The 124,695-nt window shown below is 38.6% G+C and overlaps 5 protein-coding genes across 6 annotated transcripts; 2 read left to right on the top strand and 3 right to left on the bottom strand.

The window, feature by feature from the left end:
• Window positions 1-3,236: 3,236 nt before the first annotated feature.
• Window positions 3,237-39,235, bottom strand: MIA2 (MIA SH3 domain ER export factor 2). 2 transcript variants are annotated; one of them, XM_030949504.1, is made up of 29 exons: window positions 39,121-39,235; window positions 37,470-37,603; window positions 36,131-36,217; window positions 34,667-35,816; window positions 31,329-31,544; window positions 31,078-31,178; window positions 28,007-28,138; window positions 25,568-25,589; window positions 25,362-25,450; window positions 24,893-24,964; window positions 24,112-24,222; window positions 23,710-23,781; window positions 23,188-23,292; window positions 19,549-19,671; window positions 18,842-18,965; window positions 17,973-18,019; window positions 17,704-17,794; window positions 16,358-16,496; window positions 14,658-14,759; window positions 13,269-13,329; window positions 12,924-12,959; window positions 11,936-12,003; window positions 11,202-11,284; window positions 10,715-10,846; window positions 9,046-9,198; window positions 7,575-7,706; window positions 4,979-5,055; window positions 4,328-4,583; window positions 3,237-3,557 (listed from the first exon to the last, which is right to left on the bottom strand). In XM_030949504.1, the coding sequence occupies exons 1-29, from the start codon at window positions 39,233-39,235 to the stop codon at window positions 3,409-3,411; spliced, it is 4,179 nt and encodes a 1,392-aa protein (XP_030805364.1). In that variant the 3' UTR covers window positions 3,237-3,408. The 2 variants fall into 2 exon arrangements, with proteins under 2 accessions (XP_030805364.1, XP_030805365.1); XM_030949505.1 differs by lacking the exons at window positions 31,078-31,178; window positions 31,329-31,544; window positions 34,667-35,816; ... (1 more) ...; window positions 37,470-37,603; window positions 39,121-39,235 and adding an exon at window positions 29,582-29,708 and having other exon boundaries at window positions 17,973-18,022.
• A 5,839-nt stretch (window positions 39,236-45,074) lies between these two features.
• PNN (pinin, desmosome associated protein) lies at window positions 45,075-55,041 on the bottom strand. The gene is made up of 9 exons (XM_030949775.1): window positions 54,865-55,041; window positions 54,518-54,589; window positions 53,777-53,845; window positions 52,646-52,718; window positions 52,468-52,562; window positions 50,478-50,559; window positions 48,712-48,867; window positions 48,491-48,629; window positions 45,075-47,473 (listed from the first exon to the last, which is right to left on the bottom strand). Exons 1-9 carry the CDS (start codon window positions 54,975-54,977, stop codon window positions 46,188-46,190), a joined length of 2,085 nt encoding a protein of 694 aa, XP_030805635.1. The 5' UTR covers window positions 54,978-55,041; the 3' UTR covers window positions 45,075-46,187.
• A 336-nt stretch (window positions 55,042-55,377) lies between these two features.
• On the top strand, window positions 55,378-60,812 carry TRAPPC6B (trafficking protein particle complex 6B). The gene is made up of 6 exons (XM_030949562.1): window positions 55,378-56,045; window positions 56,126-56,193; window positions 57,233-57,350; window positions 58,790-58,873; window positions 59,905-59,998; window positions 60,635-60,812. Exons 1-6 carry the CDS (start codon window positions 55,965-55,967, stop codon window positions 60,664-60,666), a joined length of 477 nt encoding a protein of 158 aa, XP_030805422.1. The 5' UTR covers window positions 55,378-55,964; the 3' UTR covers window positions 60,667-60,812.
• Window positions 60,813-60,815: 3 nt separating this feature from the next.
• On the bottom strand, window positions 60,816-69,589 carry GEMIN2 (gem nuclear organelle associated protein 2). The gene is made up of 10 exons (XM_030949561.1): window positions 69,419-69,589; window positions 68,818-68,902; window positions 67,549-67,638; window positions 65,527-65,586; window positions 65,258-65,368; window positions 64,647-64,691; window positions 63,877-63,945; window positions 62,462-62,572; window positions 62,194-62,252; window positions 60,816-62,015 (listed from the first exon to the last, which is right to left on the bottom strand). The coding sequence occupies exons 1-10, from the start codon at window positions 69,538-69,540 to the stop codon at window positions 61,976-61,978; spliced, it is 792 nt and encodes a 263-aa protein (XP_030805421.1). The 5' UTR covers window positions 69,541-69,589; the 3' UTR covers window positions 60,816-61,975.
• A 3,110-nt stretch (window positions 69,590-72,699) lies between these two features.
• Window positions 72,700-101,061, top strand: SEC23A (Sec23 homolog A, coat complex II component). The gene is made up of 20 exons (XM_030949670.1): window positions 72,700-72,785; window positions 76,126-76,365; window positions 78,148-78,205; window positions 78,459-78,545; window positions 79,718-79,954; window positions 80,054-80,133; window positions 81,024-81,168; window positions 81,512-81,670; window positions 82,459-82,574; window positions 83,948-84,071; window positions 85,154-85,234; window positions 86,932-87,021; window positions 88,251-88,357; window positions 89,345-89,498; window positions 90,218-90,295; window positions 91,284-91,445; window positions 92,913-92,999; window positions 94,510-94,665; window positions 95,249-95,314; window positions 99,627-101,061. The coding sequence occupies exons 2-20, from the start codon at window positions 76,145-76,147 to the stop codon at window positions 99,714-99,716; spliced, it is 2,298 nt and encodes a 765-aa protein (XP_030805530.1). The 5' UTR covers window positions 72,700-72,785; window positions 76,126-76,144; the 3' UTR covers window positions 99,717-101,061.
• The last annotated feature ends 23,634 nt before the right edge of the window (window positions 101,062-124,695 follow it).

Below are 124,695 nucleotides of genomic sequence, written 5' to 3'. Positions count from 1 at the left end.
GCTGCCAAGTGTGAAAACTGCACTGCTTGTTCAAGCAGTTTCCTGGATCTTCCAGATTTGGTAAGCAAGATTGTTTGCCAACATACTGAAGAGACACTGTGGGTGATTAAGATAAGGTAAATACAGTTACAGATTTTCATGTTCCAGTAAAGTGAAATATTGGGACTTGTTTCAGTGCCTTTCAGGGCTCTGCCTCAGAAGGGAGTTTTATGTAGCAGATAAATCTGGTGGTGATTGCTCAGCAGCATCTGAACCTGAAGTTTGGTTTTGAAAGGTTCAAAATTTCAGGAAGTCACACAGAAAAAGCCAGAAACAAATAAAGCAAATTCTGTGTCCTCCAGTTTAAACAGTTGCAGAATGGTATTTTTATCTCTGAAAGCTACTGCATTTTATGGTTAACTGCCTTACTAAATAGAGTTGGAAATAACCTGTTTGCCTTTCTGTTGTATAAATGTGTTTTTAATCTGTTTGGTGTAACCTATTTTCTGCTTTGTTTTCATTAAGTTAATCTCCAAAGATACGATGAGGAGCAGGGGAAGCAGCCCACTTGACTACAGCAGGGGGATGTGCAGCCCTTTCACTCACTGCAGCTGCAGCCAGAGCTGGCTCTTAGCAATGGCTGTGCATTGTGAGAATGCTCCAGGTCTGATTTGTTTCATATAGCCTGGAGTCTGCTCACTGGGTGTGGCTTGTGTTCAGGGAAGAAGTCAGTGTACCTAAAACAGATGGCTAGAATCTTTCTATCTTGGAAATTTCAGGGAGTCAGTCCATTAAAGCAGGAGGGTGTGGTGAAAGCCATACCTTGAGCAGTGGTGGAGAAATGCACCCTGATTTTTTTTCCTGTCTTAGGAATGGATAGAAGTGGGGTTTGTTTTCTGCCTGTGTTTTCAGCAATAATCTTTATTAGTGATACCAGGATGACAGGATTGAAGCTGAAGTGATCGGTAATTGTTAGGAAATTAAGATAATCTTAATATTCTCTTGCATTTGGAGTGGGTCCTTACAAACTATTGCAAAATTACTTTGAACTTGCATAATCCCAAAAGGAGTTTTACTTTTGTTGTTTCTTTGTATTTCCTGAAGAGATGGCAATGTCAGTCTTTTGCATTCTAGGTTCAGCTGTAGGAGCTTGCAACACAAGCCTTCATCTGTCAAAACTTACTCTTTTGCTTATTCTTTTGGGGGTGGGCAGAACAGGGACTTCCCCACGTACACTTTCATGTGGCCTTTCTACATTTGACAGGTTACCATCTACCTGCTTCCTATTACATAAACCTGAGCTTGCTTCCAAATTTGCAAATATAATTTTGGACTGCTGGTGGGGATGGGGAAAATGTCTCAAATTATGCCATTCTCTCTGCAGGATGATCCAATCCATGCTTTTCCTGCATTTTCTTAGTCCAGCTATCTTTCCTTTTGCCTGCAGCATTTGGTACCATTGTGGGGATAGACTGTGGTGGTGGAGGAAGAATTTTTCAGAGTTAACTTAGAATAAATATTTAACCCACATGGAGAAAATACTGTGTTTGCTCAGAAAACAGAGATACATTCATAAATAGTTTTTGCAGCCTTCCAGGTGAGTTGGGCAAGGAATGAAAAAGGATTATGGCAGTGTTATCAGCCCAGGATTTCTGTGCTATATCCTGGTTCTCTGTGTAGGGGCAAGGCTGTATTTGGCAGTTCTGGTTGCTCCTAGGGCTGATGACAAGGGTAAAACTCAGTAATTCCTTTGAGAATCCTTGTGAAGTCTCTCAGGCAAACCCATAGCCATCAACTAATTGGCTAAAGCTGATGCAACAGCCACGTTAAACTACATGGTTAATTTAACATGGGTGATGCCTTAAAATGTTTGTTGTCAGAATCTGTCATTGAATCACTGGAGTACAAATGCTTCACCTAAATGCTTTGAGGGCTAAACTAGAAGCAGAAGGGATAAAAAAATTATAGGAGTGAGCCATGGAAGAGTTCTACAGCTGAAACAAGCCAACGTGGAAACAATGATAGGAGCAGGAAGACTGAGCTACAAGAGAAAATGCTCCCTTGGCAGACTCTACCTAAGCAATTACAAAAAAAGTGGGCTGGAGGTTTTTTTGGTAACTTCTAATTATGGGGTATGGTTTCTGCATTTACATTAGAGCCTGAAACTGTGTGTTATGTGTGTGTGCATGCAGAGAATGGAGGCTGGTGGTTGAACTGCTGCTGAGTTGGGGCTTGCTAAAACCAGTTTTCTTCTTTATCTTAGAGGGTCCCTTACCAAATGACTGAACTGAGTCCTTACATTGTTTTCAAGCTGAAGCCAAACTGTCAGAACAGCCACCAGCTCCTAGCAGAAATCTTTAGATTGTACAGTCACCAGTGAAAGCAGAGCTTGGCTCTGCCCAGATGCAGCCTGGCACTGGCCAGCCCCTCCCTGGCTGCAGGGGGGTGCACTGGGCCTGCCGGGACAGCCACTCCTGCCAGGGAAGCACCACACAGGAACCTGGGAGGTGAACCAGGTACCACACCAGCTCCTTTCATAGACAAAGACTTACTAATGCTGCAGTTTACAAGAAGGAAGTGGCACTTTTTAATTCTGCTTTTGTCCTGCCCAGCATTTTCCTAAATACTGGTGTTAAAATCTGGAGCCTAATAAACCAAACTCATGTTGATACAGTAAAAACACACCCCTCCTATTGGTTTGCTGCAGACATATGTCTTCAAAAGCAAGGGCTGGGCTGGGCTGGAGCATATCCTAGCTATGACTCCTTCCTCCCAGGTCACAAAAACCTCCTGTACACATCTTCAATAAACACTACTCCACTCCAGCTTTTGAAGAGTGATGGGAGAGGTGCTCAGCTTTTCTGCTGCCTCTTCCCCCTCAGTGTCATGTCAGGAGAACTGCCACAGTGTAGAGCTTGAGAGCTGAAAGATCACCTATGAGGCCATTAACAGAGGGGACTCGAGTGGAGAATCATGGTTATTCATCTTTACCTATCTATTATACCATGTTACCAGTGACATTGCTTTCATTTTCTGTAGATTTTTATTAACTGTTTCCACATCCTATTCATAAAGCAGCAAGCATCACTTTTGGCATGCAGAGAGACTCCCTGTACAGCTCAACCAGCACAAAGCAGCTGGACTTTTACAATAAGGTTCACATGATTTGATTTTATACACCTCTGAAGAGACTACTCAAGGTAGAAATGCGTAATTTAAAATGACTATTGTACAGTGGAAATCACTTATTCACAATATTCATAGGTATTTAATTCTTTATTTACAAAATACTATCCTGAGAATTCTTCCTATTAAGCTTCAATTTGAGCGAAGTAGTTTGTATAGACCTAAGTAACAATGGTTACTTAACATAAGGAAAATGCCAGTAGGAGAGCACAAAACTGGTTCAGGACATTGACCAGATGACTGTCAAGTCTCCTGCTGTGGTTCTGGTTCTACAGCTGATGGATTTGACTGAGATGGTTCAACTCTATTTTCAGGAGGAGGTGGTGGAGGCAAAAATCCAGGTCGTTGAGGTGGATAGTGAGGATAAGGTCTCATTGGAAATGGATTTCTTACTGTGAGAGAAGCAGAGTAATCCAGTTAATATCAACCACAACAGTAAACATGTACACCTGCTCCTCTTGCTGGCTTACTGCTCAGCTAGGCCTATCTAACTAGAAGTCACATGTCAGGATCCAAAGAGACAGAGATGCCAGGCAAGAGGAGGGCAAACCATCACTTTTCTCAGTAGTTACCCACAACAGTCTCAAAGCAGCAGCCAACCTGCCAGCTCCTGGGCTGCTGCTGCCCCTTCAGTTTGCCACACCTTACAGACATTTTGGCTTAGTTCTTCACACTTATTCAGAGAACAGCAAGAGTCAGAAAGGAGTCCTGCAGTTTGATACTTACACCTTGCTCCAGTCATGCAAACTCCAAGGGAAAACAGTTATTTTGGGACTGTCCCTTTGCAGGGCACCAGCACACTTCAGAGCCAGAGGATGAAACTTTTAAGATTTATGGAAGATGCAATTTCATAGGAAGAAAAGGATTAAGGTAACCTACCAACTTGCTTTCCTACCCCCCAAAAAGAATCCTTTAAATGCTGAACAGTGCATGTTCCATATTTTCCAGCCAAAGCTAGTATTTGTTACAAGATCAAGATGAGCTGTTGTGAAAAAGGAAGTGTACAACACAACGAACCTCAGTCAGAAAAGATGCTCCCTGTTAGCTGAATTGAGAAGCAGTTGTGCCAATATGTACACATCTACCCCCTGTGGTACCTCACTACCTGCACAAAGCACTCATGCTCATCAGCTGGAAGCAAAGGCTGGCTAAAGGCACGTACTTGGCAGTGGAGGGCGCGGAGGCCCGAAGTCTCGTGCTGGAAAGCATTCCCGTGGCCCTGGAAAGCATTCCCGTGGCCCGTAGATGCCAGCAGGAGGAGGGGGAGGAAAAGGAGGGCCTCGTCTCATGAAAGGTACTGGTGGTGCTCTGGGATCCACAGGCATCAGTGGGGGTCTGACTGGAGGGAAAGGTGGGGGTGCAAACCCTGAACCCACAGCTTCACTTCCAGGTGCCAGCGACTGATCAGGGAGCGAGTTCTGCAATACAAGGAAACCAGAGAAGTTAGGGGAGGGAAAGGGAACATCTCCAGTGCCATCAGGCCCACTTTCATGTGGGTGTGACACTAGCTAAGAGCTAGTTCCAACTTTGCCTTAGCTGCAGCATGATGCTGAGCAAGGCTATCTACGTGTACTGACCATCTGCTTGACCACAGCTTCATCTTTTGGGATATAATTAATTTTCAACAGGGATTATATTAGTAATACATCAAAGTAATTCACAGGACAATAAGTGTTGTGGTAAAGTATACATATAATTTTATAATTTGCACTGAAGAGTGCAATATAATGTGACCAATAGACTACAGACAAATGTTTCTATGTTTTTTGCAGAAAATTAAAGCTTTAAGTCAAGCCTCTCTTTAGCTACTTACACTAAAGTTAGAATGATCCTTCATCCCCTCTCCACTTGGTTCTGTTTGTGGACTATGTTCTGAAGATGTCTGTCCATCTGTATGCAAAAGTTTAAAAAGTTATTCAGTGCCGATCTCTTTCTCTCCACCAATTTCAGTATTTTTTTCTGAAATCAGGATAGACTGGCAACAAACCAACAGCAAGCAGCAGTTCCATTTTCCCCCTCCCTCCCACTAACAGTTTATTTCTTCGGTAAGCCCCATGCTGGGAATGGCTGGGCTATGATATGCTTTTGACACACAGCTTCACACCGATCCTATTCAAGTATGACAAAAACCAATTCCCTTCTTGGCTGACAAATAATCAAGGAAACTTCCAGAACTACATCAGTTTTGGATCAGTAGTTGGAATAATAATAACAATAACAACAACAACAACAACAACCACCATCATCATGATCCTCCTCCTCTCATTTGACTTATTTACATTATAAGTAAAGAGATAAATAGAAACTTCAATCTTTTTACTTTTAAACTTTGCTGGGAACAAGTATTTTCATTAACAACTAGAGAAAACTATTAAAGGGAATTGTCAGAGAGTAGAATCTGACTGGATATAAATATACTAAATATATACACTAAATACACTTTCTTTAAACAAACAAACAACCCCCCAAATCTGGGATTTGAAAAATATTGCTTTCTTACGCTTCAGCTTCAATAGAGATGATTATACTAAAAAACAACAAACCAAAACAAGACTTCTACCTAGTGACAGAATTTTTATGTGCATGTTGTATTTCTACTGCTTGAAAGCAAACAAAGCTTTTTTTCTCAATGAACAGACAGGTCTTCTCAAAAACTCTAAATTACTTGTCATTTCAGGCAAGCTCGGCCTTGCTGATGATATTGTTACTTAATCTAAAACATTTCAACTCCTGTGTCACACAGACAAAGAGAATACTCATGCCTTGATATTTATGTTGCATAACACTTTGCATTTTAGGTCCTTAGAAGTTCCTCACAAACTCTGTCAACCTTTAACTCTTCTTTCTGGGAAGATGCTTCCTGCTCCAGGTACCTCCTCAAGTGAAAAGTTTCATAGTCTTCCACATTATCTTAGGAAAATCCATATGCTTTTGTTCACTTCAAATAACATTTTGATTATCTTCCTAAGAAATGTAACTTGTTAACTCTAATGAGTAGGAGCCTTGATTTCAGTACTGTGAGACACACTGCTGTTCTGAAGTTACATGTGCTGGATGGGCTGTTTTTTGGTCGTTGGTTTTTTAATTGCAGGGCTTTTTTGGGGGTTTCGGTTTTTTACAAATACTAAGCCAACTCTAGAGATATTATGTGTCTCTAAAAAGCAACATTCACACACACTTAATGACCTGTTAGATGGTTGCAAGAAAGTTATCCAAAATCCTGTTTCCATTCAAGCGGCCCTGAATTGCCCAGGAACTGACTACGAGGTTTGAAAAAAAATTAATTGTTGCTTGGCAGTGACAGAAGAAAGGGGTAAAAAAAGGATGCATTAAGTGCAAAGACAGTGCACCTCTCCTGTCCTTCAGTCAGCAGCCAGGTGCTAGAAGAAAGACCTCAGTGGAACACGAAGTATCAGAAGGCAGAAATGAGAAAGCAGAAGTGAAACTGCCAGAAGGCTTGGGGAAGAGGGAAGGTCAGTAGCTGCACAGGGACAGAGCTGTCTTCCAGTAAAGAACAACTCACTTTGAAACCTGAAACTTCAGCTTGAAACTACAGCCAGCATTCCCAGTTCTCACACACTCTGACACCGAGTAGCAAAGGTTCTCCCTCCTCTGGCCAGAAACAGTGCAAGGGAGATGGTAACTTCTACTAATCCTGTCAGGAACGGAGTCCTGGGTGGTGAAGTTTCTGCTAGGAATTTAATGGCTTCACTTTGCTGATGAATCAGACACATGTGACTTACCAGGGCATTACAGAAAGATGAAAAATGCTTAGTAAGTATGAAGCTCTGTGACCAAACTTTACCTATGAGCTTCTGGCAGTTGCCAAGTGTCACAAACTAAAATGTACATAATTGGCCAATTCAAAGCTAGTGGGTCAGTGAAAAGTGTGATTAAACTGGGGCAATTCACTGTGACCTACAAAAAGCTGCCACTATGGTCAACAGTTTGAAGGAAGAGGCCTCAGACCTTCTGCCTCCGTGCACCAAGCCAGTGGACACCTGAACATTTGGCTGTTTCTGTTTCACTCTCTGTGAGTCTGAGCCTTTCTAACCTTACCAAATATGGCACAGAAATGCAAGTATGGTTTTGTCATGTTTTAATGCTGTGATAAGCCTCATGGCAGGGACCAAAAACAGACTCTCAACCAATATACAGAACAGTGAGGGTAGACCTCAAAAATACCTGATGACTGCCATTGACAGAATCCTACCCACTTGACAGCAGGGAGGGCTATTGCTCCAGCAGGGAATGGCTGCATCAAGGCCAGCAGGTGTTCAAATGTTTCTTACACAATGAAAATTCAGGTCTGTGGTAGCTAAAAACCTGTCCTCTTGCCACAGCTTACCATGCACAGTCAGCTTACACCGGGATTTTCCATTCTAGAGTATCATGGAAGCAACTCCCACCTGTTTTATCAAAAGACTGAACATTGTAAGTTCGTAGTTCTGCTGGTCCAGAAAGTCTTCCAGTATTTGGAGGATTAGGGAAAAATCTTTCTTGTCTTCGAGCAGGAAGAGCTGGATCAGCATAAGGCTCACCTAACATTGAAGAAATCACAAAAAACAGGTCTATGAAGATTTATTCCTTCTGTTCCACACAATTTTAGACCAGAAAGGTTCTCTGGGTATCTTAAGCTCTTGTAAATATACTAAGTGTCTATTAATTGGGGTGAGCAAACAAATCTTAAATAACCCAGAGGAATTCCACCAAGTATATCCAATTGCTTATATTTCTAAAGAGCTGCAAAAGAAAAAGTTCATTGATTTTTGGTTTAACATACAGCAGAATTTCAAAAGTTATGATTGCCTAAGTTATAAACAGTGGGGCTTTGAAACAAAGGTTCAGCCTAGCAAAGAAGATGGAAGACAAAATAAGGTACTATATGTTTTAAGCCATTCTTAGGTAAGAATACTGTTTTCCATTATGTTTCATAGTGCTGTAATACGTTTCCACCAACTTGCCTGCATCAGATCTAGCAATCTGTCATGCAGCTACAAGAAAAACCATATCAGTGAGATCCAAAGACAAAGGTGGGCTAAGAACAAAAAGGAAAGGCTAAGGAAACCAAACTACCTCTCTGCAGGACCCTGTCAACAGAGCACACCTGCCAGATGAGAAACTGCATCCTGAGAGGACCTTGAGTTCTACCACCAGGCTTTCACACAGATGTGTATTGCTTGCTGCAGTAATAACTGAGGTTACCTAATTTTTTTTTTCTAAACTTGCAATGTTTTTTCTTCTTTATTACAGGTATCCAGGAAGGTTATCCATTCTCCCAAGTTTTTCCTTGAGAAATATCAGCAGAATCCTCTTAACTCATCTCTGCCTTCCCTGAGTGGTTAAGTGCAATACAGATGTTTAGCTGAAGAAGTGGGAATGAAGACTGATTTTGCTGCTGTTAATCACTGAAGAGACAGTATCAACAGGAAAACACGTGCCAGAGAGGATGAATGCACTCCTGTACTATTAATATAAATGGGGTTTTTTTGAAAAATAAATTTTTTCAACACTGTCTAATTTTTATTTAAATAAATTAGACTTAAATAAATTTTACTTCTTAAATCTCTTGATAATTTACTTCTATCCAGCCCACACAGGTCTTTTAATGCACTAAACAAACTTCCAGTAAAATGATGAAACCAAACAGTTGATTGTCCCTTGATAATACCAATATGTACTTAAAAGATAGCAGAGAAGTGCAAGTGAATCACGCTGTTCAAGAAGAGGAAAAAACTACTATTTAAAAAAACCAGTTCCGTTGCATGTGCAGGTCCAAGAAAACATTTAATATTTTTAAACCCCAAATAGTTCAATATATAGACTGCAAGTCAGTAACTGCTCTTTTCCACGGATACAGTAGCTAAGCAGAGTTTTTACCTGGTGGAGGCAGAATTATCCTGCGTTCCCTTTCCCAAGGAGGAGACAGGGATCCAGTATCTGATGGTGGTCTGTGGGGATCAGTTAATCTATCAGAATTCAGCTCTCCTCTTTCACTTCCAGCTTCATACATGGCAGTTGGTCCTCTGGATCCTAATTGAAGAAATGGAGTAGTTATTCACCCTTGTGTTTTAAATCCTCTGCCTTGGCTTTCCTCATTCAGTCTGGAAACAGTGGAACAGATCATGGAATGCCAGCACTGCCAGGTCACAGGAGGTGCTGGCTCCACGGGGCTCCCCGGCTGTTTGCTACCGACCACGAGAATGTTCAAAGGTGTGCAGTGAAAAGTCTTAGCTCAGTAACAGCACAGCATAGAGGACCTGCAATGCTTTTGAAAAAACTAATCATTTTACAAGTTTCAGTTAATGTGAACCAGACACCAGCACCCTCATGATAAATAATCCTCTCAGTGATAAAAACCGGCTGCTAATCAAGCTAACAATTAGTACGCTGAGAGTTAATACCGGCATCATAAAACACCCATCTGCATTCAACACACTTCTGGGTCTAATTCTTTATTCAAGAAGGAAAAAACCAAACCAAAAAATCCAAACCAAACAAAAAAAATCCTCTAAGGCCAGGTCAACACATAATCAAGTGCAATAAGAACCATAAAAATGAGTGATTTTAGATTGCAAGCTTCCTCTAAAACAGACTGGGTCTGAAAAATTACAGAAATACTGAATTCTGCTATAATTCTCTAATTCTCCATGCTATAATTCAACCTAAAACTTGAAGCCATTGTGTGTCTTGTGCACTCTGAGATAAGTACTATAATTGCACTTACTGAAATCCTTATAGAATAGAAATTTGAACAGATTTCCCACTAATTAAGTAGAGGTTTCAGTGGGTGCAATGGTAAAAATAAATTAAACAGTAGCTTCTTTATTACCTGTAACAGATGCTGAACTTCACTCTAGCATTTACCTAAACTGCTTCCATCAGCATAAGAAATATGAATGGAGGGTATTTTTCTTCCCTTACAACTCATGCAACCCCAGCTTACTTTCACCTATTCTGAAATTTCTGAATTGTCCTCCTTACACACAACCCTCCTGGTCCCTTCTATCAGTAGGGAAGAAACACTCTCTGTGTATGATGGCTACTTCAAATTTAGAACAAAGGGAAGGGAAACAATTTACTGAACCAGTAACTTTCCAATACCACAACTTCCAATAAAACTACCTCGTGTTTTTGACAACATTCTTTCACAGACTGTAGACCAATGAGATGGAAGGGGTGGTATTCTTTCTTCAGAAAAATAATTGATTCCCTTTTACTTTACAATCACATTTATTTCAGAACCCCATCTGTCCAAGAAAGAAAAGACAAGGGATAAGTCTGGCTTTTTACTTTTCTTAATTTATGCTTCTAAAATGAATCCACTGACCAACCTAGCAATAAAAACTAGATTTCCAATTGCATTGTTACACATTAAAAAGCTTTAGAAGCAAGCTGTAAAACAGGAAGAGTTTGTCCAATTAACTGTTGATGTTGAATTGGTTGTTTTAATACTTTTTGTCACTAACAAGAGGAAAAGGTGTGACAGGTTTATAGGAGAGGAGAGAGAAATCCAGAATAGATACATTTTCAAGTTTAAGAATTGTACCTCTTCCTCCTCCTCCACCTGGAAGCATAGGTGAAAGCCTTAAAGGACCCTCCAATAAAGTTGGAGGGGAAAGAAAAGCTCTTGTTTCAGATGAAGGCCGGCCCATTGGTGAGGGTCCATATGGGGAATGCTCTGGAACAGTTAAAACAAAATACTCAAGTTCACAATACTTAGTTTAACAACTGTATAGATAACTTCTCATGTGAAGTTAAAAACTAAACCGTGTAACTAAATGAAAACTGTGCTCTCATTACTATGTGTAACATATTCCCAGTCTACTCTCATCAAAAATACAAATGCTCTTAGTTTCAACAAAATACTTGATGTGACCTAGAGTCACTTATGACCCAATTATTTTTTTTAAATGACTGGTATTTGTACATACACATGGCCAAGATAGTTTTCAAACAATTAAATATGTGTGGTCTTGGGAAGCAAAACCATAAACCAAAAGAATTAGGCTCTATTTTACAATTCAATACTGTACCTCTGCCAAATGGTCTCATTGGAATATCAAGAGCATAAGGGTCTTTTTCTAAAAGTTCAAGTTTAAATTCTGCTTCAGTTAATCTGCAAAGAGACAACAAATAAGCAGTAAGTGACCAATAAATGCAAAAGCTTTACCAGACTACACTGTTTACTGCCAGGCCTTCTACCTAACCGGTTAATGAAGCAAGGTATTTTATTTCCTAAATAAATATGACAAAGGATGTCACAGTACTCTGAACTTAAAAATGCTTGAAAGTATTTCTCTATGTTGCTGTGTTTAAACTGTAATTCAGAAGTCGAGGTTGCATTTTAGATATCACATTCCTGGTATGACATCACTCTAACTGCCCTCCAAGTATAAGTTAACCCCACACCTGAAAGTTCCTCTCAATTACCACCAACTGTTCGTTCAGCATTAACTTCTGAGATAAGCTATGAAATAGTTTTACTTACTTAAAACAAACAATACCCCCCCCCCAACATTTGTGTTCTAGTACTACATTCTGCTTCTTTCCTGAGGTATTTCAATACTTCACATAGTTCCTCAGTTCTTACTTTCTTGCATGTCATAATTACAGGAAAGCTCAAGTGACTCCCCTTCTTTCAGAACTCAAACATTGTAACCTCTCTGCTGTGTTTGGGCCACAATACATAAACAGAAAACATCAATCTGCCAAAATCCAACACATGCCAAACTGCATTTGTTTAGGAGTGGAGAAGAACTGCACTTACTTTTGTCTGTTATGTGCATTTTCTTTTTTTATATCATTGAGGTGTCTTTCAGCTGCTCGGGCTGTCAGCTTTGGAAAGGACAAAAACCAGGCTTAGATATTGCTATTTTTTGATTAAATGCTTCAGAAATATGACAAGTCCTAGGTCCAAGACATTCTATGTGAAGTGTATAAATTGCATTTTCACAAGATATGACTCATGTATGGAGCCTCACATATGTCAGCAAATTATATTAGCAGCTCTAAAACTCAAATTTTGGAGGAATGATAAGGCTTTCCTGCAGGTTCTTCAGAAATTGAATTCTTTGGTTATACCTGCTTTGAAGCATCTACAGAAGATCTGAAGTCTCAAATTCTATGTAAGAATGTTGTATTTTAAAATCAGATAGATAAAATCTCTGGAATTATGACCACAAAGCACCATAGCTTTTAGCAGGATTTTATCTCAGACATTCTGTTAAAGTGAAGAATGTGTTAGTCAGGAGATATTTTAAATTTTCCTGTTTGGAAAAAAAAAACGCAAAACCAAATTTTGTAGAAACATTGTTAGGAAGCTGTCAATGGAACATACTGTTCTGACAGGACATAATGTGTTCTACTTGTAGATAAAAGAAGTGAAGTACACCCAAAGAAAATATCAAAATGGCATTGAAACAAGGCCAAAAGCTTTCACTATTAGCAAAATGTCACACATTTGTTATATGGTGTCATGTTCTTCCAGCAGATTTATTTCTATAACAAATGATATAAGACTATCATTCTACTGTGTTCGTAAGTATCCTGTTTAATTTTTCCAACTATTTTATATAACAGAAGTGTTTTCAACATGTTTTTGTGGATTTATGCAAGAAATATGTTTCAAAGTGAAAGGTTAGAGATAATTTTGATGACCTGTTTTTAGTATGAACCAAAAGGTGATAAAGCAAACTTTTCAAATAATGAAAAATGAAGATGCAGAAAACACAGAAAATTCAGTATTTAGAACTTACCCAATTATCATGAGCTTTCTTCTCATGTGAAGTAATCTGTGAAAGAGAGATTCATTATTCAAAACTTATGATTATATGCTCTTTTTTGTAAATTTAATGTGTGTGAGTAATTTATAATGAGGTGCCTAAACTGAAAATTCAACTTTTCAATAAAGTTATCTGGTGATCTCTGCTATGAAATCGTGTCTGTCAAAACCAGATGACATTAAGAAGAGGGAGGGCGAGGCAAAATTAGACACCCAACAAAGCCAAGCCAAATACACTTCACAAGCTAACAGCAAGTGGTATTCCAGTTGCAGTAAATCCCTCCTGCTGGCATGGATGTTGTCACAAAGCACAAAATACCTGATTCTCATAAGAACGAATGGTTCTCTCCAGTTCTTCCTCCAGGTCCTTTGCTCGCTCTCTGTAACAAAATGAGAATTTATGGTATTGTAATAAAATGTGCAGGAAAAGTTTTGAAGACAATAAACTCAACAATAGCCACAAGGTGTAATTAAGATTTTTTTTTAATCCTAAAGACAGTATTGTCACTTAGGCCCATGGGATACCAAAAATTATACTAACAGTGGAAATTCTACGCGTTACATTCGAGGCAAACAGGGATGCAAACAAGAGAACAGAACCCAAACCCCAACATACCCCCAACTTTTCAGTGGTTTGTGATGTTTCCAGCATAAAGGCTGTCCTGTCCTTCCTCTCACATGCCAGCCAGCCTCACCCAGCTCAGCACAGGAACTGATGTGGCTGGAGCACCAGACTGTCACAGTCAGTCCTGAGGGACAGGCACAGGCAGCACCTGCACTGAAGTTACTTCAAGACCTCATGTCTGATGCCGCCTTGGCTGCCAGCTGCCCTGTGCACAGCCTCTCTGGGTTCTACATTTTCTCAGCAGGTGGGCCAAAGACACAGACATTGCTTGGTTACACTCAATTTGCAATATTAATATTATCTTTAAAATTAGGATGCCTACAAAATCCATGTTCTGGATAAATCAGGAAGAGTGAATTCTGTCCTCCTTTATGGATACTGAAGAATGTCCACAAAGAAGAAGTATTGATCACTACTGTTCAGTTAGGCCTAACTAACTGAACCCTACCCCCATAAACAATGAAGTGAAATGGCAAATACACATTACATATTGAAAAATTATGCCACAGTTAGAGGAAATGCAGAAAAAACCTGGAGGTACACAGCTGGTGTAACAAAAACCAGAGCAAAGCAGTTAAGAAACAGCTACAGCAAATATTCACCCATGACAATATTTTGGTAAATAATTTCTAAGCAACAGGACTATCTGAAAAGCTCTGAGAAACAGAAATAGAATACTATAACTATACAGCATAAATGTTAGCTCAGTAGGAAAACTGAACATTCCATTTATTTCACAACATTCTCTGAACTTATTATTTTTAGCTTTGTTCAGTAAGGGAAACTAGATTAGAGACCCACTTCTACCACACCATTAAAGCTACTGTATCAGTACAATTAGGATTCTAATGGAAGAGCAGGTGCCATAATCTTCAACACCCAAATGTTTGAACATTTTAACTTTTAAAGAAAGTAAAAGCACCCTGAGTCTGTATTATTACACACAAAGCAGTGTCTAACACACATACACCACAAAGAAACTAGAAGAAAATACATTTGTTTATGCTGTGTTTTTTTAAAATTCTCTATTGTACTTTCTTCACTTTGGAACAAGTGATTACAACAACTAAAATCTGCAATTACCTGTAGGTGTTAAGTTCTTCAGCAGCATGAGTAATTTTTTCATCTACTTTAGAAAGCCTTTCTTCCTTCTGTAGACGTTCTCTCTCTTCTACTGTCAACTTCCTTTAAACAAAATTCAAAAACTATGGTTAATTTTGTTTCAAGTCAACAATTTTGAAAGCAGCCACAAATCATATCAAACAAACTAAAACCCAAACTACACTAACAGTCAGAGTTCTGGTATTTTTTAAAAATAATTTTCTAGAGGAAAAAAAGATTGTTATTAGTTATTTAAAAAAAGAAGTCTCTCCAGGTCCTCCTTTTTTATCCTAATGCCTTATTGGGCATTACAGAAGAAAAAACTCATGCATGAGGTAGTTCTGCAGAACACACATGGATACTACTGCTGAGTACAGCCCTGAATGGATAAACTGGACATTTTCCTGTGAACAGCAGCTTTTAACAATCAAGCTGTCTAAATCGTGGATCTTGTGAACATGATTTAAATTTCTTTTCTACTCAATCTTCGTTTCCTACCTTTTCATTTTCCCTGTTAGAACAGATTCAGTTTTTAAACATTGCCTTAATTCTAAGGGGGTTTTGTGCTGCTACATCACCCCACCTGCTTCTCCCCACTCCTTTTTGGCTTTTCTAAAATTCTTTGATACGCAGTGTACACTTGCTGAGTTTTAGTGAGGTTATTTTTAAATATCATCCACACAGTCTGCTTTCTGCCTGCTTATTGTATCTTTTTTTTAACAGGTTCCTTCCCACTCCCTCCCTGCTCTTTTTTAAAACATCAAAATACTAATGCAGTGATTTCTAGGATTTATTGCATCTACAAAGATGCTAAATATCTACCCAAAGATACATGCTACAGAGTAGATTACTGAAAGTAATACTTCAAAAAGGTCCTGCACACTGCTCAGTACAGGATCTAGTCTTGTGCTAATTCTCTTGCTGCCTTCAAGATTATGCCCACCCTTTGAAGAAATAATTTCTGATTAGTAAAACTGTAATTTTCTACCATGCCCTAAAGTGATGCACTCTGCTGCCACACACACACACACACTCCTGAAGGTTACCATATGCCCTGGACCAATCAACTTTAATTTCTAGTCCTAAACATATTTCTGATTTCAATCACTAGGTCATAATCCCTACATTACAAACATTCTGACTGTGAGGCAGATAGTACAGCCTTTATATTCTGGTTTTCTTGGTGAGGAAAGCCTGATTCCCAAAGGCTCTATATTGCTTACCAACAAGAGCTTGCCTATGTTTTAAGTTTAGTTTTATATATATCTTGCCATTCCTCTGACATTCCTTGCTCTATTATATAAATATATATCTCACAGTTAAAGCACCTACTGATTTTCTTTCAGCAACTTTGACAGAGGTATCACATCATATAATAATTCAATTAAAGAAAAAATAATCAAGCTGTCCTACTTTAATTGCCTTATTTCGTAGATTAAAAATCTGTTACTTCTTTGTTTCTGTACTTGCTTGTGGTAAAGTCCTAAAATTAACTGGTTCATGCAAACAGTTTCTATAAACTACTGTAAACACAAATGTGCATGAAAGCATAATAAACTGTCTTCACAATTCAGAAAATTCTGGAAAGCAGTATTCAAACTTTCAATAATTTTCAGTCTCCCAAATCAGAGTTACATTCAAATCAAACAGCAAGCACTGAAGATAAGAAGAGGAACCAGCACCTGTGTAGTTTCATTTCGTTTTCTTGATAAAGCTCAGTCATTACTTTAAGTTTCTGCTGAAGCTTTTGAACTTCGCTTTCAAAAGATTCATTTTCAGACTGCAAGGAAGCTTGCTGGCTTTGGAGGGCTTCTATGCGTTCTGTCAAAATTAGAGATAATTATATTGGGAAAACACATTGAAAATATTTCAGTACACAAAAGTCTGTAAAAACCTTTGATCCTATGTTGATTTGGTAACACAAGATACAAAGTTAACATATTTCAATATATGACACAAAATGAGAAACCAGCAACTATACTCTCTACCTACCACGAAGTGCAGCCCTGTGCGTGTATCAGGCCTTTGCTCCAAGCTACCTAACTTCTTTGAAAACAACTCAGTTTTGTAATTCAGAGTCTAAATTTTCATTTAGGGTTCTTACTACTGTAATTATTTGACTAAAGGAGTACAACTAGCACCACCATATGCTCTTGCAGATTAACCTATACAAGGTCCTCCTCAAGAGCCTGAATGGGTAACTCAGATTTGTCAAACTACCTTATCTTTCCAAATTGAATTCAAAGTCATGTTTCTTTTCCTATTTACTATTCCTGTGCCTCTTTTCAAGAAATATAATAAAGCTTCAACTAAGTTTGAACATCTTAATGAGACAGAGCTACAGTCAATTTGGAGAACTCACTAGCACAAGGAATATGTTTAAAGGACTGTTAAGAAACTGAAAAATACAGTCTGACAGAGCATTTCTCCACCCAAATAACTAAGCCATACATTCACAAGTGCTGGCTACTCTGCCAGTTGTGATTATGAAAGCAATAGCTAGTTACAGGTTTTAATTTGAACTTGAGTTGCTTTCATTTCATAAGGTTTAATTCAGTATGTCCTACACAACAGAGGAAAAAAACAGCAAGATGTTTTTATGTTCAATTCACTAAATGCAGCACTTTTTATTTTAAGGATTGAGTTTGCATGCATTACAAACTAACTATAATTAAGCTACTCTTTTAATAGATGGTTTAAAATTTAGATTAAAACTTGTTTTATGTCCAGAAATTATGTAAAGGAGGTATTATGTATTTATTAACATTACTTTGCTCTTGTATTTTAAGATTCTACAGCTACCTTTATAGTTACAGAATATTCCAACAGAGTACAACCAAATTATGACTTTGATTGCTCCACATGTAAAATCATGTATTTAAAATAGCTAAGCAACTTAAAAATTAATTTTAAAAATCAAGTAGTTATTACTGTAAACTTAATTCAGTTTTTACTGGAATTAATACTTGCAGCCTGTAACACCATTTTACCAAAGCAGCATCTTAAAGGCAAAACAGAATTTAATTACCCATAAGTTCTTCTTTAGCTTTATTTTCATCAGACAGTTTTGAATACATTTGGTCTCTTTCTGCTTCCATGGTCTTTAAACAAGCATTTAACTACAATCAAAATTGAAAAAAAAGGAGAACATTATAAGATTACAAGATTAAGAAAGTGTTTGCATGCAAAAATATCTAATTAAGCATTAAAATATGCTGAACTCTGATACTGATATTACCAGAATAACTACATATTAGTTTCCCCTCTTCTACCCACAAGGTTCTTAAAATCACGTACCTTTGCAGCATAGATCAATTTCTTTACAGTTCGTTTTTGCTCATCATCTGCTTGAAGGAATAGAACAATAAATCATGTAAAAAGCATGAAAGGGTTTGTGATAGAGCTTACTGCTATTATTTGGTTTTTATACAAGAGCAATGCCAACATACAACATAGGTATGCCAACAATAGGCACAGCATACTTGGAGGATAAAGGAGCAAAAACAAAGCAGGGGTGTGAGTAGAAGATATGCCATTGTAGTGCTTTGTTTGCCAGTCAATCACAACTCAGACTGGTCATGCTAACAGTGAGATGCTGAATACACGCTGTAAGATTGATGGGCTTGTGCCCTGTGATACCATAAGCACCAGCAAAAAAAGAAGCTGCAGCAAGAAGGAGGAGGAAAAAGGGCTTTTCTGTGTTGCTGTTTAAGGGGACTCACATCTACACCCTTAGATGACACTGCTATCACACTGCCTGCAACAAGTAACACCTCTGTAAGGATAAGGAAGCAAAAATTAGGCTCTAAGGACCCTCAGTACTACTGCTGGGAGGAACTTGAAGAATAAATAAAAGCAAGATTTCCACCTAGAAATGCCACAAAGTCACTGCTTAATATACAGACACATGCTGCAGAATTCTCCAAGAGACTGACCACTGAGTCTTTACATTGCTCTATGACAGTCTGTATGCCACACAGTGCTGAACAGGAAAATAGGTTGCTATTCCAGAGATGTCCAAGCATCAGTTAACTGTCCAACATGAATGACATTGGGTGAGATTTAAAAATCTGACTTCTATAAAGCTAATCTTGCAACTTTCCTGGCAGTTAGTCAGTTCTGTATTTCTAAAACATCTGTTAAATATTTAAATAGGGAAACCATACCTAAGTGCTCTCCATTCTCTGTTTCCCCCTTTATATCCGTGTCCCAGTGGTTGTCCTCAGTGTCACCATCTTCTTGTATTGCTGAACTCCAGTCTTTCATGTTCAGTATATATTGTGTCAGTGACTAAGAAAAAGCACACAAAAACCTCACAAACAAATACAAGCAATGAAAACGTAGCTATCATTACAATTATTATCTAAGATTTCTGTCCTTTATTTAGTTCCCTTAGTAGATTAAGTCAGCCCCACATACAAGATTCTAGATGTCTGATAATACTTTTTCTATCAAAGCATGTACTTGCAGGTCAACAGCCACATCCTTGTGAAGAATTTTCAGACAGCTCTAAGCATGGATGATTTTAGTGTGCCTTGTATATATATACAACTTGTGGCTTGTATATATACACAACTATAAGAATATACACTCAAGTTCCACACTACAAACTGGGGACAGGGGGGAAAGCCAATACTCTATCAGAACTAAAAGAGTTTCTCCTTAGTTGTCTTTATCAGACAACTCCATTGTGCTGCTAAGCAACCTTTTTTTAATTAGCCAGAAACATTACATTAGAGAATAGAGACAGCAAAAAATAGCCTCAAACAGTGTAAGGCATATTAAGACAAAGAGAGGTTGTCAGGCTTTCTTGCAACTCTATGATTAGCATCAGTCTGAATAATTTGATTCAATCCTAAATGTCATCATTTACCTTGATTTGGCTCTCTTTATTTTTCAAAACTTCTTCTACATCTGTTTTAGAAGACTCAAACATCTTTGTTTGTTCATTTAGTTCACTAAGTCGTTCACCCCATCCTTCAGCTTCTTGTAAAAGCTAAAAAGGGAAATACCAGATTAGTGTGACTGTCTACAAAACCAAGAATTGAGGATGAACAGTACTGAGCCTGTTACAGGTATTGGCTATACATAAGTGGGATTTAAACCTCTCACCCACCAGTAAGAATTAACAGAGATAAGACTACAAAAAAGTTAGCCAAAAAGTTGAAAACTAAGACTTCCATATGTAGTTCAGTTGCTTTAGCTGCTATAGCTGTTCACTGTAATTACTTGTTAGGATATTTTTAAGCATTTATAGCATGTGTTTAGTTTATTCCACTGAAGTTTAAAAACCTTGATGTGACAATAGCAATGAATACAAAATAGTGACAATTTATTTAACAATGACATACACTGGAGAATGGATGGAAAACATACCCCAATAGGAATACACACTTCTGAAGTGGTGCCTGTGTCTTTTCAACTTAGAAGCGGTCAAAGAAGTAAGGGAAAACAGGAAGCTTTTAGGCAGTTATTTATATTCATGTGACTTGCAAAACTGTACTATTTCTCTTCCTCCACACCTCTTGAAGTAGTTTTAAAATATTATTTTAAGAAAGCTTCCCCATTAATGAAAGTCACAGCTGTGTGTAATCAACACCTACTAGTACGTATCTCTGCAACTGACTGTGCTTAACTAAAATGATAGGTAGGTTCCACGGTCACATCTTACAGATATTCCCTAGTAAAATCTCATGTCACAGAGTAAAGGGATTAGAACACCTCATCATCAGCTATTAAAAACAACCACTGCAACATATTAACTCATGACATCGTGAGAACAAAATTGAACAGATGCAAATTTCTGTTAAGACAAAACACGTGCTACCACAACATGGGGTAAAGTACAACCAAATTGTCTTAAGAGTCTGTCAAAAAATACTGCTTGAAGTTGCACAACAGACAATCAATTTAAGAGCAGTAAATGTACAGAAAAGAACAACTAAGTTGAGCAGTAAGAACGTCACAGGCAGTTATACTAAAAATATAACCAGAAAATGGTAATTAAACAGGGGAACTGCCACGCAAATAGACAAGCAAGCCTGAACACTACTTATCAAAGAGAAACCAGACAGCATAGAACAAAAGGTATGTGACTAGAATTGAATTAACACACATTGCCTCTTGGCACACAATTGCACTCTCCAAGCCATAAAAGCCACGTATGCATTTGCAGCAGCATGTAAACAACATATTAGGGATCAGAAGACATACACAAACAACTATTTTTATAATTTTCATCATCAAAAGATGACTTTTAAGAGATTTCCTCTTCATGAAGCCAAAGAGAATATAAATTTACATGACTTTATACACCTGTAAGAATTACAATAAAGAGAGACAGCAAGGAATTTGCAATGAGTTAAAGCAATACATATTTCCAATGTTCCTGAAGAAGAAAAAAAAACAAACCAAAAAACCAGCAAAGCACAGAAGTTCATTAACAGTTCCCTTGTTCAACCTAAAAGACCCAGTGCTCTCTCTGACACATCACAAACCTGAAACAGCACATCTCCTATAAAATTTAAGCTATGATGTGCCAGATGATCATGACCCATTTATGCAAATGGCAGAGGAAGAAAGGACTCTAGTTTCTGTGAACAAATAACACCTTTGTTACCTTTTGAGCATATGTGAAATTCCATCTTAAAAAAAATAAGAAAGAAAAACAAAGTAGGATATGGATATTCTGATATAGTTTACTAACTCTCACAATTAGAAAGCACCTCAGAAATGAGAACACAAATAAATAAAGCAGACACTTTCTCTTTTTTACTTATCAGCTTCCAGCAAGAAATAACACTAGGTTATTTATCTACTAAAAAGCACAACAAACTACAATATGCACAAATGTTCTCAAACTACTAAAAACTGCAACAAACCTCAGTTAACAACAAAGTGTAGCAATTAATCCTAAATAATGTGGCTAAGGAAATACTTATACCCTAGTTGTTTTATCTGGAAGGAATGCAAAAGAACTTTTTTCACCTAGGAACGTGGCAATTAAACACTGAAAATTGTTTTTACTGATTTTTTTTCCCCTGGTTTTCCTTGATATAAAATGATTGCCTAAGAAATATAGGCAATTGCCAGCACTTAGTATTATCTCTAAGTACTATTTTTTACTTTATTAAAAAGGAAGGAAAGTGAAGATTTTTGTCACACACACAAATAATTGGATTATTTCTATCTGAACCCAAGAAATTACCACAGGGGGGAATAAATAGAAAATTCCTGTCTATTAAAAATTTATGTATTGCTTCTCAAAATTTACTACATAAGAGTACTGTCACATTTGAAACAAAGCATTGAGACCAGACCCTTCCTCCTCACAAAAATGAAGAGGATGTAGAGATTAGAAAAAAAAAAAAAGACTCTCGAAAGAATATAATTCTCAAGTAGCTTAATCTCACAATTATAACAGTCAAATCCACTGCTTCTCCACCCACAGCTCTTAACAAAACTGTCTTCTTTCTTTGTTAATCACAAACATAGACTCCTTCTAGGATTAGGGAACAAGATCAAGTTTTACTAACAGAGTTGTGCAGAAATGAAATATTCCTCCTGCAAAAAAAAAATTATTTCTAGTATCCCTTTCTTTTTTCCTGAACCACTAAGTCTGACATACACCATGTTTCGACAGAGAGGATTAAAGCACTCCCTTTTTATAAGACTGCTAAAAAGCAACAGGCCTGTACTTCCACTACCACTACTCCTTCCCCCATGCAAGTATCGATCAGGTTATTCCTCAGACAACAGGATGATAATATTCCTCAGATCATCAATCAGCCAGGAAAATAAGCACATATCCATTAAAACCACAACAAACCACCTCAAACTAACATTACACAGAACATTACATGTTCATAGAAAATATCTATTTGTTACAAAAAAAGAAATAGCTGCACTGTAAAGCAACCTATTGCACAGGACAACTATTGCATATACTAAATATTTTAAAATATTCAGCATTCTTTGTGATCTGGCTACAGCACCGAGGAAAACAGACAATTAAAATTTGGGAAGTAACAATCTTTTCTGCTCCTCTCTATTACATATCTGACTTTCAATTAATACATCTACAGTGGTACTAGAGTATGTTTTTTACCTGTCTTCTGAATACTCTGCAATTCCTCAATTTCTTTGGTTTTCTAAATCAAGTAGAAGAATTTTCTCTCTGCCTCTGTAGAGAATCCTAGTAGTAGACTTGTTCAGGTATTTCTGCTTTCCAACAGATCTCAGCAAAGTTCTTACCAGACTTACATTAGCACATGCACTCCTTCCACTGAGCTCCATGCATGATTCCCCACAAACTGCAACTACTGCATTTCTTTTAAAGAGAATTATTTTATACAAACATAAAATTGTTTTAAAAACCATGTCCTCTTCCTCATTCCATTTACTAAAACACACAACAGGTTGTTAGTAAACTTGTTGAGGATGAGCTCTTTGGAGAAATCATATTTATCATAGGAAAACACAGTATTTCCAAGGATGGCTAGGAAGAACCTACCTGTTTCTCACTTTCCTGGAGATGGCTGTTTTCATCTACTGCATCTTGAACAGATGTCTTGAGTCTCTCAGTATTAATCTGATACACTTTTAGGGTGGACTTGGCCTAAGTGAAATTAAAAAGTCTGTTGCTTAAATGGTATTGGTGAAGATATAGGTAGGGTCATGATGGTATTACCGGAGTTGTCTTAGGTTTTCTGGCTGTGCTACATATATATTCTCACATTTTCTCTACAATTTCAACAGTTTTTGCTGACTGTAGTTTCACAATACTATGTATCATTGAGGAGTAAGAAAACCAAGAAAAGACAAGGTAACTACTTCTCAATAAATGCCAATCACTATATGAAATTACAAGTTGCTCAATCAAGCCACACCAAAGTAATAAGCTTTACAAACTCTTTTGGTTTACACAGCATATGATCTCTGCATCCCTAACAGAAAAAAAATTAAAGCAGTAACTACATAGGGAATATAGAAATTGCAAAGATTTGAAAAGAGAAACTATAAACGTTATACATACCTCATCAATTTGTGACTGGATAGATTTTTCTTCATTCTCTAAAGACTCCACTTTCTCCTGAATTTCAGACACCTGAAAATTATTAGTTGTCATACACCTTCTTTCACATATTTGACTGACAATGTCTAGGCAATTGATAAAATTATTTTTATTTTTAAACTGAGAAAGTTCTACTGCTGAGTCAGTAAAAATGTGTGTAAAAATATGTTGCAACAAAACCAGCTTTTCTTCTTTTAAATATTTTCCTTTATCATTTTTCTAATGTTACAGGGAAGACAAAATGGAAAGTGTAGTTTTTATTTCAGAACACACAAAGAAAATAGTTTGTCTTATCTGCAGAGATTTTTTCTGTGAGAATTTTTTCTTAAATGAATAGAAAGACAGGATTCTATTTATTCTTACCAAGGTATCATTTTCCAACTGCTTAGATTTTTCTTCTTCCAGTTCTTTTTCTAGATTTTCTATTTCCTCGTTGAGTTTCAAGTTTGACTTGTTCAGCTTTTCATGCATTTCCTAAATCAAGTTGGTTTGTGAGTTAATAAAACATGTGATATTAATTACATATGAAGACAACAAGTATATTTTAAATATGACAGCAAAGTACGTTTCACTCAAATACTCTAGAGACTCCTGCATGAACAAAAGCTGTAAGAATTAGCTCTGCAGGATCTGAGGTGCAAAATGAAATAAACCTACTTGCTTTTTTTAACATGAATTATAAAGATCCTATTAGGTATTTGATTCACTTATCCAGAACTCTTCCACAAATATATTCTCAGTTTGGGGGATATAAACAATGTAGTGGTAATTTTTCTTTCAAACTGTGCACCTGTAGACTGTGGAAATTATTTGAATTAGATAAGATGTGAGAAAAAAAAATTCATGCACTACCCTCTCTCCTAGAAATGGGAACAATTTACTTCTCAAATATTGTCCAATATGCCATTTGTTCTAGTATTATTCATCCTCAATGCAATTGTTAAAAAAGGCTTCTCATAATTTAAATGATTAAGTCATTTTCAGTAACCCACTCAAAACTATTGCATTGGAGTTTCTGGGTTTGTCTGACTTTTTTTGCTATTGTTTTTACTTAGTTTGTTTGGGTGTTTTTTAATATGAGCCACATTTTTCCCAAAATATTGCCTTATATTGTAGAAATAACAATTTCCATTAATCTTTTTACCTCAAAAAAAGATGCATCTGTTGATTCTTTCGTAGTGTTACCATCCTTCAGAGACAACTGTAAATCTTCAAACTGAAAAGGAATTACTTTATGTCAGAATATAGGTAAATAATTAACTAAATACTAGCATTAATTTGGAATGCTCTAGTCTGAAACACAGACATCACCTAAATATTCACAAATGCACCTTGCTGGAAATCAGGAAAGCCTTAACCCTACTACAATATCCCAGTGATATAAACAAAAAAAAAAGACATTTTGAAGTTGCTTCCAGTGAAATATGTTGTACTGCAAGTTTGAAGTCAGAACTTGCTAACACCTTAATTGCTCTTAAAGACACTGACAGAAAAAAGCATTTGAAGAATCCCTTTGTAAGCTTTAAAACGTCTTACTTTTCTAAAAGTTAATACTTTACTTGATAGAATCCATTTCTACAACACATCTGAAAGCAATAAATGAGGACCGTTACCTCTTTTTTGCAGAGGCTGAGTTTTTCAAGAATTTTGCATTTTTCTTCAACTAGTTCAGCAACTTTATTGGCAAGCTGTTTTTCCCTTCCTAAAAAGTGAAAGACAAGCAAATGTTGCATCATCCAAATAATTAAAGGTGAAAAAAGAAAGAATAAAGTCATATTCCAGAGAAATATGAAAAATGAAGTATCAAAAATAAGCTTACCTACATAAAGTCGACTTCTAACCTGGGAAAAAAAGAGAATAAATATTGAAAATGTCTGATCAATTACTCTCACATAGTATCTGAAAACTAATCTTTTAAGCTGTGATTCCATGCCAAGCTTAACCATGGAACTTAAAAAAGGAATATAAATATGGCTCCTACTAAAAACAGGCAATCATATCCGCTGCTCTCACCCCCTCCATGTCTGTGTGTTTGCCCTGTCCTTCTCCCACTCTTATCAGACCAAAGAGGGGAAAGGAGATTAGTTTTCACCTGGATCACTTTAATAACACACCTCTGTGTATTCACCACGTAACACACAGTCAGAAGAGTAGAAAAGTGAAGGGAGGGGGAAGCTCCACACGTGAGCTCAGATTTCCTATTGGGAAAGATCTCCCAGGCATTACAACACACAACAGCTAAAGCTGCAGTAAGGTACTACCTGATGGGCATCCTTCAAGTGCCAAGTGAGCAGCTGCCACTGGGGTCTAGTGCCCTAGAATTAAAATCTAACAAACTGCAGGGCAAAATCTGTCACAAATGGCCTCTACAGGAGAGGCAGAACTTGGCTGAACCCACAGAACTGTTCCAACACAGCATTTCTCTCACGGCTGGGCCTGGGTCACGTGCCTAAGGTAGCAATGGGGCCCTCAGATCTTCCCTGTTTCCTCCTAATTTAAAGCCAAATAACGAAAAAAGGGTAAGAAAGTTGTAAGTATACTTTTATCCTATCATCCCCAATGGATGTTTAGTTACTCCATTACTTTTCAGTAACCATCAATTCTTCAAGGAGCAGCCAGTGCAGTTCTAAGTATGGATGACTGAAAAAGCTATCAATAACTTCTGTAATATCTCCTGCCTTAAGTGGCATGTGCAGGAGGAAAACAATACTAGGCTAGCTGCTTGCATGATTTCAGCTCAAATGCCTTTTGTATCACCCAGAGGGATACCTCTAGAGAACAAAAGGTACGACCAAATTATAGTTACATTAACTTACACAAACACTGATCCCCTTACAGAGAAGGTCCGTTCATGTTAAAACCCTAAAAATGCAGTTGCTCATATCTGAAAAACTAAGCAGCTATGGAACCAGTCTTAAAACATGAGTATCATTACACCTACTACCCAAATCACAATGACTGTATGAGAGTATGTGAAAAATGGGAAGAAGTTTAGAATACTGAATTACTGATACTCACCCCATTTCTGCAGCAGGGAAAGTACGGCACGCAACTTTTATTACTCAGATCTTTACTTACTCTCAAGAGAAGATAGGCATTACCTCAAAAATACTATCTGATTTGTGCATTGAAAGGTTTCAGTACTGCAACTCTCAAAGTCATCGGATTAAAGCATGCAGTTAAATTGGTTCAATGTTGCTGTGTTGCAATAAACAGAATCCAGGCACCACTGCTCAAAGAGTTTTAAAATGCCTCCCTTGACAGGAAACCACATGGATTGCTTTTTCTTGAAAGACCTGAGCTGCTCTGGCTATGGCCAGGCTAGTCACAGAGATATCAATACACACAGCAATACATACACCCTAGGGAAGACATCTGTATCCTGTGAAAATAATTTAAGGGCTGACTTTGAAAGTCCACTGTAGAAATTAAAAAGAGGAAGCCTTACTGCAGCGAGTTTCATTGCATTTCCTCTTACAACAGTCACTCACTACATGTCCAAACACTTTTTATTCTGACAAAACAGACTTTTCAACTTCTCTTTTACAGAGACTCTAAATTAAATCACAATAGATTTAAAACTCTGAAGCATTATCTATCTTGAACAGGAAGGATAACAACTTCAATGCAAACTATTAATATACTCTATGTATCTGCAAGTAACTTGAACACTTTCTGCGCTGGTTTTGTCTGGAATAGAGTTAATTTTCTTCACAGTAGCTGGCATGGGACTGTATTTTGGACTTGTGCTGAAAAGCACTGAAAACACACGGATGTTTTAGATATTGCTGAGCACTGTTCACACAGAGTCAAGACCTCTTCTGCTTCTCACCCACAAGGAGGCTTCAGGTTCACAAGAAGCTGGGAGGGGACACAGGACAGCTGATCACAGCTGACCAGAGGGATAACCCACACCACGCTGACATCGTGCTCAGCACAGAAAACTGAGGGGAAGGAGGAGGAAGGGGGGGGTGGGTGTGGAGTGATGGAGTTTGTCTTCTAGAGTAAGTGCTACATGTGATGGAGCCCTGCTTTCTTGGAGATAGCTGAACACCTGCCTGCCCATGGGAAGCAGTGAATCAATTCTCTGTTTTGCTTTGTTGCATGAACTGCTTTTGATTTTCCTACTGAACTGTCTTCATCTCAACCCACGAGTTTTCTAACTTTTAGTCCTCTGATTCTCTCCCTCTTTCCAAAGTGACAGAGGGAGTGGCTGTGTGGTGCTTAGTTACTGTCTGGGGTCAGACCCAACACTTACTGATTGATAACTTCTGTACAGGAACAAGAGAATGGTCAAGGCTCCAACAATGCCAGCACAAATCACTATTTCCCACGGGAAACCATACAGATCAGGCCCAGGTCTCATATCTTCAGGCAGTGAAGCCACAGCCTGAAAAGTAAAGTAAAAAGCTTCAGCTAAAGGAAAAGAGGCTAATATTAGCCACAGAAACAGAGATTACGTGTTGACATTGTTTACTTCCAAGGCTTGTATATCTATTTCTTTTCCAAAACTCTGAGAAAATGATTAACAGAAGTATTTGATTTTTAAATGATGGATTTACCAAGTGAAGGAAAAAAAAAGTTCCAACAAGATATGAAAATCAACAGACAAAGCTCTGAAACCTTTTCTTTCTGAGACTATCAATTATCCAATGATTTGGGTTGAAAGGGATCTAAAAGATCATCTCATTTCAATCCTTCTGCCAGTGGCAAGAACACTTCCCACTGGACCTACTTCCCCAAAACCCATCCAGCCTGCCCATGAACACTTGAAGAGATGGGGCATCCACAGCTTCTCTGGACAGCCTGCTCCAGTGCCACATCAACCCCACAGTAAAGAATTTCCTTCTCTTATCTAACCTAAACTCATCCTCTCCCGTTTAAAGCCATCCCCCCTCATCCTATCAGTATGTGCCCTTGTAAAAGCGCCTCTCAAGCCTTTTTGTTGGCCTCTTCAGGTACTGAGAATTTACTATGGAAAATTCTCCTTTGAGTTGTCTTACACATTTCTCTGCTGGAAGAATCAACAATAGTAAGTACCTCTTAACTGTCTGGTAGAAAACTTGCTTGGTAGAAAAACCTGTTCAACCAACCTCATGCTAAAATAACATATTGAACACACCGGTGATTTAACACATCTTAAACACTTCGATACACTCGCGTTTCATTTGTAAACGGATCTGTTTGCTCAAAGATACGACGTGCTCCATGTGGCTCCAATTTACTACACGTGACCCGTGCTAAGGACCCGGTGCTGTGCACTTAAGCCTTTATTTCGATTTCTCCCGTGCCCGAGCGCCTGGGCAGCAGCGCTGCTCAAGACCCCGGCCCTCGCGGGGGCTGCGCCAAGCCCCGCGTCACTCCGTCACTCACCCAGCGCAGCCCTTCCCAGGCCAGCCCGCAGTAGCGGCGGGCGCTGTCCCGCAGCCCCGGCCACAGCCCGGCCGTGCCGATACCGGGGCCGCTGCCGGCCCCAGGCCCCCCGCGCCCGCCCGCCGCCATCTTCCCGCGGGCGGCGCGCGCGCCTTCCGGCCCGCCGCCTGACAACCGGCCCGTACCACTGCCCGCCGGGGGCCGGGAGGAACCACTGCTGCGGCGGGGGACGGGGGCACGCGGCACAGGTGGCAGCCGCGGGGCCCGGCTCTCCCCGCCCGCCCGGCGCGGCTCCCGACCTCCGCCGGCAGACCTTCCCCGGGCACGGGGACCGCCGGCCGGAGGCACCGGCAGCTGCCCTCGGCGTGCGCCCACCGGCCCGCCCCCGTCCTCCGGTACGGACGTGGCCCCGCGGAACCTGGTCCTGTTCTTCCCTGAAGTTGCGCTCGGAGAAACTCACCTCCCGTGCGGCGCAGGCCGCCTCCATGCCCGCCCGGGCGGCAGCCGTGGCACGGCGATACAGCTCGCCGGGCAGGCCCGGCTCCCGGCGGGCCGCCCGCCGCGCGTGTCCCGGCCCGGGCGGCGGGGCCGGCAGTGCCGGCGGGGCGGGGAGGGCCGGGCCGGGCCGGGCCGGGCCGGGCCGCAGGTGGGTCCCGGGTGCGCAGGGCTGGGCGGGCCCAGCTCTGCCGAGTGCCTGCGCTAAAAATGACCTGCCGGGCTGCTGATAGCAGGTGTAAGAGAACGTGCAATGCCACATAGCGAAGGATTCTTCTTCGTCTCCTTCACTAAGATTAACGCTAATTTGATTCGGTTTGGGTTTTGTTTTTTAACTGCTTTAAAAAAACAAAACAAAACCAAAACAAACCCCAACAACAACAGCAGCAAACCACAAAAATCCACAAACAAACAAACCCCCGTGTGCTAGCGACTTTTACAACGCAAGGTGCGCGACTGGACTGCAAAGCACCTAAGGGACCAGAATAGGTGGAAGTGCCTTTTTTAGCTTTTTTATCTGTATCAAATAGTACAACAAGGAGTTTGGCCGTAGCAGTGAACTGTCAGTGAGTTGTAGTCAGTCACGAGGGCCAAAGCCCCTCCATTTTCCTCATCCTAAACTACAATTTAACCATATTCTATATACATACACTGGAAATCAGAAATAAATTTATGTGGTTCTTAAACTTCAATTACCCCATCTAAACGAAGTTCAACCAAAGCACCGCAGTGAAGTTTACCAAATGGCACTTTACCGGCCACCACTCTTATTTAGAGCAGACAGTGCAGGAACAGCTGCCTTTTCCTCACATTGCTCTGGCAGCGTGGTTTCTTGCGCAGTTGTGCCCCTTAAGGTTCACCTTCACTCTGCACTAAGTTTTGATGTTTAAGACGCCCCCATAGCAATAATAACCCCATTTCTATTTTATATATATATATTGCATAGAAACATATCTTTAATGCAATTACGAACAAGGGGAGGATTTGTGAATCAAGGCTTTGAAAATACTGTTTAAAAACAAGGGAACTTGTCTGGTTATTTTATCCATCATAAGCCCAGTTTTTAAAGTCTAAGCAAATTTAATGAGTACTGTTCTGAGAACTAGAGGGAGCTATTAGTTTCATTAAAAAAAAAAAGAAACAAAACAAAACAAAACAATATTAAAACACCACTCAGGTGTTTCCTGCCTGTTAAAAAAGCTCACAAAACAAAACCCCAAATCCTCACACCCTAAGTTCATCAGATTCTGCACTGCAAAGGGGCAGATGATGAACAGTTGACCTAAAATTTTCTTGTGCTCTGTCTCATTTGGCATCAGATAACCCTGGAAGCAGGGAACTGTAGAGGGTTTATTTAAAAGGATTTTTTCTCGTTTTTAAGGAGTTTTGCTGCAGAACATAACTTGTATCTGGCTTAAATTTGCACTAATGTTGATGTTATATCATGGAAAGAATTCTTACCGTTTGGATGACAATCACCACTGCTGACGATGCAGATTTTATTGTTTCTCTGAACTCAAGAGCATTCAAGCACAGAAGTATCTGATGTATCCAGCCTCCTTCTGGTTTGATCATAAGGAATAAAACAAGAGGTTTTACATTACTATTGTCAACTTCATATAATTCCAACTGGATTAATTTTTTGGGTTTTTTTTTGGTTTTTTTGTGATTGCAAATTTATTTTCCTTAAAATTATGAAACTTAGCACTTACCATTACTTGGAACATAGTGCTGGATGGCGTCAGAGAAAGATGTTTTGACATCAGCTTCAGAGTCAGATGCTGAACTGTCCATTTTTGTTTCAGAATTTACTGAAGCAATGGCAGTTGCTTTTGAATCTTGGTCACTGTCATGTTCACTGTCTGCAGCTGCATACATTTCATGCTCCTTCTCTGGTGTTTCTTCTAGTAGCTTTCTTCTGCCTACTCCTGCACATAATTGTGAAGGGAAATAATAGTTACTTTTAGAGGATTCAACTTACTACTATAAGATATTAACTTCTACAGGGATTTTAATTTCTTTGTTTTTATTTTCCTCAACTTAAAGCCCAACACTAGAGTAAATGGGCTACAGATGTATGACTTAAGAAACACTATACAAATAATGATCTCAGAATTTGAAGGATAGAACTTTAAGCAAAACTTACACTGTAGTAAAGTGATTAAAAATAAGTGTTCAGGAAAAAATATATTTGGTTTGATAGTTTGTAGATTCCCTGGTCAGGATTAGTAAGTCTCTTTTTTATATCCAAATACAAGTGGGGTAAGCTTTAGAGCGAGAACAGTTGAAAATACCATGCAGGATTAAAGATTAACAAATTCCAAGATACCAAGCAAAATACAAGATACCACACGCATGTTCATGTAGAAGTATGACTGAAGGCACCTGGCTGCCTCAGTTTTAGTAACTTGGAGTAAATGCCTGAAGCCAATAAAACACTGCTTGCAAAAAAACCCACACCATGCTTACCCACAAAGAAAAAAAGTTACAGATTGTTAAATTTAGTAATATGCTTCAAGACAGTACTTGCCAAAGATACACATCAGAAGTAGTCCAGTAGTTCAAGAGGAGTAATTTGCTCTGAAACTGTTACCATTATATTAACTCAACTCCTGTTATCAGATCCTCAAAATATCATAGATCAGTCCATAACTGTTATGAGTTAGGCTCACTACCTCTTCATTTTAAATCACCAGAAGGAGACAGTGTTCCATCTGTTGTGGTTTTATTTTTGCCAAGAAAGGATATTTTGTTCTTGCTAAATCACTGTTAGTGAAACATTACTCTAGTAACTTTAGCTGCAGTTTGGGCAGCACACTTAATTGTTATAGCAGACAAAAGCTCTGGCAGCTCTAGAAGAACATTCCTTTTTTCTGTATATTTTTCCTGCTCAGTGTCCAAATTGTGCCCCTTTTGTGCAGACACAATGACCTGTTCCCTCCACATAGCATTATCTTTGGTTGAGCAAGCTGTGATTTCACTGTGAATCTTTTCAAATTGCTGGTGCTGCAGCAGTTTTCTTCCATCACAGAGATACTCTAAGGGTTGCTTAACATCTTGTTTTAATTTAAATAAAATTGTTGACATGTGATTAATAGGTTTGGTAAATCTCTTTATCATACAATATTTGCCTGGTTTTGGTTTTTTCTGCACCTTCTCTATATTTAATAGTATCTTACATTGGTCAGGTTCCTTTCAACTTCCTCTCATTCTTCTGTGCAGTATTCAAGTGCACTTGTCCTAATGTCACTTCTATTTTAATTTGGGTTTTTTGACCAAACTTAAATGCTTAGACTTTTTTTAACAGGGTTAATTGTTAGTTTTACTAAATATATTTTCAAACAACCCTGATTGTCTAATAAAAATACTACTGAAATCCTTTTTGTTAGAATATAATTGCTATTATTTTTATTTCTGGATTTTGACGCTTATTTTCAGAATCTTTCTTTTTTTCTTCTCCTAACTAGTTTTAGTAGCAGCAATTTTTGTTCAGCATTACTCATCCTTTCAGTTACAACACCATCTTTTTCAACATCTACTCTATCAGCCAGGTTTCCGAGCAATCCCAGGTTGCCAGGATTTAATTAATCCAGTTTTTTAATTGCAGTCTGGCTTTCTAGTTAAATGGCTTTAGAAGACACTAGCTATTTTTTTTCTTTAAAAATTTCTTCTATTTTAGAGAGCTCCAAGGGTAAAATTTTACACTTGGTCAGACTTATATCACGTGACTGTTACTTTTATTCTCAATAAATTTTCCTTAGAAATACTTTTTTGGACATGAATTCAGCTGAAGACTAGTATTACTTTGTCTTTTGAAGTAGTATGCCTTTCCAAACTCAGATTAATTTTCTATGCTTTTGTATCTTGCACTGTCATGCTGATTTGAATGGACTGGCCTAAGTCTGAGGATGTAGATTAATATTTTGTTTTACTATATCACAAGTGATTTTTATATTTATTCCTGAGATCTATATTAAGACTGCCCATTCTCTGGTACCAGACACTGATGCTGGGAAGATGAATTTTCCAGTTTTAGTTCTCCTCCACCTTCCTGGGGGTGTTGCACATTTATAGGAATTTGTTCAGTTTATTGCTTCTCTCTGACAAGCTATTAGCAAGATTATCAAAAGTTGTCCAATCTTCTGCTCATTTGGTAGATTTTGTTGAAGTTTTTTCTCCACTGCCCTGTTTGTTACTTCTCACAGCCAGCTGACCAGGAAAGATCTTTCTCTGTGGAGGTATTTGTGTTACTGTTACCCGGTGTGCTATGTTTAACATTCTGATTAGAAGTGCCTTCAGTTTCTTTTCCCTGTGGCATTTTATCAAGGCTTACCAAAGTCTGTCTTTATTATGGAAGCTTAGTTCTTCTCAGATAGCGGTTTTTACCATCCATTTTGAAACTCCGTATTTTTCCAAATGGCCAGTTTCTTTGGAAAATCTGTTAAACTGAGGCCATTCAATAAGAGGTGAGGAGAGAAAGGTTGGTCTGGAGTCAGTTCTTGGGACTCCCCAGATTTCTGATGATGTTCATAACTAAAAATGTCCTGACTGAAATATTTGATGTTGTTTTCATAAAAACCCTGTGAGACACTTTTATTCTCTGATTTGTGAATTTCGTCTTTCATCAGTACTATCCGTTTTGAAATGGCTTTTGGATGCTGAATTTTTGTGCACCATAACCTTTGACTAGTTTGTCTTTCTTGGGTGTTTTTAGACTAAGACTTGGTTCACTGTCACATGAGGTCTTCTTTATGTCCAGATGATTTTTTGCAGTTCTTGGTAGTTCCCCATAATGCTGCACTTGCCCTTCTTTGGTTGTTGCACTCAGAAACTTCAGTATGCCCTCAAAATGACTAAAAGAGAAGCAATGGCTTTGTTCTGCAGCTATTTCAGGCTTTTCTCCTGTATTTTTTATGTCTAGGGATCACAATTTGGAGGGGCTCATGAGAACTAGACAATTGATTTGATGGAATTGATTCATGTTCCCGTTGATTATCATGTTTGCCCATATTATAATTAATAAAACCATTATAGATATTTGTATACCAACCTGATTGGCCCCGTCTGCTTTCTGACTCCTGATTTTTCTTTTCAGCTCCACTATTTCTCAGCAGTTGGCTTTCTGATACCAAGTCTTCTTCTGAACTGTGAAGTTCATTTGGCTTCTCTTTGTCATGTGTTAGTGTATCAAAAGATGATTCTGTGCTATTTGAGGTGGTTTTGGTGTCATTAAGAGTATGTGCACATGCTGATACCTCCCCAGGATTTGGCCTGTTACTGTTTGAATCTTTTATTTTTTGTGCATAATTCTCTTCTTCATCTGTCACCGCATTAACTATTTGCTTTGATTCTTTGCCCATATGTAATTCTTTCTGGTCTAAAGTCTGCTTTTCCTCATTCTTATTTGCTTGATCCGTTGTTTCTCTGCTTCTCTGGTCCTCTGTAGCAATTGTAGCTTCCTCAGCATGGCCAAAATTAAGAACATCACTTAAACCCAAATTAAACCAATTTGATTTGGATTCTTGGCTTCCACTCGTTTCTTCTTCTGGCAATACCTCGGTGACTGTTGTTTCCTGTTCAGTATTAGAATGCTCAGGCACACCAGAGACATCATGATTTTGTGGATCATTCTTTTCTGATGCCAAATCAACATCTTCATTCTTTTCACCAAAATACAGAAAGCTTGTCAGTCCACCTTCAAACCAACCAGATGCAGGGGGTTCTTGTTCCTCCTTATCACTTGACTCCTGTAAATCTGTAAAGCTGTAATTTTCAGCTGCTACCTCTGTTTCTCTGCCTTGATAATTACTTGCTTCTGAAGATTCAGTAACAGCTTTTAAGGGCTCTTCATCATTTTCACTTTCTGTGGTGAACCATCCTGAAATCCAGCTAGACTGAGTTTGCACAGGTTCTACTGGGAGACTGTTTTGCATTTGTGGATCTTCAGTATCATCTTTTCTAACCAAATTTTTGTTGATAGACTCCTGAATGTGAGATTCCTCTGAGTCATTTTCAGAAACTGATTCAATTCTTTCTTCATTTTGTATGGGGTCTCTTGTATATTTTAAGAGTTTGTTTTCATGCAGCTTTGATTCTGCATCAGACAATGAATATTCACTTTCTTTTTTGTGATCAAGTAATGTGTTATCTTCATTTTCAAAATTGTACTTATCTTCATTAAGACAAAGGAAATCAGTTTCCTAAAAGAATAATATTAACTTTTAGAATATTCTAATGTGTAATTCTACAGCAAAATATATTGTTGTTCTTTCTTTTATAACTTTACACAAAGAACTGTAATTAATTATATTATTCCTAAAGGTTCTACATCTAGATCTATATAAATCTATATCTATAGAAATTATTTTAGAGAACAATAAACATGCAACTGGAACAATTATAAAAACACATTTTGAATAATCTGAAGTAATCTGTCAACAGTTGAATTTCTAACTGGATATTAGATTTTCAGTTGTTGTAAACTACATTGGAAAATCTAGTGATGTTGATTCACCTTAGTGAGCATTTCAACTTCTTCTCCAATTAAAACTTCTTCAACCTTCACAGCATCTCTTGGGAAATATCCAAAATCCTTTCCTTTCTGTAAAAAATATAAAACTAATAATAGCATTTAAACTTCAGTGATATATATGTTAGGGACTTGCACATGTACTGGAAAAGTATAGATGAACAATAAGCTTATAGAACAGCCCCCTATCTCCTTAATTCTGTTTTGTCAAAAGATTGGTTTATTTTTCCTTCATGGAAGTGTTCCCCTTGGCATTTCAGAAGGCAAAAGGAAGGATATTACTCCATTCTATTATATTCTGTGTTGTTTTTATGAACATGTGTTTGTGCAGTACCAAAGCAGTGGCTTCAGCTGAAGACAGTACTGTGTGCACTGATGGTCACAGCCAACTCCTACTAAAATTGGCCACAAATTTCCCATTGTCTCAAATGGGAAAAATGTCGCGCCTTAATAACTAATGACCCATATTGAGTTACAAGAAAAATAGGATATGAAATTCAGATATGAGACTAGCTGCAGCTCAAGAGAAAATTACAAAGATGGCAACACTACAGAAAAAAAGTTAATGATAGGGCCCAGAAGAATCGAGTCCCTCTGGCCAAAAAAACAGTGGTGTCTTTACATCAAACCATTGCACATAGCCTTTAATGGAGGGATACATCTTGGAAAGCAAGGAATATGAGGTACCTGCAAAGATACTCTTGGATGAAAAAAACAGGAAGACAGAATTTCCCTGTTAAACAATAGATGTGACAGATTATTTACAGAAAAAAAACCCTACCCAAAAATGTACTAATGTCTTGTAGTTTTGAAGCACTTACACGGTTTTACTAGCAGTAAAACTTGATTTGGATCAATGCATCCATTCCTTCTTAAATGACTGTTCTAATTTCATTGACACTTGTTCCAAGTCATTAAATATGCATGATAACTTCTCTGGGAGCTTTCCTTAAGCACTGAACTGTGAAGTCAGGTCCCAGTACTGGATGTCTTACCCACAGACCTATAGGTAGGAACCTGACCTGATATATCTGTGTCTTCAAGGGAACCAGATTAAATAATTACAGCCAAATGATAAGATGAAGGAAACAGAAAACTTGTATTTGGATCTTGACTTTTTTCCTCTATGAGTGATCTTTGCCAGGATTTGATTTTCTCTTTCTGTATAAAGATGGTAACAATGGCCCAAATACTGTATTCATCCATGGCTGGTTAATATTCCAAAAGAGAGAGAAGATCCTTAGATACAAGCAGACTGTGGTTGTTATGCTATTACTATGTCTAAAATATTTATGGGGAAAGTCTTTCAGATTGAAGTACTTACACTTCCTGTCCACAAGTTTTCATTTTCCCTTGAAAGTTTGGAGTATACGATGATCTCCTCCCCCGTTTTGAAGTTAAGATAGCGGCAGTCAGGCCCTAAGTAGTCGGTAGTGGCTTGAACTCGGCTCATTGCCTCTGGAATATTATGGAAAGAAATAAACAAATACAGCAACCATTTAATCTGAAGTCACTTTACTGAAGAAATCTGATATATATCAAATACTGATGAATTGCAGTAGCAAATATTTTTATGTACGTGCTTTGTTACAATACTAATCCATTTATATCATCACATGGAAATCAACTAATGCAAGAAGCAGCCCTGTCTTGTTTTCTTTCCCATGTACTGCAGACATCAAGGAAAAAGCTCTTGTCCTATATGGACATTCTTCAGTGCTTGTTTAGCCAAGGTTTCAATGCTTAAATAGAAAGGACGTATGCAGGAAATTCAATTACTAAAGTAACTACATTAACATTAACATTTATTTAGGCTAAACAGCTAAAAAGTATTTCCCAGGCATATTTATAATTTTATATTTCAGAATTTCTAAGTTAGATCTAGTAATTATTTTAGGGATTTTGTCCTCTTTTTTGAATACATTTATCTTATGATAAAAATACATAAATTCTAGGAATATAAACCTTAAACATGTTGTTAAAACCAAAGTTTCCAGTTCAGTTTGAATTATTTTAAGTTTTCTTTGTCTCCATCCCAGTCTCCCCACAGAAATCACTCATTAGTGATGTGCCCTAGTCAGTTTGGAGCCCCTTTCACATGCTGTTCCACAAAGGTAGACATCTCTGAACATCCAAAACCTACTGAAGTTGGTATGGCTCCCACAAGAAAATAGAAATCCATCATCAGAGGAAATCTAAGGTCTCTCCCACTTCAGGGGAAATGGAAGATTGCAAATACATTGAAAATACAACACTTAAGTCTGCTAAACAAATGGAAAAAGGTTAGAAACAGCTTCAAGTATGATTATGACAGGTTTCACAATGGTAATCAGTGGATAGTAAACAGGACATTATTTGTCCACTTGTGATTCAGTGGCTCTGCCTCCTGCAGAGTTATTTACTCTTTGAGAACCACAAGAAATAGTTACAGCACCTACTTCATGTTAAAGAATAAAAAATAAGTAAAGAGTAAATATTAACAGAGTGTTTTGTAAGAAGGATTACAAAAGAAACCCCAAACCAGTTTGCCGGTAGAAAAAAACCTCAAGAGTTCTGCAGAATGGGCTACGAATGTACCATAAACATATGATAAAGGGTCTTCTTTCTCAGTTTATAACCTACCATTTTAATTTTATTTATATTTTGTTTATTTTATTTTGTACCTGTAAAGAATTAGTTAAAAATACTTTAAAGCTGTTTTACACTGCCTGTTTTGGGGACACCTGAGGAAAACTAGCTATTCAAAAATATTTTTACTGAACTTTGATCTGTATAACCTTACATAACAATCCAGCAAGTCTTTTTTTCCCTCTTTTTCTTTTAAAATTTTAAGCCTATTGCTCTTAAACTTAACCACAACCATTTGCTATGGCTACTCATTTTCAGTCTGTTTCATTGCTAATTTTGACATTATGATTCCTGATAATTGCATATACACCACAGACTCCCTTAGAAAAAAACAAATTTTTACTTACTCTCACATTCTGGATCACCACACTTCTTCCATTTTGAAAGTACCTTTGTACTCTGCACACTTGCTGAAAATGAAATTACCAACAACAGAATTCTCTGATCCAAGATCCTTGACATTTTAGATTAAATCCAGAATGCACTGAAACTGTGGAAACTGCATTGATGTGCAGTTAGCAAGAATATTCTACATTTTTCTGAGCCTAACAAAACATTGCAAGTAAACTTTCAATCCTGTTTTCCTTCTCTGATCTGCTTAAACAGAAGTACACTATGCTAACCTACTAACAATCTGCAGAGTCAGGTGTCCTGATTATACACATGCATTAATAATTAACTATGTTCTGATAGCTTGGCTGATGTTTTGAATTCAAAGAAAGTAGTTCTGGTCAAATCAAAATTTAGCCTCTCTCCAACAGATTCTTCTGCACTGAGTTTGTACAAGATTGTGCCGGGGGAAATTAAACAGCAGTTGTATTAGGATTATTTCTAGAATATGAATGCATTTTTAATGTACCTCTTTCATGTGATTTTAAGATGGTGTAGTGTGATGACCAAGAAGCCTGGCAAGGTCTAGGACAGCCTACTATCTACAGCCTACACCACATTCCTTCTACTTTATCTTTGCAGATGGGTTTCTGCATAGCTGACGTCAAGAAAGGATGAGTGGGCCGGAGGAGGCCCTGTGGAGATAGGATGGTCCTGTTTTGGCTCTGAAGAGCTGAACAGAAAAGAACAAAATCTTATGACTGGTACTTTGAAGGACACCATGGCCAAAATCTGCCTCAGTAAGGGTTTAAATATTTAAATATTAAAGCACACACCCTGAGTATGCTAATAAGATTATTGAAGCAATGTTACCATATACATGACTTTACTACTCTGTCTAGATTATGCTACATGTAAAGAAGGAGGAGGAGAATAAGATGGGGCTGTATATAAGTTGGATAGAATTTTCATGTACTTAGTGAAAGACCTAAAAAGATCTTGGAGTCAGTTGGTGGGTTACTCTCCTCACTTCACAAGCAGAGATGCCTGCTTGGTAAGCTTCTGCATAGGATTATTGTCATTAGCCAGGCTAACACAATATTATTGTTAGAGCTCTGTCACATCTAGTGCTGTTTATCAACAGCAATTCCAAGTCTGTGTTTTTGTTGCTTCAGTAAACCAAACTCTGTGTGCTATGTGTGAACCTGGGACAGTGAAGGTTCTTACTGAGCACAGCTGGACCTGTAGTTTTGGATTGCTAAATCATAAATTTGTGAATCTGGGCCTGTTCCAGATTCATTGTCCCAGACTTCCTTGGTGAGCTAAACACAATATCTTATTAACCTATAAAACTTCACTTTTCCTTTCCCACTGTCCTGCATGAGGGAGCCTCCTCTCCCTGCCTTCTTGATAGCACACCAAGAATCTGCATTACTTCCCAACCTGATCTTTGCAGTCATTATGGTTCCTAGTAAGCCTTCCCCTCCTTCAGTCCTGAGTATGACTCATGCAGAGGTCACTGTATTCTCTTTCCACAAACCTAAGCTGTATCCTACTTGCAGCATAGTTTCCTTCTGCTCCACAGCTCAAACCTGCCAGACACTGCTGCTTAGCCTGATCTACAGAGCCAGCAAAAAAGGGCACAAAGTGAGCCAGGGTCACCTTAAACAGCAGTGGCCTGCAAACAGAAACTTCACAGAAATGACATGTCCCCCACCTGCAATCTAACACTTTGGCCCTTCCTTTGCCACATGAGCTGATAGTCAGGCAGCCTATCCTATGACCTGTCACACCAGCTGTCTCTGCTGTTAGGTAATCCACCTCAGAGCACCAAGGAATACACTGCAGATCAGCACCCCTGTCACTCCTGACTAACCTTAATGCTGCCCCTCTTTTTTCATTCCCAAGTCTCTACAAAAAAGATCGGTGAGAAAGAATATACAAGTAATTTATATTGAAAGGACTTTCTATGTGCTTAGTGTTGTACAAATTAAATAAAGAATAAAAAAAAGAAAAAAATGACATTTTTATCGAACTGGTCAGAAGTCTTTCATAGTGTTGCACACCAACCATAGAACATGGGACAAAACCCAACAATGGGCCTAGAAGGGTTAACAGTCCCTTTTCAAGCCTGGCAACATGGAGCCCATTCACCCAAAAATAGAAAAGTGAGGTATTCTGACATCTAAATCTACACACTTAAGTAGGTTTGTGGGGGAGAACAATCAGACCCATGCCTTGAGGTCTGCACAATATTACTGTATTTGTGAAAATACCTCTGAAAATGGCACTGACTTCATATAGATGCCAAACTTAGTCCAAATGTTTACGTGGAGGTAAAAATCTCAGCTACTCAGTTAAAACTGCATTTGAAATTTTCAAGTTATTCTAGGCACTGCTCATTGTGTTGCTTAGTGTCTATAAGCATTCTTCGAGGCCTAAGCACTGACAAACCCTGCTCTGATCTCTGTTCTATGTTATTTGTTCCTCTAGTAACTTCACCTGCAAATCCTTTGGGTGCAAATCCTATACATAGCATAGACTATCAAGCATGACTTCTCATCACCTTTGAACTGAAGTCAAAGATTCATAGAGTTTATTATAGCTAGATTCCAAAGGACAAAGTTGAAAGCTTTATAGCAGATTGAGTGAGACTTCCGTTAATTTCTGTTCTGGAGAACTGAAGCAATGAATGTGAGTACTATTGCACATGCAAAGACAAACAACAATAATGAAAAATATCTATTTCCAATATCTTTAATTAGAATGGAACTATTTTTATTTGCAATGACACTTTAGTAACTGTAACTACTGAAGTAGAAGGGCAGATATCTCTTAAAGCATACTAGAATTCAAAGAAGGATCAGAATTAATGGAGTAATTGAAATAATCTGAGGAGTATGGCACACTGGATGGCTCTTTTAAGACATGGCTTTGTAGAAGTGAAGATGTTACATTTCCTAGACTATTCAGTATCTGCATTGATAATAAAGACCAAAGCATATCAGAAGTTGGTAAAGTTATCCTAATATCTATTTCATACTAAGAACAGAATATACAGCTGTGGCTATACTGTTTTGGTAGCACCAAAGGGCTCCACACAGAATGCAGTTTCACAGTGTAGAATATTGCATAATATGTGGAAGATTATAGTCCATGGGTAAAGCATGTTTAACAATATAGTTCTCTTGACTTTGGATATTTGAATGAAAATACAAATTGACTTTTACATTTAAAATGCCATGTCAGCAAAATCTTGTTTCTTTAAACAAGTATATTTTAAGAAAGAAGTAAGAGGAAGTAATAGTAATTCTCTCTTCCAGTTAGACAAATCTAAGCAGGTAATAGTCATTCATCACCAAGACCCAAACCAACTTTTTCAACCAGAATAACAAGCAGCAAGAAAAAGCCACTGCTGTTTCTCTATTACAAAGACAGTTACAAACATGACAACTGGCACTGCATTTCAAAAAAATCATGGAAGTTGTGACTTTTATTACTTTGAATCTTGAGAACACATTTCCAAGCTTTGAACATCTCACATTTTGCCATATAATACTGTCATGTAATAAAAACTGCCTGAACCAGGAGAAAAAAACCCCAAGACTGAACATCCTCCATAACACAGATCTCTATACGTTACTAATGCACCACTGCTGCAGCATTTGATCCCATCATAAATACACATATTCTCAGAGAAATTCTTCTTTGACCAGGTAACTAATTTGAAATATCTTTGACATACATTAAATGAGTATGTTTACCCTGTTGTACCACAGTAACTGCTATAAAATCAGCAACTGAACCTGAATCTTATATCTGGGGCCTAATCACAAGACCATTACTTTCCCAAAAATCAAAGATGTTCCAGAAATCTATTTGTAAATTTACTGGTTTTGAAATTAATTTTGTTGGAGGGGGGTTGTTCAGTTCTCTAATACTTACTGTCTGCAGAAAAATTATGTTCAGGTTTCCTTTGAATAAAATATAAAGCTGTTCCAAGCACAAAGACATCACCCTAAAGAACAGAAATTTGAAGAAGTATGCCTTTTACTCAAAGTCATGTTTCAGCTTATATTCAATGAACAATCTGTGTAACATCTACTCTGACAAGCACTCCAAATGGAGCACTGTGGAAAAACACATTCTTGGAGAATTCCAGCTTATCTGTGCATCAGGACTGAAGAAAAAAACAGCAAGTTATAGTACAGAGTCAGTGCATAGTGCAGAGGTTCTAAAACAACCAAACCACCAACTGCCTTCTTAAACTATACTGGAAGCTAGAAGGGAGCATATGATGGAAACACTTCAAAAGACAGGCATAGAGCATACATGGTATATTCCCTGGTTACATAAAGCATCTCTACCTCATTCTTTGAGAAGGGAAAAACTATTGTTCCTTTGTCCACTTTACTTGAGTGAAAAGTGAACAAGGCATTTTTCCTTTGACCTCCACTCACCATTGTGGGGAAGGGATAAGGAAATGTTTCAATCATTTCCTACCTCTATACTATCTGCACTAAATACATAGAAAATACAAACTGTTCCATCAAATTACACCTTGAAGTTGTCAGCTATTTTCATGGTTTCATTCCCATCCACAGCTCTGATATTGTTTCAGGATAAGAGGAGGGGACCTTGAAGGAAAATGTAAAAATTACTAGACACACTACTGCTTTATAGTGCTAATAGTATATTACCATCTTGCACTATTTCTGTAGTGGAATATTCATTGGAATATTTAGCTTTTAGAAAACTTCAAAGTTATCACACACTGATGTTCACATTACACTGAACTGCTTAGGTCTAGGAATGCTAACAATTAATGGCACTGCTTGACAATGGTAGTTAGTAAGTTTCTTCTAACAAACATTAAATTAACAATAACATCATCAGCTTCCTATGGAGCAACAAAGCTCCTGTATTTTCACAGTTAAAAATACATTGCAGCTGGGAATATAAACTAAAACAACGTGATCAATCCAGTCCTTAGTTCAGCAACCAGACCCACCATCCTATTGTTTTCATAAACCCTGTTAATGTGTTGCTCTGAAACAAGAGGTCAGAAGATTTGCACATTGACTCCAGTACCAGCCATTTAAACCTGTAAATGCACTACAGCAGTGAATCACACAAACTCAAAATAAGAAACGTTAGAATTATTTAATGTTACAAAAGAAGTGTAATTGAAAAAACGACAATGGCTTCAAAAGGCAATCTGAAACCTGAAATTAGTCAAAACTTGTAGACCAGTAACATTTTGCTCAGTTACTCAGTATTTTTTTTGGTAGAACATTGTTTAACATCTTCAATAAGGCATTTGAACTTTTGTTTGTCCTTCAGAAAAGACACCACATTAAACCACAAGATTCCCTGAAGGAAACATTGTTGGAAAATACTGACAAGAATAAAAATTACTTTGTTGTAGAAAGACAGAGGCAGATAAGATATTGAAGTAGCAAATGGACTAAAGAATCTGAGCTCCTTGAGAAAGGGGAAGCCTGTGTTTTCCCACTGCCTATTTGTGTGGCACTTCATTCCTTACTAGACACATTTCTTGAAGTCATGACATCGAGCATTTCAGAACACATAAATCTGTCACTAGTGTTGAGTTCAGATGAAAACTGACACACTTCAAGCTAGAACCTGGCAACTACCTTCCAGAAAAACAGTGTACATGGCATTTTGTACACTAAACCCAGCTTATGTGTCCTTCCATACTGAAATCTTTCTAGGATTTCCTGGTCTGTGATTTGGTGTATCAGATAACACAATTCTCTTCCTGTCAAGACAGCACAGATTAGAGCACTACAGTTTCATAGTCAGTTAACAGACAATTAAAAGCTTTAAGAATAACTCTAGATATAGAGCTTGTAAGGTACAGCCACCTGCAATTACAATTCATACTTCAAATGCAGAAAGCCTAAGGTAATACACCTGTTAATAGAAAAGATCATAGGCAACAAGAGAGTTAAGTAGTCTACAAAGCCACATTTATTTGCACATGTACAGAACAAAGCAACAGATGTTATTGTTTTCCATACAAAATTATATAAAAACAGTATTCACCTTCATAGATAACACTATACCACCTTAGGTTTATTAAATACATTCAGAAAGCATTCTTGCACGCACACAACATTAGTATTAGGTAGTCCCAGGTAACTCCAACACTGCAATGTAATTATTCCTAGTGGTATGAAGGGATCAAAGATTAGTCTGCAACTAAAACAAAAGGAACCCTGGTTGAGAAGCAAGCTGAAGTCTTTCTTCCACTGGCCACCAAAACAAGGATCATCATTGAAAAGATTATCTATATCTAGAACATAGATGTAAATATTACCAAAGCACCTGCAGAAAGCAGGCAACAGTGGTTTTCCAGACTGACTTGAGCTACCTTGGCCAGTGTTAACATTCCCATTTAATTACTGCTTGCCTACGGATAAGAAATTTTTATAAAACTGGAAGATAGACAGAATTGACTAAGAGCTTGCAATTACAGAAGAAAACAAAAAGTATAGATTCAAATAAATTACTCTGCCTTCCTACCCAGCACTGGAGAGATTATTTGCTTTACTAGGTCTTAAAATTCTCATTCTCGCAAGGAATAGACGGGAAAGGCAAAATTTTATATTTCCTGCAATGCTGCCTTCCTACATATAATCTAAAAAGGGGAATTTAATTGTCAACAGGACATCTCAAACAATTTATTTAAAATGCACATTTATTTCTACAAAAAAAAAAGTGTATGATACAGAAGAAATGATCACATCTACTTTAAAGGTATACCTATTAAAATATACAGAGAATCTTAATGAGTACAGGATATTTAAAAAAAAGATGCAAAGGAGTGGTAATCTTTTATTTTTACATTTTCAGGAACTTCACATAATTTTGGTAAGTAACCTTTTACAAAATTATGTAAAAAGTACAAGAATGCCTGGTAAACAGTCTGCATTTTTCCAAAAGATTTTTTACAGCATGCAATTCTTAAGGCAGCCTTCTCTTCCTCCTTACAAGGAATTCTTTCACTCAAATAATCTTCTGCTGCAAAGATTAGGCTAGGGAAGCTTGGTCTCTTCTGTTAACGCCTTTTGTCTTTCCTGTCTGATTTACGGTCTCTTTCACTCCGTGAAGTTCTCTTGCCTGACCGACTACTTTCTGATATAGATCTCTTTCTGTCAGACCTCGAACTTTTATCCTTTGAGCTTTTAGTATCTCTACTACCACCTTTTGAGGACTTGTGACTTCTATCTACTCCTGAAGCATCCCTTCGCTTCCTGTCTGTGCTCCTTCTGCGTTTTCTATCTCTGTTATGGCCCCTGCCTCGGCTCCGACTCCTGCTCTCACTACTGCTCGAGCTGCTGCTGCTACTGTCCCTGCTCGTACTCCCACTTGTAGTGCTGCTGCTGGTGGAACTGCTCCGACTGGAACTGCTGCCAGTACTGGAACTACTTGCACTGGTAGTACTGCTGGAAGTGCTACTGCTACTGCTGCTGCTGCTACGGGTATGACCAGTTTTGTTCCCTGCCCTACCCCTGCTTCTACTCCTAGTCTTACTCTTACTTTCTGCACTTGGTGTCTGATTCTGCTCTGCCTGGGCTTCAGCCACCTTTACAGACACCACAGCATTTTCATCCTTGTCTGTCTGGGGCTCTGTATCCTGAGTGGACTGAGACAACTGAGGTGATTGTGCTAGTGGCACAGACTGTGGCTGAGATAGAGCCTCAGCCACAGATTCTGTCTGACCTTCAGATGTTTTCTCCTGTGTTTCTTCCAGTTCAGCATTATTTTCTGTTTTGATACCTTTCTCCTTCTTGGGAGAAGGAACATTACACACTTTTTCTGGCTGAGCATCACACTCTGTTTCTGGTTCTATTTCTTTGCCATTTTCATTTTCTACAGGTTCTACACTATCTGCCTCATTCATTTCAGCCACATCCTGATCATTATCCACAGGCTGAATGTTTTCACTTTCCTCTTTTACAACTGTGACCTCCTCATGCTGACCATCCTGTTGCTTGTCATTCTCCCTCACCTCAGTAGGCTCTTCTACTTTCATCTCTATGTCATGTTTCTGCTCATCCTCTTCCTGTTCTTTTTCTGCATCGCTATGCCCTGAACCTGAACCTATTTTTCCCTTTTCCTCCCCTACCTCCTCCATTTCTACATCATTGTGCTGATTACCTGTCTCCATCTCTTCCACCTGCTGAGCCACCTTACCCTCTTCCTGCTCCTTGTTCTGTTCTTCCTTCTTTTCTTCATTCTGCACCTCCTGATGTTCTTTTTCCTTCATAGATTGTCTTCTGGGTCTGGCCTCCATTTTGTTAATCTGCTCTGCAAATTCATTTCTCCTGCTTTCAAAGAGTGCTAGGGAATAAATGCATAAATAATAGTTAAGAAAATCTACAGACACTGAAGTCTACTTACACTTTAACTATGAGCTAGTAAGTTATCAAATTGTTCAATTTATAAATACTGCAACCTTGTCCTTTCTGAAGTAGCAAACCATTAATGCACAATGAAAAAGACTGCTAGTTACCTTAAGAAAACAAAGCAAAGGGGACAGTAAGCTCAGCCGAGTATTCGAACAGCAAAGCCCTAAATCTAAGCTAACAAAAACTTTTTGACCTCATTAAAATCAAACCAACCAACAGTATATCAAAAGAATACCTAAATTTCCCAGTATTTACCTGTTAAGGTTATACTTCCTAAGGCAAACAAAAGACAGTAAAAAAAAAGCAAAAAACTAGATAGGTATTAAGAAAGCTTAATTACTGTAGGCTATCCAGACAGGTGAGCTATCTTCTCTTACTCCCCAACCCCACAAGATAAACACCTAAGAAATAAAGCAAACCAATACATTCTTAGTTTAATAAAAAAAGAACAGTAAGACTACCATCAATCGGAGCATTTTAAATTGTTCTCCAAAAGAAAAAATATAGTCATCCTGTGAAACAGAAATGAACACACATTGAGGTAAAAAAGATCATCATAAATTTCTAATGGTATGCTTAAGAAAGTACTTCTCAAATGCTTTGTGAACACCTGCAGTTCCTTGTGTCTTCACAGAATCTGACTTTTCAAAAATGAAGTTGCTGCACTTGGATACATCTGGGTACTAAAGCCAAAATAAAGGACTGTTTAAAACACATACCTCTGAAATTGTGCATACGCATCTTTTGACTTCTTGAAAGAGAATCAAATCCCATTCAATATAAAAATAAGTCACTGAAAGAGTAATTTCCACTTATGATGAACACCCGTGTAAGAATATAGTCTGTCCTAAGCATGAAATTCATGTATTTAAGCATAGACTTAAAATAAATTTGTATGGCAAACAAAGGGAGGCAAGAACATGGACCTTTGTACCACAAAGACCCTTACCATTCATCTTTTTCTGTGACTCGTCCATCAGCTTCTGCGTAGCAGGACACATTCTGCCAGGTATGTAGAATAAATGAGGTTTTGTCTTTGTTCTTATGTATTTAATTATTTTAGCATTATGTTCATTCCATTCTTCTTGCTGAGAAATGAAAGAAAATAACGCTGAGATACACAAGGATAGTTGAAACAAGAGAAAGATCAAGACCAAAACAAAAACTCACCAACTGAGCAAGCTCAACCTTTTGCTCCAACAACCGCAGCTCTGTCTGTTTAGCACGTCTTTCTTCAAACAGTTCTCGCCTCTCATTTTCAACTTGCTTTCTCTCTTCCTCTGCCTGCACTTCAAGTTTCTGCTCAATTTCTTGTCGTCTCTTTTGCTAAAATAAATAAAATAAAATCTTTATGTTTTTTCTACATCAAGAGAAAGTGTTCTAGTTTGATCCATTTAAAAATCTTCAATTATTTACACCATTAAAGGCATTCCTATAAACACATTAGGAAATACCTCCTAAACTACAGCTAATGAAAGAAAGGAGTGCCACTGCTTGCTGGCACCTAATTTTTTGTTGGTTTAACTATATAGTTATGGGGCCCTGTGAATTTGTGTGCTTTACTATCTTTCAGTTTGGACTTAAATTTTCAATATAAGCTTCAGTAAGTTGGGTTTTTCCCCCAGTGGCAGAAAAATAAAAGGAATGTATTTGAGCTATCAGGGAAATCAGGTAAATTTCCCACTTGGGAGAGAAATAACTAAATTCCTCCAGAAACAAATGAAGGACTGCAGACTGGTGTTCATGACCAACAAAAATTAGATTGTGAATACTTCCAGTATATTAACTGCTAATTATATATATTAGTACTATCCACGAATTCTGTTTGTATACCCTAGACTGCCATGTGCTCAGGCTGTACAATAACTGTTCATTAAAAAAATAGAATTTACTGCCTGGACAACAAAATAGCTGTGTTGTAAAACTCCTCAGGCCTTGACTTTGATTTATAGCAACGTATATGTATGAACAAAAAAAAGATCTCCATAGGTACTCTAAGAAAAATTTTGTAAGGAGCAGTAACTCTTCAAAGTCTCTTTGTGCAAACACATACTGCTATAAATTAGACAGGGACTCCATGTTTCTAGACCATCCTGATAAACAGCTTTTTGTTCTAATGCAAGCAGGCAAAGGTGAACTTTGGTCTTATGTGCCACATGACAAGTTAGGTAAACCACTCAAATACTGCATCTGAAAGTAATCAATACCAGCACTGAGAGTCAGCTCTGCTGACATTATACAGAAAACGTTTTAAGTTTAAATCTTTCTGCTTTAACTGGACTGCTGAAATGCAAACTTTAAAACATTGTTTTTAATCTAAAGGTTATTAGTGTTAAATAACTAACTCATTTAGTGCAACAGTAAACAAATACCATAGCCTTCACAAATTAAAAGGGAATAGAGTTACCACCATCCCATATATAAGTTTTCTGAAGTAACCACTAAGCTACGCAAAGGGTTTGCTTCAGTACAATCCCACATTTATTTATTACATCAGAAATTCTGGTTATCTGTACTGGAACAGAAAAGAGCTTTCTAGACAGATAGCATAATAAAACATAGATCTCTGTATACTTGGTTATAATTTAAACATCTGGAACACACCACGGTAGGCACTACTTCATCAATACCGCATCACTATTATTTCCAGAAACAGCCTATGATTTCTTAAATAGTTACCTGATTAAATTCCATTTAACATTGCCTTTTTGTTTCCACAAAGTTCAGAAACAGGGTTACAAAGTCATGGTAACAATGCCTTTCCTGCCTCCCACCCTCATTCCCCTGAACTGAGACAAACAAAAACCTACATGCACTCTCACCAATTTGCTGCACCTGCAACCTACACTGTAGGGAACTTTCACTCTTACTTGAAATAACTTAACCAAACAATTTTGCTTTATTATTTACAATCTGATAGAATTTAAAGTAAGTACCCTCTCAGTAGCAATAGCAACTGTGGACTCCTGTTTAAATTTTTGAAGAGTGCCCATCAGCAAGCCAAATATACGTCGATTCCTGAAAAAAAACAAACCCACAACAAAAAGAAATTTGAGATTCAGTTCAAGTATTAATATTTTTATTTATATAAATAATCAGAGAAACTTTCCACCTCAAGGATACTTATTTTTAAAGGCCCAGTAGTACCCAAGGCCATTAGCAACAGAAGACATACTGACTGTGCCAACAGTCCAGGATATAATTTACAGTGACATATCATTTTGCTTCTGAGTAAGACACAGCTCTTATGTGTAACACAGAACAGCTAGCACTGGCAAAACTGGAAGCCTGCACATTTTTCATCTAGAAATAATAACACTAAGATTTTTTAAAAAATCTTAAAGCAGAGAGTACTGAAGAAAAAAAGTCTCGTAAATACAGTGTGAGCTATCAATAAGGGAGCAAACTGGGTTTTCTAAAAAGCATACACTCCCTCTCCACAATCTGCTTAGACTATTAAGGAGAAATGGAGCCACAGGGGAGTGAAAGCTTATCTATCAGAGCTGCCCAACAATGAGACACTGCACTGTGGGATGAAAACAGAACTGCTCTCATCTGATTAGGTGTTGTTTTGAGAAAAGTAAGTAAAATTCTTCAACAAATTCCCTTCTTCTGAGCAAGAACTAGTTTCCTGACTTGCACCTTCAATTTATTTTTATTCAATCCAAATTAAGTCTTTACAACCTGATGCAGACTTTCTTATTTGCCTTGAACCTGATAAAGTGAGAAAGGAAATGCTACTGTCTTCCCTAAGTACCACTCTATTACAGTGGCACAAACCTCACATGGAAAGGTAAAAGTATATTAAATAATACAAACAGGAACAGATAAAAATTGAAAGCCAGAGATCACCGAAAGTGCATTTGCATACGAATGACATCCCAGAAGACACCGAGCAAAATCAGGAGTTCAGGAGATGTTGAAGAACCTCCCTCCACCACAATTCATAGAGACTAATACTAGTTTTCTCATCTCCCTAGACACTACTGAACTGAAAAGCAGTAAAACTACAATTCTGAGGGAACAAGCTTTTAAAGCTCTAGGAAGTTCAGTAAGAATTTTGAAGTCTACCAGTAAGAGAAACAATTAGAACCTAGTAAAGGAAGACTCTAAGTGGGGTTATAATTAAAAGAAGCAAGCGAAGTGCCAGTTTTCTGTGCCAGTTGATCTGTGGGGACTTATCAGAGAAGATTTCTATAGTTCCTTATTCTGGTTCTAATTCTTCTGTTTATTTGGGGTATAATTATTACTTCACCAGGTGACTTGCAGTCTGAAATGGACAGAGTCCAGGAGGTTGAAGACAGTTGCAAATTTGATTTTCCAATAACTCTTAGCAATAGAGATGCATTTCAGTTAGAATTTTAATAGCCCTGAGAAAAATAAAATATAGGAAAAAGGAGATATACATAGGAGGAATCTAAAAAGCAGCAGGTGAAATGAAGTCAAGACTGTACACACAACAAGAAATCAAAGTAGTGCAAGAAAAGAAACATGATGGAACTATTCCAATTAAAAAAAGAGGCAGAGGGAGTGAGGAACCATACCCAAACCCCCTACTTCAACCAACAAAATAAATGATGAGGCAAGACAGCTGTAATAATCCAAGACATTAAGCAACCAGTGAAGCTACAGATATTTCTGTCCTACTCAAATGACGTTAAAACACTAGCACTAGCAAACCTGTTCCTGTAGGTGGCCTGAAAAGTAGAATCCATGTCAGTTATGTGAACAATGCACAGGTTGCTGCTTGTGAAGTATTTTCAGAGAATACTTTTTAAATTAAGTTTTATACCATAATAGCAACTCTTCAACAAAATCTTTGATACACAACAGCTTGTGTGCAGTATCTTTTAAATCTAAAGCTACTTTCTATGATTTTCTAGAACTCAAAAGTATCACGTTAGTGTAAAAGTGATCTCTGCATACCTTTGTTTTCCTTTCTCATCCATATTTTGATCTTGTATAAGGTCTCGACGTGTTCGCTCTTTGGAGGTAGCAACAACAGAAGATGGCAACGCTGGCTACAAGAAAGAAAAACAACCTACTTTGTTCATTGTGTTGCAGGTAGGTCTCTTCTTGCACAGCTCCATTTACTATACATTACCTTTTTAATATCATCATCCTCTGCGTCGCTTTCTTGGCGTGATTCTCTTCTTGTCCGACGTTCTCCACCCAGCCTGAGGAAGAAAGCCAGTGGTCATTGGAGAACGTGTATTTAGGAGAGAATATCTTCCAGCATGGGAAAAGCACAAGCATGTCTAGTCAGAAGAACCAACACTTGGTTGAAAATCTCCCCACTGTTCCAACAATCAGTAAGTAATGTTTTACAGACAGAATCTCTTGTTGATCCGCAAATACCATATTTGACTTTTAAACATACATTTGGAATTTATTCTTTTAAATGTTTGTGCATTTCCAGAAACCTCTAAAATGGCTACTGGCATAAAGGGATCACTAGACATTTAAATGCATTGACATGGAAAGGCTGGTATGATTTCTTAAACAGGAAAAGCTGTTTAAGTTACCTACCAAATACCTATGGGAGAGAGGCAGACAGATTACCACTTGAGACATGTATGAACTAAGGCTTTAACAAAGAACAACTTAAAATAAATAATTTAAATAAAATAAATCCTAAAATAAATAATTAAAGTTGAAGTAATTTTCAGCCTTCCTTTTCAGCTTTGTGGCACAGCACTTTCCTGGTTTCCCAGCTTCATTTTCTGCTAACTCAAAAATTCCAAAGCAAGCTTTGCTTTGGTCAAGAACTACCACTGCACACTAAGTGCCCACAGCACTTAAGCTCACTATTATCACTCACATCTAATGGATTTACAACCAGATGTGAAAATTCAAAACCCAACTCCATTGTCGCATTGCCTGTATTCAATTTATTGAACAGGTCTCAGTCATAATGAAATTTGTGTTCACTGCAAACAAATGTCACAACTAAGAAGAATGTAATATAGCAGTTTGTACGCCAAATAAAACCAAAAAATACAAATACCTTTCTGTTGCTATATCTTTATATTATTGCTACCATCTTTATGGTGCTCTAAGGTATGAAAAAGATTTCACCGAATGATTTGCTGTCACCCAAATTATTCCCAACAAGTCTTCAATAAGTAATCTCCAAAGAAGACAGTGAAAGTCCCCAGTTATTACCAGTTTTTGGTCTACTGCTACAAATTCTCATTCAGAAAAGCAAGTTGGCTGCATTAGTTTTTGCACTCACCTACTGGATGCACCTTCAAGATCCCTCTGCTTGGCTGGGGGTCCTCCTCCACTATCCGAGAATCCACGCCTAAAAAGAAAACACTTGTGGTCTTAGAACAAGTTAGGTTAATCCCTAAAGCACTTCAAGTCTGCACAATTGAACTATAATTTTGCTTTATAGTCACAATTAAACATAAATTTTACTCAGCTCTATCACCATTTACTGTTAGCACTGCAACAAAATGTTCACACACGTTGCTTGTGAACCATCTACTTTCACCTTGAATTTCTGCACTTACTGAACTGAGTAGCTACACTGAAACAAGCATCCCATTGTGTTCAAATAATCTTATCTGCAGTAATTTTCAGGATGTGGTTTTATCCACATGTGTTTTAAAATCACTCCCAGAGCACCTACCAGTTTTTGAATCAGCAAGAGACTGATTTTGAACGATTTCAAAGACAAGGTCCCAGCCACCACACAATACCTCCCTTCATTTTGACGTTTCCACTTATTTTTCAGCCTAACAGCTAAGAAGGTCGGGGAAAAACACCCTTTTAGACTTGTTGCAACTCAAAATGAAGAGGCGTTTTAAACTTAACCCCCAAAGCCCCTTCGGGCAGCTTTGGCGCTCGTTCAAACAGTACCGCAGCGAGCAGCGGAGGCAAACGAGGAACACACGACACTCAGCGCAATGGCACGAACCACTGCCAGGGAAAGGATGGATGAAACTCCGCTGTCCGTTCAGTGCCTCCTTACCTTAGCAATAAGCTCCCACGCCCTCTACCTCCACCGGGGCCTGCGAGGGCTAGCAGTCTGTTTTGGGGGGGCCTGCAAGAGACAGTGAGTGAGCGCTGTTAGTGCTGCCCGCCCGGCCCAACGGGCCTGCGGCCGTTCCGTCCTGCGCTCCGCGGCCGTGCCCCACCCCGCGGGGTAGGGCTCCCCCATCGCCGCACCGACGGGGCGGCACGGCCCGCACAGGGACGCGGGGACCCGCGGCCAGCTCCGCGCTGCCCGTCCTGCAGGCCCAAAGCGCCCCCCCCCACCGCCGCCCGGCCCTTCCTTGGCGGGACAGCGGCGCGCCGGGCGCTCCCCGCCTCGCTCACCTCACATCATTGGGGTCCCGGCCCGTGAGCTTGCGGATATTCTCGTCCACGTGCTTGAGGCTTTCCTTGGCTTTCTCCAGCTGCTCCTGCAGCGCGCGCACCGCCACCGCCATCCCGCCCGCCGCGCGGCCTGGCCGGGCCCCGCGCGAGGCAGCGCTGGGAAACAGGGGGGACAGGCCCCGCCTACTCCGGCGGCCGCGGGCCCGGACGGCGCAGCCAATCGCACCCCGGTGGCCCCCTCTGACCGCCAATCACCGGGCACGAGAGGAAGGGGCACGCCCGCCACGGTGGCTCGCCAAAAGCGGTCACCAATCACAGAGCCCGGGGGCAGACTGGCATCCCGGCCGCCCAACTAGCGGAAAGCTCTGCCTGACAGCTCGACGAATCAATGAAGGGAGCTGCCGGAGTGACATAACACAGAGCTAATAAGCACTCAAGCGTCATTTCCTTGTAGCCCAATCAGAAAACCACTTCGAGGCCGCTTGTTCCCACCCGCCTGGGACACATCCTGCTTTCCTCAATGGGGCCGAGGAACGGGCACGCTGGGGACTCGGGCGAGAGCCAATCAGCGCTCAGCTACCAGAGGCGCCTGTGCCCGGCTAGCCAATAGACGGGGCCGTTACTTGGCGCTGGCTGCGGTGGCGGCCTGACGGGTTCGCTCGTGCCCTCACATCCCGCCCAGAGCGCCGTGGCAGGGCAGCTCCGCGTGCGCGCCAGGCATGGCGCCCGGGGCGGCGGCGAGGCGTTAAACCACGCTCTTCCCCGGCTGCAGCCAACGTCGCTCTGTAGCTCCCCGCGGCAGGCAGGGGAAGGCACGGGCGCTCTCTCGAAGGCGGTGACACACGCGCGCCCCGCCTGGCTCCAGCAGTAGGGTGGGCGGGGCGCGTTTGATCCCCGGCTCTGGCCTTCGCTCCGGAGCCTGCGCTGCCGCCGGCGCCTGAGTCCGCGGACTCTTCAGAGCCTTAGCCCGAGAGCCCAGCCCCTTTCCCAGAGCTTCCCCGGCGGGGAGAACCGGCCCGGCCGATACTCTTGAGCCGCCGCCTCGGCCGGGATCTCCCGCGGCTGTCCGGGCCCGCCCGGAAGGGGCGGTGGCCCCGGCGATGGCGGACGAGGCGCTGTTCCTGCTGCTGCACAGCGAGATGGTAGCGGGGCTGTACCGCGCCGCCGAGCAGGGCGAAGGGGTGAGTGGGGCCGGGGCCGCCCTGGGGCCGGCCGGCAGCGGCTGGGGCTGACGCTGCGGCCGCGTCCTTGTGTCTTGCAGGAGAACGGGCGCTGCACCACCAAGCTGGAGAGCATGGGTTTCCGCGTCGGGCAGGGGCTCATCGAGAGGTGAGTCCCGGCGGGCCCTGGCAGCCGCTGCTCGTTCTCGGGGCTTTCACCTCGCCGGTAGAGCACACCTGCCCGGGCAAGGTGCGGTGGTTTGGCTGGACGGAGAGTGCGTTCCTACTACCGTCAGTCGTTCTGGCATCTCCTCTTTTCATATCTCGTTCTTGTGGGGGCCTGTGTTTGTGTATCACGGGGCGGTTTTGCCGTGTGTTGTTTTCCTAGTGCTTCCCGTCATGAAAACCGAGTCAGGGTACACGGTTACTTTTAATACTTACAGTCATCTTTAATTCTACTTTTGTGTAGACTGTTTCCTGCTTCTGGTACGTTTTGTGACTTCATTCTCTTTCTGATTTACTTGTTGAGCATAATTTTATGATTGGTCCTTACTCTATTTCATTTTTGTAAAGTGCCCTCAGCCCTTGCGACTCCGTGACCGTGCAGCTCGGGCCCTTTGGGGACCGGCGATGCAACTCCAGCGCCCTCGTTCCGAGGTCGTGTGCAGACTCCTGGGTTTCTGAATCATGCTTTTGTTGAATAAAGTGGTCCTTTAGTGCCAGATAAAGACCCTCAGTGAGGATCCCGAAATAAGCAAGAGAAAGAAGTCCCTTCTGAGAAATGTGAACGAGTTGTATATACTTGTTCCTATGTTAGAGCTCCTTTGCCTAATTGAAGGACATCTTTCAAGAAGTAGTATAGGTGTGACCATTTTGTTTATCTTCTATTTAGATACTTTTTTGAAGATAAAACTGATGGAGCACTTTCCACCTTTCTGTATGTCAACTATGTTTGATAATAATGGAATTAAAACAATTTATTCTGCTGTCATATTGCAGATACTGAGATAACACTGTGTTGCTCTTAAATTAAAATACTTGATGAATGGACAGTGAGGTGAGAATGATACTGTACGATGGTTGGAAAACTAATTTCTATAATAACCTCAAAAATGTTGTTGTATAGTACCATTAAAAATTATTTCTATGCTTAATTGGTCAGGTTATGTGTACCATCATTATTGATACATTTCTCACTTTTCTCTTAGGTTTACAAAAGACACTGCCAGGTTCAAGGATGAATTAGATATTATGAAGTTCATTTGCAAAGATTTTTGGACAACGGTATTCAAAAAACAAATAGATAACCTAAGGACTAATCACCAGGTACTAATGCTGTAGATTAAGATTTAACTTAGAAAGGTGGTGAGAGTTTTGAGTTGCTAGTGCATTTTTTATTTTTCTTGGTCTAAAATTAATCACCAGATAAGAAACCCAAAATGTTCCATATTTGTTTTGTTTAAAAAGCTTGTTTTTCAATATTCTTATTATCATGTAGTTTTAGAATACAATTTAATAATTGTCTATGATGTCTTTATTGCCACCCTGTTTGAAAAGACTAAATGCTTTGAATTTCATATGCACTGTTGCAGCATGACAGAAAGGACAGTAATGATTACAGTTGATTAACATTTAAACAAGAATTTTTTAATCTGTCTCTTAATAAATGTTAGTGAAAAAATAGTGAAAAAGTGATTTTTTTTAGTTTGAAGAATGTTAAAAGTTTTCAGCAGTTGAGACAGTTGTAATCTATTGAAAATACTTGTATAAGAAACAGTGGAGAAACTTCTCAGATTTGCATGTTGGTGACATTGTGCTGTATCCATGTGCTTTCCTGTATCAACAGCCACAGTTCTTAAAGCCAGATCAAAATAACTTCAGGAGCCATTTTACTGGAGTGAAAAATCTTTTTCCTAATTGAATCACTTGGTTTTCTTATGGCCATTTTCCTGTTGTGTCAAACTGGGAAGAAGAGAATTTGTACCAGGATTGTGCCAAATAAAATAGGTTTTATTTTTCAGTGACTTATCAAGTAATAAGAGATAATTATAACTTTAGAAATCTGGAGTTTAAAATCAAAAAAGCTGCACTATTGAGCTTAAGGATCTTAATTGTATATGCAGCCTTAATTTAAGTTCAAGTCTTATGAAATTCCAAAGTAGCACAGTCAGTAGTAAGGAAATTAACATGGCAGGAGTAACTAAAGCTATACTGTGTTTATACTGACTTTATTAAGATGCATATTGTTGCACTAAATTGTATTGTAGAAAACACTAGACTTTTACTTTGATTGTCTGCTGGGTGTTGTTGCCTGTACTGCTATTAAGAAAAATAATTCCCACTGAATTTGAGAATAAGAATAGAGATGTGCAAAACCCAATGAAGATGGATATTTGAATGTAAAAATCAGTATGCATTTGATACATTACCAAAGACTTTCTAGTATGGAACTATTTTTTTTGATCACTGGAAGGACTCATCCAAGAAGAAATGTACATAAACATTTTTTTAGGGTTAACTGATCATATTATTATCTAGGTTTTTTTTTTGTATACTCACAATTAAGTTATACTTTCTTTTGATATACCTTGTAAGTAAGTAAGTAATACAATTTAAACTTAAATCACCTCTGTTTTAATCTACAATTTTCTTTTTCAGCCTGAGATCATATGTATTTTATCTACAAATCAAATCCATTCACAGAAAATGTGGGTTTTATATTACTGCACATTTAGCTAAATTCCTCAATTTTTTCTTTTTAACAGGGTATTTATGTCCTTCAAGACAATAAGTTCCGTCTCTTGACACAAATGTCTGCAGGAAAGCAGTATTTAGAACATGCACCAAAGGTACCTTTTATTCTATGTAGGGGAGGGTCTACCAATTTCATTTTAATAACCTTCATCTATTAATAACTTTACGTTTTGTAATTAAATAGATACAAACGGCACCTAAAGATTTGCCTTCAGAACCTGTGTGCTTCTTAGAAAGGCACCCTGTTTTAGAACAGTGGATTTGATTTGATTTATAGTTCAAAAAATGGTCATGGTTATTGTGAAACTTGCTGCTGTTACATTTGAGTTACTTCATGGTGCAAGTGCTTGTCTGCCACTACCTGCCACTGTCACACAGATTCTCTCTCTTCAGGAAGCATGTGTTTTCAGAAACTTTCTTTAAAATTCTCAAAAAGACATTTGGAAGATGCTATTTGTTACGTAAAACAAGCTTCTGAGATGATGTGACAGCTCAAAAAGATCTTCCACCAATTAAAAATAGTTTTGAGTGCAGATGCTGAGTTATGGTAATAGTTCAGGTAAAATCAGTCCCTCTGCAGAACCTGTCATAGACCACTTTGGTTCAGGTGGATTAAAAAATGGGGCATTCAGTTCTATTTTATGGTTTCTTAATTCTTGGTCTTAGTCTTCCCCAACTGGCTGTGTCCTTGGGATTTTTCTTTTTTTGTGTTTGGTGAAATGTCTCTTCTATTTTGCAACACACATTTTAAATATCTGCAGGTGTTTGTATTCTAAGGTATGGCCTGCACAAGAATGCTGTCTTGGACTGTTTCTCCTTTGTTGACTTCAATACCAGTTGCTAATTTCAGCAAAGTCTTGGGAATAATTGTTTTAAGGCTATTAAATTCCTACAGGTTGAATGGAAAGAGAAGGTGACTCAAAATACTGCCTCTAATGAGAACAATCTGTGTAGTGAGCTCTACCAAATATTGGCGATTTCATCTATTGGAGACCTGACAAAGTATCTCAAAACCTCCGTGGTTTTCTGTTGTCCACGTATTAAGTTGTGTTCTTGAATACTTGTTTTCAATCTTTATCAACCAGCTTCACTGTTGACACTCACTTGAAGTGCAACTTTTTTTCAGTATTTAGCATTCACCTGTGGACTAATCAGAGGAGGCCTATCAAATCTGGGAATAAAGAGTATTGTAACAGCTGAAGTTTCATCAATGCCTGCATGTAAGTAGTACTTGGAGTATTCAATTATTAGCTCACTTGGTAACTTTCCTGACTGACTGTGTTGCTGTTACAAGCATTTTTCAAGGTGGGATTTGAAGCTGCTGGGCCATAGGAGTTATTGTGAACTTCAGGATATCGCTTGTTACTATATCCTTTAGTATTTAAAAAATACTGACAAGAGGATAAGCCTCCATGATGTTGAGTGGAAAGCAAAACTAAAAAGTTGTATTTACCTTTAGAAGCATCAAATGTGTAAGGACGTGTGTCCAGAAGGTTATTTGCACAAGTGAAGCTCTTTCTCTATAGCAGTCATTAAGGATGTTACGTAGTTACAATGGTCTTTACTTACTGAGCTGCTTAATTAAAAGTTTCCACAGACTTAGCACAGATTTTAGGTTTAGCTGACAAAACTTCTGTGATGTGGGACATGGTCAACTTAGAGACAAAATGGAAAAGCTGTTCAGTGTGGAATTAAAATTTAAATGCTAAATTTAAATAATGGCTCAACTGCTTACTGTAAACTGTAAGATTGAAATGTTCCTTACTATTTCTTTGAAAAAAATTTTACAAGAACATAATTACTTGGAGAAATAATTCTAATGGTAATAATGTGATCTGACTCCGCTTTTCCTGCAGGTAAATTTCAGGTGATGATACAGAAGATGTAGAGCACATTCATATCTGGGTATCTACTTTAAAAAGCCTTTGTATGTGGATTCAGTATCTTGGCTCAGTCTTGTATATAACATATAAATTATAGCAGTGTGCAGCACAATTCCAAAATATATAATAAATGCTCATAGAAATAACACTATGCTTGTGTCTTGGTATGAAATTTATTCTACACTAAAGTAATAATTTATACATGGTAAAACCATGTACTCCACATATTCAGCAAAACATTTCAATTACCAAAAGAGCCTGGAAGACCAGAGACAGAGTTTGAGAAGAGAGAAAAATCCTCACCAAGACTAAATTTGAATAAGGAACAAATGCATGTTGTGTTGCCCAACTTGAATGCCCAAGTGCTGTGGTACCTTTCCCCATTCACTCTGAACTGGGAGGCACCTATTGCTTTTGTATTTCTTTGATGGAGCCCGCTAACAGGTGAGCTAACAGCTCAGACATCATTAAAGATAACAGGTGGAGACCTTTGTTGGATTGTAGTTTGGGGCAGTAGAAGAAAACTTGTTTTTATGTAGTTCAAGAATTTCTCCTGTCCCTAAAATTAGCAACTGTTCCTTGTGTCAGAATGATTGATACCTAAGGTCATCTATACTGGCCAAAGAAGGAAATTTATTCCAACTTGTTATGCATAAACTCAATATTAATATTAATTGTTTTTATTGCTAGCTATGGTTTACTTCTGTAATGTACTACTCGAAAAGTAGTAATGTTTACATTTTAGTGAAACAATTGTTTCAGTAACATGCTGGCTGTAGTTGAACTACTAAGCAGTGCTAGAGCTCAGGCACCAAAACTTGAAAATCAAGACATGCAGCCCTAAATCTAGATTTCTATAGGAAGGCTGCTGTTAAATAATATGGAGTAAGAAAACCCACAATGTTTAAGAACAGTCTTTAAAATCCTTTAGTTTTATTAAAAAAGTCCTCAATAAGTCTGTTAGAAAAAGAATAATAATTTGTAATGTAACCTCAGACTTCACCTAATAGCAGTGTCCATAGATTACTCAGATTGTAGAAATTTCTAACTAAGAATGTAGTTTACAAAGACAGGAGCTTGAGAGATGATGCTGGACACTTCAGTTACCACTTTACAATGATGGTGATGATGGTATTGGAGACTGACAATCTCAGCTAAACCTCAGCTGAAGTTATTCACAGCTGTCCCAAATGCATTAGTGTGAGGGTGTTCTGAAGGGATTGTGTAATACTTCAGGTCTGAACAGTGCCATGTCTTGCTGTTAACTCTGGTAATGCTGTGGCAATGCAAAATACTGGATGTTCTCAAAACAGCCTAGGAAGGCTCGTCAGCCAGGTCACGTTGATCAAAGTACCTAGGAATGAAGTGGAATGTGGTAAGAAACCTACAATGCAACGTATTCCTTACTTCAAGTTGTCTGACCCATTGCTTTCTAGCTCATCTTTTAGTGTTATCAGGATTTAGGTTAGTACAAATAATCACACATTTATGCTGGACATACATTACTGGTTGAGGTATGTAAGTTGCATTACCTGCTAACTAAGCATATTATCAAATTCAGAGCTGATATTTGTTCTTCATTGTTGCTCTCCTGGAAAAGAGAGAAATATGACAGCAATTCCTTTGTTACCTGTGTCAAATAGAGAAGCTGTTACAAGCCATGTTATGTGTATTTGTAGTCTTCCCTTCATTCTCAAGCAAACTTAAGACATGAAAAATTAATTATTAAGACTTTTGAAAAATGATCCTCCTTACCTGCTAAATTCACCAAGTCCTCTGCACAGTTATATTAAATCTTACCTCCAGTGCCCTGACTTCTGAACAACGTCTTGCCAGCTGTCGAATAAGGGAGTGAGCTTCAGGTAGCAAAGGTTTTTCAAGGCATGCCAACAGTGCATAAAGCCATCTACCCTGTGAATATTCAAATAACAGAGTTTGAATTCTGAGCATTTCCTTGAAGATTCAAGCAATTCATGTTATATAGAGCAGGACTGAAGTGTAGGTTTCAAAACAAAACTGCATTCAAGTGCTATACGCAATAATTAAATTTTCAAAACCACATTAGACACTACATGGTAGAGGGTTCTGTGTCTCTAGGTAAGATTCTTGTGAGCCATACTCCTGGGTTTCCTGGCATTTTTTTAAATGCTGGCTAAGATATAAATTATTACAGCTGATGCTATTATAGTCTGAAAGAAGGATTATTTTAATAATATCTAAACTATTGCTTGGCTATTAATGTTTAACTTCACAATCTGTGAAAAAAATACTCCTGAAGACTGAATGCATGACCTTCATGGAATTAGTGGTTAGATCTGCTTTAAGATTTGCACCACTGTGAAAATATGTCCTTTGACTTTTACATCTCTAAATTCTACTGCATTCTTACAAACCTAATTTCTGGTACCAGTCTAACTTCATAATTTAATCACAGTGTCTAGTGGCCTTCATTCTGGGACCTAACCTAAAAGTCATTGTTCACATTCTTTGCAACATATATACTGGTTAAAAAGAAAACAGTCTTAGTTCTAAAGGAAAGGACAGAAAATGAAAGGTCTTTAAGAAAAAAAAAACCCAGTGAAACTATGCTAAGCATCATGTAATTACTCTTTTTCTTTGTGGTACTGAGGAAATGAGAAGCATCCATCAAAGTCTTCTGTAGATATGGTGCCCTTACACTGCTGGTCAAACTCCATGTCAATGTAGCCTGTCAATCTGGAGTTCTTAGTAGGTTTGATTTGTCACCACATGAATGCAGCTAGGCCTTCTGGTCTGTGCTCAGTGTGGAAAGATTAAATGTGTCTTTGCCAGCATACTGTTAAGTGCCTCCAGACTAAACTGGAGGTGTTGGTAAATAGTGTGCAGCACCCTGACAGAACCAAAGCTGCTGGGATCTCTCTCCTCTCCTGAACCTTGATACTCGTGGCTGAAGGTATGGGGTAAGTGATACAAAGGGAGTAATACAAAGAGAGGGATGCAGAGGGAGTTTGGGTAGTACTTTTTATGTCTGTATCTGTTAAGTTTTATAATTTTAGCCTGCCAAAAACAAATTTGAATACTCATTTTAGTATCTAATCAAGAAAATTTTGAAAGTAACAATATGATACAACCATCTAGAAAACTCTTTAGAAAATTAATTTAATAGAAAACTGCAAACAATTTATTCTTTGTTTAAAGCATTCATGTGCAAATAGTTAGAATAAATTAAAAATTACCAGTTCTGGAGTAAATTTTTTCTCTCCAAACCAGCTTATCAGGTATTCTAAGACACTGGTTACTGTTGCCTTCAAAAGAGGAACAAAAAGAGACAATATAGTATCTGCAATGTTTTGTTTTGCTGCTCTTCTACCTGAAGGATTTATTATATAAAAAGTATTTCTACTCCACAGTATTTATTCCAGTTTGAAGTTACATGTAAGGGTAAAGTAAGTGTTAAAGTACCACATTTTGGAAAGAACTTTGTATGAAATGAATTAATTGCCTGTGTTAATGAAAAGTTATGGGTAAGTAGCTACAGATTAGGAAAGAAGCACCACACTGACTGGTTGGTTGGTTGTGTATAATAGTGGCAAGTGGGAAATGTAGTAAAGGAAAGATAAGTGTGATTCTTCTAGCCTTGCAATGTGAATAAAAGTTCACAATCAAATGGAAGGACTGCACTTATAACACTAAATGAGAAATCTAAAAACATTGTAAAGCACCTATTGGGGTATTCAGCAAAAATTCAAACATGAAATGTGCTATAGAGAAACCACAACAACAAAATACTTTCAGAACTAGTCATGAAAAATCTTTGCTTGTAAAGTTATTAGTAGCTGAATGTGAGATAACAAATACATATTTTCCTTCTGAATGTACATTTAATAGAATTTAGAATAATAAATGCCTACTCTAGGCAAAGAAAAATAGGTAAGCCTTCTGCAACAGAACATGAGAAATAATGATTTAGGCAATGTCACAATATGGTTCTAAGAGGTAGACTAACCTGATTCATCCTGCTTACAATACTGAGCAAAGGGGGAAAGCCCACCTGAAAAAAAGCAAGTTGGAAAATGCAAACATTATCACAAACATCTTTTTTTCTAATTTAGAACATACTAAGATTTTAATTTGATGTTCAGACACTTGTAGTGATTTGAAAGTCTGTTCTGAGCTTTGAAATTTATTTAAAAAGTATCTTCAAGAAAGTTGAAGGTCCAGTGAAGTATCAGAGCACCCTGCTTCTACTGTTACTTGTTAAAGTTTTGGTTTTACAAAATGATGTAGTAAAGAACATGTTTGTAGGGTATCACATATGAGGAGGGTAACCACATATCACTATGCAACAAAACACTAAAGGAGACTATGAAGAAAGCTTTCGTTCTAGTAATGACTTTAGCTGATCAGAGATGAAGGAAGTCTTCAAATTTTGACTGAAAACATAGACTTAATTCCTGCTTCACTTGGTTTCTGCATAAAAAGATGTACACTGGGACTTTCTGGGCTCACCAGAGCTTACTTTCTATTTGGCACGAAGTGGTAATAAACAGTAGAATTGTTTATGGTAGTTAGTTTAGAAAATAGCTGCTGAAAAATAACTAGAAGTCCTGTACTCACCTTCAAGTAATCAATTCCTAAATTTTCATTATCAGATAGTGCATCTGTTTCTGAGTATACTCTTTCCCCGAGGCAGAACTTCTTCCAGCCTTCTTCATCCTCTGATTTTGGCTGAAGAAAATAAAAATAAATGAAAACTGTGTAATACTGTGTTTTGAAGACACTGGAGAAAAGACTTAAATTGTTGCATGGAACTATAAAGCAAGATTAACTGTGGATTCAATAACTGGGAAAACAAACCACAGAGCACTGTTATGAATTTTACTCACCATAGTAACATTGCTGTCCAAATGTTGTGACCGCCAGTGATTCCTGTGCTTGTTCAGGCTCTGAGTAATTAAAACAAAGTCAAATCTCAGTTTAACTCTGCAGGCATTTTATCCTAGCCACAAATATATGAAAAGTATATTTTATGACTTTCTATAAATCAGTAGATATATAGCCAGCGCAACTGGCTAAATAATTCCCATGCCTGTTAGCAGAAATGTAATTAAGAATCTCATGCTGGGATTTTGGAAGTAATGTTAAAGCTGAAGGTGTTTTGAAGGCTATTACATAAGGTTAAGCTGACGTAGTAAGCTTTAACAGTCTTCTAGACTTTTCTTGTTAGAACAATCTTAAGAAAAAACCCACTTTGATTTAATCCAAAAGCACACATAAAGCCAATATGCTGTTTCCTAACAGTGGTCTATATCTGTATCAGAGGTCTACAGAATTGTATGAAAAAAGGCAAGTGTGCTTTCCTAGCGCATTTCTTCTACCTGGCAGGAATCCTGTGTAGACAAACTGGCCTACTTAACAGTTACTTGTAGACAGCTGTAAATGTTCTGTAGCAGAAGGAATTTGTCTCTCACTCTACTGTAGCTGTCAGCTGTATAAAAGACCACTAAAAATGCTCAAAGTAACAGCAGCTGATGCAGTGGTTGAACAAGTGAATTCTGATGCTCTTTTTTGGTTTTAAATACTTTTTAGGATAGTCTCATATTTCACACTGTTAATTCTGGCACATATAAGACAATCAATTTGAGCATAAAAGAAATACCTATTCAGTGAATAGGTATTTCTTTAGATTTCTTTAGATTAGCCTTTAGATGTCAGTCTCCTTAGTTCTGCTAAAACCTTAGACTAAGCCTAATATACAGGATGCAATGTGATCCCTCACAGAAACAGAGGTAGCTCCGTTACTGTTTACAATGTAGATGCAGTAGTACAGATCTCCTCCTTCGCTAAATTTTCCTCCCTGAAAAAAACACGGTACATGAGCTCTTGCTGAGTTCAGTGCTAGAGCAGCTCCTAGCTGGTCACACCTCAGTACTTGAGGTACTCCTACAATGCAGCATCAATGCACTGTAAACATGCTGTCTGCAGCACTGGAGTCACAAATGACCTCTACCTACATTTTTATTATACTTGCCATTTCACCCTGTTTGAACTGTGCATAGAGAATAGAAGAATCATAGATTTGTGTTGGAAGGGACCTTCACAGGCCATCTAGTCCAACCCCTCTTCCATTGGCAGGGACATCTTCAACTAGATCAGGCTCAGAACCCCATCCAATCTGACCTTTAGTGTTTTGAGGGATGGGGCATCCACCCCTCTCTGGGCAACCTGTGCCGGTGTTTCACCACCCTCATTGCAAAAAAATACTTCCTTATATCTAATCTAAATCAACCTTTCTTCAGTTTAAAACTTCAGTAAAGCTTAGCTGAACTTAGAACCTTTACCCTTTGAGACGCTTAATTTTCTATTCTTCTTGTGTTACTTCAAGCAGGGTGCAAATGTATCAGGAAAGATTAAAGCCTGTGCTAACTTTACAACCTTACAAATATATTTTACCAAATCATTATGTCTCCTCATAATGGGTTGCCACCTCTGTCAACAGGTCCCTAAATGGACTGTATGAATGGACTTTATGAATCTCCTGATAGGTTAGAATCCACTTGGCTCTTAGTTCACGTTGAGTTCTGCAGAACATTTCTGCTAGCACTGTGTTTTGATGTAACTGCATAACATCACAGGGGTTTTTGTCCTTCCTCAACTACACCATAGCATTTAATCTAAACATGGACATATTTTTGTTGAAGGAGAATTTCTTAAATGTGACTCTCAAGAGTTTTAAAAGCCACACAGTATATGCTCAATTAGCTTTCAAGAACTTAAAACCCTTGCCTATAAACATCTATCCTGCTACAAAATCACAACACTTCTATACTACATATAAAGTTATCCCCTGTAAAGCACAGGAATGTTCTATGCAGACAGTGCAAGACTCCTCACAGACTATCTTGTACCTGACGAACAGCTGAGAAATTGGCCACTTGCTGCTGCTGCCACTTGAGCGTTGGAGAGTATCCTTCAGGAGCAGGCTGACATCCAGAAATCTGAGAAAACACTGGCAATAATTATAATGTAAAGAGAGCTTTATAAGAAGAATCCTTAAGAACAAGAGAATCAGTAAATGTTTACTGTCAGGTAAATAATATCCTTGAAATCTTCATCTAAGAAAGGTAATTTCATGACCATATTCAAGGCTGAGTTAAGATTTTGGTTTAGACAAACTTTTTTTGTTTGACTCTTCTCATATGTACATAAGGAGGAAAACTAAGTGTTCAAAATACATTGTCAAAGAATTACTTAAGGCCTTCCTTTCAGCAATTGTTCTGCTTTAATCTCCCTGCTTATAAAAAACAGGACACTGTTTCCTTATCTGCAACAGATACTATCAATCTTAGGCATTCTGCCTGTCAAGGTAGTAAGCTGAGGAAGACAGAAGACCATAAACCATCTAGAAAATTAAGTTTGATAGTTAGGTAGATATAACCTCTTTAAAGATTATCATGAAAGGGTTATTAAACAAAATCTTCCTACAAGTGTTTAAGAATGTCACTACACACAGATGAGACAGATGAAGAGAATGGCTACAGAAGTTACAAGGTCAGATCAGTATTAGAAACTTTTTCTGAGAAATCTAATAGTGAAATTTCAGATTACATCATTGTCATTGGAGAAAGGCAAACTATTTGAAAATAGATTAAAAAACAAGCTGGTAAGGCAAGGCAACGACAGAAAAATCTGCTTCAAGAGATTTGTTGGAAAAGTAAGGAAAAGTTCCAATAAAATATTCTTCCCAAAAGGAAAGAAGTGGTGCTAGAATTTCATCTAACTTTAGTAAAGCTTAGCTGTACTTACTATGGTTAAGCTAGATAAGACTTAAACCCAAAGACAGATATGGATATATTTTTCTTCTAAAATGTATGCAGGTTTTATGATTAAATAATTGTAAAATTTAATGCAACATTTGATTTCCTCAGACAGTAAAACAGTCTGTTGCGTATTGAATAGTATGGGGATTATCAATTTAATCAGTTAGAAAGACTGCTGTTACCCAGCAGCTGAGCAGGGGGTTCTTCAAACACATTTAGTTCTGTAGTTCTAAAAGCATCTAGCAGTACTATTTAGTTATGCCAATGACTCCCCCAAAATTAATACAAACATCATTATAGTAGCATCTTCTCCCTTTTTTTTTTCCTCTCAAAACATTTAAAAGCTCTCAAACTTACTGAAATGTTTACTGTCGGCTTCTTTTTCAATTTTCTGGGATCTATTTGTGCCACGACCACGTCAGGACATCGAGCTGCTTCAATCCTACAAAACAGAATCAAGTGGGCTGCATTTTTTCTTTCCTGTAACAGGTCGATACACACCGGATGTCTTTGAAATACTCATAAAAGCACGGAGGGACCAATCAAGATCATTGAGTCGAACTCCGTGCACAGACAGCCCAGAAATCACAGCCTGTGCTCCAGGGCGCTGTCCAAATGTTTCTCGAATTCTGCATGCCTGGTTCTGTGACCACTGCCTTGGGGAGCCTGTTCCGATGCTCAGCCACCTCTGGGTGAAGAACCTTTTCCTGATATCCAACCTAAACCTCCCCTGACACGGCTTCATGTCGTTCCCTCGAGTCGTGTCGCCGCTCACGAGAGGGAAGAGATCGGTACCCGCCCCTCCTGCCAGGTGTATGAAACACCGACTAAGCCGGCGAAGGGCAGCACCCCACGGCCGCTCTGGCGCGCCCGAGCAGCACCGGCTGCCGCGCCGCTCCCGCGGAGAGGTGACGCCCGGCCCCGGCCCCGGCCCCAGCCCGTCCGCGCCGCCACTCACTGGACACGCTTCAGATACTCCTGGGGCGTCCTGGGAGGCACGGTGGGGTCGAAGTCCTCGGCCAGGTCACAGTCGCCCACGGGCAGCAGCCGCGGCATCAGCTCCTCCAGGCCCGGCTCCATGGCCGCGCCGCCCCGGCGGCAGAGCCCGCCTGGTGCCGCTGCTCTCGCGAGAGGGGCGGGGCGGGCCCGGCCGGGGCGGCGGGGCTGCTGCGGGGGCCTCGGGGCGGGCCGGCCCCGCTCGGGAGCCTCGGCCATGCGCGCTGACCGGTCACGGTCTGCTCTGGGCGTCTTGGGTGCCCTGGAAACCACCGGAGGGGAATAAAGGAAATACGGGCAAAGAGCAGTGGCAGGAAGGGGTTTGCCAATTCACTGCCCATCAAACTAGGCCTATTTTTGTGGTGAATAGGAGTAAACCTTTAATTACTTCCTTCATTAGCCTACGTGCCATTATTCTAATACACTGTAGTTTTTGCCAAAGGTTCTTTAAAGCTCACCCATTAGTACGCTCTTATTTTACCTGTGAACACCCAGTATTCATAATTGTCACTCCCTTGAAATACTTCGAGATCTGTGGTTAAAGTCAGTTACATAGAAGTTAATGATTATAAATTTACACAGAGTTCCCATTCTGGAAGGGTCAATGCCTGAGTTGTTGCTGTGTGGGTTTTTCTGAAGACTATAATGTGGGAGCATCCACATGCCAGAAAGCAAGGTAGCATTTGCACAAAGGGACATTGTTTCCCGGGTAAAAGCAGAAGGATGATGCTGTAATTGTTTACATTGTGTATGACGAAATTCCTGTTACATAAAATGTCCATCAGTATATTACATCTCCAATTAGTTCTGCATGCAAAGTCTATTTAGATCTAATATTTCAGAGTAGTTTTAGATACTTCTGACATAAGTTAAAAAAAATCTTTTTTTTTTTTAATCCCCTGCAACTCTGTATTTCAGTAGTTCTAAATAAACACCTACCTTAACTCCTCCTCTCCAATGGCTTTTGTTTGTTTTAAGGTGTTTCCAAAAGCACTTACGTGTACCAGGGTGGTTTTTTTTTTCTCAAACCCGGATCTAACGTCCTAGTTGAGTACGCAACAATTGCAGTCACCACTAGAAACAAAACCTGCCTTCTTAAGCCTACAGTGCCAACTCTGGGAAGGCTGATGATCAAGACAAAAACTTTGGTGAGTCCAGCTAGATAAAGTTCTTTTCTAATACTTTAGTAATATTCAGAACTTATTTTTCCTATGTGTTGTAAAGTCGAGAACTATGAACAGAAAGAGAATCCACAGATATAAATCCACTTTAAATATACTTTCTATCTTTAGATTACTTTTTCTGGAACTTCCCATTGATACTTGTTAAGCAAAGCAACATATTTTTAATTATTGCAGATAGTCTTCCACAGGTAATAAAATTGTTCCTAACACGTCTTACCAACAATGCTGATGCAATGGCTAGCAAATATGACTCAGTGGAGAAAGAGGAAAGTGAAACTGGAAATTTATATATTTTTCCTCAACTGCTTAGGCATAAAGGAAGAGTACTTTTCCAAAGAAAGAGTGAGCTGCACTAATGGATATGCCCCATTGGCTAAAAAACCAAACCAAAACAAAGTAACACATAAATTCTGCATTATGAAAAATTAAAATGCTTTCAAGTCTACATTCTAGATATGAATATGGGGAGCTAACAAAATATTTTCTTATAATGAGTAAATGAGTTTATATCTATTTTCTAATTCTTTTCTTTCTCCTTGATTTTCTCTGTGGTTCACACTATCATAACAGCTGCATGGCTTTTCTTCAAGTTTAGAGCATTGAATTATTATGTAATGAAATTTGTGCTGAAGATTAATTAAAAATACTGAATATATTTTATTTGTAGTAAACTTTCAGAGTAGTATACTTTGCTGTTTTTCCTTCTTGCCTTTTGAGTGTCTTTAAATGTCAGCTGCCTCTTTTTCTCTTATTTATAGAGTTCATCCTGCAGTTTAGACTTCAGGTCTTGCCTATTTTTTAGGTAATTTTTCGAAAACGTTTCACAAGGTATTTGAATGCTTTTGAAATTACAACACTGAGCCACTTTCTGTCCATTTGTTTGAAGTTCACAGTGTTGTGGGGTTTGGGGGTTGGTCTTTTCTTTCTGTCTTTTGAGTTCAGAGTGAGGATGGTACACATCATTGTCAAGTTCTTGCTTAATACTCCCACAAATGGCAGTGAGATTTGTGGATAAGAAAATTTAAAATCCCTCCCGTAAATTCTGCTGTTGCTTAGGTGTTCATGTTTTTAGTCTGAAGAGGACTGGTAAACCAGACTGGAGAGGGTAATGGCAAAGAAATTCTACCATAATCACATTTGACATATAAGAAAAGAGGATAAGGTTGTTTTAGTCATTTGTATTTGCTTGGTGGTCACAGAATGTTTTCCGAGTTGCAATGAGGGAGGGAGGATATGGTAGTCAGCCAGCAGAACGTTTTTCAGTCCTCCCCGATGTCTGGATTAATTGCACTAAGACATCTCAGGAAAGACAGAGGTTACTGTTCTGGCCTTTCATGACAGGCTTGTTAAAAACAATTCCTGAAACACAAGAGTCAATGTAACTTGAGTTTGGGCGTATAAAATTGACCACGCTAACAAGATAAAGGATTGTTTCAGGCTAAATCCCCCAGGAATATAATTTCAATGTATTTTTTTTTTCCCAGGCACTCAGAAGAAACATGTAAACAATCTTCCAGATTAAAAAGTTGCTGTAAGTACACATGGTAGAAGATGGGAACAGGCAGGGTGAGCTCAAGGAGTGCCGGCAGCCCGGCTGTTTCGATCCCGAGGAATTCCGTGCCGGCCAGAGCACCAGCGGCCCGAGCAGCGCAGCCACTGCGGGGGGGCCGCAGGGAGCCCCGGTACCGCGGGCACAGGCGCAGCACCGGGCAGCCGAGCGCTGCCGGCGGGGAGAGACGGCAAAACTGCCCCCGCTGGTCGGGATGCCTTTTTTCCTGAATGGATTTGGGATCGAGGTGCAGACCACCGATCTCCAGAAAGAAGGCCGAACAGAGTAGCGAACACACACGCAAGCAAGAGCTGTCAAGGCGGCGAAGCCACCGTCAAAGCTACGGGACGTCGCAGACCGGTCCCGCTGCATGGCCGGGGAGGCCGGGGGAGGCCGGGGAGGCCGGGGAGGCCGGCGGACTGCCCCGGGGGCGGGGGAGCGGCGGAGCTCAGCCCGCCCCCGCTCTCTGCCCCTTGACGTGGCGCGGACTCTCCCATCAGCCATGTTGATGCGTCGGCAGCGCCGGGGCGGCTGCGAGCGGGCGGGCGGCGAGAGCGAGCACAGCGGGAGCGGCGGCGGCGGCGGCCGGGACGCGGGTGAGCGGGCAGTGCAGCGCCGAGGGGGCAGCGGAGGGCGCGGGGAGCCCGAGCCGGCGGAGCTGCGGTGCCGCGGGGAGGAGAGACGGCAGCCCCTCTCCCCGTGCTGGGAGGCACGGGGGCACCCCGGGCCGCGGGTCCCCTCACGGCTGCCGGACTTGGACCGAGCGTGGTGGGAGCTCCCCGCGTCCCCTCCGTGGCAGTGGGGGATCTCCGGGTGCCCGAAACTGCTCTGGGGCCCCCGGCGGCCGGAGGGTCCGGGGCTACCGCCGGCCACTGATCAGCACTGCCCGCGGCCTCCGGTGCGGCGGGGAGCGCCCGCCGGGCCGGGGCCGGGGTCGGGGCCGGGGCGAGCGGCCCCCAGCAGCTCCCAGCTCGGCCGGGCTGCCGGCGCTCGGGTAGGGCCGGCGGGGCACGGCCTTTCCACGGCCGGGGGTAAAGGGCGGCACTCTCCGGCAGCGCCTGTGGTGCCCCTGTCCCGGAGCTCCGCTGTACCTACGCCGCTGTGCCACTGACGGGGGTGCCTTACAGTGTAGGTAAATCTACAAGAAATGCAGGCCTTGCTGCGTTTGATTATGTGTTTGTTTTTAAATTTAGGTGGGTTATCACATACCGTGGTTGTTTAAAGGGAAAAGTTTTCAGTGGGAGGTCTCGGAGAGCAGATTTGGAGGATGACTGCGTTTGAGTGGTGAAAATGTCAGCAATTTGCTTTAGATAACTATTTGAATAATTCTGCTTGTGTATTTTAGTTCCTTCTTGCAACTAAAATAGATTTGTATCTGGTGTGTAATTTGGGCATAAAAAATAAATTAAGGGTTTATTATTAATCTCTTTTACCAGGTTGTTAGTGCCTAATAAACTGAGAGAATAAGTGTGTTGTAAGAAAAGTGTGCAATGAGCTGTACGCAGTGGTAGTTAAACACATGGTGCTATGAGGGACTTCAGTCTATCTATGCTGGAACTCTTACAGTGCTGTAGAGAAAAATGTTTTGATTTTGTATATGTGTGCAGGGATTAGGGGATATTATTTTGGGGATATTCTGTATTGGGACATATTTATCTGTGGTGTGTAAGCATTTAAAGATGTTGATATTCAACCAGTGACTCTCAATGCAATTCAAGTGTGGCTTCTTTTGCGACTCACAATTGAGATTGTCATGGTGTAGGGTTGCGAGGTACATTCAGCCATAGCAGTGGGAGGGAGGAAGCAAACAAAAAAGGGCTTCTGTTTTTTTCTGGATATCCTAATCTGCAGCAGAGGTAAAGCAGTGACACCCCAAAGTGGGAACTGTTGCTGTTCAGCTGTTCTGAAAATCTCTTCTCTGAGGTTTTCTGAGTTGGGCAGTGTGTATTTTGTGGCATTTAGGTGTCTGAAATTTGGTGTGTAGCCTGTAGGCCAGGAGGGTTTGCTGTTCTTGTGTAATGCAATACATCTCCACACCTATCTCAGAAAATGTGTCTGCATAGCTGTAACAATGGTACTGAAAGTAACTTGTCAGACCAAGAGTTCCATATTTGATGAATGATGAAATAGGTAAGCATTATTGGCTATTGAAAAGGAAGAAAAGGATAGAAGAAAAGGTGGAGGAGAACTTGATTATTAGCCAGTTTTGCCTTCTGAAAAGGAAATCCATACTTAATAGAAAATAATGGTATTTAACACAGTAAATCCAACAAGTCATTTATGTATCTATGTGCATGTGATTAGTCACTGCACAGTGGTGTTTGTACATTGCCCTTTAAGGAGCAATAACTGGGTGGTAAAAGTAATATCCATGTACAGCCATTTCAAACATAGCTAGAGCAAAATGTGGAGAAAATGCTTTCAAGTTCAGGACAGAAAGTGTGCAGTGTTTGGAGCTGGATTTTGAGAGTCTATAGTTGCTGCCAGTGAATGGCTGAAATAGCCTTAAGTTGCAATTTTCTCTGTCTTCTCGGGAAATAATTTTTAAATTGAGAGATTATTCAATTTGTGGTTATAGTGGAGATAGTTGCGTTGTGCAGATTCTTGCATTAATATCCCATTTTTCAACTTTTTTACAAAACATGGATGGATTTTGATTTATTAGGAGAGACATTTCTTAAAATCTATGTCCTTTTCAAATGCCAGACTGTTCTTTCCTCTCTTAGCTGAGTTAATTTCTGTCTCTGATTTCTCTGTATAATAACAACTTCCAGATATTCTCTCTTTTCCTCAGTTTTGTCCCCCGGCTTTGCAGAAATTGGAGTAAAAGCAATGGTGGAAATGCTCTTATGCACTAAGTCCCTCATGCTCTCTGTGTTGTAATTGCCATTAGGAGCAGATTTGCTCCTAATATCAAGACGTGCCCATTAAAATATTGGCAGTTGATTATTTCTTAAGTTTTAGCTGTCATAGAAGTTTTTAGCTGTCATAGAAACTAAAGGTGCAATGCCATTATAATTTTGATAGATAGAAGTAGGTTTTGATAAATTGAGAGTTTCTGTGAGTCTCCTGTAATGTATGTAAGGTCAGAACTAAGAATGTCAGTGTGCTTGAGAGAATTCCTGATTTACATTCCAATTCAGGAGGGTTTCAGCATTTATAATAACTGTTCATTAACTTGTTACAGTATAAATTGAGACCTAGGAGTATTTCTGCTTCCCTTTAGGTGGTTCATTTGGGCTTTTACAGTAAATCCTTTATTATTAGGGAGTGTGAGTTTAGATATCCTAGTTCCTGGAAAAGCCTGTGCTATGTATTCTATAAAAGGTTCTGTGTACCATGCAGTAGATAGTCTGGAACAGTGTGTATATAGCTCAGGAGTTTGGGATTGGAGGGAGGGAGTGCTCCTTGCTGACTTTACCAGATGTTCACAGGTACCTGTTGAGCTTTTCAGATGTGTCTGTGTTTCTCAGTTCTCCAGCTTCTGAGTAATCATAGCAGAACATTTTGAAAGCCTTAAGACAGTGTCCAAAATGATAAATTTAAATTCAAAGAATTGTTGAAAAGTGTTTCTTCATACATAATGTATTGGAATATGGCACTTGTATTTCTTACAAAGTTACTTCCTAGCATTGCTGTAGGAATGTACGCTTGTAGAATGTCATGTTGCTATTCCTTTATGTTTGCACGTATGTTTGCATCATGAGATACCCAAAATATGGTTAGAAACTCTTAAAAAAATTTATATAGCAGTATTTTCTTTCTCCTTAGAATGCTGCACATTGCTTTTAGGATTTAAGAAGCTCTACTCTGTTTTATTGACTGTAACTCAGTTACAATATTTGAATGTGTGACTGTTATTACCTGCATTCAGCATTTAGCAGTTAAAAGTTTTTGCATGTCAACATTCTGCTGACAGTTATCTTTTTATTTTAGTGTTAGAGAGAAGTTGACCATGACAACCTTCCTGGAATTTATCCAGCAGAATGAGGACAGAGATGGAGTTAGATTCAGCTGGAATGTTTGGCCTTCAAGCCGTCTGGAAGCTACAAGAATGGTAGTCCCTGTGGCTGCCCTCTTCACGCCCCTGAAAGAGCGGCCTGACTTGCCTCCTATTCAGTATGAGCCAGTGCTGTGCAGTAGGACCACGTGCCGAGCTGTTCTGAATCCCTTATGGTAAACTTAAAGCATATTATTGTTCCAGTTCTTTGCCTTAGAATCTTGGGAACAGTGCTAGCTGAACTGTGTGCAAGATCTGGTGTATGGAAGTTCAAGTACTCCTCACATCATTGTACAGTGCAGACTTACAGGCCTCAGAAGGTTCTGCACATAGATTTGCATATGTAGCATATTTACTGAAAACATAGCTTTCATTTAATGAGTCATTTCAATGTACTTAGTATTGATTAGGTATGTTATTTTTCTGCAACTATAAATATTGGGATTTAGTATACTCTTGCATTTTGCCTCTAGAAAATGGCTTAGGTAAAAAGTTATAATGCTCTATCTTTTGAGCTGTTGGACCCTGATATAGTTTAATTTCCAAGTGAAATAAACTACACTTATTACTGACATTAGTTCATCTGTGGACCAAAGCAGGTTATCTGTTTTAGTTAACATCAGAAGTAGGCATAAAAAAGGGTAGAAAGCTGTTTAAGCTTAAGGATGATGTTGGCACAAGCTCAAATGATTGTGGACTAGTCATGGGTAAGTTTGGGTTGCAAGCAGAGGAGGTGTTTCATATGTCTTTCCTGTCATAGAAGTATGGAAAAGAAGCAGAATGATTTCTAGGTTGGAGTTTGATAGGCAAGGGAAGGGTCCTGATTGGTAGAGATTAGACATGATGTCAGAGAACCTGTAGAACAAATTTAATGTTATGAACGACTTGTCTCTGCTTGGGAGAAAAGACAGCTTCAAAGCAGACGTAAAATTGTGTTTCAGTATTAAGCAGCCGCAGTGGCAGGTTATGCTAGGAGTCAGACTTAGTTGAAGTTAACTTTTCCAGAAGAATTACCTTTTTTTGAGGGCTGGAAGAAAAACATTGAAAAGACAAAGTTATAAAGAGTCAGATGCCAACATTCAGTGAACTGTGTACATTTTTCCTGTGTTGTATGTGCTAGTAACGACTGGGTTTTTTTCCCCTGAAAGGGTGGTTAGAAGCTGAGGAGACTTTAGAAGCCTGTGTGGCACTTTGGGCTAGGTAATTTGCAGCCTCTATAACTGGTAAAGACAATTAGATAGCAATAGGTCTGTGTTTTGTTTACAGTATACTGGGACTTACCTGAAGATTCAATGATATCTTAAAAGTGTTTTTGCTCTTGTAGACAGGAGAAGATGTAATAGCAAAAAGTGTACATTGAGAACTATTAAGGTGACTTTCCCTTAAGATGGGTAGGACTTTAAACCATCTCTGTGGCGTGAAGATAGAATTTGCATTTTTTATTTTAACTGTCTGAATACTAATAAAAATGTAGACAAAAGGAGGTAGACTCATCATTTGAAAGCAATGTTGTTTGGGTTACAGAGATAGCTGTCATGTTGGAACCTGGTTTTTTAGGGCATAATGTATATTCAGGCTAGTCCCACAGTCTGACAGCTAATAGATAGAGGCAGAAAAGATGAAAAATTCAAAGTTAGGGAGAGTTTAAAAGATATGCTAAAACCATGGATAAAGGCTCTAATATAGGTGCTGAGTCTGTATTTTTAAATTTCTTATTTGCATCTTTTTCCTGACAACCATTCTTTCTCTCTAAACACAATACTTTGCCTGATACATCTATGTAAGGCTCCAGATGTTATTTTCTGTTTGTAATATGGGTATTTAGGAGAAAGTATATTTGAAAGAACCTTTTTAAAGTCAGTGTGTTTTTTAAAGTTTTAAAAGACATGTATTCTAGGGACAGTGGAAGAAAATGAATTTTTCATGCTATATAAACTTTTCCTGTTGTATTTTTATAGCCAAGTGGATTATCGAGCAAAACTCTGGGCTTGCAACTTTTGTTACCAGAGAAACCAGGTAAGAAAAATAAAAAACAGTATATAGAAAATATTTTTTATGAGGTGAAATGAAAACCTTGATTTTTCAAATTACAGTTAGAAACTGAAATTGACAGCAAGAGCAGGAGTGTGCAATTGTATCTTCAGACATTGCATTGAGATTTTTTCCGTAACAGCAATAGTGAATATCTGTTTAAAAATATCTGTTTTTCTTTCCTTTGTAGAAATTATAATCTTTTATTTACATTTAATTTCTATGTTTTTATTTGCAGTTTCCTCCTACTTATGCTGGCATATCTGAAATGAATCAGCCAGCTGAACTTTTGCCTCAGTTCTCCAGCATTGAATATGTAGTACAGGTAAAATCATTAAATAGAATATTGAACATCTAGCACCTTGCAATATACAAAAAGAATAAATTTCCATTTTGCTTCTTCACTCTATTTTAGTGACTGTGAGTATTTATGTGCTTGTTAGTAGATTGAACATTGGTGCCATCAGTGGGAAAAGGAAAACATTTTATAAGAGCATTAGGATGGCTTATAAGACTGGTTTAAAAAGAAAGAGAGTTCTCCTCTAAAGCTGACACTTCTGTTAGGTCTGTGTCTTTACAATGAGTTTAATTTGTTTGTGTCAGGAGACTGCTTACCTCTGTTGCTTGCTGAAGTAATACGAGTTCAGATTTTACTGTTCATTCACCTCTCATTAATAATTTGAATTTAAGTTTGTGTTTCAATGATGAGTAGCTAGTTCTAGTGCTGTCTGGTTTAGAGACAACAGCTAATACATATTCAATTCAGCTGTTTGAATTTTAATACTCATCCTTTTTCAAGACAGAGGTTACTTGAATAGAAATAAAAACTGGACTTAAACCTCTAAATTGCAAACATTTGTAATTTCAAATTTTCAACCTCCAAATTAATTTTTGAGGACTAAAATTTGTAAGACCTCAGTAAGGCAAATCATAATCTGAGTCCTCACTGAAGTGTGACAAATTTTAATGAAAGGAAGGGTGAATACTGAACAGAATCTGTACTTTTTGCTGACTCCTATAATGCAAAGTAAATGGAATGTTTGCTCATACTACAGCAAATTTAGTTTAGATAGAATAAAAAGTACTGATGATCTCTAGAGTAAAATCAGGAGGTGAAATGCCATGGACTGTCATCAGGCTAGAATCTTTTATAATTGCGAATGGTTTTATGACTGTTATGTTTACTTGGAGCAGTAAAAGGTAATTGTATTTTAAAAGATGTATATAATTGGCTTATGCTTCAAAATTACTTGATATCCTGAAAGGATTTTTTCTTTTCTTCTGTTGTAAGCATTTAATTTTTGTACGGACTTCTCTTTGGTGGGGGTTTTGTTCTGGATCCTGCTTACCAATTGAGAGTTAAGTTAAACGAAACATTGACATTACTGGTATGACTAAAATTACAACATTTATAAGATTTGCCTTACTTGTTCATTTTTGATCCTTTAAATATTGTAAGACTTGTTTTTCATATGGTTCTAATTTTGTTTCTCAAAGCGTGGTCCTCAGATGCCATTGATATTTCTTTATGTTGTGGATACATGCATGGAAGATGAAGACCTGCAAGCTCTGAAGGAATCCATGCAAATGTCCCTCAGTCTCCTGCCACCAACAGCATTAGTTGGTCTCATTACCTTTGGCCGAATGGTGCAAGTTCATGAGCTTGGCTGTGAAGGAATTTCCAAAAGTTATGTCTTCAGAGGAACAAAGGACCTCTCTGCAAAACAGCTTCAGGTAATGAACAGAAGCAAACAAAAAGAAATCATTTAGGAGCTAATGGTGAAATAGTCCATAAACAAATTTTGTAATAAAATCTTATTTATTTGGCTACAGGAAATGTTGGGGCTTACAAAAGTAGCTGTTGCACAGGTTGGTCGTGGTCCTCAGGTGCAGCAACCACCACCTTCTAACAGGTAATCTGCTTTAGACATCTTAAAACACATACCTTGACCCCACTAATGTACTGGAAAACCTAGGTTTTATGATCAATAAAACAATAAACTGACAGCCAAACTTCTTGGTCAGGCACAAATTTACTAGTAGACTGTTCTTTCCTACAGTTTGTACTGGGAAGAATTGACTCAATGGGTAATAGTAATATTATCTGGATGATTTTTGGAAGTGCTCTGAGAGGCACTTTATAGATACATAAATAATAATAATGATTATTCTGTTGATTGGTGTTCCAGAAAGTGTTAATAGATGCATTAGTGCTCCTTATGCAGATATCCAGTTGTGCCTTCCTTTTTTCTCCCTCTTCTATTCCTCTTCCCTCCCCTTTGTTCTCTCATTTGGAAATTGCAGGCCGGTGTTTGATTTTCCTGTGTATTGCACAGTGACATAGAAGAAATTAATGAAATTATTGAAAGACAGTTTTGTTGTCTCTGCCCTCAAAAAATTAGCTGCATATGTAAACTGCTTGCAGCAGCACAGAAGAGATCTTACAATGTTAATTTTTCTCCTGAGCTTTGATTGTCACTAAAGTAGGGAAACCTTTCTTTTTGAAATTCATAGGTCATCACCTGCTCTGTTCTTTTGACTAGTTAAGGTTCTTTCTGGGTAGTGGTGGTATCTCTTAAGTCTGAAGGTTTCAGTTTTGTGTGCTTTTTGTTCTACCTCTTAAGCTGAGTGTGTATGTAGGAATTCCAGACTGCTTTATTTTGATGAAGCAGAGACACTGGTCTGAATTCAGACCAGAATCTAGAGTTAGACGTCTCGGATATGTCTAATATATTGCTAGTGAGCAATTGATAAATTTTTTATTTAATAACTTAAATCTATACTTCTATGTATTTGTTTTCAGATTTTTGCAACCAGTGCAGAAGATTGATATGAATCTTACTGATCTTTTGGGTGAACTGCAGCGGGATCCTTGGCCTGTTCCACAAGGGAAGCGGCCCTTACGTTCTTCTGGAGTGGCCCTGTCTATAGCTGTTGGGCTCCTTGAGGTAAAAGCTTTAGCTGCAGCTGTGCTAAACTACAGCTAGATAATTTTCTTAGAGAAAAGCTTCCACAATCAATATGTAAAAACCTTACTAATTGGTGTGTATTAGTTTTGTAGGATGATTCTGGTGAATCTCATGCCTTACATGCTTATAATTTCATAGACATTTACATATTTTAATAAGGCAAAATATGAGACTTTGAATTACTGGCAGATTTAACTTCTGTGAGTGAAAAAATGCTGCTATTGTTGCAATCTTATCAGTGTGATAAATATCCACATATCTAATTTTTTTGTTCAGTTTGTAGCAAAACCCAATGGTCTTATTTGTCTTTTCTTTCCTGCAGTGTACTTTCCCTAATACTGGTGCACGCATAATGATGTTCATTGGAGGACCAGCAACGCAGGGACCTGGCATGGTTGTAGGGGATGAATTGAAGTTACCTATAAGATCATGGCATGACATCGAAAAAGACAATGCAAAATATGTTAAAAAGGGTACTAAGGTAAGAGATGGTCATGGGATCTCATACATATTCCTAGTAAGTAAACATTTAAATTGGTGGGCACTGTAAAATGCTATTAGTAATAGCAAATGTATAAAGAGGTGGGAATTCTTCACTGGACTCTGAATAGTGGTATGTCTCAAGAATTTCTTCAGAAATTTCAGGATATTAAGTTAGGACTTGTCTAGCTCAAATTAAAGTCCTTTGGAGTGTTTCTCTGATTTAATTCAGAAATGTATGTGATCAAATGGTGTATCTAGTGTTGTAAGGCTGGTGCTTCTGAGACAGGTGCTCAAAACTGTCTCTGTAGTTGGGGAAAGATTAGGCTGTGGAGTTTAGTCATATCTAATTTAATTTAAAATGTACATTTGGGTTGGTGAACTGCATCCAGAACTTGTTGAAGTCATCTTGACTGATTATAATGGGAGCTTAAACAATTAGCTCAGTTGCAGGCATTTGTAGACGCTTGAGATTAGAATAATAAATTCAGTTCTGTGCTGGATCTAGCACTAAACCCAATGTTTAAAAGGAAGATGATCGAACTAGTTTTCTAGTTTAAATAGCAACCACTGTTCTCTTTAGTGGGAGTCAAGCTCTCAGCTGATCAGGAAAAAACCCCCAAGTGTTGAAAATTCCAGTCTTTTTAACTTCAGGAAAAATATACTTTTATGTGAATAGAATCTGATAATGTTGTTTTAGAAAAATTTTGTGACTTTAGGATTTAAAGTGAAGACGAGGAGAGTTCACATTGTAAATTGCTATGAACTGTATTTTCATCTTGTATTTAGCATTTTGAAGCCCTGGCTAATCGAGCTGCAACAAATGGTCATGTTATTGACATCTATGCATGTGCATTGGATCAGACTGGTCTACTGGAGATGAAGTGTTGTCCCAACTACACTGGGTATGTGTCTGGTTTTTTTTTTGTAGTATATAAAGATGCAGTTTGAAAATTGTTAAACAGGAAGCACTTGCAAACAATTCGCTATTTAAAAAAACAAAGTGTAAGCAGACGAACTGTGATGGCTGTATTTGTACTGGAATTTTAGAATATCTTGGCCTCTAGCAGATTTGTCACCACAATTTTTGGTGTGGGTTTGCTGTTTCTTTTAATGGGATATTTTTGGGGCTTGAATAATGTGGGTATCTTTTAATTAAACAATTTATCAGATACACTGTTTCTGTTTTTCCGTGTGTATCTGTGTAAGGGGCAGGTTTCAGTAAAGATGAAGATCTGTCCATATTTTTCTTGTTCTTCAGAGTGGTATAAAACCTTCTTTCTGCTTTGCTTATGCCACTCTTTTATATATTGTTGTTTATAGGTTCAGCTAGTGGTTTAGATGACTATCAAGGTTCAGCTCCTGGGTTTCAGGCCAGCTTGGCCATGCTAATCACTGCTTCTCTTCAGAGCTGTGTGTATAGCTTCAGCTTGAGAGCTTTCACCATTCAGGATATTTATGTTTGAATTTGATTTTACCTGCATATTTGACTCCTGTTCCTTTTCTGCATCAAACAAACCAGAGTTGTGTTTTTGTTTATACTGTTTTGCTCTTTCTGTCTGCTCCTGTGACTCACCCTATTTCTGGAGCCTTAATGTATATAGTTTGTTTATTTCTCCTATAGCTCTTCTATTTTGGTTTTGGCTACATCATGCATACAAGGAGGAATTTCTGATTCTATCCATGTCTATTTTCTTCCATTTTTTAGTGTCCATCTGGAAACTTCTTTTGGGTGTAATGTTTGACCTATTGACATATTTTACTGAAATTTTTTAATTAACATTTTTGATGGCTGAGAATAATATCTCCCATTAATATTTTCTAAAGGCAGAATATGATATTTCATGGCAACTGTTGCACTTACATCCACAGAATGTGGCTAAGCATAAAGATAAGTCATGCTTCCTGAGCATAGATTTAACCCTGAAGTAATGAATGAACTACACAAAATACTATTGTATAGAATGATAACTATCAGAAGTAAAGACTTGGTATGGCAGGATCTTAAGAAATCCTTAGTTTTGAAAGTCCACTACGGTATTTCCCAGTGAAAGATTTTGTTTCATACTGTAATGACCTGAAGATGCATAGGGCAAGAAGCCCACTTCAAACATTCATCCTTAACATTGTAGCAAAATACTAATTTAACGTTAGTCTATTTTAAGGAGGTAAAAATATGTCTCACAGTGAATTGTCTTTAGTTTTAGCCTTTAATAAAAACTAGCTATGTAAATAATCTAACTCATGGATTTTGTTTGTTTGTTTTGTTGTTGTCTAGAGGCTACATGGTAATGGGAGACTCTTTCAATACATCATTATTCAAACAAACTTTTCAGAGAGTATTCACTAAAGATATGCAAGGACAATTTAAGATGGGATTTGGTGGCACATTAGAAATAAAGGTAAGCATACAAAAATGTAGTCTGTTAGTGAAACAATGAAATAGGATGGCTACAAACTGGAATCTGCCCTTTTAAGGAATTTTTAGGAACTTGCTAAACAGATGTATTAAGCTTGGCCTGTACATAGCTGTACATAGTCCTAGCTATCTTTTTGTAGTTCTGGGATTCTATAAATGTGAGTTAAGTATTATGGTAGTCCTTCTCACCTTGCATTCAATGTGAATGTTTAGGTATTTATATCAGTGGTTTCTTGGTTTTACGTAAGTCCGTTTCTCTATGTACTCCATGACAAAACTTCTTTCACTTTCCATCCTTATCAGAATCCATTCTGGCATTTTAACGATGTTTTTTGCCTTCACCATTGTGATAAGCTTAGAGCTGAATGTGCTGTAGGTTCAGGCACTGCCTTCCTTGATGTTTCTGGAAAAATATTCCAATCCCATATTGTAGAAGAATATGAAGCTATTTTCATTTTGGTAAAATTCTGTTTAAATTTTTACTAATAGGACAAATAGTTGAACCCTCTTTTTTTTTCATATACATTTTGATGTGAATTTTGTTGAAAGATCCCAGAAAACGTAAAAAGGGTCCCCCAGTTCTAGAGGGATGTACAGATCACTTCAAAGAGGAAAGTGACATTGGAAGAATATAAATAACTAATTTAGCTAAATGTGTTTAGGATATAGAGTAGAAATTCTTTATCAGGTGTGTGTAGGCTTATCTTACAGTACGAAGTCTTCAGTTCTAATCTTACCTTTGAATATTTTAATCCTTTCATTAGATAGGAAACATTACCCCATATACTTTCTAGGCTCCTATGTTTATACATCAAGCAGCTTTTTTCCATGTTTTAATTTATGTTCATGCTGTTAAGATATACTAATTAGTATAGCAGATAAACATAACTAAATGTAGAATCTGAGCACGTGAAAAGTGTCTCCAGATGTATCAAGCATTATTATAACCTTTCCCAAAGGTATCAGTAATGTAGTATGCCTTGAGATTTTAATTATCTAACAATAAAATGAGACTGAATTCTTTAGCATGGCATGTTAATGTATATTTTTATTTGAAATATGAAGACTTCAAGAGAAGTAAAGATTTCTGGAGCGATTGGACCCTGTGTCTCTCTCAACTCTAAGGGACCTTGTGTCTCAGAAAATGTAAGTAAACTTTGCTGAAAATAAAGGTAATGTCCTACTATGGAAAAATATGATTTAAGATTTCTGGATTTGAAGAGAGGCTGAAATTTCCATAAATGGAACAAAGTGGTCACTTTTTACCGATTTTAAATTAAATACATGCAAGCTTACATTCATTACTAGGTCAGATTCAATTCTATTAGACCTTGCAGATCTGTTGTTACTTGTTTAGATTTGTCCACTTGTTTAGATTTAGTTGCTTTAAAATTATTATACAAAAGTTATATGATGGTGTAGCAGAAACCAAGTAGAAAATGAGTTAGCATGCTTTATTGTTAAAATCAGAACTGTGTCCTTTTATCCAAACAGAACGATAAAAATATATTTTTTAGAAAGAATTGACAGAACAGGAGGACACAAGACTGGAAACATCCCTTTTATCTGAACTCTCTCTTCCCATTTCTGTAGCTGTTTCACCAAATGCACATTTAATTAATTGATTGCAAGATCCATCTATTGCAGGCTCCTCAAGTAATACTTTTAAATTATATTAGACTTAAATGTTTATTTTCTTATCATTTAATATTACTAACTTTTGATTACCAATAAAAAATAATTCCTGTAAGTGACCAAAATATCTTACATTTGAGAAGTTTCACTTTTGTTCCTAAGAATCTGCATAGTAGAGCACTTCCCAGTATGAAACTGCTCACAAATGGCCTGCTTTAATCAAGCACTTCTATTCCTTAAATTTTTCTTGTATTTATGACTGCATCTTTGTGAATATAAAGAATTCAAAATAACCAGTATTTCTTTTTTCTTGGTGATCTGGTACAGATTTTTTTCATTTCATTGAATATATTGCAATAAAATGAAAAACCCCAAAAATAAATTAAGTGTACATATCCTTATTTAAGCTACATATCTAATTCATAGGAAGTAGTAGAGATTCACTTGTGAGATTGTCTGTTGGCTTTGCAGTTATATCATGATTAATTTTTATTCCAAACCCCTTTTTGTTGAAATTATCTGAATTATCAAATTTGAATATGAATAAAATGAGTGTGTGTGCAGCTCATTTCAGTGATAACTGGACAAGTCCTCTAGCCATAATGCTTTCAAGTCAATACAGAAACAGTGCCAATATTGCCAGCATAGTTTTCCTCAGAAGTTTTGTTTGGTTTCCCTGTGTCCATTATGGATGATGGGTTACTTTAATTGGTTTTGCTGGATATTTATGTTGCTTTGATGCCAAAAAGGAATTGTCAGTTGAAATACATAGCTATCTGTGTACAGTTACCTTGCTAGTTACTCGAGACTGTGTAACTTAGTAAAATACAGCATGTAAGCTATTACTTAAAGTTTTACTGCTGCACCTTAGAACAGACATTCCACTTGCACGTGCTTTTTGCCTCTGCTTAAGCGAAATCTGGTATTTTCCTGTTTCTGACTTGCTTTTTCAGTCTTTTTCTAATGCCAGCTTCTGATCTTTCTAATGTATTAATTATTTAAAACAACAATCTCTTTGTTTTAAAATTATTCCTACATCCACCACCGCAGTTGCTTTGCAGGAGTATTTGTTTGAGAAGGTGACAGAGTGAGCAGGGAGAAAGCTTGTGAGAGTAGTTGCAAACAGTTACCTATAGTGGCTAGATGCGGTATTTCACAAACCAGGAAATACTTCTGGTTTATAAAAGTATTACAAAATCTTTCTGCAGGAGATTGGAACCGGAGGCACGTGTCAGTGGAAGATTTGTGGTCTTAATCCTACTACAACGCTTGCACTGTACTTTGAGGTGGTAAACCAGGTAATAAATATTTGTCTACTTATCTACTAAACACAGTAATCTTACTTTATATGCCTGTCAAAGCTTGCATTTTTATGTGATTCCCCCAAGCAGAGTAGCAGGGATAAAAATGATGTTGCCATTTTGTGTTGGCAGAGTTTAGAGGTGGACAGTAACTGCTTAATGATGGGCTAATCTTCTTGTTTGTGATAATGACCACTAAAGAACTCTACAAATTTTGATTTGAGTTCGTAATCTCTTAATTAATTTTTTTTTCCAGGGTGTTACTTAATGAATATATTTTAATTGCATTATGTGGAAATGCTGTAATCTGTGTATTTAGAAGTGCTTTTTAATATTTCTCTGATGTTTTAGTTACAAGGTAATTACTGCATCCTGTTACATTTTAATTTATTGCTCAGTATTTGCAAGCAAAGATTGGTTTCATTGAAGTGCATGAAGGACAAATAGTCTGGTTTCCTGTTTCCCTGAGGGAAAAGAGGATGAAAATATGAGGAGCAAGAGTGGTACTCATTCTCACACCATTTCTTATTCCAAGAAGCAGCTTAGGAACTGAGCTGACCATAGTTTCTATATATTTAGTATGCTGTATTTCACAGTTTGTTATATAAGCAAAGGTTTGAAAACTTGCACTTACATTAGCCAGGTTTTGGTTTTACTTCTTGTATATTTATGTTGGGCTCATTTTATTGGTAGCTCCAAAACCAGCCTAATTATTTAGTGTAACAGTTGATTTCAACTCTACTTCTCTTTTGAATTGTTTATATAGCATGTAAGCCTGTATTTTCACTGAGCAGAGTTTTGAAATTTCAGTTTACACCTGGATTCCAATCTTTGTTTTGACAGTGCTGTTGGAGATCCACTGATCAACATTTTAGATTAGTATCAGTTTTCTTGTCCTGTAATTCCAGTGAGTCATATGGTGTTAGAATGTGGTGAAACCAGGAATTGTAAAACGTTGTCTCTGTAAGGACATGGGTAAGGAGAGAGCATTGGTTGCTTTAGGGATATTTGGTGAAGCCAGCAAGTGTTTCTAACATCCCTGAACAATCTCCAAGTTGATTATCTGTGTGTAGTAAAGGTACTCAATGTAACAAAAGCACCAGACAATGCATTAATATAACTTGGGCCGTCTATTGGAAAGGATTTCTAGTAATTAGTTATACATTTCCAAATCATACTGTAAAATCTTGAGATTCTCTTTCATTTTCTTTTCCTTTTGTACTTAGCACAATGCTCCCATTCCTCAAGGAGGACGTGGTGCAATCCAGTTTGTGACTCAGTATCAGCATTCCAGTGGACAGAGACGGATCAGAGTGACCACAGTTGCCAGAAAGTATGTTTTACTTGTGGTGAATAATTTTGAAAAGTCAGGGTGTGTATCTATGTATATGCCTTTTACTTTGTAGATTTTGTAAGCAGTCTCTTGTTTGAGGCAGTTTCCTCTCTTGTTCTGTGGACTGTTTTTTCTCTGAGAGGTTACAGTGGCTGTATAATGTTATTGTAGGAGTGCTCTGAGGAAAGCCAAGTGATTTTAGACAAAGGGGAAGATCTGAATTAAATTCTGTGGCCTAAACTGAAGATATGTTTTGAGTTAGAGAATGGCAAAAATCACTTCATAACTTAGCTGGAGAATGCTAACTGCAGTTCAGAGGGATGTAAATACCTGGTATTCCATGTATAACCTTTACCTGCAGTTTCCTTGATTCAATATACTTCACAATTTTAGGACATGATGTTTAATATTTTGAATACATTTTTCAATGTCCAGTGACTTTTATTTACTCTAAGCTGAAGGAGGTCATTGCTTGGTTAATTAGATGGAAGATTCAGTTTATTGAAAAAAGCATTGCCCTAATTGTTGAAAATACTATGTTGGTAACTTAATTAGTTATATTAGTAGAATTCTGGTGACTGATGGAAGGTCTAATTAATAGTTTACTCTATAAATTAAAAAGAACTGGCAAAATGCACAAGAAAATTGCTTATGCGGGAGTGCGTGATTAGATTAGTGGATGGTGTTTTCTGTAGCAACCTTTCATCATTAATTTTTTAAAAAATATGGTACCTGTTCTATTAGTGACCTTATATTTTATTTCACTGGTTGCATGGCATCTGTACAAATAAGGAACATTTCTAATTAAAGAATGGTTAACTGGGAGGCTGCTCATTCTATCTGTCTAGTAGATTTTTTGAAGCTTCAGCATGAGTTTGTTAAACTGCTAACTGTTAGGGTTTCTTTGCCTTAATTTTGAAGGGATGTTTTGACATTGGATTTTTCTCCTTTCGCTGTGATGCGAATCCTTTTATTTTTATTTTCCAGCTGGGCAGATGCACAGACCCAGATTCAAAACATTGCTGCATCTTTTGACCAGGAAGCTGCTGCAATTCTCATGGCTAGATTGGCAGTGTACAGGGCAGAGACAGAGGAGGGCCCTGATGTGCTGAGGTGGCTGGACAGACAGCTTATACGACTGGTAAAACGAGCTGTACTGAATGACTCAGATGGGTTTCTTGCAGACACATACTGTTCAGTGATAGTTTATTTTAAAATAAAAGTAAAAAATGAACTGAATGCTTAATTTCCACCTGAGGTTATACAGAATTAACAAAGATTTTCTATTTTAAATTTAAAAAAGAGTAGATGTGTTTTCAGTTTATTTTTCATGTATTTTCATTTATTTACGTTTCTCAACATATCATAATTGCCAGGAATTAGGAGAAATTTTAGCATGTGATTAGCAGAAATTAAAGTTTTCTCTACTTTCTGTTGTCTGTAATAATATTGTAGAGTAAATAGTTTTTGCCAAAAAAAAGGCAAAGTACCTAGAAAACCATATGGATTTTTTTTTCAAGTTCCATTTTCTGTTTGTTTTTAAAAATGTATTTTAATTTTAATTTTTAAGTAATTAATTATTAATAATTTAAAAATTTTCTTCTGGACTGTTTAATTGTCTAGGTCTGCTTAGTGATTTTAGAGGGAAAAACAACCAACACACGAAGTTCTTAAAGCCTCTTATATAAGAAAATCACTGCTTGTTAAAAAGAGAACTTGTGTCTGTTTTTGCTAGGTTTCTGTTTGTTTACAAAGCTGCAAGCACCACAAATCTTGTGCCTGTTAAAACCAAACTTACAGTAATGGCATGACCATGCAAGTGTATTTCTTAATATAGATTTTCTTTCTTGTTTACTCCAGTGTCAGAAATTTGGAGAATATCACAAGGATGATCCAAGCTCTTTCAGATTTTCAGAAACATTTTCACTTTATCCACAGGTGAGTTTGTATATAGAAAGGTTTGTCTATAGGGATGGAAGAGAATGCTCAGTGAAGAAAGAGTCCTTGCAGCACTGAGTACAATAAGGCATATCAGGATGAACAGACCCCCTGCCCCTAACTACTGTCTGGCATGTGACATTAAGAAAATCACTGATGTTGTCTGTGCTGCTGTGTCCCCTTTTGTCCTCTGCCCTTACAGTTAAATGTCTAACTATGTATATTTTTTGTTTCTCCTACAATGAAATCCTTATCTTGCCTGAATTTGTAATTCATATAATGGCACTTTTAAAAGGGCTGCTCTAATGAAGAAATTCAGAAAACATGAGGAAAATAAACAGATTTGCTTTATTGTTTCTCTCCCATATGATTTATGATACTGACCAGAAAAGAGACACTTCTCTGTGAAGTGAACTTGACCTTGACTGTATTAAACTTCGAATAGTTTCTTTGCTAATAATCCATTCTGATAAATTTCTCCCTTCTCATAGCTCCGGATACTTCACTTCACTTTTGGACTCTTCACGCACTTCCATATTTCTGTTTCAGTTATGTACTAATCTGTCTGTAGGCATTATGTGTTGTGTAGAGATTGAATCAGCGGGTGGAGAATTTGTTTCAGCAATGAAAGCATATGCTTTTACTAGCAAAGTTTGACTTTGCTGTGGTTAATGTTCCTTTTTCTGTTCACGTGCTGTAGCTAACTTAGTTGTGGAACAGCAACCTCCCTCACAGAAATGATAGAACTTACAGTAAAGGAAGCATTTTAAAGCTGCTTTGTAGGTTTACCCATTCTGATACCTCTCTTCCTGTCATGGGAGTGTGTAAAAACTAGCAAAGGTGCCTATAGAAATTCAAAATGTTAAAGGAGCTGGAATTCAGTTTTGTTGTGACATTGGTCTCATACAGTTTGTGGAAAATATATCTCTGCTTGTACAACTATCATTTTGATCTGTCAAAGTTCAAAACAGTGGTTCTTGTTTTGCAGTTCATGTTTCACTTGAGAAGATCTCCTTTCTTACAAGTTTTTAACAACAGTCCGGACGAGAGCTCCTATTATCGTCATCATTTTATGCGTCAAGATCTAACCCAGTCACTTATCATGGTTCAGCCAATTCTTTATGCCTACTCTTTCAATGGACCTCCAGAGGTATCAGTAAAATAACTCCATAGTGGGTTAAAAGGTACTTTGTTGAGGAAGAGCTGATTGCTGTCTTCACTGTTACATGTTACAAAATGTATTGGTTTAAAATTTATTGTATGAGAAATAACATTTAATTTAAAGCAGCTATGAACAAGGCATATCTCAGAATTTTGATGTAGCAGTCTTGAGAACAAAAGTCACATTGTAAAGAGGTTAAGGATGGTACTTTTTTGTTAGTTTTTGAGAGCTTTTTTTGGCTTTGTGGAGCCAGAATGTAAATATAAACAAAAATTATTTTTATTTGAAAATTTATTTCTTTATGATTCTATTAAATTTTTTTAAAATTTAGTTTTTAAAAATATTTTTTACTTGAGGTTTTTTTTTAATGTACAAAATTTCCTCAATTTTATTGCCTTAATCCAAAGCTTCTAATTTTAATATGGTTCCCATTATGTGTAGATTTAGTACAGAACCTTCCAGCTGACCTTGTCATGGCACATTCTGTATAAACCTAAAATAAAAAGCTGGTCTTCCAAGAAGCTTCTGAAGGAAGTGTCAGGCACTTCTTTGTGTCAGAAGACAAAATGAAAGTAGTTTGTTACATAAAAGAGAGTGAGGCGGTAAAGACAAACATAGTAGTCAAGGATCTTGGCAGGTTGTATTTCTAACTTTTTTTAGGATTTTTTTTTTTAGATTATTCATGAGGATATAAAAAAAGACTTTTAGAAGTGGAGTTCAAATGAAAGTAATAAGGTGGTTTGTGAAGAGCAGCTTGCCAAGTCTCCCACATATGAAAACCAAGTAGTTCCATTGGTGATTGAAGGATAAATATGATTTAACAGGAGCTGATGTCTCAGTGTAGAATGAATAATATTTGTTTCTTGATTCTTGGAATAGTTAACATTTTTGTTATGTATAGTAATACTGATCCAGTTAAATTATATAGCACTGATACAGTGTCACTACCCTAAAAAGGTGACTGAAAACCTTAAATATTAGATTTCATAAATCATGAGTATTTACTATATACAGTATTGGGGGATATATAGGCACAGTACTAATATGCTGCAAGAAGAAGACTTAAAAAAAACCCCAAACAACCCACAAACCCTATCTTACACTTGAATAACTGCTGAATCCTTGTGCATTGAAATACAATTCAAATTAAAGGCCTTGTATGGGTAAATACAGAGGTACATGAAAGACTAGTAAAGTGCATAATAATGAAAGGGGTTTCAGCTCTTGAATACATTTTTTATTACTTTCATGAAGTTTCAGATATAGAATCAGGCAGGATAACTTCAGAATGAAATTATGTGGGTTGCAGATGTGTAACATGAAAAGGAGCAAATATGGAGCTTTAGTAAGTGATTGAAAAAGTTCCTAAGTTACTGATTAAAAAATCTGACAATGCCATATGATTGGTCAATTCTGCATCAGTTGATACATTTTTAATTTATTTTTAAATCTTAGCCTGTTCTTCTGGATAGCAGCAGTATTTTACCAGATCGCATTCTCCTTATGGACACCTTTTTCCAAATCCTTATTTATCATGGAGAGGTAAGAGTTGTCATTTCTTACACAAATACTCTTTTTCTGTAGGAGTGATACATTATGGAAATCACTGGAAGTCAGGCTCCATTCTCATGCACCTACAGTGCTTGACCCTCTCATCTGCATGCTGACAGCAGAGTCCTAGTTTGTGTTTGTAGTTTGGTAGTTTAACATGTCTGTATGCAGATATCTGACATGACTTGACATCTTGGTCCTGTTTCTGATGACGAGTTTGAGATGAATTAGCTTTAATATGCACAGTATTTTTTTAGATCAATATCTTTCCTACTTTAGAGAGTGTTGTACCCTGCCTCCCCCTCCTCCCCACTTTTCACTCATTTATTTTAGACCTTTAAATTGGTTCTTCAGGGATGGGTAGTCAGAGCACCAAGTTTATAGTTACCCTTTGTCTGTACTGTCCTGGAGGAATGGAACTGCTCCGGGCAGTTTGGTAGATAGACATTCCTTAGTAATAAAATTAAAGTGCTTGTGACTTGTTACTGCTCTGCCTCCCTGGAGGAATTGAGCTGCTGCTTTTTACTGCTGCTGCTGCTTTGCAATTGTAAATGGTTCATAGCTGAGAATTTGAAAAATACTATTCTGGATCGTGTCCTTGTAGCTGCACTGATAAAAATATTTACTAAACTTCAACACTTCTTAAGTAGCAGAATATTACCTCATTGTTGTAAGGTGCTGTCAGCAAGCAGCAGTGGTGGGCTGCTCCCTGAGGGAAGGGGAACGGGGGCTGAGCGTCACTGCAAGGCAGGCAGGGTCTTGTCACTGAGGACCTGTCCCCAGTGTACCTGAGCAAGGCAAGCAGAGGAGCTGTGGGCTGTAGCCAGACTCAGCCTTCAGTCCAGATCACCAGACAAGTTCATGGGGATGAGGCAGCTCCAGGTTCTGGCCATGAAGTCCCTGAATGGGAGGATCCAGATCAGTAGGTACATGGCCTGGTCCAGGCCTGTAGCTCAGGCAGGAGCCAGGAATGAGACCTCAGTTTAAAAGCAGCTGCCGAGCAGAGGAGGGAGAAGCCCCTACTGAGGGTCCCTCCAGAGCTTTTCTAGCAGCCCCTAGCAGGGCTTTTCTAGCAGCTGCCTGTGTCAGTGAGCTGACCTTGGACAGCCAGCTTCTCTCCTAGAGGGTGGGGAGGTTGTGCTACAGGCTCTGAAATGTATCAGTATAAATACTTATTTCTTATGTGTCATAGACATGCATATTAGAGAAGTGTAAATAATATCTTTGATCTCCTCCAAACAAAATACTTGGCACGTAAAAGATGACAAAAAAAGAGGAAATACAAATCGACCACAAATTGTTAAGAGTTTGAAAAAAAATCTAGTAGCATATTACCTGCACATCTTGGCTTTTAAAAATTAACTTGCATACTATAGGGCAGAAAGGGATGAGTAATAGAAAAGAGGCCAGCAATGGCACATTCTCCTCTGAAAAGACCTGTGTATCCTCTAAGAAAGTTTGGTGAATCAGTTCTAAACTTCTTTCATTCCCCTGTCCCCAGACCATAGCACAGTGGCGTAAGTCAGGGTACCAAGATATGCCAGAATATGAAAATTTCCATCACTTGCTACAAGCTCCAGTAGATGATGCCCAAGAAATTCTCCATTCCAGATTTCCAATGCCCAGATACATTGATACAGAGCATGGAGGAAGCCAGGTATGGTGAAGTGTATGTTATATAATCTTGGAAATATGTTAGTAGTTTTGTGAGATATCTTTGGTAGTAAACATCCATTTCTCTGCTAAAATATACATAAATTGCAAATCAATGTTTTGACTCTTAAAGCTTTTACAGAACAAGAAATTTAATAGTAGCTTTCTCCCTAATTTGTGAATCCTGCTATGTATTACTGTTTTAATCATTCTGACTTGAAGTCTCAGATTCTTTGTGTAAACTGTGTAGGACAGAAAAGGCAGTACTTGTCTGGGTCTCTGAACCAATACCAGAATTACTATTGGTGTCATTTTTTAAAATCTTATTAATTGTTGATATTCACATTTGCCTTGCTAGTGCTTGAAAAAGACAAAAGCTTACTTTCAGCTGCATCAGAAAGTTGTTAGCAGGTCTTCATTAGAGCTGTGGAATCAGCAAGTGGCTTTATTTACAGAGGTGCTGTTTGCAGTGTCTGTATCTCTGGATACTAGAAATGACATATTTCATACATATGCAATTCTTTTCTGAGTGCAGGAGAGTTCTGTTTGAGAAGATCAATTTCTTTCTTTGTTTTATTTTTTTAAAGGCTCGATTCCTGCTTTCAAAAGTAAATCCCTCTCAGACTCATAACAACATGTATGCGTGGGGACAGGTGAGTATGAATCTGCTGATGAAGCTTGTATACGTGATTTTTCCCCCTGTTTCAGAAGGCTTGTGAAGTGGCACATTAGGTACATATAAGTAATAATGCGAAGTTTTTGAAACTGAAAAAGAAAGGCAGTTTTGGCCTGATGTGACCAAAATTACAAAAGTTAAGAAAAATGGGCTTTATTTCTTCAGACAGAAATGATCTGGTTTACTATTTTAAGCTTCTGTTAGGCTGCTTTCATGTCTAGCCTACTTTCTTAGACAGTATTGTCTTAAGACTATGGGTTTGATGTTTGCCTGACAGAGCCTCTCAAAGGACTTTGACTGAAACAGTTTTGCAAAGTTAAAAGCAGATATTTTGTTGAGGCAACAGATAAAAAGATTTGGAATAGTCACTGATAAGTGCACTTACTGCCTTAGAACTAAATATTCTGAGGCTAGACAATGATTGATTAAACTAAGTATACAATTTACAATTCATTAAGCTTAACTTCACCAGTAATTAAGTTTAGTTTCATTCTGCTTAGTAGCAGAGATGCAGATCTTACCAAACAGTGTTTCTGCTTTGGAGGGAGAGAGGAGCAAACCCATAAGCCTGTCTAATTAAGTTTAGTTTCATTCTGCTTAGTAGCAGAGATGCAGATCTCACCAAACAGTGTTTCTGCTTTGGAGGGAGAGAGGAGCAAACCCATCAGCCTGTCTGAAAGGTAGAATCATATTTTTGTCCACACCACGATAGAATTAGAATAATTTTATACCTGCTGTAGTCAAATAGGATGCTCCCTGTTGCTTCTGTGAAAGATGTAAGAAGGGCAGCCACTTTATCATTTTCATATTGGTGGGTGTGTTCTTTCATATATAAATGAGTGACAGTGAGGGTTTAGGCAGCTTTGGTTAGGCTGAGCTGTCTTGTGGATGAAAATTGCTCAAGGGCAGAACAGAATAGTAACACTTCAGTATTGCAGCCTTGTGTTGTTATCTTCCTGTCCACCTGTATCACAGAGCTTTAGATCTCATTGCTCTCAATACCTTCAAAATACTGGAAATGAAGATGCTTTCTACACATGAAGTCTAAGGGACTTTTTTGCAATAGGGGAAATAAGTGTTGAAGGTAGTTATAAGCAAGAACTGGAAAATACACTGATGCCAGTGTACTGATGTTTTCCAGAATTTCTGTGGCCTGGTTGACCAGGAATCAGTTTTCAGTTCTTGTCTTTAGGAAAAAATTTGTGTTCAGAAATTAAATGTTCTATAGCAGCTTGTATTCTTGAATGGTGCATCTCTGTTCTGTGATCTCCTTCCACATTTATCTTCTGTAGTGAGTAAATGCTAGTGCAGTGTCATCTTCTCATGCAAATCTAATGGCATCAGACATTTGAAGCTACATATTAACTGTGCTCTTAGTGTATCTTGCTAAATGTTGTACAGAATTGAAGTAATGAGTGAGAAAGCTCTATAGCAATTTTATGGCAGTCACTTTGTCAAATAAGTTTTATCAGGCTACGTTTTCATAGGGATGAATTTATTCTAATGAAGCTTCTGGCAATGAACATCACTGAGGTCCAGAGTGAAAAAACTTGAAAATTTTGTACAGAGTCAGGTCCAGCACAATTTGAACACAAATCCCAAATTCTTTTGTTTCCAAAGTTGGTAATCTAACCAGCAGTTCATTAGTGCTTCTCTTCATCTTGTTTCCCCTCAACATACACACAAATGCTCTAGTTTAGAAGGTCTTATTTTTAATTTAAACATTACCTGGAATTTTTTGAAGTTTCCGCATTTCCAGCAGTACAGGACAACTGTTTTCTGTTTGTTTGATTAATAATCAAATGAAACAGTATTCCAATTGTAAATACAAAAAAGAAATCTTCAGCTGATCTGTAAGATAATGTTTCATGCTGGACAGGTGAGACTGATACATCTTGCAAAAGATAGCTGTCCATTTTAATGCTGAAAAGAATTCAGTTCTAGGGTAACATAAGAAATGATGTATTAACCTCCCCAGAGTCACTGCACTATGTGTGCTCAAGGTAATATGCTAGTACTTGATATGGTAGCATTTGCGGGTTTTTTTTGTGAAAAAAAATTGAATCAAGTAGTAATTATGAAATGAGCAGTGTTATATCTGGGAGAAATGTAAAACTGGTTTGCGGCTTTCTCTTTTTTTCTCATGACATTCCTGGATTGTTTCATATTTTATTTTGTGTGCAACTGAAAGTCCACATTGACCTGAAGAGGGCACCCACACACCACTGAAAACACGCTTCAGGAGGTGATTGATTGCCTAGTTTGGTTTTTAATATTCTAAGTAAAGATTTTCTTTAACCTTTAGCAGGCAGGTGCCTAAATAGTATAGAAAGCATTTTCAGAAAATAATGATAAACTTTTTGTGCATCTCTGTTATGTGGTTGGTGTCTGAAGATGCAGTTGAAATTTTCAAAAAGGGCCTGTGAGTGCTGATTGACAGTTGCTGAACATGAGCCAGTGTGTGCCCAGGTGGCAAAGAAGGCCAGTGGCGCTCTGGCTCGGATCAAGAATATTGTGTCCAGCAGGACCCAGGGAAGGGATTTTCCTCCTGTGCTCAGCACTGGTGAAGCCACACCTTGACTCCTGTGTACAGTTTAGGGCCCCTCACTGCAAGGAGGACACTGAGGAGCAAAGCTCCATTTCCCTTTCCTGGAGTGTGTCCAGGAAAGGGAAATGGAGCTGGTGAGGGCTCTGGAGCACAAGTGTTGTGAGGAGTGGCTGAGGGAGCTGGGGGTGCTTAGTCTGGAAAAGAGGAGGTTCAGTGGAGACTGTATTACTCTGCACAGCTACCTGAAAGGAGCCAGGTAGGAGCTGGTCTCTTCTTACAGGTGACCAGCAACACAAAAAGAAAAAATTGCCTTGATATGCCAGAGGACATTTAGAGTGGATATTAGGAAAAATTTCTTCATAGGAAGGGTTGTCAAGCATTGGAATGAGAGGTCCAGGGAAGTGGTAGAGTCACCATCCCTGGAGGTATTTAGGAGTTGTGTAGATGTGGCACTTTAGGGACATGGTTTAATGGTGAGTTTGGCAGTGCTGGGTTAATGGTTGGACTCACTGACCTTAGAGGTCTTTTCTTCATAAATGATTCTATGATTCTTATATAAGAGAGCTCAGACAGCATTTGACAGACTTGGAGGTAGAACTTTAATCTCATCTTGCTGCCATCAGATGATAGCTAATTTAGTGTGCCTTCCCTGAGAGTGGCTGTGTATCGTAGTGATCCAAGAAATCTTGCTGCACTTGGATTTGTCTCTTGGTTGTTCACTGACAACTGTTTCTGGCCAGGTTGCAGAAAAAAGCATCTCATTAGGACTGTTGAGTTCTGAGCATCGTCATTAGGACTTTTGTGTCTGTGTTTTGGAAGACTTCACAAGAGTTCCGACAGGTCTGGTTTTATTTGGAAATATGGATGCTTAGTACCTTTGAAAAGGTTGAATTGTTGAGCTGTACAGGAATTCTTCCTGTATCTATAAATGGAACTAGTGGTAGACTGGTCTCAAAAGACTTAAGGGAGTCACTGTGTAATATTTGCAGAGTTGCCAACTGCTTGTTTATTTTGACTTTGTTAAATTTGGTAAATTTTTTTAAAAATGGTAATTAAAACATGACCATTTTGAGCTTCTTGGATTTGTGAAATTGCAAGAATCCACCCAAAAGGTTTTTTCAATTATTTTGTGATCTGATTGCTCGTGACTTTCAGCTGCTTTTGGTCTTTCTCTGAGGTGGTAGAGAGCCACAGTAGAGAATAGGCCCACCTCTCTTTGGGAAAGCCAGATGACCTTCACTTGGTGTCAAATCAGACCCTTAGGGGATTTGTTTACTTCTTTCACCATTTTGATATGTCTGAGCTTCACTGACAGATACTGATTTGTTGGTTGTGTTATTTGCATATTACTGTTTCTCTCCTTTTTGCTCTACTGAGGCAGCAATGATGCAGGAACTGTGCTGTGGAAATTTTATTTACATGTAGAAGTTTGTAAATTAATATTTGGCAGCTCTCAGGTTTTGTATGGCTGGTGTAAAGATCTTGCTATAAAGCAAGTCATTGCTCTGTGTGTTAATGGAAGAGAATGTAGTTGTGGTTTATGCTTGAATTCATGTAAATGTATGAAAATTTATGTAAATGTACAGTCTGCTGGGTTTTTTTGTCAGAATTTCAGCAATGATATGCTTCTAAGATCTTGCTAAATTTATTAAATGTTTATTCAGTGGAACATATTGTGTCTTAAAATGCTTTTTCTTCACAATGTGTATAATCAGTTCTCTTTTTTTCCCGTATTTCATAGGAGTCTGGAGCACCCATTCTTACTGATGATGTCAGCTTACAAGTATTTATGGATCATCTGAAGAAACTCGCTGTCTCAAGTGCTGCCTGAAATTCTGCAGTGCATTAGAGGCACAGATAAACTGCAGCCATATTTCAGCTTTTTTCTCCTTTACCCTTTTCCATGTCTCTCTTGACAGAGTGCTCTGATATGCACAAGCTGCCTGACTAGATGTAAAGCAGTGTTGTTTTCAAAGAAAAGCTTTGTTATCAGCAAATGTTTTAATGTGAACTGCAGTTTGTAAAAATTACAGGTAGTAGATTAAGTTATAAGCAAAGGAAAAAGAGCAGTCATTTTGATTACTGTGATACTATAATTACTTTGAGATCATTTGCAACAACTTTGACATGTGATTTCAGTTTCTTGTTTGAAATGGTTGGGGTTGATTATGCTCTGCAGTACAAAGGCCCATTGAACAATAAAGGAAATCTTTGGTGATGTCTGGCTTTCCAGACTGCCATGTGATTACTTTTGTTCACTTAATCTGAGCCTGAAGTGAACAAAACAACAACAAAAAGCCTATAAGAATAGTATTAACTCAGTCTTTTGATTTAGGCTGATGAACTTCTATTTCCTGCAGACATATTACTGTTCATGAGTTGTTTAGTTTAGGGGTATTAATTTCAAGTATTTCTTCCCATTTACCCAATTTGATTCTTTGGGAACAGAGTTTTTCTTTATTTTAAAATAAAGATTTTGAACTAAAAACATATAAACTCCACTGTTGTACAGAGTTTAAATCCACATGTATTTTGACCAAAGTATCAAACACAGTAACAGGTGAATATGCTAAAAGTTAACACTTTCAGCTTGAGCAAAGAAGAAAGCCTACACTACCAAAATGAACTAAGAGAACAAGCTTGATTTTTGTCTTCGTGAGTATAGTTAAAAATAAAACTTACCTTTTTTATTATTGCCTTATAATGTTATTACACTAATGCATGACACTGCACATCTGCTTTTTGTTTCTGCATCTTTTTTGTTATGAATTCAACAGGCTTTAGTTCTTGTTGAAACAGTATTACATAGAATATGATGTAATTAATTTGGAATTTAGTTCATACTTGATTTTTTGAGGAGTGGATAAATTAGTAGGCTTTCCCATTTACTTGTTGAAGTTTACACATAAAATATATGTTTACATTGGTAATATAACATTTTGACAAGCAAAGATGTGAAGTGTGGTAGTGGGCAATAAAAAATGTGCCAAGTCTAAAGAAATAGAGAGTTCATAGGAAATTCAGTTGTTTATTGGTGTGATAAACACAAAGATGGTTTTTCTGTTTTCTGTTAATTCTTAAAAACTTGATTCAATCATTTGCTCTCCATTTCTTTGATCTAAATGAGATGATCTCCTTTTGCCTCAAAACAAATAAAATACATGTTTTTTCTCTCACTTTTTGTATTTATTGTGCTGGTTTCTTTCAGTTCTTGAAATGAACTGTGGAAATAAAGGTGGTAGTGATAAAATTTAGAATAACTTCACTTTTTTTGTTCTTGTAATAATTGGTATCAAACTAATTTTACTTCCAGTAGTTAAATTAGTTAACTAATTTTAACTACCTAACTAATTTAAACTAATTTAAATTAGTTAACTACTTTAACTCTTTTTTTTGTAACACTAAATATGTCCAGTTTATTTGATAGCTAGGTAGTTTGTCTTATAAATAAATTCATTACCAAGTCATGAAAATGAATGGGTTTTTTGTGGTTTCCTTCCTACCCCTTTTGTGGAGGGATAAAATGTAAGAAAATAGTGCAGAAGGTAGTCTCACACCTGAGGAGCTGCAGCTGTACTTATCACCAAAGATTAGGAACAGGCCTGCCCTTAATAGGCCACAGCTGTGTCCAATAAGAAGATGAGTGCTGCAAAAGAGTGGGTTAGCTGGTGAAGGAGAGAGTTGGAGTTTGTTGGTTGTGCTGTGAAGAAGAAGGAGTAAGTGCTATGAGGAGCAGCACATGAGAAGTCACCGAGAAGGCATGGAACTTTTGAAATAAGTTGACAACACCCTTTAACCAGCTTTCACATTTTAATAGTTCTTTTTTAATCCAATTTCTTAGCAACATTAGCTTATCAAGTATTTAACATTGCCAAATACTGTTTTGAAATCCAGGTATGTCTGATGTATCACCTTTTTCCTTCTGCTTATTCACCTCTTCCAGAGACTCTGGTTAGTGAGCCAGGATTTTCCTTCTGAAGAAGCATGTAGATTCTTTTCAAAATGTCCACATCTATCCATAGGCTTGTAACTCTTACTACAGGCTCCACAATTTTACCAAGGATTGAGATCAGGGCTCATCAGTCTGTAAGTAGTAGGATTCCCTCAACAGCCCTTTTTGTGGATGAGAGTGACATGGGCAGTGGTCTGCCAGTCATCTGGCACAGGGACTGTCTGTAATGGTACTTACAAGTGTTCACTGGCCATCCAGTCCTGGTAACTTGTAACATCTCCTTCATCTACTTGATTCAATACCTCTTGCACATTGGCATAGGTCAGGTGAGCTACAGTAGGAGAAGGAAGCCATTTGTTCACTGAGAATTGATCAACATTTTAAATTAATGTGTTTTTAGGGTTGTGCTATGGGAGAAAGGGGTTTTAAAAAAGATAAATTACTACAATTTGAAGTCCTCGCTAGTGTCTGTATTACTGGGTTTCTTAGTGAAGAGTTTCTACCAATCTGCAATATTCATGACACTCAAAGCGGATCTATTTATGATTCCTTTTAACATTTGATTTTGGCTGGAAACAGATTGGAAATCAGATGAAGAGTTGGTCAAATGTTTTTGAAAAAAAGACTTGGAGGCGCTAACCTTCTGCAGAATAACAGATAAAATAGTTCTGACTGTTCTGTTAAGTACTGGCAAGTTAAAGACTGAAAATTATCCATGGTAAATCAGAGGTAGGGGAACAAGCAGCCAGGTGCTGCTTTCTTCATGTTGTTAGGTAGGCTGTGGGTTTGAGAACAGTGCAAGATCTGTTCTTGGTCTGAAGTTCCTCACTTGACGTGTAAAACTGAAGCATTGCCATCTGGGAAATACATTTGTCTCAGAGAGCAACATGGGAGATTCTGAAGTTAAAATTTTGCCAGGATCATAAAATCAGATGGAGCTCACAGCAATATAGCAGCTGTTCCTGTTCTTTGATGTTCTTGTGTCTGGTGTTAGGACATATAGAAAAGCACATTGTGATTGACAGTGCTTACATAGTGCCTGGTCTATGAGGTGCTTAGTTCTAGCCTGCTGTCTGTTTCTCTGCACACCTTTACAGGCTGTACATGCTACACAACCATCTAAATTTTTGTTCTCTTTCCAGTACCTTAAGTCCTGAACTCGAGTCTATTTATTATGGACTATGGCGCATATATATATGTATATAAAATTAATATGTATATGCCATTAATGTGTTTAGATCAGCCCACAACACAAAGCTCCTATTGTCAGTGTCTTAAAGATTAGGTAAAAGTTTTCTGGACCTTGTAAGTGTGAGAGCTACCCTTCGTTCAGGAAGAGAAATGGTAGTTAATTATTTTGAAACAAGCCATTTAGAGCAATAGAAGCCATAATCTAAAGTATGGATGATAATTTAATATGTATAAAAACCTTTAAACTCTGGAGTATTTCTGACTGGACCTCAAAACCAGAATCTTTGCCATCCACATAGATTTAGGTATGCTGGAAAGAAGGTCACCTTGGCCCCTTGGCTGCTCCTGCTTCACAGGACTGGGGCAGTCAGCGTGTTAAGAACCTCTGGAAATACTTGACAGTAACTTAATCTGTTGCACTACAGCTTCAGGATCTCTCTTTTGTTGGTTTCTTTTTGGGGTTTTTTTGGTTTTTTTGAGAGTCTGGGATTGATTTTTTTAGCTACTCTCAGTTTTGTCTTTTCTTGGTTTTTTAATATCAACTGTTAATAATTTGCTTTCCTCTTCCTGAGGAAAAAGTACTGGATTGTTAAGTGTATACTGTCTTCTCTTGCTTGGGTGGGATAACTCCCAGGTTTAGACATAGATTTAACAAGGTCAGCCAAAAGCTGAAGTTAAGTTGCTTAAAGGCATGTGGATTTGCCTAGAAATACAAATACTGTTAAATTCCTAGAACTTCACATCTTGGTGTGTGGAACTGTGACATCAATGAGAGGTCCTATGGCTGCCATCAGTGTTAGGGAAATGGCATTTCTCAATGTTCCTTCTTTTCCTTGGTTAAATAGAAAAGTTGGTGAACTGTGATGACAATTCTATCCTATTCAACCAAATCTGAGGCAAATTATTAGATTATCTTCTGTCAGATTGTGAAGCACAATAGAATTGAGCTCAGTTTAGCTTTTGCATTTTGTGTTCATACAAAAGTTAAATGTTACATGAAAGCCAACAAGCCTGAACAGAACAGATGGAAAAATTAATGAAGCTGTTGCTCTGCTCTGAATTTAATCTAAAATCTTGTTTAAAATAGCAGATTGTTCCTAATAGTGTAAGCTTTTGTCTGAAGGAAGAACTGTGATGCTAAAAGATAAACAATTTAATCAACGTCCATAAATTGATTTTAGAAAAAATTAAGCAAAGTAATCCCCACATACTTTAATAAGGGAGGCTGTCCTCAGTTCCTACAGATTGTCCATTTTGTGTATCCTTCCATTCTTTTCTGTGACTGCCTGGAGGTATCCAGCTGTGTGGTACACTTGCTGGTACACAAGTCTTACACTTGAAGCAGGGTAAGACTTTGCTTGCTGGCTAATGTGTGTGGAACAAGCAGTAGGCTGTTCTTTGGCTTTCTTGGGGAGAAATATGTACATTATGTCATGATCTGCAGTCATCTTATATGTATTAGAACTGTTCACATTTAGGGAATGTTTCTTTGGCTAGAGAATGGCCAAAGACCAATATACTATTATACCTTACTAGAAAAAGAAAGCGTGTCTTAAAAAGTCCAGGCATGGCAGCCCTGTCATAGTCTCACTTCCTGAATACTGGGAACAAACAACTGCTCAAGGGATTTACCACTTTCAAAGCACGTGTATAAATTATGTGATCAGGATAACTTGGAACCACAGTGGTTATTTGAAGTGGGGTCAAAATAAAATTAGGACAGCCTCTGAACTCCCTGAACATGCGCTTCCTTCTGGGTTAGAACTCGCCTCTTTGTGGTTACCAACCTTTCAACCTCAGGAGACATGCCAGTGACTCATGTACTAGAGTTCATCGTCTACAGATAGCTTTTATAGGGTTATTAGTAAAAGCTTAGCAAGGGAGCAAAGCCATGTGCGAAAAACTGAAGCAGGGCAGAGACTCAAAAAAGCTTAGGTGGCACTAGATTGGTATGAAGTAGCCTTTGCATTTAATAAGTACCAAAGAAGAGGATTTTATGTTTTTAGCATTCAAGTGTGAGCTCCTTTTCAGCTGCATACCATGAGCTGGTGTGGATTTTGCTGTTTTTTGTAGCAGCACAGATATGTTTGAGTCTTGGCTCTCAATTGTTGTGAACATTTTAAGGCCCTATCCTCTGTGACCTGAAGCAAGTGCTTCCATGGGAGAGAGATTGTTTTTTTCTTATTTTGTGTTTCTTTCTGCTAGATATGTCAGCATAACAGGGTAGCTTGCATTACTAGTTGAAACATGAACAGTTTAAACTGAGCTATCCTAATCTGCAAACAAATCACACCTGGCTAATGAAGTATTTTTATAAGGAGTTTATGGCACTGCTGGTCTTTATTCATCCTTGGGTGTACTTTTATTAGCCCCGTTTTTTAAAAAGACATGAACTTTCTAGAAAACTCACAGGAAGTTTATAGGTGGGCAGAACACTCCTTGCTGTGTTTTTCTGGCATGCTGTGAAATGGCCAAAAGAGCAGTGAACAACCCTCAGATCTCTTCTTGGCACCACAGTTGCTGTCTGTATGGAAGCCCAGCTGCTGACACTCGTTTGTCCGAGAGCAGATGTGAGAGACAAACTGCAAGGGGAGGTACTAACAGCTGGCCAAGCTGGCTCTCAAGGGCCCAGCTGGGGCTATTGTTGCTCATTGTTTCAGGCAATGCTGCCAGTCTACTTAGGACTGAAATGTGACCCTCCTGCACAAGTTGCTGTGATGTTTCCTTCCGCTCTAGGTTTACACACTGCACTGAGGGGGAGGATAGCCCAAATGTGGTGTGAGCAGTGCTTGAGCATGAGGGGATATAACTTCTCATTTCAGACTTCCTCCCACTCATTTGCTAGGGGAGGAGGTAAATGGAGATGGCACTCTTTAAATGATGGCATTGAACCGGACAATGTTCTCTGGTTTTGGCCCTGTAAAAGCAGAAATGAGAAGGCTAACTTCCTGCAGAACTCTGAAGAATGTATATTTTTTCATTTAGAACCTGAGGGTTTTATCACAGTTTCCTTGGAGTTAAAACCATTTGCAGAGCATCCAGCATTTTCTCACTGGAGTGCAGATGGGGCTGTAAAGAGAGATTGCCATCAGCTTAGTTCCCACAGCTGTACTTGCCTAACAGAGACTTTGCTCAGGTGGGTCAATGTTTTGCTGTTTCCTCTGTGAATGAGATGTCAGCCACAAAAGGTATTTTACCATCTCTTGAAAAGCTAACTTCTCTCACAAAAATATAAGATAAAATTTGCTCTGTGATATGGCAGAAAACGCAGCTGAGATTGAAAGCATGTGACTGTGTCTGCAATATTCTCTGCAATAGCAAAGAATTTTAAGTGAAATGCCCAGGTGATGAAACAAGTTAGCCATGTGAAATGAAGTACCTTGGAGGTCCCTGCCAATCTAACCAGAGCAGAAAAATCCTTGCTATGTTCCAATCAGGAAGCTAATTTAATGTGAAATGCTAGCAAGACACCCTGGAGCTTTCATTTGATTATGAGCACCAGTTTGGCATCCTAGAGCAAGCAGTTGTTAGTGGTTGTTTCCAAGGAAGGCAAAAGGGCCCCAGAAGCACAGCTGTGCTGTGAATGGGTGGTGGAGCAGACTACTGCAGCCCTTGCAGAATAGGTTATACAGTATGTTCATGGCAAAAAGTTCTTAATTCTGTTTTCTTATTTTTGGCCCATCAAAAGAAAATTGAGCCAAGTACAGTGTGTTTGCTATTTTTATAATTTGGCTGACTACAATAAACTAGATGGTTTTACTGAAATTTTAGAGCATAAATGTTCTGCTGTTACTTCCTTTCCTTTGTGAATACCTGAAAGTGATTTACTTTGTACTTATGAGATGTGTTAGTCATATGTTGACAGGATACTTTTGATCACAGGTGCACAAACTGATACCTGCAGCCTCCAGATTGAAGTGATTAAATGACTTACTAACCTCATATCCTCTTTCTGGCTAAGGGATATGAAAGAATTTTCCTTGAGAAAGGGAGAATACAACCCTGATAGGTAACTGTAGAAAATGGATGGATTTGGTAATTAGATGTGAACTGCTGCAGTGTAGAATATCCTTTTACTGTATGTGCTACTTTTCACAGAATCACAGGAAGGTGAAGATTGGAAAGGACCTCTGGAAAGGACCTTCTTGTCCAGCCTGTTCAAGATGGCCCACCTGCAGCTGGTCATCCAGAATCTTGTGTAGAGAGCTCTTTTTGACTTGAAAAGGAGTTGAAAATGTACCAACCTAAAGACAAGTCCTGGCACAGGCAGCTGTTATCCAGCATAATTGTAGCTGAAATGGAGATAGTCCCATAAACCACAGGAGGTGGACCAAAATCTCTCTGCTTCCTGCGCTCTTTTTGGCATGGTGCAAAGCTACGTGTATAAACACACAGGGAGTATTTTTTGAGAGATGATTTTAACTGAAAAGAAAACACGTGCAGGATGCTTTCAAAGACTTAATCCATCTTAATAAGTAGACTTAAAGCAGATTAAACAAAAAATTAAATTGTTCCCTATGTGTGAGTATCTTAAATACATGAAGTGACAGGTCTGCAGAGTAGACCAATTGCATCAGTTTGAAAAATTACACTTTGTCCTAGTTAAGTAATGTATATAAATAAGTCTGGATTTATTTTTTGAGTTGCTATATTTGGTAATGTATGATATAATGCCATTCAAAGCAGAGCTTGAAATAACTTGGAATTAAGTTGGACAGAACAAATAGGACATCTGTTTTAGTCAGGTTTCTGCAACTTCTTAATCTTAGATACAATCATTTCATTTGCTGATAGAACTATATTTCAGAAAGAGGTCATACTTGAAATACTGTTGCCCATTAAAATTGACAGTTCCCATGTCCCTGCAAGAAGCAGAGAATACTTTTACAGCTTCTGCCTCCAGTTTCACAGAGGAATGGAATAATTTGATTTTGCAGCTTTGATCCCAATGGAATAAGTGGTTGCTTTGCTCTGTGCGCATATCAAATGTGTGTGCTAATCTCCTGCAGGATCAGAGCTGTGGTTAAAAGAAGACGTTCTCTTCTGAGATGAGTGCCAGTACTTAATGCTAACAGCTAAGCCCTTTCCACACTCTGGCTGCTATTCCATACTTTTGTAGGATTGCAGTAGCAGACCAACTGCAGAGAAAATAGTAATATGGATTTGCAGTTTCCCAGTGAGTGGGTGTATTTCCATCACTACATTACCTTGAGCAAACCTCCAGACAGCACTAGATACATGAAGCTTCTGGTCTGGTTCTTGTTCCAGTTACTTACTGGTGTCATCGAGTGTCTTTGATTGTTCCTCTTTTACACCCTGCTGTGGTTTAACTCCAGTCAGCAACTGAGTACCACTCAGCAGCTTGCTCACTGCCCACCCTGCCTCTGGCATGATAGGAGAGAGAATTGGAAAAAGGCAGAAGCCATGGTTTGAGATGAGAACAGTTTAACAATTGAAAAGAAATGAAATGAAAGTTGCTGTGCTCCTGCAGTCCTACAAAAACACAGAATGCAAATTGGAGGGCTTATCTTTCTTTATTTAGCATTAAGTGCTGGTACTTGCCTCACAATGCAACATCTTCCTTTAACCACTAACAACAATAATACTAAGCGTGAAGAGGAAAAGGAGAGAAAGGAATAAAACCCAAGAACAATAAGCAATGTGCAATGCAGTTGTTCACCTCCTGCTGACTGATGTCTAGTCCATCCCTGAGCACCAATTGGCAGCTCCTGGCCAGTTTCCCCCAGTTTCTATACTGGGCATGGCATTCTATGGTATGAAATATCACTTTGGCCAGTTGAGTCAGCTGTCCTGGCTGGGCTCCCTCCTGGCTTCTTCTGCACTAGGAAATGTCCATGACTTTGGCTAAACACTACTTAGGAGCATCTAAAACATCAGTGTGCTATCAAACATTATTCTCATACTAAATGCAAAACACAACATTGTATCAGCTACTAAGAAGAAATTTAACTTTATCCCAGCTGAAACCAGGACACATCCATAAAAGCGTGGACCCAATCAGTGTAGAATTTCACTTGAATTCACATTCACTTAGAAAAACACAGGAATATTTTCTGTCTTTATTTCTTTCTTTTTTAAGTTTGAACTTTTATGATAATAATGACAACACTTTAAAGGGAACAACCTGTCATAAAGATTTTTGAAATTACATTAAGAAATAATATAAAAAGAGTCACAAAAAACTGATGTAAAACTGAAATTCCTCTACGTGTAACATAGCATATTCTTTTAAAAAGGTGAACTTTTGAGATGTGCACAAATAAACATGAGAGAAGGAATTCAGCACAATGATCCTGTTTTTTCATCCTCATCTTCTAACACATATACAAAATGAGAAGAAACTGAATACACAGACACTGATTTGTGCGCATATTTTTGTTTTTTGTAGCTGTGAAAAGAGGAAAACAGGCTGTGATTGACTAAAGGAAATGAGATGTGTTGTGTCTAGGGGCTGGTCACAGTCTTGCCCAAAATGTTTACTCAACTGGAACTAATATAAGATGATAATATAGACAATTAGATAATATAGACAATTATCTAGAAGATGTAAAATGACCAGAAGAAATCTTCTTAAGTTAGGATTTTTAGGATTGATTGAATGCTTCTGATAACTCCAGGTTCATTTTTGGGAACAAAACCCCATGGATTACATAAAGAATTATTAGTTCATAGAACAAGAGGACCATCACACCTACTCACTGTCCTCTGTCTTGTAGAGTTAAGCATCTCTACAGAATACTCATCTGGGGGCTGTCCTATGGCATGAAACAGGCAAAACTAGAGTCTAGTTGGAGACCTGTCACTAACCTTGGCATCCCAAAAGTGGATCAACAGTGGGCTCTGTACTGTTTAACTTGTATGAAGGGGCAGATGCCTTCTTAGCAAGATCACTGAGGACACAAGGTTGGGAGCAGCTGATACCCCTGGGAGGGTGTCAAGAGGTTGGATCCAGGCTCTTTGTGGTGCTGAGCAATAGGACAGGAGGCAATGGGCAGAATTTGATGCGCAGGAAGTTCCACCTGAACATGAGGAAGAACCTCTTTACCGTGTGGGTGAGTGAGCATTGTAACAGATTGCTCAGAGAGGATGTGGAGCCTCCCTCATTGGAGATATTCAAGAACCCTGTGGACACAAATCCATATGTGCCATGTGCTCTAGGATGACCCTGCTTGACCAGGGAGATTGGACCAGATGACCCACTGTGTTCCCTTCCAATCTTATCCATTTTATTGTTCTGTGAAAACAGGCAAACCTGAGGCAGGTCGTTCAAAGGGTCAGAAAAGAGAAGCAAATTACTGTGGAGGGCTGGAGCAGCCACAGGTGTTTTTGCAACTGAGGCACGGTACTTGTGACTTGTAGACATTATGGGAGAAGTTCTTACAATGATAAAACTGGTGGCTTTGATGCATGGAGTCACTGTGGTGTGCATGTCCTATTCACTGCTGCCTCCTTGTCCACATAGCAAGTAACTTAATTAGAGAAAGCAGATTATCAGCACTGATCTGCCCTTTGTAAATCCACTTTTTTTTCACTGCCTACTTGTCCTTTAGTTGTTTGGAAATGGATCCTCAAGAGTTGTGCTGCATGGTCTTTCTGGGGACTGAGTTGAAGCTGGCCAGCATTTAGTTCCTCAGATCCTCTGTAGCCTTCTTAAAGATGACTGCACTATTTAGCCCCTTTCCATGGACTTCCCTGGATCACCACATGTGCATATAATGATGTGCTTCACAATCATACCCCCCAGGTTTTAATCATCCTTCCATGTGTCCCATCCATCTCTGTAGCCATGAATATATCCAACGTCTCCAAATAGTCTCTCTTAACTCTATCACTTGTGGGTTTCCTCATTCTTCAAACTGCAGGTGTGTATGGAGGTCTGGAAATGTTTTGAAGACTGAGGCAAAAACTTTCCTCATTTCCCTATTAAACACCAGTTTCACATTTCCTTGGAAGCTCAGTTTGCTACTAGGCTGCTTACAGGATTCTTTTCCTTTTACCTTTTATGCCCCTGGGCAGCTTGAGCTTCAGCTGGGCTCTGTCTTTACTGACGCCATCCCTGACTGCCTAAGCAATACTTTACTGCCTGTCCTTGTTTCTGCTTTTTGGATTTTTTTTTCATTTTAATTCATTAGCTGCTCCTTGCTTTGTGAGTTGGGCCTTTTGCCAAAGTTTTTGGTAGTATACAAAATTAACCTTTAATTAGAATTCAAGGGTATTTTTTTTGGTACATCTATCCATTTATTATTTTTAGACTAAATTATGCCATTGGTCAACTCACAGATCTTGTGACCCAGTTTTTATGACAATCCTGCCCTGCAGGAGCCACTTAAAATTTGAATGAGTCCTTCTGTTTCTTCATTCAGTAATTGGGAGTTTTTACTTTAATGCAATGCAGATGTAGTTAAGGTGACATTCACTTGTAACCTTTGCAAGATGCAGCTGTAGCTCAGATCCAGCTGACCTATCTTATTCAGATTGCTAATGCATACTTCAATATTTCCAAGTCTTTAATGTCATACACCACGGAATGTGTTTATTGTACATGCATATTGCATAAGGCCATGGCTTTTGGTGGACTCAGCTTTTGATAAAACAATGCTTTTATCTTTGAACACAACACTCAAGGTACACAAATTGGGAAAAGAAAATCTTTTTTCCACAAATATCAGAGTCTCTATTGTTGCCTTGGAAGGCTTAGGTCACGAGAACTCAATTTTGATAGAAGGTTTTTATGCATGTGAGGACTATGGAGACCTTACTAAGTTCTTCCCATGTCAAACAGAATTGAAGATTTTTCTATGGGGAAAAAGAGGTGTTGAAGGTCAGCATATGCAGTGGTGTGAAGTCAAGGCTTGTTCCATACCATGAGTAATAGGGAGAGTGGGCTCAGCAATGAAAAAAAAGGTGATTTTGACTGTAAGAAAAACCCATAGGAACAAGGTGATAGTGGTAACTTGTGATCATGGAATGAATTTTCAGATTCATTACTAGTAGTAAGAATTTATTGACCCTGTGTTTTGGGAAATAGCTTGAATATATAGCTTTAAAAAATTATTATTTTCATTCAAAACAGAGAAAGTGATATAATAAAAAAACCTGCTCAGAACCAGGCAATATAAAATTACCTTCTACTAAAGGATCATCCAACGATGGCTTTGGTAAGGGCAGGATATGATTTCACTTGCCAAGCAGCTGTTGCATGAAGAGCTCAGGCTGCAGACAGGAGCTGCTGCACCATGACACAGCAGTTCTCACCGTGTGATTGAATTAGCTGATTTCCCAAACTGTGGCTGCAGATGTAAAGGCTCAGGCTTGACTTGCAGCATGAAATATCTGTTGGAGGGAGTGACCTGTGAACCCACAGAGCTCTGGGAACAGGCACTAAGGGATTTAATTTGTGTAACACCTCATTTTGCTTACCGTGTTGGATCAGGTGCCTGCCCTGCTCCCGGCCTGGCCTCGTCCTTGCCGCCCGCCCTCCTCCCTCCTGTGAGGGCAGCACAGCCTGGCTGCTCTACCTTCAGTTTCCTGCTCTAGCTTCAGTTTCAGGTGGAAGGAGCATTTGTCAGGGCATCCTGTCAGAAACAGGTATTTGGTTTCTTCAGTCTCCAAGGAAGTGCAGGAACTCCCATTTCTACAGCACACCCAGCGGTGGGTTCACTCCTGCTGTGAGGTGAGTCCTGGGCTCCTGACGCTGTGGACACCTCAAGCACAAAAACAAGCTCCTTGCTGGAAAGCTGCTGGGGTGCCGTGACAGGGACCAAATGTGGTCCCCTGTGGACTCCAGGAGCACATCTCCAGGCACAGGGTTCCATGCTGGGAAGGGGCTGGCACAGCTGTTTTCTTCGTGGAGTGTGGTCACCAGACAGTCTGACCAAGCCTCAGGTGCCACATGCATGGTGACATGGTGAATGTCAGCTGTGTGAGGAAATGCTGATGGCTGTACAGTCCTGGTGACTCCCTTCAGTGTGCCGGCAGGACCTGAGAGAAGGATTTATTTAAGCTGCCCCATGACTTTCTAGTGAGGGGTAGGTTAGAGAGCCCATCTGCAAGGCCTGCATATGGTGCCACTCTTATATTGATGCCACCGTTATTCACCTGAGCACCAGACAGAACCCGAGCTCACTCTTTACAGTGATTTTTTCATTACAGAAAAGAATTCTCATTTTGCTATTTGCTGGAAATAAGGGCAGTTTTCAACATTGTCCTGCAACCTGACAAGGAAGAAAGGAAATAATTCGGAGAGAATTTCTTCCTTTCTAAAGTACCAGTGGCTTAATTTCTTTGTAGTTTTTGTACTGCTGTGAAATACCTCACAACTGTGGCCTGATCTGTACAGCAGATTTTTGTGCACCATTGTTCTTCCTTCAGTGCAGCTCCCTTATTCAGTGTGACTGCATCCTCAAATGGGATTAGATGAGAACCTGTTCGAAGTGCAGTGCTGATTAAAATCAAACCCATCTACTTCCTTGTATATTCAGTACATGGCTTTTGGAATACAGCATGACCTGGAAATTTTTCCCCTAAATCTGTGCTGCTACTTTCTGCTGGGTTCCATAGGAGACTAATAAAGTTCCTGCAGGATTAAAGACTGTGAACACAGTTATTTAGAATTCACCCAGCCCTGTAAGGTCTGCCACTCTTGATGCTGATGAGAATGAAGAATGTCTCAGAATGAGTTTCAGGTCTGAGACTGATGTGGCAAAGTCCTGGTTGCTCTAACTGTGCATGCATCTCTGGTTGAAGACGATGTATACTTCAATGTGGAAAAGGATTGCTTTTCTACTCCAGACTGTCAGGACACACATAGCTGAAGACACAGGTATGCCTGAGTTTTGAGTGGCAAGTCACATCCTGGGTGTTCCTACTATGTAGGCCATAACACTTGGAATTCCTTTTATCCTCTGCGTAGTAACCCGTTTTCATAATGCTTTTCGCAGCAGATGTAGAGACAGGAGTCCTAACCCTTTGATAACCCTTTTTCCTAGAGTTGCAAGAAAAACCAATGCTAACTTTTACTATCAGTGTTGGAAAACAAATCTGTTTTCTCATTATCTACTTTAATGCTACCTGAATGTAACAGAAATCCTGTGACTATTAGTCTAATATATATTGGAGACATGGAGGGAGGTGAAAAAAAAATCATAAGGCTCTGCAGAATTTGAATACAATGGATTTTTTCCCCTCTCCATCAAAGAGCAAAACAAAAGCTTCAGGTTCACAGTTGAAGTACTTCAAGAACAAGGAATGAGACTGAGGGAGCTAGAGAACAAAATGTGGACCTAGTGAAATATGCATGAACATATGGGAAACATGTATCAAATAATTTCATCTACCCAGGGAAGCTGGGAGAATTGTCAGTTTAAACAGCCTCAGTGTTTAGAATCAGGAAACTCTTTATTTTAACATTAGCAACTAATTGTCTTAAATGCTTTTCTGTTTAATAACTTTGTGTTTGTAGAATGGAAGATGGATGGTGCTCTATTAGGAACAGAGTTTGAAAATGGAGTAAGAGAACTGAGGCTGGCTTAATATTTCTTGAATGTCAGAAATTTTCTGACTTGTTGAAACATCTGAGCTTTTGCTGCTCTCTGAAGTCTCCTTAATGGCAAAAAGGGCCATTGTTTGAATGTGTTTTAGGTACCCTGAGTTACAGCTGCTCTTCAGTTCTTGAGTTTGCTGATAGCACGTAAGTCCAGAAAATAGTCCAAATTCAACTCACCATGTGGGGTGAATGAAATAATTGTCCCCACTCTGACACTGAAAGAGGCACAGAAGATCCTGTGGATGTAAAACTCCTCAGACATTTTCTTTGCTCATGTCAGTGTACAGGCTGCAGTTAGCAGTGCTGAATGTTTTCAGCCTTGTTGCACTTAGAGCAAACCTCCAAGAGAAGAGCCTGAAATGTCATGACAAGCCTCTGGTGGTCCAGCTGCAAATCTGAATTTTGGTGGTTAGGGAAATTCTTGCAATCCTGCACAACTCCCATTCCTATTTGTTCTTTGCCCTAGCCCTTCTCTGTTTCAAAGTTTTTGGGGATTTTTATCCTAGTTGAAATCCTCTTCAAGTAAGATTTAAGCAAGATTTAAACAGCTCTTACCTATCTTGAAAAGTCTTCAAGTAAAAAATATGATACAGTGTGGAAGGGAATCAATATTACATATCAGCTAAAAAAGCGGAATAACAAATGGTAGATGCTGCTGCTGACAGTAGAAACAGAAATAGCCTAATGAAATATAGTGTAACTTTTTTCATTAAGGAAATGTATCACCACCATGTGATAATCTTTCATATAAAATGAAGAGTCCACCCTCTCAGCTGTGGTTAGAAATCCACCACGTGTTTTGTACAAGTTGCCTCCAGCTTGGTTGTGCAGACCAGTTGTTAAGAAATTCCTCTGGGTATGGTATGATGTGGTGGGCTGCAGGGAGAGTTTTTTCTGTGCCACTGTAGGTATTTCCTGACTCAACGGAAGGATGGTGTGTGGATACAGGCCAGGAAAAAGATTGGAGCAGCTGCCACTTAGTGCTGGTAAATAATTTTCCTTGAGGCATTTCTGGCATGACTGCATGGTCTTTACGCTTGACTTGACAAGAGGAATGAAATCTTTATCAGTCTTTGGGTATCTTAATGGGGTATCATGCAGAAGGAAAACCAAACTGAACTGGTAAACTGCATTTTCCACAAAGCTACAGTTTTAATGTCAAGAGGAAGGTAATCTTATCCCAAGAGAATGCTCCCCAACTTCTTAAGGGGAAAGTGTGACATCTCAGTATTCTGGCCTGAAACACATGTCAATGTAGCAATGATCTTCAAATGCGCAAATCCAAAACTGATCGCCATTCCCTGTAGAGCTTCTTGTCTAAATTCAGTGCTATCATAGGATTATTACAAAACTCCCCTTAGACCCACAGTAACTAAGGTTGTCTTCTGAAGCTTTTTGGACAGTGGACTAAATTCTATTTCTTCTTGAAGTGGTAGTCTGTAGTACATCCACTACACTTAGGGATCTACCTCAGATCATGTCACTGTACTGATTAAAAACTGAGTAAAGGTTTAAAGAGTTAACTTGTCTGTTCCCAAAATGGGTCTGTAGTTTTTGCCTAGGCCATAAATAGTGTTGTTCTCAAAATGGGTCTGTAGCTTTTGCCTAGGCCATAAATAGTGTTGTGGTAATAGTTTTTGTGATAATAATTTAGTCAAATCAGGCCTTAAGATTCAAATTTATTTTTGGCTCCTTTTTTTTCTTTTCTAATTTTCAGCTGTACTGCTAAAATTGTTTTGAGAAAATTTTGATTTGCTTTTGTTTATGATGAGGTGACCACTGCCGCAACTGCAGTAGCAAAATCACTAGGTGTGCATGTTGCTTACCCAGTGTTTTCTGGCTTGTTTCAGTGAACCGGTTCACAAGTTTAGTTATGAAATGATTGTTCAGATTTAATGGTTCTCATCCATATATAAACTGAAATAGCACTTATCCATGTATAAAATGAAATAGCACATATATATATATATATATATATATGTGCTATATATAGCACTGGTCATGTGTGAAATCTTCATCAGAGCTTGAAAATATTGTGTCATACCTGTATAGGCATTCCTGTTACAGGGAAAAAAAAAGTTTTTAACAGCTCAGTTATTATGGTGGGAATATTTGTATGCTTGGAGAAGCATAAGACCTTGAACATAAAACAGATAAAATAGAAAAAGTTGGCTTTCAAAACACACCAACAAAATAGTTTCTTTAAAACCATTCATTACAAATGCAGCTGTACAACAGCAGATATGAAATGGTCTTTCAAATATACAGGGATTTAAGTTACCTCTTGCCTCTAAGAGTAATAGATTTTCTGTCCAAGTATCTTTCAATCTTCAGCACACAAATTTCGGCTTTCCAGATGACCTTTGCTGAGTGAGGGTGAGAGTTCATGTGTGTTGCTGTACACTGTGGGCAAGGCTCCTGAGTTGGAATGACATCTCCAGGTGCTGGCTCCAATAATGCTGAGATTTAATTGTGCAGGGATTCCTTGAGTAGGGAGGCTGGACCAGGTGACCCACTCTGGTCCATACCAGCCTGACTGATTCTGCGATTCAGCCTGAGCTTTCCCTTTCACTAGCTCTCAAAGATAAGATAAGGTGAGCTGTGTTATCATTCATACCAACAAATCCTCCAGGACCATTCTCTTGCTGACATAAGTTCCCAAAGTCTTATTCTTGGTGTAGTATGCAAGAATTTCACTAATGCTGATAAAATGAAGAGCTGTAATTGGGTTCTAATGTAGCCCACTTTCCTTAAACTTACTAGACTCAATTATTTTCCTGCCCAGGCTTATCTGATTTGCTAGTTAACATTTTTATTACTGCTCAATATCCACAAAGGGTTTTCAGTGAAGGAGATATGGATAGATATCTGTGCATGACTCCCAAATCTTACACCAAATTTTTGGCTATGACTTAAAGCATTCACGTAAGTTCTGAAACTGCTTATAATAGCAACAGTAACTGTTTCATGACCTCATCTCTGCTATATAAGCTGTTCTGTGGAATTTTCAGTCTAAAGCTTTAGGGGGCGAAGCAGACCTTTTTATTAGCTAATCCTATGAAAAACTGACAAAGATAGGAAATATTCATGACCACGTAGAATTGCCATGTAAATGCAGTATTATGCAGCTTCCATTACAAAAATGCATCTACACCTAGGATGATCTTCCTACAATAAAAAAAGTAAGTTATTATTTCTGCCCTTGTAACTCTTACATTTTTCAGCCAAGTCCCTTAAGAAGTTACTGTTTGTTTTTTGCCTTTCAGATGCCTTACACAGGACAGATTTCTGACCATCTTGGTAGCTTGAACTGATTCTCTCACATGGGGTATATGGGAAAATCTCATTTCTTAGATTACCAGAAAAGACCTACAAGATACCTCTTCTATAGCAGCTGCCCATGTACAAGTTCCCACAGAAAAAAAGGACAGCAATCTTCCCCGTGTGCTGATCAGACTGAGATTTAATAGGTTAGGTTTTAAGTTTACTATATTGACTGACCTACTTTGATAATGTTCTTTTCACTCCTTTTCCTTTTTCTATTAGCCCTTCTTTGTGTCCTTAGAAGTGGGAACATGCTTTCAGTCACAAAGTAAACAGTCAGACATTTCTAAACTTTGCTGTTGAACAGAAGCCAGTACGTTTGACTGGGAGCTAATTGCAATGTTTGGGAGATGGCTCAGTGACAGGCCCAGAACCACAGAAGTCATTTTGTCAAGTAGATTGGTGTTGTAAGTGATGGCTTATCCATGCTGATTAATTTACAAATGATGTATATTAGAATGAATTCTATTCCAGTAACAGGAAGAATTTTAATTCTCCAATTAGTTTCATTTTGGCTAACACAATGGTATGTTTTGTCTGATCCTTGTTAAGGACATTGACAAGGAATGAAATAGAAACACTTTTTATTCTTGCAAGTGTTCTGTGATGCTTGTAAATATTCCATTGACTTCTATATTAATAAATTAGGTTCAGATATAATGGAGTGCAGTGCCAAGTTAAATAATCAAAAAGGCATATTGTTTTCCCATCAGTTTTCAAAGTATGCACACACAGAGTATTACACTCCTTTCTAAGAAACAAGCCTTGAGCTATGGTACTCATGATATAGCTGATATCTGTGTGTTCTGGTGGTTGAATGCTCTTTAGGAGGGTTCTGAACAGGCCCCCATGGACTGATTCAGAAGTTGGAAGACTTTCAGATGGTGAGGTCACACTTGGCACCTCCAGCATCTTGAACTTATTTGTAGATGTTTTGTCATTCACCTTGGGTTTTTAATTTAGTACTTCCTCACCCACCTCATCAAAGGAAGCCAGTTGGCCCTGCTTATCTGCATGACTTGTTTCTCCCTGCTTGCCCCCCGAACTCCTGCCTCCAGTTCCAGTACTTCCTCTTAAGAAGAAAAATGACCTTTTAATTCTTACCTTTCCTTCTTCTATTAGAATTAGTCCTCTCAGTAACTTTCACATGTAGTTACAGTAAATATATCTGCACAGCAATAAAATAGTCACTGTTTTCATGGTGACTTGGGAAAAGTCACTTGAAACACATGACTACACCCCCAAATGTTTACCACTGTGCAGATTCATTTAAGGGCAATAAAAACCAGGTAGCACTAATTCTGTAGGTGTCTGTTTTGCCATTTTGAGATGGAAAAAGGAATTCTATGTTTATTTCATTCACAAAACCATGCAAAGTGTCAATGTCTTATTTTTAGCTTATTAACCTTCAGGACAGTTACAGATTCTGTTTCCTGCCAGAGGTGTTTGCATTTATCTATACAAAGTTTTATTAATATTTTTGGGAGCCAAAATACCAAGGGGGAAGTGGAAAGAGAGTGGAAATAATCTCTGTGTGCAAGTATAACTTCAAAGTAATGCAACCGTCACAAGAAGAGACGAATCTCTTGAACTGAAGGAAAATAAATGGAAGTGTTTAATTTTTCTGTCTATTCATATAAAAATGTTGAAATGACATTACTTATATTTTAATTTTAATTAATTTTTATTTACTTTTTAGCATTACCTCTCTTTAAAGATTATTTTCCAAGATAGCTGCAAAGTATTTATGCAATATAGCCATATTTTATTGTGTTTTTTGGTGGAAGAGAAGTACCAGTATGGGACTTGATAACAGAAGAATAAGAATTTCCACAAGTGAGAGATTTCCTCTAATAGACTGGTGACACCAGGAAAAATAGCAAGCAGAAGGACAGTGAGGGAGTGCTTAAACTTTGAGAGCCACAGGAGGAAAATTTAATATGAAAAACTAAGAGAATTGATGAAGAAATGTGGAATGGAATACGTTTAAAAAACTACTAATCCCATCTCAATACAGATGGTGTTGGGAAGAAACTGGAGCATAGTTTTAGGGCTTAGTAGTAGGTTTTTCATCACATCTACATGTGCACACAGTTATTGCTGAGTTAGTACAGCCCTTGGAAGCAGAAAAGATCATTTGATAAAACTGTTTAAGCAAACTATTAAGGAATGTGAGGTTCTTGGCTTCATAGTGACAGAATTTTTGCTCACATGCTGTACTCATTATTTATTATATTTTCTAATTTTTATCTGCATATGTCATCGCCAGGATTCATGACTTGTGGTCTAAATATTACAGACATTATTAAATGTTAGATTTGAGGCTTCAGCATAGATTACTAAGGAAGCTCGTGCTGAAAGCTATAGCCTCCTGGATAAACAGATCCAGTCTATCCTCCCTCATCTCCACTAGCTAGCAAGGCATTTCTAAAATTAGTACAGGGATGATCTGTAAAGGAATTTTGCATCATTGACACTTACACTGAATTATTTAGGTTTCTCCCTGGAATATCTGAAATTATATATTTAATTGAACTGCCAGCTTTGGATAGGTGTAATGCAGTGGTTAACAACACAAAATCCCAAAGTGTTTCTATGGAGTGGTAGCATATGTCCCTGTGCTCTTTATTAATCTGTGCTCTCCCTAGGAGTGACGAGCCTTGAGCTCTGTCACCTGTGCAGCACCTCATGCTCGAGTGCATTGTGGTGCATTAGGGGAGACTGCTCCTGCTTGAAAGGTTTGACCCATAGAGGTGACTGAGGGTACAAAGTACCTGGAAGAGAAGCATTCTGAGGTGTTGTGAACAATACACAAGAGACAGACCTGTTCAGCAGTCTGCCATTCCCTGGAATGGTGTCTGGATCGGGCACACCTACCCCTAACCCCTACCCTTTCTGAACTGGAATCTGAGACCTGAGCACAAGGCAAGGCAATTGTGAAGCCTGCTCATCCAAGCCTCTGTAGCAATTGTAACAAAACTCTTGATGAAAAGGGAAGAAGCAGATCACCAAAAAGTTAATTCCCCAGGGATGGCCAGGCCATTGGAAAATGTTAGCATCAAGTTATAAGAAAAAAACCCCACCCAAACTCCCTTCTGCATCACCAGCAGAAAAGCAATTTCATTTTAATTGGAGGATTTTGCTGTGTGGGGTGTCAATAGACAGGAAAGCCAGGCACTAATGTCCTAGCTCATGCCAGATTGGATTGCAATTTAACATTTAAATGGGTTAGTCTGCCTATAAGTCTATTTGTGGCTATTTCTGATCTTCCCCTGAGAAAAGCAGGGAAAAGTGATCTATAAATCATGTTGTTACAAATGTCTTTTATTTTCCTCATTTCATGAAGAGAAAAGGTGTATTTGTTTCATCTTCCCCCTTTACTTATGCTTAAAAGACAGCTTTGTTTTTATCTTTGTTAAACAGAAACGACCTTTCTGTTCGTAACTAGGCTGATAATGTTGTGTAAGCATTTGGCAGTGGCTGTGTGCTCTGCAGTTGGTGTCAGACGAGGGTAGGTCTCCTGTCAAAGCACCAGTAGAAAGGTAACTGCTCACTCATTTGCACCATGCAAGAACAAGCATGTAGGCTTATCTGCTCTGCCTGCTCAGCAGTGATGTGTCTGTGCTGCTGCTGGGGAGCTCTGGAGTTCAAGTTTCTGGGGTATTAGATATAATTGCCATTTGTGTCCTTTAGCACCTGCCCTCTGACCTGCCAGTAAAACGGACTGGATTTGGTTTTCTGGCCATCCCTAATCCTCTCTTGGAATTTACTTGCATGCTAGTGACAGGAGGAGAGGACTCAGCCTCAAGTTGTTCCAGGCAGGTACAGTTTGGAATCAGGAGGAATTCCGTCATGGAAGAATTGTTAAACATTGGAATGGACTGGGAGGGTAGGTGGTGGAATCACCTGTTGCAGCCAGCATTGCTGCTAGTAAAGACCAAGGTAAAGAAGCAAAAAGGGCCTTTGCATAATATCCACAGAGGTTTAATTCAGCTGTGTGGTGAGACGTTCAGGTCCCAGACACAAGCATGGAGAATCCAACTTTCTCTCTCCAGGGGCCTCGGGGCTGACCCTGCTCTCGTGGCAGTACAAAGACAAGTGCCAATCAGGGAAATGGGAGGGAGTGGATCAGGAGCATAGGGACAGATGTAGTAACTGGGGAAGGAGCCAATGGGATGTAACTTAGCGGATGCCCCCCAGGGCCTCCACAATTACCATCCCTAGAGGTGCTCAAGAAATGACTGGGTGTGGCACTTAGTGCCATCCAGAAGTTGGACTCAATGATCTGAGACATCTTTTCCAGTCTAAATGATTCTGTGATTATTCCTTCTGCCTTTTACAGGGACCAGTGTTAAGAACCTGTATTATATGGGATAGTGTTAAAAATGGATTAATTTAGAAAGCAGAGCTGTGTATTTGCAGAACCTAGGGAAACAAGACCTTGAGTGGAGCTGTGAAAAATGGAATAAAATCAATATTAATTTGTTTTAATTAGTTAGTGCCCCAGTACTGCTGCTGTGCCAGGTTCAGTCAGCTGTGCTGCCAGTGGTGGAGTGAGTACATCTTCCCCACTTCCCCTGTGACCAATCAGAGATATCTGTCTGGAGTCCCGGAAATCTTACATTGCTAGCTGGTGCTGGGAGGAGGAGAGCTTCTCAGACTTCTATTCTAGGCTGACACTGAAGACGTTTTCATCTAAATACATGTTGCCAAAGCATTTTTTTCTCTAAATTGCAAGCTTTATTTTATTATTATTTTTTTAAAAGATGGATGGCATGTTTTGCTTTCCACGAAGTGCTTGAGTTTTATCCCCCTTTGTTTTGGGACATCAGATACTGGTGGAAAGAAAAGGACAACATTTCTATTAAAACCTCATAGTAAAAGGAGTACTCTAACATTTGATGCACTTTTCATGCTGGCATTTTAAATATTGGTTTGCCAGTGGCTGTACTTAATCTCAGTAGAAGGATGTAACTGGAGTTTTCTATGTTTTTTCTTTGGTACAACAGATTCTTTTGTTTTGTTGTTGCTTGTTTTGCAGGTGGTAAATCTGTTTTCTTATGGGCAGATTTCTTTTGTATGCTGAGGTTGTGCCTTAAGGGCTTTGGTGAATTAATTCAGTTTGTTATATGTGGCTTTAGGAGTGCTTCAACTGCTGAAACCCCAATCAATGGAGAAAAGGACAAAAAAAGAGTATATCTTTGTTCCTTTAGGGAATGAATAGCTGAGCTGATGACTGCAGTGAAGGCAATTGCACTGGTCAGTGCAAAACCACAACAGTTCACCTGAGAGCTGACAAGTTCAAAACGCAGATGAAGAAGGAGGGAATAAGAGGGACAGCAAAACATAGAGTCTATTGTCCTTCATGAATGTTGAGGGTGTAGGTGAAAGTTGGTGTGGGGAATGAGGGGAGCATCTCTGAAAGAGTAGGACATATTGTTGATTTTCTTACCATTTTGTTACAAGGCTGAAGAAATCTGAGCCTCTGTCTGTTCCAGGCGAAATGGAGCCAGGAAGTGTGTTAGGGAACCGAGGCCAAGTACCACAGCATACTTGTAGTAGTTGCCATAAATCTCTTGCAAGCCCCATGCAGAGCCTCAGTCCCACTCAGCCATAATCCAGGGTAGAATGATGAATTTAGAACCTGTGAAATGACATGTCTTTGTAGCATGAAAACCTGGAACTTGGCACAAGAACATACAAGTATGCTTTAGGGTGTGAAGCTGTCTGGGATAGTCTTAGAAGATGGGAGGAAGCCAAACCTAGTGCAACCCGTCCACACTGCCAGCTGGGAGTGGATCTTGGCACTGATGTGTCAGCTCTGAAATGTCTTTGTGCATTTTGCTGGAATACACCAGCTTCAATATGCCAGAATAATGCCAGGCTGACAGCCAGCTGCAGTCCTGTAGAAGAACTTGTCCTATGCATTTCTTCAGGACTCCATAACTCTGCTTCTGAAACAGACTTTAGAATGTCTCTGCAAGGACATCAGTCCTTTGGAAATGGTCCACAGATCCAGAGGCATTTATCTCAGCTGGGATGTATCAAGCAGCCGTGTAATGGTGTGGAAGTTCTCAGTAGTTGTTGGAAAAATAAAGCCTGTGTTGAGAAATACAAGCTTTGATCAGTTTTTGGGAGTACTGCTTGTGTGCATTTCTTTATAGAAACAAACATTTGCCATACCTTAAAGGGTTCTGGTAAAATATCAATCGATATCAACTGGCTGAGAAAGGGAAAATTGGAAAACTGATATAAGCTACCAATAGGAGGGTCATCTTGTCACAGATATGACAAGATGTTTTTGGTCTGTAGAAATTCAGTCACATTAGTTTTTGGTCTGTAGAAATGCAGTCACAAATACTACAAAATATATATAGCATTCTCCATAGCAGAAATGTGTTACTTTGAATCTTGTTGTTCATCTTTTCTAGGACATCTATGAATTGGCAGTGTTTTTCTTCTAAATAATTTCCCCATGAAATCTGGTAGCTTTAAAAAAAAAAAAAAAAAGGAAAAAAAAAATCAATCTTCTATATTGCTATGTTTCCTTTTAGTTTGTGCAGAGTTTCTAGACACAGCTGCAACTTGAAAATATAGCCTCATATTATAAACAAAAGTGCAGTGAAGCAGAAGATGCTCAATGAGGCACCATGAGGGTTTTAGCTTACAACAGATGTTAAATGAATTTATTGGTACAAGAATGTTTCATAAGCAGGTAACTAGCTCTCCTATGACCTTCCTGGGATCAAGAGAGTTCTGAATTCACTGCCAATGTTT

This window comes from Camarhynchus parvulus, chromosome 5, assembly GCF_901933205.1.
Source record: "Camarhynchus parvulus chromosome 5, STF_HiC, whole genome shotgun sequence".
NCBI classification, from domain to species: Eukaryota; Metazoa; Chordata; class Aves; order Passeriformes; family Thraupidae; genus Camarhynchus; species Camarhynchus parvulus.
Note: the sequence above shows the minus strand (reverse complement) of the source record. Positions and strands in the feature narration are given on the sequence as shown.

Excerpts from the sequence above, each read along its gene's own strand:
- GEMIN2 (XM_030949561.1), bottom strand. The coding sequence starts at position 69,540 with ATGGAGCCGGGCCTGGAGGAGCTGATGCCGCGGCTGCTGCCCGTGGGC. Across the intron at positions 68,903-69,418 it reads GAGTATCTGAAGCGTGTCCA|GATTGAAGCAGCTCGATGTC; the intron begins GTGAGTGGCGGC and ends TCTGTTTTGTAG. Across the intron at positions 67,639-68,817 it reads AGCCGACAGTAAACATTTCA|ATTTCTGGATGTCAGCCTGC; the intron begins GTAAGTTTGAGA and ends GTGTTTTCTCAG.
- TRAPPC6B (XM_030949562.1), top strand. The coding sequence starts at position 55,965 with ATGGCGGACGAGGCGCTGTTCCTGCTGCTGCACAGCGAGATGGTAGCG. Across the intron at positions 56,046-56,125 it reads CCGCCGAGCAGGGCGAAGGG|GAGAACGGGCGCTGCACCAC; the intron begins GTGAGTGGGGCC and ends TGTGTCTTGCAG. Across the intron at positions 56,194-57,232 it reads GGGCAGGGGCTCATCGAGAG|GTTTACAAAAGACACTGCCA; the intron begins GTGAGTCCCGGC and ends CTTTTCTCTTAG.
- PNN (XM_030949775.1), bottom strand. The coding sequence starts at position 54,977 with ATGGCGGTGGCGGTGCGCGCGCTGCAGGAGCAGCTGGAGAAAGCCAAG. Across the intron at positions 52,719-53,776 it reads CTTGAAGGTGCATCCAGTAG|GCTGGGTGGAGAACGTCGGA; the intron begins GTGAGTGCAAAA and ends TTTCTTCCTCAG. Across the intron at positions 50,560-52,467 it reads GATGAGAAAGGAAAACAAAG|GAATCGACGTATATTTGGCT; the intron begins GTATGCAGAGAT and ends GTTTTTTTTCAG.
- MIA2 (XM_030949504.1), bottom strand. The coding sequence starts at position 39,235 with ATGTCAAGGATCTTGGATCAGAGAATTCTGTTGTTGGTAATTTCATTT. Across the intron at positions 19,672-23,187 it reads TCCAGGAAAGTGAGAAACAG|CTTTTACAAGAAGCTGAAGG; the intron begins GTAGGTTCTTCC and ends TTCCCTTTTTAG. Across the intron at positions 5,056-7,574 it reads TCAGTCTTTTGATAAAACAG|ATGGACAGACATCTTCAGAA; the intron begins GTGGGAGTTGCT and ends TTTTGCATACAG.
- SEC23A (XM_030949670.1), top strand. The coding sequence starts at position 76,145 with ATGACAACCTTCCTGGAATTTATCCAGCAGAATGAGGACAGAGATGGA. Across the intron at positions 81,671-82,458 it reads ATGTTAAAAAGGGTACTAAG|CATTTTGAAGCCCTGGCTAA; the intron begins GTAAGAGATGGT and ends TCTTGTATTTAG. Across the intron at positions 88,358-89,344 it reads GTGACCACAGTTGCCAGAAA|CTGGGCAGATGCACAGACCC; the intron begins GTATGTTTTACT and ends TTTATTTTCCAG.